Source organism: Lepus europaeus, chromosome 3 (genome assembly GCF_033115175.1).
Source record: "Lepus europaeus isolate LE1 chromosome 3, mLepTim1.pri, whole genome shotgun sequence".
Lineage (NCBI taxonomy): Eukaryota > Metazoa > Chordata > Mammalia > Lagomorpha > Leporidae > Lepus > Lepus europaeus.
In genome coordinates, this window is record NC_084829.1 from 86140616 (window position 1) to 86257977 (window position 117362).

Here is a 117362-nt window from a genome sequence, read left to right on the forward strand (position 1 = left end):
AGTATGGCTTGACCTTAAAATTTTTATTTATCGGAAAGAGACAGACAGATCTTCCATCTGCTGGTTCATTCCCCAAATTCCCACAACAACCAAAGCTGGGCCAGGCTGACTCCAGGAGCCCAGTACTCAATCCAGTCTCCCATGTTGGTGGCAGGGACCCAACCTGAGCCATCACCTACTTCCAAGTGTGCATGAGAAGGAAGCTGGAATTGGACACACAGTTGAGACTCAAACCCAGACACTGATATTCTATGTGCACGTATGAAGTGGCATCTTAACCGCTGTACCAAACTCCCACCAGTGAACTTTTATTTTCATAAAGTCCAAAGGATTCTTCTAGTTCTGGGCATATTTGCAGACAGACTAGCTGGAGAAAAATCTTACGCTGGCTTCGGGCACCGATTCCTTCCAAGTTGGCAGAAGGAGCAGCATTCCGTTTTTGAGCTCTGGAAGGCCTAACCAATCTGAAAAGAGGAAGACACTTGAATAGATGGGCTGTTTGGATGAGAGGTCCTGGAAATTTTCAGCCAGCCAGCCTGGAGCTGAATGTCGTGATGAGCAGAAAAAGATAATCTGTTTTTAAGGATTTATTTTTTTATTTGAAAGACAAAGTGAGAGAGCATTCATTCACTGGTTCACTCCTCAGATGGCCATAAAGGCTGGGGCTGGTCCAGGCCAAAGCCAGGGGACTGCATCTGGGTCTTCCATGCGGGTAAAAGGGTCCAAGCACTTGAGCTAACTTACCCAAGCCACTAGCAAAGACCTGGATTAGAAGCAGAGCAGCTGGGACTCAAACCGGTGCCCATATAGGATGCTGGCGTCACAGGTGGAGGCTTAGCCTACTGTGCCACAGTGCCGGCCCCATAGCCTTCTTTTTCTTTTTTTTTTTTTTTAACATCATGTCACTTTTTTTTTTTAAGATTTATTCATTTATTTGAAAGTCAGAGTTACACAGAGAGAGGAGAGGGAGAGAGAGAGAGAGAGAGAGAGAGAAGAGAGAGAGAAAGAGGTCTTCCATCCACTGGTTCAGTCCCCAAATGGCCACAACGGCTGGGGCTGTGCCAATCTGAAGCCAGGAGCCAGGAGCTTCCTCCAGGTCTCCCATGTGGGTGCAGGGGCCCAAGGACTTGGGCCATCTTCTACTACTTTCCCAGGCCATAGCAGAGAGCTGGATGGGAAGTGGAGCAGCCAGGTGTCGAACCGGCGCCCATATGGGATGCCAGTGCTTCAGACCAGGGCGTTAACCCACTGCACCACAGTGCCGGCCCCAAAGAAAAATAAATTCCTTTTTCAAATGAGAATAAAGTATACCCCTATGTATGAAAAAATACAATGATATTATTTGCTATTGATGACACATCAAGTTAACACTGAAATGAAAACAACATTATTATGCATAGCATTCACTTTATTAAAGTGAGTTGAAAATCAGACAGTGCTGTTTGGGTAAGTTTGGTGGGGGTTGACCTAAAAAGTGTATATGGTATAAATAACTGTTTATAAATGATACACCAAATCAGAAGCCTCTCCTTTAACCCATGCCCGGACATCAGCTCCAGTGCCCATCCTTCAGCCCGGCTCTAGATGACAGCCGTCTCCTGATTCAAAGAAAATACTGGTATTCACTGAGTACAAAAGCAGCCATCTAGGGATGCCTTCCTGGTTCATCTGCTTTTTGGTGTTCTTTCTCTCTTGAGAAACCATGCATTTCTCATTTTAATAAGTTATGCATTTAAAAAAAAATGTCCCTACAAGAGAAATTAGTCTCTTCCCAATTTCCTCGGGGGGAAATCACGTTGCTAAGAAAGGACTTTACTTTGAGTGAGGATACCTAGAGGCTCATGAAGCGGTGATTACCAAACAGGGGACACCGAAACACAAGTTTTCTAGCCTAGTGTCTCTATGACAGAACCAATGAAATGCATTCACGTACCCTCGTCTTCAGTTTCCCTATGAGAGAAATTTCCACCAAAGTCAGGAGCAATTGCACCCATCTAGAGTTTTCCTTGAGAAGAGGTGGAAACCTTGTGGACCAAATTAATGTAAGTAAAAATAATGTATTATTACTGCCTTTTGTTAAACACCAGGGGTTGCATAAAAAAATAGGTAAGAGGCTATGAACTGGGCATGAGTTTCTGTCAGAGGGGATTAAGGTGCACGCGGGTTCCACAGACATGAACTTCAAGTGCTCCCCAGTCCCACCTAGTCCGAAAGACGTGCACTCCCGTCAAGGAATCCTTCATATGGACAAACAGCGAGGGTCTACAAGAGGTTGGACTACAGTGTCCTCAACACTGGTAGTGTGGTTTTCCAGTGGGTCTGGGTAACAACTAACATTGGCTGCTACAGCATCATATTTCTGCAGCACCTAGTAGAATTCAGTGTATACAGTAGATGCCTAATAAGTACAAATTAAACCAGTAAGTGTCTTATCAGCATAGCTTTGGAAAGCTGGAGAAGGGACAGTGAAACAATGGGTGGTTACTGAGAATTTGTTTACCATAGCCTGAAATTCTTTTTCATAACACAAGTATTTCGTAGTGCATACCCTGGAGAACAGGAAACGTACAGAATCACAGGCATCTATGAGAAAATAGACCAGTATATTAAATTGAATAGAATGTATGCAGCTGGGAAAATGATCCTGGAGTATTTATCAATGGCGTGGGTGTCGATCCTCATGCTCACGTAGCTGCTTCTCTGGCTTTTCCTCTGTGGGGAGCTCCTCTCCGAGGCCAGGGTCAGCTGCACCATCATCCTGTCCGGCTTCTCTCCATTGTCTGGCACGAAGCTGCTCAGGTCGTTCACTTCAACATCGCTGTAGCTGCCATCCAGCATCACAGCCCGGGGCTGAGGTAGCCCACAGGTGCAAGGGAGCTGCGAACACAGCAAACACACACAGGGGGTGCAGGCTCAGCAGCGGCTCTTGGAAATCAAGGTGAGAGGGTGTTGCCTTGTCCAAGGCCCTTTTGTTCCCACTTTGGGTAGGAAGATGGGAAAATGATGGTGGTGTACTGTAAACATTCTAAAATTGCACATACCTGCTTTTGTTGAACTAAAGTCTGCAGGTGGACTCTCAGGAAACATCACAGTGTCATACCAGAGACCAACCAGATTGTTCATAATTACATTAGCAGGGAGCTGGATGCAAGTGGAGGAGCCAGGACTCAAACCAGTGCTCATATGGGATGCCAGTCACAGGGGGCAGCTTACCCCGCCGCACCACGTTGCCAGCCCCTAGTGATTACAGTAACTGTCTGTTTTTCATGAGACCATAAAGTGATAAGAGCCCTTAGAATAGATGTTTATACATCAGATTATCACAAGTGGGTATGAGATGGAGGTGGGAATTGGAAAGCTGTGGCATTGTGGGAATAATTCCAACTGTAAGGTTGGAGTTTTCCAGAGGTGATAACCACTGGGCTGCAGACTGGAGGAAGAAAACAAAGCCTGGCGGGAAGACAGATAACCCAGAAATGATGGGAGCTGCAAAAGATCGGAATGGCCAAGAAGGTTCCTAGAATGAGGGAGTTCTCCCCGGAAGGCGCCTTTATTATGCCTCCAAGTTCATAAACAATTTCCTCCACCAGGTTGGACTGTCATTTATCCTTTTCCTAGGACATGACCACGATTTAAGGGCGCATGCTTTGGTTAAGCTGGCTTGGCAGCTCCTGGTGCATGGTTAGCTGCCCAAAAGTGTGGCAAGGATAGATGTAGTCCAGGGCGGATGTCACACTGTCTGGGCCTATATTGTTTTGTTTTGCCTTTCACCCCAACCCTGTAAAGTAGCAGAGCACCGACCAGGGCTGACCCACCCAGGTCTCCGGGCTCGCCCCGCCCCCCAGCACGTGGTGGAGTCACCTTCTCCCGTAGCTTCCGCTCCTTCCGCTCCTGCACCGTGGTCAGGTAGTTGACGGCCGCGTACTCCAGCACCGAGAGGAACACAAACACGAAGCTGACCCAGAGGTAGATGTCCACGGCCTTGATGTAGGACACGCGCGGCATGGAGGCGTTCACGCCCGTGATGATGGTGGACATGGTCAGCACCGTGGTGATGCCTGCAACCAACGCGGGTGAGGAGTAAGCATTTTCTGGTCTTTCCCCAAACACCGCAGGGCTCGCTGTCTTGGCTTCTCTGTCCTGATTGCTCCCTCAGCCTAGAATGGCTGCAGTCCTGACCAGCTGTCAATGCACTCTTCGGATTGAGCTGTTCTGAAGCTTTTCCTGTCCCTCCCTCCCCTTCCCTCACCGTATATTCTGTGTACCTCTCACAGCATCTATCACTCTATGCTTTTGCATAGAACCCAGAGATTTGGCGTGAAGACATTTATTCCAATTCAAGTGTTTGTTTGTTTGTTTATTAAGATTCACGTATTATTATTATTATTATTTTGACAGGCAGAGTGGACAGTAGAGGGAGACAGAGAGAAAGGTCTTCCTTTTTGCCGTTGGTTCACCCTCCAATGGCCGCCGCGGTAGGCGCGCTGCGGCCGGCGCACCGCGCTGATCCGAAGGCAGGAGCCAGGTGCTTCTCCTGGTCTCCCAGGAGGTGCAGGGCCCAAGCACCTGGGCCATCCTCCACTGCCTTCCTGGGCCACAGCAGAGAGCTGGCCTGGAAGAGGGGCAACCGGGACAGGATCGGTGCCCCGACCGGGACTAGAACCCGGTGTCCCGGGCCGCAAGGTGGAGGGTTAGCCTACTGAGCCACGGCGCCGGCCTATTTTTTTTTTTTAAAGGCAGAGAGACAGAGAGAGATCAGGGATCTCCCATCTGCTGATTCACTCCCTCAAATGCCCACAACAGTTGAGATTGGATGAGGCCAAGGAGGGGAATCAGGAATTCAGTTCAGGTCTCCCACGTGGGAGGTAGGGCCCCAAGTGCTTGAGCCGTCATCTGCTGCCTCCCAAGGTGCACATTAGCAGGAAGCTGGATCAGATAAGGAGGACTCGAACCCAGGCCCTCTGACAGGCGATACAAGCAACCCCAAGTGGTGTCTTAACCACTAGGCCAGATGCCTACACCTCAAATGTTTTCAGGAAAACTGATGGTGTGGGAGTTCTGACACAGTGAGTTAAGCTTGTGGTGTCCACATCCCACATGAGAGTGCTGGTCCAAGTCTTAGCTACTCTGCTTCCTATCCAACTCCTTGCTAATGGGCCTGGGAAGCAGTAGGTGATGGCTTAAGTACCTGGGTTCCTGCCACCCCTGTAGGAGAACCAGATGGAATTCCTGGCTCCTTGGCTTCGGCCTGGCCCAGCTCCAGCTACTGCAGATAATTGGGGAGTGAACCAGCAGATGGAAGAATTCTCTCCTCTTTCTCTCCTTCCCTCCCTCCCACTGTCACTCTTTCAAATAAATAAATCTTTTTTTAAAAGAGAGGAATTGTGCATATGAGTATAAACAGATATGTTTCTCATAAATACTGCCCCATCCAAAGAAAATGAGGGGCCGGCGCTGTGGCGTAGTGGGTAAAACCAGTGCCTGCAGTGCCGGCATCCCATATGGTGCCAGTTCAAGCCCCTGCTGCTCCACTTCCAATCCAGTTTTCTGCTATGGCCTGAGAAAGCAGTGCAAAAAGGCCCAAGTGCTTGGGCCCCTGCACCTGCACAGGAGACCTGGAAGAAGCTCCTGGCTCTTGCCTTCGGATCAGCTCAGCTCCAGCTGCTGCGGCTATTTGGGGAGTGAACCAGCGGATGGAAGACTCTCTATCTGTCTCTCTCTCTCTGCCTCTCTGTAACTCTGCTTTTCAAATAATAAATAAATAACAGATTTTTTTAAAAAGGGAAATGAGTGCACACAGTTTATTTTAATATCTGTGTCCTTTTTTGCTGTTGTAGGGTTCTGTCATCCTGGGCTTGTATCATCAGCTGGCCGGGCATGTTCTGCAGCCACCCTTCCACCGGACCCGGCTGCCCATTCAGCAGTATTGCACTTGAGGACCCAGAGGTCAGTTTTACCAAGGATGGTGCTGCTAACTTCACTTGCAGGAGACAGACTTTAAAGCCAGAATGTATATCTGTTTAGCACAGAAACTGTTCATGCTACAAAATAGCTGTACGAGGACAGCGCATCTGTCCATGGAAGTGTGCCCGGGATTTCAAATTAAGCTCAGAACATTTGCTTGGCAAACATCAAATCGCAGGGGATTGGGGTCATGCTAAGGGCCAGCTCCAACCCAATTTCACTAAAGCCTGGCAGGTCACCCCCGTTACAGTCCGCTGAATGGTAGGAGCAAGGGTGGGGTGTTTGATGAGGTGAGTACAATGCTTAAATGACAAAGAGAGTTGATGGGAATAGCCATAAATGCATGCTTCTAGATGAGCGAGTCTCAGACTTGAGTATGAATGCAATTACTGGGAGAGTTTAATAAAAGTGCGCTTCACAGTCTGATTCTATAACTGTATATGAAACCCAAGACTCTTCCGTTTTTATAATTTCCCTCGAAGGCTCTATCATGAAAATGCCTTGGGCCCCTTCTGAGAAATCCTGCTATAACATGCAGTTCACCATGCAGGGGAGTATAGAGGAAGCCCCTGGAGACCATGGCAGCCACCCAAGAACAAGGACCCAACAGCGCTAAAGGTGCGCTGTGGGAACAGGCACCTGTGGGTCCCTGGGGACACTTCTGTTATACAGATCCTTTTCTGTTTCTTAAAAAAGTGTTTATTTGGAAGGCAGAGTTACAGAGAGGCAGAGAGAGAGAGAGAGAGAGAGAGAGAGAATTTTTGATCTTCCATATTCTGGTTCACTCCCCAAATTGCCATAGTGGCCAGGGATGGGTGAGGCCTAAGCCAGGAGCCTGGAATTCCATTTGGGTCGCTCACATGGGTGCAGGGGCCCTAGCACTTGGGCCATCTTCTGCTGCTTTCCTAGGCTGCATTAGCAGGGAACTGGATCAGAAATGGAGCAGCTGGGACTGAAGTTATGGTAGTTTAACCCACTATGCCATAATGTTGATCCTTTAGATTCTTAATTATAGGACTCTACCTGTGAATAAATAAGTTTTTCTAAGTTATGATGCCAAAAGTGGCATAAGACTACTAGTCTACTACTAGTACTACTACTACTAGTCTACTACTAGTACTACTACTACTAATATAAGGACTACTAGTCCTTGTGTTAGCAGATGCTTGCAAGGTGCATTTGAGATGTTCCTTACCCAAGGGAACTCTGGCAGGCACAGCTCTGCGGTCGATCCAGAAAGACACCCAGGACAGCATGACCATCAGGGTGGCGGGGAAATAGGTTTGGAGCAAGAAGAAGAAGATGTGGCGCCGCAAGGTGAAGTTGATGTACAGGCGGTTGTACCAGCCTGGGGGACACAGGAAGAAAAATAGCACACATCGCCATAGCTATGCAGCTCCCTCATAAAGCAGACTGACTCAGGTTCATAAATGCCTTAGACACGCCACTGGAATATTACCTACAGGTGTAAGGTGGAAGTGATAAAAACCACGGGACAGAGCAATGATACAGTAACCCAAACCACCTTGGGGAACCCAGCTCAAAGAATCGTTGGCCCCTGTCTTACACAGAGGGAACCCTCTAAGAACATCATGTATGCCCCGAGACTCCAAACAAAGTCTAGAGACCACCAGCCTCCCCACCACCCAGGAAGTACTTGGAAATGCAGATGCTCGGGTCACAGCAGGTCACAGACCTGCTCAATCAGAACCCGCATTTAACAATATTCCCCACAGGATCTGAATGCACGCCAACGTTAGACTTAAATAACCCCACTCTGGATTTCTTTATGAGAGGAAATGTGTTTTAAGTTAGAACATAAAGCTGAACACAACACTATGTTTTGGAACTGAATGACTGATCGCAGGTCCAGCTATGCTGGTTAGTTCTGCCCTTGTGATTTTACAAGGGAAAACAAGTATGCAGGAGGAGTTGAAGGGAAAGGGAGGATGATGGAAAGAAAAGAAAAAGGTAAGAAAAACGTGAGAAACCTGGGGCTGAACATAAAATGTCAACTTGGCCACACTAAGTCCGAAATTTGGCATCCTGGGAAGGTCTCTAAGTACCAGCAGAAGATTGTGAAGGGACTGTGTCTCCCAATGCACCAAGTCTCGTGGGTGATGGATACAGAGGTGCTGGACAAGGCAAGGGTGATGGAAACTGGCTGCGGCTGTAGCACGGGAGGCTGCTGGGAGGAAGGCCATGGAACATGCCCCCTAGGCAACAGGAGGTGGCAGACCCTTGGTTCAAAAAGTTGCAACCAGGTCCCCAGGGCAACCACCTGTGGCTCCTGCTCAGAGGCTTAGCAGAGGGTCATAATGAGGGATTATGCAGGCAGGGTAGCAAGAGGGGACTGGAGGAGAGTGGGGCACCCCTGAGGGGCTGGCTGGAGCAGGGAGAACATGAATGGGAAACAACAGACTGAACTTGAGCTTGTTTTTTGTTGTAGAGGAGGGTTTCTGGTGAGCCTATCAGGATCAAAATGCCAGCTTATGGGCTGGCATTGAGGTTCTGTCAAATAACAGTACTCGTGTGACTTATGTTTGAGTCCTTGGTGACACTTTCCAGGTTCCCACTTCTAATGCACTGCTGGTGTCAAAAGAGCATTGCCATCCCATGTTTGCCATCTACTTGACTTCGCCTAGGATTCCAGACACAAGTGACACAAGCTCTGCTCACCCAAGTCACACCTTCTCTGAAACAGAGTGAGCCACCACAGCCAAGCTGAACCCTGCCCACCCAAGTCACGCCTTCTCTGAAAGAGAGGGTGAGCCACCATGGCCAGGCTGAACCCCGCCCACAGGCTCACCCGTGCTGCTGTAGAAGGCCAGCTTCGTGGTGGTGTGGAATTCCTGAATGAGGAACTGGGAGAGCGAGATCCGCTCGTCTGTCTTTAAGGAGTCGTTGCCTTTCTTCCAGTACAGCATGAGGTCGTCTTCCGTGTAGGCGTCTGAAAGATGGGAGCCAGCATCAGACACAGGGTGGGGGCAGCACAGGCCTGTCTGTGTCAGGAAAAACTACGTGTCCTGATTTCCCACGCACACTATTGGGCTTGCGTGGGAATAAACAAACTGCAGTCTAAACAAAATCCACAAAGATGAATCTAATTCTCCCCGGTCTTCCAGATTAGAGCTCTCTAGCTTCAGTGCTCATTAATTCTTGCAAAAAAGGCTAACCCTTTTGTGTGGTGCAGCAATAAGTTGGCACTTTTGATGCCCCCATCCCATGTGAGAGAGACTGGGTTCCAGTCTCAGCTGTTCTGCTTCTGATCCAGTGTCTTGCTAATGTGCACCGTGACAGGCAGCAGATGACTCAAGTCCTTGGGTCCCTGCTGCCCACATGGGAGACTTGGATGAGGTTTTGGGTTCCTAGCCTTTTAAAAAAAAAAAAAAGATTTATTTTATTTATTTGAGAGGCAGAGCTACAGGCAGAGAGGGAAAGACAGAGAAAGAGGTCTTCCATCTGCTGGCCCTCTCCCCAAATGGCCACAATGGCTGGAGCTGGGCCAATCCGAAGCCAGGAGCCAGGAGCTTCCTCCAGGTCTCCCACGTGGGTGTAGGAACCCAGCACTTGGGCCATCTTCCACTGCCTTCCCAGGCCACTAGTAGGGGCCTGGATTGGAAGTGAAGCAGCTGAGACTCGAACTCTCAGTTGCACCTGAGAGTCTCGACCATCACGCCAAATTCACAGTGTCAGCTCCCTAGGGCATTTATTGCCAAACTTATTTTTACCAGAAGATCCTGTCTTCAGTGAAAACTGCATTTGTAAGAGTAATAAGCAGGTGAAAGGGAGTGGATGTTTGACACAGCAGCTGACACCACTTGGGATGCTCACATCCCATGCTGGCGTGCCTAGGCCCAAGTCCTTGCTCTTCTTCCTATTCCAGCTCGCTGCTAACGCACACTCTGGGAAGCAGCAGGTGACAGTTCAAGTACTAAGGCCCCTGTCATCCACGTGGGAGACCTGGACTGAGTTCCAGGCTCCTGGATTCAGCCTGGCTAAACCCCAGCTGTTTCAGGCATTTGGGGGGAAAACCAGCAGATGGAAGATCATGTGTGTGTGTGTGTGTGTGTCTGTTCTTCAAATAATTTTTTAAAAGATTTGTTTTTTTTGAAAGGCAGAATTTACAGAGAGGGAAGGGGAAAAAGAGAGAGAGAGATCTTCTGTCCACTGGTTCACTCCCCTGATGGCCACAAAGGACAGGGCAGGGCCAGGCTGAAACTAGGAGCCAGGAGCTTCATCCAGGTCTCCCACCTCAGGACAGGGGCCCAAATACTTGGGCCATCTTCCACTGCTTTCCCAGGTGCATTAGTAGGGTGCGAGACTGGAAGTGGAGTAGCTGGGATTTGAACCAGCAGCATACGGGATGCCAGCATCACAGGCGGCAGCTTTACCCCATATGCCACAGCACCAGCCCCCAAATAATATTTTTCAATTTAAGCAGTTAAGAAGAAAACAGATTTGAAAATGAGCCCCTACGAGGAACTCTGCGTATGTGCCGGGCCGAGGACTTGGAGGGAACCTACATTGTTAAAAGGGCTAAGGCCCTCTCTTCTGCCTCCCCAAGCAGTTGCCCTGGGGAACACTGGGAAAATCCAGATCCCACAGAACAAAGATAAAAACCCTTGCACAGGGGATCAAAAAGATGGATTATGAGGACCGAGGTTTTAGTTACGGATTTGTTCCTGAGTTTCACAATTACCCTGAACCTATCATCAATCTAAAAAACCACCTTAAAAGCACAGTCATGAGCGAGGCATGCATACCCATCCTGCCACTGAGCTTCGAGGTGTTTAGAATTACAGAGGAGCCACGTGCAGCCACCTGGGTGTGAGTCTACTCACAGCTCTCGATTTCAAGCGAGCACGTCTGTGTGTCCAGCGGGAATCGGCTGAAGTCCATGTTGCACATGGCGGTCACCGTAACCCTGCAAACAAAAAGACACAATCCACGTTCTCAGAGGCTACAAGGGACCAGCACAAAGTGATAAGACAAAGAATAAAGCTTCTGCTTCCGTCCAGTAGGATAAATGCCTCCTTCTTATAACTCATTCTTATAATTCAATACATTAGGAATTAGGGAAGTAGCTCATGAGGGCCACTGCCAGTGGAGTACTCTTAGGTGTGTATGTTGAGTAGGGGTCAGTGTGAGGCAAACAGTACGTCCCTGCTAACTTAGGACAGTCAAACATTTTAAAGAAGCAGTAGTCTTGCGATGCTGTGGCGTAGCTGGTAAAGCTACCACCTACAGTGCTGGCATCCCATATGGGCGCCAGTTTGAGACCTGGCTGCTCCACTTCTGATCCAGCTCTCTGCTACGGCTTAGGAAAGCAGTAGAAGATGGCCCAAGTCCTTGGATCCCTGCACCCAGGTGGGAGTCCCAGAAGAAGCTCCTGGCTCCTGGCTTCAGATTGGCACAGCTCCAGCCATTGCAGCCAACTGGGGGAGTGAATCAGCGCATGGAAGACCTCTCTCTCTCTGCCTCTCCTCTCTTTGTGTAACTCTGACTTTCAAATAAATAAATATTAAGAAAGAAAGAAAGAAAGAAAGAAAGAAAGAAAGAAAGAGAGAGAGAGAGAGGGAGAGAGAGAGAGAGAGGAAGGAAGGAAGGAAGGAAGGAAGGAAGGAAGGAAGGAAGGAAGGAAGGAAGGAAGGAAGGAAGGAGCAGGGGCTGACACCATGGCTCAATTGGCTAATCCTCCGCCTGCTGCACCAGCATCCCATATGGGCGCCAGGTTCTAGTCCCGGCTGCTCCTCTTCCAGTCCAGCTCTCTGCTGTGGCCCGGGAAGGCAGTGGAGGATGGCCCAAGTGCTTGGGTCCTGCACCTGCATGGGAGACCAGGAGAAGCACCTGGCTCCTGGCTTCAGATCGGCGTAGCTCCGGCTGTAGCAGCCATTTGGGGGTGAACCAACGGAAGGAAGACCTTTCTCTCTGTCTCTCTCTCTCACTGTCTAACTCTATCTGTCAAATAAAAAAAAAAAAGTAAAAAAAAAAAAAAGAAACAGTAGTCTCAATCAATGTGACTTGAAATAAAAACTCTGACAATGGCTTCTTTCTATTTAAATTTTAGTTTTTGATTTGAGAGGCAGGGAGAGAGAGAGAGAGCGCGCTCCCATATGTTGGTTCATTCCTTAAATGCCCTCAATGGCAGGGGCTGGGCTGAGGCTGGAGCTAGGAGCTGGAAATGCAATCCAGGTTCCTTGTGGGTGGCAGGAACCCAATTACTGAGCCGTCACTGCTGCTTCCAGGATGTGCGTTGGCAGGAAGGGGCAATCCGGAGCCAGAGCTGGGAATTGAACCCAAGGGACTCCAGTGTGGGACACTGGCATCTTAAGCATCTTAACCACTGGGCTAAATGCTGGCTCCTAATAGTAGCTCCTTAAAAGAAGCCATAGAATGGGATGGATGTTGTGGCACAGCGGGTTGAGCCACCACTTGGGATGCCTGCGTCCCGTGTTGGAGTGCCTGGTCTGTGTCTCGGTTACTCCACTTTTCCACTTCCAATCCAGCTTCCTGCTAATGCATGTCTTGCAAGACAGCAGATGATGGCTCAAATACCTGGGCCTCAGACATCTCTGTAGGAGATCCAGAAGTAATTCCAGACTCCTGGCTTCAGCCTGGCCCAGCACTGGCTGTTGCTGGCATTTGGGGAGTGAACAGCAAATAGATCGATTCTCTTTCTCTTTCTCTCTCTCTCTCCCCCTCCTTCTTTCTGTCTCTCTCTCTCTCCCTCACATATGTGCTTGCATGCTGTCTTTCAAATAAATAAACATTAAATAAAAAGAAGACACAGGAGCATTTACTGTTCTCTTGTTTCAGATAAATTCAAGTTCTGTTCCATTACTAATTTTATTGACATCCAACATTGTGTACACTTAATGCCAGCTGTCAAATTTGAGCCTTCTTTTTTACAGTGTTGATATTTTTATATTGACAATGATATCTACTCGAAGGCATCTGCATTTTCAGTGAATAATTCCATGGAGATCACAGTAGTGGGGAAACACTGAAAGATATTATTGTACTAATGTGTAAGCATTTTCTGCATCTAACTGTTTGTATGAGAGTTCACATAGGAAAAGAGGCTTTTGCATCAAAGAATAAACACAGAACATTAGTAACAAACAGAAACTCTCCCTCCAGTGGGGAATTCCTCGGCAGGACAGGTGTAGCAGTCATTGGCTAGTGCTTGGGTGCATTAGTTTTCCTTCAACCACACAAAATGTTCTCATACATAATATATGTAATCTGGACGATTCCTGGTTTAAAAAAATCACTTTTCATTTAAATGGAAATTTCATAGAAAAGAGTATTCTTGAAATGGAATTACCCAAACATCTTCCTGATTTTTCTGCTCAATTTGAATGTAGACTGGTTGTGTTCTGCTAGAGACTTTATTTACTATAACTTTTGAGTTTTCTTATTTATCTATTTTTATTTATTTGAAAGAGAGATGGGGGACTAACAGTGTGGCAAGGCGGGGGATGCTGCTGCCTGTGGCACCAGCATCCCACGTGGGCACCAGTTCGAGTCCCAGCTGTTCCACTTTCAATCCAGCTCCCTGATGATGGCCTGGGAAAAGCAGCAGAAGATGGCCCAGATACTTGGGCCCCTGTGCCCACATAGATGGCGGGGAGGCTCCTGGCTCCTGGCTTTGCACCCACCCAGCTCCAGCCATTGTGGCCATTTGGGGTAGTGAACCAGAGGATGGAAGATCTCTCTTTCTCTCTCTCTGTAACTCTGCCTTTCAAATAAAATAATAATAATAATAATAAATAAAAAGAGATGGAGTTATAGAGAGAGGGGAGAGAGAGAGAGTTTCCATCTGCTGGTTCACCTTCCAACAGCCTGCAACAGCCAAGCCTGGAGAAGGCTGAAGCCAGGGGCCTGGAACTCAACCTGGGTCTCCCATGTGAGTGGCAAGGACCCAAGGGCTCGGGTCATCACAGTAGGAGGAAGCTGGACTCAGAAGCAGAGCTGAGACTTAAACCCAGGCATTCTGACATGGGATGTGGACACCTCGAGTGGTTTCTTGACCACTGCACCAAGTGCCTGCCCCTCTGGGAGGAATCTGGATCACCAGAAGCTGCAGTCTTATGTCCCCTGGAAATCCTGATAAACAGGGTGGACTGGGGACTAGGCAGGCAACTGACTTGGTCCCCTAGTGGGTGGGCCTCCGTCTTTACAGAAACATCACCAGCACAACCATGCCTAGTGATATCACCAACAAGAAAGTGGCTAGGAATTGAGTCTGGGGACACTTGGAGCTAATTTAAGGGACTTGAAATATCAAAAGCAGGAAATCTTTCCCCATGAGCATAGGGATTGAATATCTCTTCTCTTTGTATTAGTTGGTATAGAAATGATGTCTTTAGAACTGCATACATTATCAGACTGGGTCATTCCACCCTGACCTGATGCTTTTCCTCTTGTAATCTATGTTACACAGCGTCTGTGGTATAATCAAAACCCATGTTTAGTTTTGTGTTCCTAAGCCTTTGAAATTGGTTCATCGGAGCGGATCTCCCCTTGCCCTGGATGGAAACTTGGTAGGTACTGTTTGTGCTCACTCTCGTGTAAAGGTCAAAATCCTCTTAAGTCAGAAGCCACATTTCACTTCAGAAATTAAGAGTTTGGGTCCAAGATTCAGATTTCATTCAAAGTAAGACTTTTTTCTCCCCCTCTTCAGTAAGATACAAAGTTGGCATTTTAAAAAAAAAAATATTTGAGGGGGGAGAGAGAGAATATGAAAATGACCATCCAGGGGCTCACTCCCCAAATTCCTGCAATGTCCTGGGGAAGCCTTGAGTGAGGAACTCAATGCAGGCATTCCACATGGGTGACAGGAACCCAACTACATCACGGCCTCTCAGGGTGTGTTAGTGAGAAGCTGGGACGGGAAGAAGAGCCAGGACCCAAAGCCAGGCACTCTTCCCTAACTCCCACCCCATAAAGTTTCCATTTGAGTGCTCAGTTCCTGGCCACCTCCGGTCACCTCCCAGCACTGGTGGAAGTGGCAGGACAGCCCTCTGGCTGAGTGGCTGAGTGCTCTCTGGACTTGCTTCATGGGGAGACTGATCCTTTCTTTCCTGGGTTCTTCATCCTGCTGGTGCGGCTCCTCCACACTCCAGGTCTCCAATCTGCACAGGACGCCCCTCTCCAGCTCTGGGTTCACCCAACATCCGCTCCACACACTTACCTATTTCCAATAATCCTGGGAGGACAGACTGGTTCCACTACAGCGGCAACTCCTGGCTCTGCCCCAGGGTGCTTCAGCAAATCCCATCTCTCTAGCTCATGCACGCAGCCCCCAACTGTAGGCGTACACACACCACGCTCTCCAAGCAGCCCAGGGGTGGCCTCCTCGCAGCACACCCACAACTCTCTCCCAAGAAAGCCCTCGCAAGTCTTTTGTTCCCCTCCATAATCATTGATTCTGTCATAGCCTGAAGCTGACCAGTTGTGGAATTGGATTTTCAACACTTCCTTTGTTAACTCTACCTAACGGGTTATGACACCTGCCTTCTGTATCAGAGTACCTGAATCTGGCTCCAGCTCTTGACTCCAGGTTCCTGCTAATACGAACCCTGGAAAGAAACAGTGATGGCCTAACTAATTGAGTTCCTTCTACCCATGCAAGAGGCCTGGGTTAAATCCCCAGCTCCTGGCTTCAGCCTAGTCCAGCCATGGCTATTATTCGTATTTGGAAAGTGAATCTGCAGATCAAAGTGTACGCTTTCACGCTCTCTCTTTCTCCCAGTTAAATTGGAAAACATTTTAAAATAAGATAATTTTGCGCAAATATTCTTTGAAATCATGTATATATGGGATCTTCAAAAAGTTCACGGAAATTGCATATCTTGAAAAAAGTGCAGGGCCAGCACCACGGCTCACTAGGCTAATCCTCCACCTGTGGTGCCAGCACACCGGGCTCTAGTCCCGGTCGGGGCGCCGGATTCGGTCCTGGTTGCCCCTCGTCCAGGCCAGCTCTCTGCTGTGGCCAGGGAGTGCAGTGGAGGATGGCCCAAGTGCTTGGGCCCTGCACCCCATGGGAGACCAGGAGAAGCACCTGGCTCCTGCCATCAGATCAGCGCGCTGCGCAGGCTGCAGCATGCCAGTCGCTGCGGCCATTGGAGGGTGAACCAACGGCAAAGGAAGACCTTTCTCTCTGTCTCTCTCTCTCACTGTCCACTCTGCCTGTCAAAAAAAAAAAAAAAAAAAAAAGAAAGAAAGAAAAAAGTGCAGATTCCAAAAATTTTTTCACACCAAAATAAACATCTCTTTTTTAAAAAAAGAAGTTCACATTTCATTGAGAGGCAGAGAGAAAATTTCGTTTTCCACAAACTTTTTGAAATACCCTCAGATTCCTCTGGGGGCCAGGGACAGAAGCTCAGCTTTAGCATTGGGCTCCCGGCAGCTCTGCTGCACAGCGACCCCGGGAACCGCCTAATTAGACGTCAGTGTGTGGATCACAGTCATCATCCGTCAACACGGAAACCAAACAAAGGCCACAGAACGGAAAGCTGCCATCTGCACAGCGCAGGAGGAGTCAGTCCCAGCACGCAGCCGCAGCTGAGCGCCTCTCCACGTCCCTGCCGTGAGAGCCTGCAGCTGCCCGTGCAGAGACAGCCGCCCTGCAGCGCTTGCTCAGGGAAAGCGTCCTCACAGCACTGCTCGCTGAGTAATTAGACATTTCTTTTTTTTTCTTAATTTATAAAACATTTGTTAAACTCTTCCTACATAGTAAACGTTGTGCCATGTGGTACAAAGTTGTCCTGGGGCTAGATCTGTGGCGCAGCAGGTTAAGCCACCGTCTGCAGTGCTGGCATCCCATGTGGATGCTGGTTGGAGTCCCCGCTGTTCCACTTCCGATCCAGCTCCCTGATGATGAGCCTGGGAAAGCAGTGGAAGATGGCCCACACACTTGGGTCCCTGCACCCACGAGGGAGACCTAGAGGAAGTGCCTGGCTCCTGGCTTCAGCCTGGCCCAATGGATGGAAAAATCTCTCTCTCTCTCTTTCTCTAACTCTGCCTGTCAAATAAATATTTTTTAAAAAGAATAGAAACAATGCCTGTAGTTGGTCAGGAGGGGCAAAGAAATTTTCCTCAACCAAAGTTTTAAAATGTACTAGAAAAATGGAAATCCAGGAGATTGGAGGAGGCAAGTCTTTGAGAACATATTATCTATTTTTTTTTCTGACTCCTTTTAGAGAAATAAACTTTTTTTCATTAAAGTAATCTTTTAAAAGTTGAAATATAGGAAATGGCATTGTGGTGTAGCAGGTAAAGCTGCTGCCTGTGATGTCAACATCCCTCGTGGGTGCTGGTTTGAGTCCCAGCTGCTCCCCTTCTGATCCAGCTCCCTGCTAATGCACCCGGGAAAAACAGTGAAAGATGACCTAAGTGTTTGGGCCCCTGCCACCAGTGTGAGACACCAAGATGAAGCTCCTGGCTCCAAGCGTGGCCATTGTAACCATCTGGGGAGTGAACCAGCAGATGGAAGATCTCTCTCCTTCTCTGTAACTCTGAACCTCTGACTTTCAAATAAATAAATAAATATTTTTTAAAAATTAAAATGTAACATACAGTTATGGGGCATAACTCATTAAGAATCACCTTGAGAAATTTCTTCAAATGCACTTTCCAGACTGATTTTTTCAAAGTTCTTCTTCTTCTTCTTCTTTTTTTTTTTTAAAAAAAGAATTACTTATTTATTTGAAAGTCAGAGTTACACAGAGAAGGAGAGGCAGGGAGAGAGAGAGGTCTTCCATCTGCTGGCTCATTCCCCAATTGGCCACGATGGCCCGAGCTGCCAATCCGAAGCCAGGAGCCAGGAGCTTCTTCCAGGTCTCCCACGCGGGTGCAGGGGCCAAGGACTTGGGCCATCTTCTACTGCTTTCCCAGGCCATAGCAGAAAGCTGGATAGGAAGTGGAGCAGCCGGGACTTGAACCAGTGCCCATAGGGAATGCTGGCACTACAGGCAGCGGTTTTACCCGCTACGCCACCGCGCCGGCCCCTCCAAGGTCTACTTCCATGTGAGGTTCGTTTTCCTTCATGTGAGAAGCTGGCAGCTACCAAGAAGTTCCAAGTCAGATGTACAGAGCTGCACAGCAGAACGGCGGCTGGGGAAGCAAGCCCGGACTCTGCTGAGACCAGGGACCGGCGACTCGTCCTACCTGAGGCTGTACAGCACTCTGCCGTCCGGCTGGACGCGCAGCATCACGTTGTCTGTGGTGGTGTCGTGGATGAAGGAGCGCTTGGAGTGCACGAAGAACATGTCAGGGACCCAGATCTTCTTGACCAGCCGCCCGTCAAATGTCATGCTAAGGTTGTTGGTGCTCGGAAAGGACAGCCTCTCGTCCTTCCAGTAGTGCCTCAGGTAGAGGGTCATCGTGAAGTCCTAGGGACGCAGGCAAGGGAGGGGACCCGCTGCGACGTCAGCAGGAGACTGGGAACCCCCCACGCGCCATCACCGCTGGGGAATGACACTGAGCCGGGCTGGGGCTTGCACCTAGGGCCCAGGTCTCTGCAGCAGGAGGAAGGGAGTGCTGCAGAGAGGAACCCAGCCAGAGGGCTGTGGCCAATGGTGTCCCCCAGCCCCACACCCCATTTGCTGCTGACGTCCGTAACTCAAGCTGACAGAGCCATAGCTGGTACCTGCGTGCAGCCTTCAAGCTGAGAAGGGCAGGATGGAGAAGCACCCAGGCTCCTGGCCCATCAGCTGAGGTGTGTTCTTGGCTGACTCCTGGCTACCCCAGTGGGACCGAGTTCTATGGCGGCAACTGGGTTGACAGCTCCGCTTTTGGTCTTCCTTCTCTCCCTTATCTCGGGATTTCCCAGGTTCACTCCCACCTAAGCTACTTAGGCTAGAACATTTGTCTCAGGTCTGTTTCTTGGGGGACCCACATTAGGATAAGTCCTTTAAGTCAAGGAGTTGTAGAATGTTCCTTTTTTTTTTTTTTTTTTTTACCTGAATCTACCAAAAACATGAAAGACACTTTGCTTTACCATATTTCAGAACCAGGCATAGAGTCAGCAGGAATAAGAGGTGTATGGCTACTTGATGGCTGTGACCTTGAACCTTGCTGTTTACATTTGAAAGCCTTGGCACAGAAAATGCATCCCAGTGGCCAGAGGCCACAGGGGGACAGATCAAAGTCTTCCTCTAGCTTTCATGTCCTTTGGGTGGCTTTGGGCCTGTGTCATAATCTCCCTGAGCCATCTGTAAAACAAGTGTGGGAATTCCCACCTCCCAAGGCAGTCCTAAGACTGAGGGACCTCCAGGCTGAGGACAGGCCCACAGCCCCAGTCAGAAGAGCACTTACCATGTCAACCTCGGAGATGCTGTCCAAGCTCTCCACCTGCACATCCACACCAACAGGAATAGCTGGGCCTGGGATAGGGCATGACAAGAGCATTTGTTCTTCTTAACTTTTACAATGGAGGGACCAGCAAAAGTCACATATCCCCTGGAGCCTCCACGTCAGGGAGATTTGAAGGTTTGATCACATCAACCTGAGGTCAAACCAGAGATGAAAGGACGGACTCACAGCCTGGCTCCTTGGAATATTCTAGCAAAGGTGAAGAAGACTGGGGGCATGTGAGGGGGTCTGAATCATCCAGGTGATTCAGAAACGATGAGGTTGATAGGCAGCATTGCTCTTTGGGTCCACATGCTCACTAAAGGTAGGGTGAAGACATAGGTCAAAGGTCAGGTCTCATCTAAGGAGTAATTGATTCCTTAGCATGAGGTCACCCACTTTATTTTCCATATGTGTCTCATGACTTTGCATTCTCCTTCATCATGGAAGCCAGTGGCTCTTGTCTGGCCATGAGAAAGGCATTGCATGGTAATAACACTCAGAACCAAAGTCCTATTCGGGTCATTTGCCAAACCCACAGATGTGTATCTTTGCTCCATGATGGAGCAGCTTCCAAGAGAGACCTGATATACCAGGATGGTCTTAAAATCGGGAATTTTTTTCTCTCTCTTTTTTTTTGTCATTCCTGGGCCACAAAATGTTTAATATTTGCTACAGGTTGAGTATTTGTCCCCTTGAACTGTTACAGGAGTTCAGTCTTCAAAGTCTTATGTTAATGGAAGCAAGACAGTAGAAACTTGATCCAATTATAGTTTTTAGAGGTGGAGCCTTTGAGAAGGGATTAGACTGAATGAAGGCATTGGGGTGGAGCCCCATCATTGAATCCTGGGCACTGTAGAAGGAGGGGGAGGCCACACAGATGTAGAGACTCACATGTTCCCACCTTGATGGGATGCAGAGCCTGCATCACACTGGAAACTGAAACTCCAGAACCATGAGCCAAAATAAACCTCTTTCCTTTATCAAAGTAGTCTGCTTCGGGTTTTTCATTACAGTGACAAAAAGCTAACTAGGGCAGGCAGCTAGCCTCGTGGTTAAGACAGCCATTAGGATGTTCATATCCCACATCAGCGTGCCTAGGTTTGACACACGGCTCCAGCCCCTGACTCCAGCTTCCTGCCAGTGAAGCAGCAGTGGACGCAGTGACTGAGGCAGCAATGATGACCCAGGTAACAGAGTTCCTGCCACCATGTGGGACACCTGGATGGAGTTCCTGGTTCCCGGCTCTGGCCCAACCCAGCCCTAGCTGTTGGGGGCATTTGGGAAGCGAATGAGAAGATGGGAGCCCTTTCTGACTCTGTTTCTCAAATAAATGAAAAAAAAAAAACTTTTAAAATAAAAATGGACTGGGGGCTGACATTGTGGTGCAGTGGGTTAAGCTACCACCTGCAGCATCAGAATCTCATATGGGTGCCAGTTTGAGTCCCAGCTGCTCTACTTCTGATCCAACTCTCTCTGATGCACCTGAAAAAGCAGCGGAAGATGGCCCAAGGGCTTAGGCCCCTGCCACCCACATGGGAGACCCAGAGGAAGCTCCTGGCTTCTGGCTTTGGCCTGGCACAGCCCTGGCCATTGTGGACATTTGCATAATGAACCAGTGGTTGGAAGACCTTTCTTTCTCTCTGTATGTAATTTTTTCAAATAAATAAAATAAAATAAATATTTTTTTAAAATGGCTTAAAACAAAATTGATATAGGATCATAAAGGAAAGTGATCTTCCCCTTTGCTCCCTGTTTTCAGGAGGGGCAGGGAAGGCGCTCACTTGAATCCTCACGGAGTGAAAAGATGCATTTGGAGTTAACTGTGGTAGATTCTTGATGGACATAGACTCCTTCTAGAACCTGTTTACTCTTTGGAATAAGGTGACTGGAGGGAATAAAACGCATGAGAACAATTTCTAAAATATTTATATAAATAATATACTACTAATAAATAATATATTAATAATTATATAACTAACATGTATTATATATGCAGGGAATAATATATATATTGGCAGGGGAAAACCCTCCAAAGGCCAGGACTGAAACCCACAGCTGCCAGCTAAGCTTCCGGGAGCGCCGGCATTCTTCTGCACTGGCCATGATTTTTCTCAAGCTATTTCCTTTAACTGAACGCAGCAGACCACACTCCGCCTGTCTGTCAGCTCCCAGATGAGCCGAACGGAGTCCAAGGTTGTTATTTCAGAGGCATTTCTCAGGAGGCAGCTGCCCCATCTTCCCACACCCAGCTGCTGGCCTCTCTGATCCCGATCCCTTCCTGTCAGAAACTGGGGTCCAAGGACAGCTGGCCGGCCTGGCCTGGCCACCCAGTAGCAGGTGCCTCCGGAGAATGTGTCAGCAGAGCCATGGGTGGGGCTGATGCTCAGAAAACCGTGTGGGCTTCGAGCCTTGTGCACCAACACAACTCGGGCAGATGGGACCAGGCTAGCGTAAAGCTCAGTGGTCTATTGGCTTAAGTTCTGCCCACAGACAAACACGCGGACCCTAAGAGGAAAGATGCTCCCCGCTCCACCCCACAGAGAGGCCGTCCCATACCTCCGAAGCCAGGCCTCATGCTGAAATCGTGGTCATCGATCCGCAGAAGCTGCTCTGACTTTGTCAGGGGCGACTTGGTGATGTCAGGACTTCGTTTCAGAATTGGGCTGCCAGGAGGCAAAAAAGCCATGCTGAGCACGTGTTCCAGCCAAGCCAGCCACAGCTTTCTGACCCAGATGGGGTGTGTTACTTCCCTCTTTGAAGCTACGGCACATCTCTTCTCCCTTTCTCCATCGTGTGGATAAAGGGCCCAAGACAGTGGTTCTGAACCGCGGCTGAGGCGTTTGAGAGGCATGGATGCCTGGACCCCAACTCCAGGGGTCCTGGTTTGTGTGGTCTAGGAATAGGGCCCAGAGCTTCCCAGATGGTTGTAACATGCATCTAGATCCAGAGCTGCTGGTCCTGGGACCAATAATCAGCTCCAGCTCCCCCACTCCACCCCAGTGCCTGGCCATTTGGGGGCCATTGGGCTGGAAAGCAGAACCAGGGAGTGTAGGCTGAGCCTGGTGCCCCGACCTCTGTCGGCTACTCTGTGGAGGGAGGGTAGACTTGCCCTGGAATCAAATGCCAACTGTCCTGTCTCTGTGGGAAGCAGCTTCTGAACTGCCCCCAGGGCCATTTTCACTTTATCTAAACAGGACACACCTGTGCAGAGCTTGACAATTGGCTTGGAAAGGAAATGCTGGGGCTGGCACTGTGGTGCAGTGGGTGAAGCGTACTGTTGTGGTACCAGCATCCCATACTGCAGTCCTGGCTGCCCTGCTCCTGGGAAAGCAGTGGAAGATGATCCAAGTGCCTGGGCCACTGCCACCCACGTGGGAGACCTGGATGCAGTTCCCTGCTCCTGGCTTCATCCTGACCCAGCCCTGGCCGTCGTAGCCAACTGGAGAGTTAAACCAGCGGATGGACGATCTCTCTCCCTCTCCCTCTCTCTCTTTCTCTCTCTGTCATTTTGCCTTTCAAATAAAATAAATCTTTAAAAAAAATAAATAAAAGGGAATGCCATGAAAAGTCAGCCCCATACCTCTGCCTTCATCCCTCCCTTTCCTCCACCCTCAGGAGCTTCTCTTACTGGCCTCTCGTGTCTGTCCAGAGTTGTAGATGCAAGCAGATACACATGCATATGCATCATGCTCCTCATTTTGATTCAAAAATTAGCATGTGGGGCCGGGGCTGTGGGGCTGGCGCTGTGGCGCAGCGGTTAATGCCCTAGCCTGAAGCACCGGCATCCCATATGGGTGCAGATTCAAGACCTGGCTGTTCCACTTCCAATCCAGCTCTCTGCTATGGCCTGGGAAAGCTGTAGAAGATGGTTCAAGTCCTTGGGCACCTGCACCCGCATGAGAGACCTGGAAGAAACTCCTGACTCCTGGCTTCGGATCGGCGCAGCTCTGGCTGTTGCGGCCATCTGGGGAGTGAACCAGTAGATGGAAGCTCTCTCTCTCTCTCCCTTTGCCTCTCTGTAACTCTGCCTTTCAAACAAATAAATAAATCTTTAAAAGAAAAAAAAGAATTTGCTTCTCTAGCAAGGTCTCGGATGCCACTCTTCCTGCTGTTGCTCAGGAGATGACAGCTGGGGACCCCTGCCTGGGTGCTTTTCACGTCCAGCCCCCACAGCTCCCCGCCCTGTCACCAGCCCGGCCCATCCTTAAATCTCTTGCTACCTTCTTGCCCCAAGAACCCCCTTCAGCATCATGGAGAACAAAATGCGGCTGGGAAACCGAAAGATAGGCTCTGACCTCCACTCTGAGACCACCCGTGCACCCTGTGCCTTGCAACTTGCTTCCCTGAGACTCAGTTTCCCCAACTGACAACAGGGAAGCTGTGTGACCTGAGAGGAGTATGGGGAAGGGAGTGTTGTCTCCTCTGAGAGGTGCACGGACAGAAGCAGCCCCCACCCACGCCATGGCCAGGACTACAGTGAGGGGCTAGCATGCTGGTAGCAAACAGGAAGCGAGGGAGGAAGCTGTGCAGACCAGGAGGAAGCCACCCTGCCCCCGCTCACATCACCCTCGCCAGTGGGATCCAGAAGCCCTATGGTCTTCTCCCTTCAGAACCCCCTCCTCCTGTCCCCCCCCCACTTCCTCCTGTTCCCCCCACCCCGCTTCTCCCATACCCCTCCCTCTGCTTCTGGATCCCTGGTGTGGTGTAGGGTGGGGGTAGGGGCGCTGCTGAAAGTCCCTACAGCTGAGGTGTGGAGAGGAACCATCTTTAGAACAGCGTGTGTTAATGGCCATACCTGCCTTGCTTGTGGGTATCTTCGTGAGCTTCCCGTCTCTGTCTTTGAGGTCTACTATGAAAATAAAAAAATAAAGACACTCGAGAGACAGTCTAGGTACTCAGATCAGCAAAGCACCCCTCACCCTCCAGATTCACTCCAAATTGAACCAGTACAAAATGTGGGGGAAACCTACAAAGTTTCCATATGTTGATCTAGTCTGTGGAATAGGATTTTCCAAGTACCCACAGGAGCAGAGGTTGGAGGATTAGTTACTTCGAGGCCCGATTTGAACAGACCTGATGTAAAATGTCTCCCCCATTGATCTACCCATGCCTTCTTTCAAGCAGGTTCCTAAGGAAGGATGTTCACAGTGTAACTTGCATCCACCATAAAGCTATGCAGGTAACACCTGGGCAGATGAGCTGTTATCTCCTGGGCCTCCTTGCCCTGGGGCTTATGGTTTCAGGAGGAGGTGAGTGGTCACATTTGTTATTTCTCATTCTCTCTTGTTTGATGCCCATGTTACTCTCTGGGTACAGATGATCACAATATCTCCAGTCTGCTCCAACAGTGTGATTCTCCGTACACGCCTACTGAGCTCATGGCTGCTGCTGCTCCTGGTCCTTGGGGCCATCAGCATGCTGAGTTGGTTTCCTGAACCCTGCCTACATCTTTGTGAGTTGTCCCTTTACTTGTCTCATTGGTCAAGCCCTTGTGATTGCAACGCTGTTTGCTACCGGGACCCGAGTGCTGCATGGGGGACACCCAGAAAGAGACCAGGGGATGTCATTATCTGTAGTAGAGTGGAGCAGGGGCAGGTGTGAACCCTGCAGGAGCTGAGTGGGACAGCGGCAGGTGTGAACCCTGCAGGAGCTGAGTGGGACAGTGGCAGGTGTGAACCCTGCAGGAGCTGAGTGGGACAGCGGCAGGTGTGAACCCTGCAGGAGCTGAGTGGGACAGGGGCAGGTGTGAACCCTGCAGGAGCTGAGTGGGACAGTGGCAGGTGTGAACCCTGCAGGAGCTGAGTGGGACATGGCAGGTGTGAACCCTGCAGGAGCTGAGTGGGACAGGGGCAGGTGTGAACCCTGCAGGAGCTGAGTGGGACAGGGGCAGGTGTGAACCCTGCAGGAGCTGAGTGGGACAGGGGCAGGTATGAACCCTGCAGGAGCTGAGTGGGGTGGGGCAGGTGTGAACCCTGCAGGAGCTGAGTGGGACAGGGGCAGGTGTGAACTCTGCAAGAGCTGAGTGGGGTGGGGCAGGTGTAAATTCTGCAGGAGCAGAGCACAGGACAGGGAAAAGCAATGACTGGAGGTGAGTATTTCCTGGGCCATGGGCCATCACAGTTGATGGTCAGAAAGGCAGCATGAGGCCACACAGGCTACCAAGGGCAGAGTTCATTTCATACCCAGCACCTTGCACCTTGCTGGCCCCTGTGGATGCTCAACATTGCTCAGTTGAATGAAGGAAGGAATCACTCCTGACAGACAGACAGAAAGGGTTGAGTGGGAGCAGGGACAGGGATGCAAGACAGCTCAGCCCATTCTCACTTTGGCTGAAACTGAACTGGACACTGACTGAAGGGAGGTTTGTCAAATCCTGAGATGCCACTGCCTTTGCCTTCACGAGCCTTAGGTTCTAGGCCACAAAAGACCAATCAAGAGGATCCTTCAAGTCTTTTTCATTGTTTAATGTTTTAAGATATCTTTTTTTCCTGTTTACATGCCCAAGTAAAAACATTCGGAAAACAGACGCAGCCTATAGGAGAAGACACCTGAGAATCAGCCACTGCCAGCCTGCTCCTATCCTTTCAGTATTCTGAGAGCCACCCTACGTGTGACTTGCTTTAAACTCAGGATTCAATCTATAATGGAATATTCGTCCTTGGGGCCCTGCACCCATGGGGGAGACCCAGAAGAGGCTCCTGGCTCCTGGCTCTAGATCAGCGCAGCTCCGGCCATTGTGGCCATCTGGGGAGTGAACCAGCAGATGGAAGACCTCTCTCTCTCTCTCTCTGCCTGTCCTCTCTCTCTGTATAACTCTGACTTTCAAATAAACAAATACATCTTAAAAAAAAAAAAAAAAGAATATCTGCATCCCACATTGGAGAAACTGGATTTGATTCCAGGCTTCTGCTCCTGACTCCAGCTTCCTGCTCGTGCAGACTTGGGGAGGCAGCGGTGTAAGAGACATGCCCCATGTGTGAGAGACGTGGCTTGAGTTCCCTGCTCGCAGCCATGGCTAACATTCAAATAAATAAATCAAGTTTAAAGTAGAAGAAAACAAAATGAAGGGATTCCTAAGGTCCTTGAGGGTCTGAGATTCTACAAGAGTTGTTTGAGTAACACCGCCTCCCCCGCCAGACAGCACCTTGAGGAAGGAGCAGGTCCGTTTTGCTCACCATTGCCTCCCAAGTGGTGGCTCCACACCTGGAGCACAGTGTCCTCAATCTCTGTTGGTTGAATGAATGAATTATGTACAGGAATAGCAAAGGTCTGGATTCATTCATTAGCTCACGTGCAACATTTCTGGAGCATTTACCATGAATCAGACTTTGAACTTGAGTCTGGAGAGGCAAAGATACGTGGTGCAGAGTCAGCCTTTGAGAGTGTGCATAGTCTAGAAGCAGAACGAGACGAGGTCAGAAGGACCCTGCTGATCCATCAGCCCTCAGAGAGAGGAGCTTTGAGGACAGCGGCTGCTCAGAAGTCAGGCACCCGCCGAGCCTTGAGAGGCGCGGGCTGCGAGAGGGACGAGGAAGTCTAAATTAGAAAGGAAACGAGCCAGGGACACAAGAAGCAGAAGGCTGTTGGCCGCAGGTTAGGAGCCCACACAAATGAGGGCAGATTGTCACTAGGCAGAGGAGCAAGGACCAAGAAACAGGACGTGGGGACCCAAGAGTCCAAGGAAAACTTCCTGGGGAACAAAGGGACAGAATGAAGACGGAACGTTACAACTTAGGAGAAAACCGAATAGCGGGCTGCTTAGGGCGGTCAGAGAGACCCAGTCCAGCATCCAGCAGCTTTTGCTTTGTTCCACATGAACAGAGATTTCACAGCGCATCTCCTGGATCCTGATCCCTTCTGGCTTCTGGGGAACACTTGCCTGCCGCCCCCTCACCTTCAACCCAGTCTCAGCCATTCAGTTCATGGTCAAGTTCCTTGTAAAGTCATCTATGTTTATTCTGTTTTCTTCTCTCCTCCCTCTGACCCACCGACACCTTCAGCTACCATATGTATCTGACACTTCTCTGTCCGCTACCTGATTTTGACCCTGCAGTGGTTCGACCCTGTTGAGCGCTCCCTCTCTCTGGAATCCCTTACCACTCATGGGAATATCTCCCTACTCTGTAAGCCTCTGAGACCACAGCCTGTATGAGCAGAACCCACCGCCCAGAGTGATGAGTGATGCCTGCCCTGCAACACGCATTTGGTAATTGCCAAACCAGTAGCATCCGTGACACCTCTCTATGCCAGTTCTACACTTGTTTCTCTGGGTCCTCTTCCTCTCTCTTCTCCTTAACTTTTGATCTTCCCCAGGGTCTATCCTCCATCCTGTTCTACATGCTCTCTCTGGGTCACCCCATTCACCACTTCTCTTGAAATCCACATCTCCAGGCCCAGTTTCTCTCCAGAGCTGCACTGAAGTTCTTCTTGGCACCAGGACAGCTATCTTTTGGGGTCTTGCAATGGCATCCAGGTCCATATGTTCTGTTGAACTCACTATCTTTACCTCCAGATCAGCTGCTCCTCCTGCCCTCCTGTTCTTGGAAGCACTAACCCTGAAGCCAACCAAACTCTGTCGGTGCCAGCTCATTAAACACTCCCCGCCATCTCCCGTACCCCCTCCCCCATCCCTGCTCACTGCCCAGTCTCCTAGCCCTGCTTCTCAGCATCTCTCCCAGGCCGCAGGAATAGACTCCAGATGACTTTCTCTGTCTCCCACTCACACCTTCCCCGCCATCCACACACTGCCCCCCAAGGGTGAGCTCTGAAATGAAAATCCAGCTGACACCATTCAGATCCTGACCTTCTTTAGCATAACAAAGGATGTCTGGTCAGGGAGCTTCCAACTTCCGGTGGGATCAGGTTACCCTCCCAGAGTCTGAGCTGGTGTTTGTTCAGGGGCCTGTGGTATACACAGGGTCGTTTTCCATTCTTCCAGCGAGGAGAAGAGAAAGAGTAAATACTGATTCGTTCTAGAAACATTGCCCCAGGCCCTGGCATGCTATCCTTGACCCTATGTGATTCATGAAAGTGGGTCCTTACTGTTTTGTTGTTGTTGTTTTTAATTTGAGAGGTAGAGTTACAGACAAAGGAGAGACAGAGAGAAAGGTCTTCCATCCGTTGGTTCACTCCCTAAATGGCTGCAACAGAGCTCCCCCCGGGTCTCCCAGGCAGGCACAGGGATCCAAGCACTTGAGTTTGCTTTCCCAGGCCACAAACGGAGAGCTGGAACAGAAGGGGAGCAGCCAGTGCCCATATGAGATGCTGGCGCCACAGGCAGAGGCATAGCCTACTATGCCACAGTGCTGGCCCCAGGAAGCAAACTCTAAAGAGACAGCCACTCTCAGGGCTGAGCAAGCACCTGCTCAAGTTTTGCAGACTAAGCACCTGACCGGCTTCACCCTTTGTGTGGCAGGTTTACCTGGCTTCCTATTTTGTTAGTATGAACCTGTAAAAGAAGCCTGCAGACTAATTACCAGCAGTTACAGGTTTAGAATCTGGATGAAATTTAGTGAACCCATTAATAGTTTAGGCTACATAAGCATAAAATTGAATCTGGCGGGTGGGGTACGGGCTGGGTCTACTTGCCGTTCTGGAAAGAAACCTGGCTACATATATCTGGAGTGTTTAGTGTCCTTCCGTTGGTTCTGGACATTTCAGGAGCCTATCCTGATTAAATAATCAGGTGTGCACACAAATATTTCTGTGGACACAGATACACATACAGAATGTTCATAGTAACAAAGAGGAAGCAATGAAATATCCATGGACCCATGGTGTATTACTCATTGACAACCAATCAAATAATTCTATCTACATCCAAAATAAGGAAACATGCCAACAGTACATCAATTTTAAATGCAGTGGGGTTACAAAAGTATAGAACAATCCCAAAACTAGTTAATATTCATTATATGCTTAGAAAAAAAGACCAGAAGAAAATACACACAAATGTTAAAAAGGTTCCTCCTAGGTTTGAGGATTACGGGTGATTTTTGTGTTTTCAAAAATTTTTGCCCATTTTTTTTTAAATGTTAAGTGTGTCTTTCATAACTTAAAACAAATGAAAGTTTTTAAAAGTGATTTTTAAAAAGAAAGTCTCTTTCACTCTTCAGGATCAGGAACAAGGTAACAATGCCCACTCTTGCTATTTATATTCAAACATATTTTTTGCCAGAGTAATTAAGAGAAAGAAAGAAAAGTTGTACAAATGGGAAAAGAAGTAAGGGGTGTACATTTGAGGTAGAAGACACGCCTTCGGGGACCCACATCCTGCATTGGAGTGCTTGGGTTCAAGTCCTGGCTCTGCTCGCATTGCCCGTCTCCTGCTAACGCGCAACCTGCGAGGCAGCAGATGATGACTCAAGTACTTGAGTCCCTGCCACCAATACGGGAGACCTGGGCTGAGATCTGGGATCCTGGTTTCCATATGGCCCAGCCTCAGCTGTTGGAGGCATTTAGGGAGTGAACTAATGGATGCAAGATTTCTCTCTCTCTCTCTCTCTCGCTCTCCCTCTTTCTCCTTCTGCCTTTCAGATAAAATGAAAATAAATAACAAAAATTTTAAAGTGAAATTTTTGCTGCCTGCTGTTGTTGATGACATAATCTAATATATAAAAAACTAAAGACACCACCAAAAAACTATCAGGACTGACAAATCAGTACATTATAGTTGTAGGATGCAAACAAAATCAATAGTGTTTCCATAGTCCACTTACAATAAGCTATCCAAAGAGGAAGTCAAAAAAATGATCCTATTACAATAGGTACCCAAAAGTGAAATGCTTCAGAATAAATTTAACCAGAGATTAAAAATCCATACACTAAAATCTACAAATGATTGGTGAAATAAATTGAAAAAGACATAAATGAATAGAAAGATATCCTGGGTTGAAAGAATTAATCTTGTTAAAATGTCCAGACTACCCAAAGCAATATATAGATACAATGCAAATGCCAATGACATTTTTTCCACAGAAATAGAAAAAAATCCTAAGCTTTGTATAAAACAGTAAAAGACCCCGAACATTCAAAAACCATTTTGAGCAAAAAGAATAAAACTAGAAGCATCATATGACCTGTTTTCAAACTACATTTCCAAAGCTACAATAATTAAAACAGCATGACACTGGCATACAGATGTATCAACCCATGGAAAGAGTGGAGTCCATAAATGAACCGCTACACTTAAGGTTACTTGATTTTTGACAAAGATGCCAAGGACACACAGAAGGAAAAGGACATTCTCTTCAATAAATGATGTTGAGAAAACTAGATACCCACATGCAGGAGCTTTATGTCACAACATGTATAAGAATCAACTCAAAATGGATTAAAGACTTAAATGCAAGCCGTGAAACTGAAAAATTACTAAAAGAAAATAAAAGGGGCAAACTACAGACATGGGCAATGATTATTTGGATTTGACTCCAAAAGTTCAGACAACAAAAGCAAAAATAGACAAATGAGAGTATATCAAACTAAAAATCTTCTGCACAGCAAATTAAACAATTAACAGCGTGGATAGCCAATAGATTGGGAGGAAGTACTTGCAATCTACATATCTGATATGAGGTTGATATAAAGAACTCAAACAACTCAGTACTAAAATATCTTGACTGAAAAATGTGTAGGGCCAGCACTGTGGCATAGCGGGTAAAACTGCTGCCTGCAGGGCCAGCGTCCCATAGGGGCGTATTTTTGAGTCCTGGCTGCTCCACTTACGATTCAGCTCTCTACTTTCGCCTGGAAAAGCAGTGGAGGATGGTCCAAGTCCTTGGGCCCCTGCACCCGTGTGGGAGACCCAGAGGAAGCTCCTGGCTCTGGATTGGCACAGTTTCAGCCATTGCAGCCAATTGGGGAGTGAACCAGCAGGTGGAAGACCTCTCTCTCTCTCTCTCTGCCTTTTCTCTCTCTGTGTAACTCTGCCTTTCAAATAAATAAATAAATCTCTAAAAAAAAAATAAGTGCAAAGTGCCCTAAAATAAATATTTTTTTCAAAAGAAGATACACAAATGGCCAACAGATATATGAAAATGTGTTCACTATTATTAATCATTAAGAAAATGCAAATTAAAGGCCGGCGCCTGTGGCGCTGGTACCCCAGGTTCTAGTCCCAGTTGGGGCACCAGATTCTGTCCCGATTGCTCCTCTTCCAGTCCAGCTCTCTGCTGTGGCCCAGGAGGGCAACGGAGGATGGCCCAAGTGCTTGGGCCCTGCACCCGCATGGGAGACCAGGAAGAAGCACCTGGCTCCTGGCTTTGGATTGGCGCAGCACTGGCCATAGCGGCCATTTGGGGAGTGAACCAATGGAAGGAAGACCTTTCTCTCTGTCTTTCTCTCTCACTGTCTAACTCTGCCTGTCAAAAAAATGCAAATTAAAAGCACAATGAAATATTAACTTACTCTTGTCAAAATGGCTGTTACCAAAAAGGAAGGGCATTTGCCTTAGTGGTTAGGACACCACTTGGGATGCCCATATCCCATATTGGAGTGCCTGGATCCAAGTCCTGTTTCACTTCCAATTCAGCTTTCCTGTTTGTGTGCACTCTGGGAGGCAGGAGCGGATGGTTTGACTACTTGGGTCCCTACCACCCACACGGGAGACCCAGATGGAGTTCCAAGCTCCTGGCTTTGGTCCGGCCCAGCCCCAGCTGTTGTGGGCATTTTGGTGAGTGAACTGGTGGGTGAAGGTCTTTCTGTATCTGTCTGTCTCCGTATCTCTGCATGTCAAGCAAATGAAGAAAAATACAGATAACAAGTGTTCAAAAGGATGTGAAAAAAAGGACACCTTTGTACACTGTTAGTGGGAATGTAAATGAATGTAACCACTATGGAAAACTGTATGGAGGTTCTCCAAAAAACTGAAAATAAAACTGCCATATGACCCAGCAATCCCGCTTCTGCGTAGCTATCCAAAGAATTATTTTTAAAGATTTATTTATTTATTTGAAAGGCAGAGTTACAGAGAGGTAGAGGGAGATCTTTCATCTGCTGGTTCACTCCCCAGATGGCTGCAATGGCCAGAGATGAGCCGATCCGAAGCCAGGAGCCAGGAGCTTCTTCCCGGTCTCCCACATGGGTGCAGGGTCCCAAGGACTTGAGCCATATTCTTCTACTGCTTTTGTTAGGTAGGAAGTCAGATATGAGCTTATGTGTGTGTGACAAAGGCCTAAGGAGTTGACATCTAGGTCCAGCATCTGCATCTCAAAGTCATCCCGATAACCTTCTAGGTGCAGCCCAGTACCTGCACTTCAAACGCCCTGCCCCTTCTACCCAATAACCATCCTTCCTCTAAGGCTCCTCTAAGGTGAGGCGACGCCAGCCAGGCTTCCCCCTGTCTGGTAACTTCAGGGGGAAAACTCAGATAGGAATTTTTAGTATTAACATCCAACAAGTCCTTTGTTCCAGGAGGAGCAGAGGTGGGGAGGCAAGACCGATCCCCGATCCCCTTAAAAACCCCTGGCCTCGGCCGGCGCCATGGCTCAATAGGCTAATCCTCTACCTTGCGGCGCCGGCACACAGGGTTCTAGTCCCGGTTGGGGCACCGGATTCTGTCCCGGTTGCCCCTCTTCCAGGCCAGCTCTCTGCTGTGGCCAGGGAGTGCAGTGGAGGATGGCCCAAGTGCTTGGGCCCTGCACCCCATGGGAGACCAGGAGAAGCACCTGGCTCCTGCCTTCGGATCAGTGCGGTGTGCCAGCTGCAGCACTCCGGCCACGGCGGCCATTGGAGGGTGAACCAACGGCAAAAAGGAAGACCTTTCTCTCTGTCTCTCTCTCACTGTCCACTCTGCCTGTCAAAAAAAAAAAAAAAAAACAAAAACAAAAAACAAAAAACAAACAAACAAAAAAAACCTGGCCTCAACCAGATGGCACGCTCAGCCCTCTGCCTCTCTGCTGAGCCGCCTTCCTGGCCTGCCCAGGTGTATTCTCTCTACTCAACCATGTAACCCCGCTCTCCCCCAGTCTGAGCGACTGGGCACTCTCTCTCTGTCTGGAGAGGTGCCCATCCATTCTTACGGATGTCCCTACCCTAATAAACCTTGCTATTTTGCTTTCCACTACTCTCTCACACCTGAATTCTTTCTTGCACAAAGACAAGAACCCTAGCTTCTCCGGTAACACTTTCCCATGCCATAGCAGAGGACTGGATCAGAAGTAGAACAGCCAGGTCTCGAACCGGCACCAGCCCCAGTATCCAAAGAATTTGAAATCAGTATGTGGAAGAAGTACCTGCACTCATTGCAACACTATTCACAACAGTCAAACTAAGGAATCAACCTCAGTGTTCATCAGTGGGTGAACAGATAAAGTAGATGTGGTATATATACATACACACAGTAGAATTATATTGAGCCTTTAAAAAGAAGAAAAATTTGTCATTTGTGACAACACTGATGAACCTGGAGGACATTATGTTAAGTGCAATAAGCCAGGCACACACACACCAAAAAATCACATGATCTCACTTATATGTGGACTATAAAAGAATCAAAGGAAAGGCATTTGGTACAATGATTCGGATGTTGCTTGGGACACCTGCATCCCATATCAGAGTGCCTGGGTTCAAGTTCTGGCTCTGCTCCTGATTCCAACTTCCAGGTAATGCTTACCCTGGGGCACAGCAGGTGACCGCTCGGGTGGTTGCCTCCTTGCTGCCCATTTGGGGGGAACTGGGTTGAGTTCCCAGCTCCCAGACATTTGGGGAGGGAACTAGTGGATAGGAGTTCCCCCTGTTATCCCCCTCTCTCCCTGCCTCTGGAACTCAGCGAAGTGAGAGTTGAATGGTGGTTACCAGAGGCTGGCATGGAGGGAGAATGGGGACACACTGGTCAAAGGGTACAAAGTTTCAGTTAAAAAGGAAGAATACCTTGTTTGAGATGTATCTCAGAGAAGGGTAACTACAGTTAATAGTAGTGCATTGCATATTTCCAGATTGCTGAGAGTAAATTTCAAACGTCCTCCTCATAAAAAATGAGATAGATCAGTTAGCTTGATTTAATCATCCCACGTTATATACATAGATCATAGCTCTGAAGCCATTAATATTTATAATCTGACAATTTATAATAAAATACAAATCGTTTAAAGTTTTAAAATTAAAAGTCTTTTTTTAAAAAAGAAAGAAAAAAATCTACTGCATTCTCTGGGACTTCTTGATCATGGATATTTGCTAGCAGGTTGCCACTCTCTGGCTTGGGAGAGGGCCGAGGTTTTCCATGACAACTGAGTGGGTTTCGTGATCATGGTTGATTTTAATCCCTATGAGTACATTTGTTTCAAATAATCTCTGAGATTGCCTCTGTACACAAATTCTGCTGTTGGACCAAGCAACTTCTCACTGTGATGGTAACAGGGCACAGTGGTCCCTCTCGGCTGCTCCAGGACTCAGAGGTCCGAGTTCTGTGATGTTGTTAAACAGCTTGCAGCAGAGCTGTGAACCGCCGCTGGCTGGCTGGGGGCCCTTGTGCAAGACACAAGACACAGGACACAGGAGCCAGAAACAGCAGCGCCCTCCTCCCACCCCCACATTCCTGAGAGCTGCACTTTCTTGCACAGTAGTGGGTACTTCTCACTCTGCTCAGGTTCATATCTAGAGACAGAGAAAGCTGAAGTTCAGCTTCGAACTAAGGCTGATAAAGGACTCACAGTCCAGACCGCCCAGCCTGCCTGCACTTCCTTATCAGTCAGGAGACAGGGCAGGATTCGGTTGTCTCCACGCGATCTGTTGCACTGACTGATGCCAGGCCAGCAGGTGCGCAGCCGCCAAGGTCAGTGGTCCCAGGGATTCCCGGGCTGAGCTCCCCGCGCACGCGCAGACTGGTACGCACCGGGCTGCACGTACCCTGCGGCAGCCGTCGAGCAGCGGGCCTGCAACCGGCTCCAGCCCTGCCCCTCCCAACTACAGGTAGGGCACGATCTCCTGATCCTAGCAGCCAAGCGGCATGAAGAAACCCCCTTGATTTTCCTTCAACAGATCCAACACGATCCACAAATCTAACAGAAATAATTAGAACAAACAGAATCACCCCCCACGAATTAGCGATCCCATTGGCTATTCGCGAATTTCCAACTGGTTCTAACCCTAGGTTGCAGACATTAAAGAACTAAACTGACTGCTTTTGATTTTTTTTTTTTAAATGTGCATGTGCATATATTCTTTTTTCCGCAGAATCTGTCACCCAGGACAATTCATAAGGAACTGAAGAAAACGCAATGATAGTGCTGTCTGATCTAACAGCACTTTAAAAGAAAATACAACTCTAGCCTCCTATAAAGAGGAGACAGTAGGGTAACAAAGGGAAAAGAAGAAACCAGGCATTCACAAAAAACACCGCAAACGGAAAACGATGCTTAATTTCCAAAACAATCCCCGTAAACTGGCGTTGCACCCCCTCTTTTCCTACGTCCTCACCCCTAGACGTGCACTCACCTGCTTTTCTGAGACATCTCGTGTACTTCTCTTCCCGGCCAGTGCATTCGGCCTTCAGTAGCCAGAACCCATCCCCACCACAAAAGAATGATGCCAAATTTCATATTCTGGGCAGCCACCATAGGTTTGCAAATCCACACAAGTTCTCTCCAGAAACCGTAGAAAAGGAAAAGGATGTTCTTTTTTCTCTCTTAAGACATTATTGGTCCGTTCGTTATTAGAAGGCTGTTTACTCATGCAAAAAAAAAAAAAAAAAAAATCAACCCACAGAATGTAATCTGGAGAGCAGGAGAAAGCAATTTCCACTAAACCTATAAATCCTCCTACGTCAGATGTCAGGGATTTTCTGAAGGGAGGTTGAATTCCCGCGCCCCTGTGGAACAATTATTTTGGCCCGTCTATATCAGTTGGCTGTCAGATGGGGTAAATGCGTCGGTAAAGATCTGCCTTTTCTGGTCCATTGAACAGAAGGTAGCAAACACCGACCAAAGCAATTTCCAAAATGCAAAGGGCCAGAGGGGCTGAGCTGAGCCCTGATAGGGAGGGACTCCCTGGATCTATTTTAAGCTCCCAGCCATTATTTGCTTTAGCTGAGGGCGGGATTTGGACAGCTCCCTGCCCCCACCTCTTCCGGTGCCGGAATCCGCGGAACCTCGGGGCTCCATACCTGGGCGGGCTGTCGCTAGGGCGAGATTCAGGGGACAGTGGGGAAGAGGATTTTTGATTTTGACTTTCCACAGAAGCGATTGAATTTCCTTGTCCATTATTCTTAAGTGAACCTCCTTGGACCTTTGAAGAGTACCAGTAATAAATTACTTACAGGCATCAAGTCTGTGTATTCAGACAGTTTCCCCTGTCTTTGATGATGCTTGATCCACGACTCAACAGTCGCCTACAGGCCCGAGTTTGTGCCTTCCTCAAAGGACAGTCTCCGAGCCTAGTAAAGAGGAGAGCGATCAGTGCTCTTCAAAGCTGAATGGACACACCTGCTGCGCTAACTTCTAGGCTACACCACCGTTCTGATTCAGGATTCCCAGAACTCTACGGTGGCAAAGCAGCCAAGAACCAACAGAACAAGAATAAATTACATAGAATGAAACAAAATTATCTTTAAATATCTATTTTTGGAAAGCAGAGTGACAGAAGGCAAGAGGAGAGAGAGAGAGCACGCAAGTGAGCGAGAGCTTCCAGTGGTTTACTCCCCAAATGGCTGTAACAACAAGGGCTGGCCAGGAGAAAGTGAGGAGCTTGGAAGTCCATCTGCGCCTCCCATGTGGGTGGCAGGCACCCAAGCACTTGTGCCATCCCCTGCTGCCTTCCCAGGCGCATTAGCAGGGAGCTGGATTGGAGGCGGAGCAGCTGAGACTCCAGCTGATGCCCTGATATAGGATGCTGGTGTTGCAGGCAGTGACTTGACCCGCTGCACCACAACACTGACCCCAGATCGAACAAACGGAGAAGGAAGCTTTATTGAAGTTATTGGGAATTTGGTTGATTTGTTTCAATCTTCTATTTCCTGGACATGTGAGAAGCTTTCCTCTTTTTTCTCATGTTAGCAGTAATTTTGTAAATTTTGCTTTCATATGCTAAAATGCAACTTTTAAAAATTGTATGTGATTCATTCTAATCCCGTTCCTCTCCTCCAAATTTTTTTTAAAGATTTATTTATTTGAAAAAGTTACACAGAGAGAGGAGAGGCAGAGAGAGGGAGAAAAAGAGAGAGAGAGGTCTTCCATCCGCTGGTTCACTCCCCAATTGTCTGCAACTGCCAGAGCTGCGCCAATCCAAAGCCAGGAGCCAGGAGCTTCCTCTGGATCTCCCACGTGGGTGCAGGGGCCCAAGGACCTAGGCCATCTTCTACTGCTTTCCCAGGCCACAACAGAGAGCTGGGTCAGAAGTGAAGCAGCCAGGACTGGAACAGGTGCTCAAATGGGATGCCAGCACTGCAGGCGGCTTTACCTGTGAAGCCACTTTGCAGGCCCCAACCCCCTCCTCCAAATTTAGAAACTCTTACTCATCTCCTTGCTTGTCATGCTAATACAGTTGTTTGCATAGGCTCCGAAAGAATCTGCCCTCCTTGTAGCCAGGATATGGTTGGAAGAATGCATCATGCAAGGAAGGCCTTGCCTAGAATGTCATGTTTGAAAATGCGGTTAATTTAAACAGATGGGACAGGTCATTTCAACGAACAAAATTCCACAAAGTCCTCCAAGGAAAACTGGCCCATGTCCAGCCTTTAGTGTTCAGCCTTACAGGTGGTCTGGAAGGTTACTTCCAAGCTAGCCCTTGGGTTTTTTTTTTTTTTTTTTTTTTGAAGTCCCAAGGAGAAAAGAATTCACCCAAATGTACAGGTACTGCAGGCAATATTGGGTGGGATCTCTCAGGCTTGGTTCCCTGGTTTCTGCAGGACAGCAAATAGTATGTGCTTTTTTTTTTTTCTCTTTTTTTTTTTTTTTTTTTTTGACAGGCAGAGTGGACAGTGAGAGAGAGAGAGACAGGGAGAAAGGTCTTCCTTTTGCCATTGGTTCACCCTCCAATGGCCGCTGCGGCCGGCGCACCACGCTGATCTGATGGCAGGAGCCAGGTGCTTCTCCTGGTCTCCCATGCGGCTGCAGGGCCCAAGCACTTGGGCCATCCTCCACTGCACTTCCTGGCCACAGCAGAGAGCTGGGCTGGAAGAGGGGCAACCGGAACAGAATCCGGAGCCCCGACTGGGACTAGAACCCAGTGTGCCGGCGCCGCAAGGCGGAGGATTAGCCTATTGAGCCGCAGCGCCAGCCAATGTGCTTTTAAAAGTCCTTTCTAAGATTCCTTCTTAGAACTTCTAGATGGTGGTTAATTTGGAATTGTTCAACACTGTGGGCTCTCAATTTTGCAAAGCAAACTGAAGGATGCTTCTATGGGGAGTAATTCTCTTGAAGTACCTCTGGAAGTTGTCGGTCAAATCTAAGGTAACCAATCCATTTTCTGTGAACAAAAGTAATCTTCCTTTGAAATTATCTATGAGGGCACTTAAATTCAGTTCACAGAAAACTGGGGATGATGGGCAGTCTAGTGACTAAGATGCTGCTTCTCATGCCTGCGTCCTATATCAGAGTGCCTGGGTTCAAGTCTCAGCTCTGCTTCTAGGTCCAGCTCCCTGTTAATTCAGACCCTGGGAGGAGCTGGTGATAGCTCCTGCCCTCCATATGGGAGACCTGGAATGAGTTCCCAGCTCCTAGCTTTGACTGGGCTCAGACTTGGCTATTGTAGGCATTTGCAGAGTGAACCAGCAGATGCTCTCTCTCTCTCTCTCTCTCTCTCTCTCTCTCTCCAGCTCTCCTTTTCCTCTACTCAGTATACCTGTCTGCACTCTTGTGACTCCTCTTTTCATTTCTCAGCCATTGTGGCCTAAGCTATTCCAGTTCAGGGTCTCCAAGGTAGTAGTTCTTCATTTGGAATAGATGAGGCAGTAATTGACTCTAGGTTGCTTTCTCATGGTCTTCAGTGTCTCCTGGCCCGCAGGGGAGCCCGGCACCCACCACCAAGGCACCTGCTGACTGATAGGGTGACCTTTGGACACCACACCATGGCTGCTCCTGGATTCTGGCCCCTGGTGCTCATCACCGGTTTTCAGGTTGTTCCTCCTAGCACGTGTTCCAGCTAATTTTGCTTCTGGCTCTGAGTTCAGTGCCTAAACATGGTTTCCTAGCATTGAATTGGACTTTACCAGGTAGGGAGTTAGGGTTGAATCAAATGGCAAAGGACAGGAATTTTTTTTTTTTTTTTTTGACAGGCAGAGTGGACAGTGAGAGAGAGAGAGACAGAGAGAAAGGTCTTCCTTTTGCCGTTGGTTCACCCTCCAATGGCCGCCACGGCCGGCGCACTGCACTGATCCGAAGGCAGGAGCCAGGTGCTTCTCCTGGCCTCCCATGCGGATGCAGGACCCAAGGACTTGGGCCATCCTCCTCTGCACTCTCGGGCCACAGCAGAAAGCTGGCCTGGAAGAGGGGCAACTGGGACAGAATCCGGAGCCCCGACTGGGACTAGAACCCGGTGTGCCGGCGCCGCAAGGCGGAGGATTAGCCTATTGAGCCGTGGCGCTGGCTAGGACAGGAATTTTTTTTAAGATATATTTATTTATTTGAAAGGCAGAGCTACAGAGAGCCAGAGGGCAGAGAGACAGAAGTCTTTCATCTGCTGGTTCACTCCCTAGATGGCTGCAATGGCCAGAGCTCCACCCATCCAAAGCCAGGCAGGAGCTTCTTCCGGGTCTCGCACACAGGTGCAGGAGCCCTAGGACTTGGGCCATCCCCTGCTGCTTTCCCAGGCCATAGAAGAAGCTGGATTGGCAGTGGAGCAGCTGGGTCTCCAACCGGCGTCCATATGGGATGCCGGTACTACAGGCGGTGGCTTTACCCACTAAGCTACAGCGCCGACCCCAGAAGTTTTTTTAAATTTATTTATTTAAGAGAGAGAGAGTTACAGACAGAGGGAGAGACAGAGAGAAAGGTCTTCCTTCTGTTGGTTCACTCTTCAAATGGCCACGACAGCTGGAACTGCGCTGATCCGAAGCCAGGAGCCAGGTGCTTCTCCTGGTCTCCCATGTGGGTGCGGGGCCCAAGCAGTTGGGCCATCCTCCACTGCCCTCCCGAGCCACAGCAGAGAGCTGGATCAGAAGAGGTGCAGCCAGGACACCAATGGGTGCCCATATGGGATGCCGACAGTGCAGACAGAGGCTTAGCCAGACGACACCACAGCAGGGGCCCCAGGAAAGGCATTTGAAGAAGCAATGCCTAGGAGTCATTTTCCCTCTCCTGATGTAGCTACTGCTTTACTTACTGCATTGCCTATAGCTGAAGCTGCTTTTGTGATCAAAGACATTTGGAAACAAACGAGCTAGAATATTGTTTGTTTATCATGGAGATGTTGCGAGGCGAGTGGTCCAGGGAAAGTTTGCTCCAGGACAAAGTTCCTTCCACTGGATGGCCCTTCCTGGGGTGTGCTCCTAATGTGTACCATTGGGGAGGGGAGGGCACCAGGACAGTAGTGTAGGCCACAGCAAGAGGCCAAGACAGAGAATGAAAGGTAAACAATCTCCATTATAGCAAATGACCCAGGAGCTGCCATCAGCACTTCTTTTTTTTTTTTTTTTTTGACAGGCAGAGTGGATAGTGAGAGAGAGAGAGAGACAGAGGGAAAGGTCTTCCTTTGCCGTTGGTTCACCCTTCAATGGTTGCTGCAGCCGGTGCATCGCGCTGATCCGAAGCCAGGAGCCAGGTGCTTCTCCTGGTCTCCCATGGGGTGCAGGGCCCAAGGTCTTGGGCCATCCTCCACTGCCTTCCCGGGCCATAGCAGAGAGCTGGCCTGGAAGGGAGCAACCGGGACAGAATCCGGCGCCCCGACCAGGACTAGAACCCGGTGTGCCGGCGCCGCAAGGCGCAGGGTTAGCCTGTTGAGCCACGGCTCCGGCCGCCATCAGCACTTCTAATCACAGTTCATTAGCCAGAACTTGGTCTCACGCTGCTTCTAATTGTGAGGAGTCTGAGAAGGGCGGTCTCCAGCCGAGTCATCCAGGCCCAGCTAAATGTCCTTCGCTGTGGAGAGGAGATCTGGGAGCAGTCAGCAGTCTGCTAAACTCTGCAATGTTGCTTCCCACCCCAGGACTCAGGTAGTTCTGGTTGAACCCCTTGAACTTCTAGTCCTATAAATCCACTTCCCTGGACTCATATCCTTTTTGGCTCACTTCATATTAGAACTGGAACCAAACACCCAAATCAATCAGAACACCCAAATAAGACAGAAAGGGGACGAAAGGTTAGACCGCGCATACCAAGCCTGTCGGAAAAGCTGTGGTATTTCTAGTGTGCCTGCTAGGTAACCACCCGCGTCCTACATCTGCTATTCTAATTCAGGTCAGATTCTTGGCTCTCCCGTTCTTTTAATGCCCATCTGTAACATGCCCTCCTTGTCATTTCCCTGTCACCTCCTGTCAGCTGAGTTGCCAATACCATAAACCAGCCCATGTCACACTGAAAGCGCTTAGATTACTTAATTGAATTATTTAATACAATGCTGACAGTACACTATTTGGAGTTGGCCCAGCATCTATATTGAAATTTTCATGACTGATGGGAAATCTAGACAACTAAAAAGTCTCAGTTAGCTGGAGTTGAAGTGTTTGGCCGTCTCAGCCTCATGGTCTGACTGCATTCAGCCCATAACTCCTGTGCCAAGGACCAGCAGACCACCCCATCATGACCTTGTGGTAGCAAAGCTTTACACTTATCTATACGTTGTTTTCCATCACAAGCATCATTGCAAACTTGATAGAAATCAATAACTAAGAAATTGGTAGAAATCAATAAACATTTACTGCCTGAATAAATGCCTATGTCTGAATTCCTTTTTGTAAAACATGGCCATAACCGGTGCTTCCAGCACCACTTATTGAAAAAAGGATCAGAGCCAGCGCTGTGGTATAGTGGGTAAAGCCGCCACCTGCAGTGCTGGCATCCCAAATGGGCACTGGTTCAAGTCCCAGCTGCTCCACTTCCCATCCAGCTCTCTGCTATGGCCTGGGAAAGCAGTACAAGATGGCCCAACTGCTTGGGCCCCTGTACCTGCATGGGAGACCTGGAAGAAGCTCCTGGCTTCTGGTTTTGGATCAACTCAGCTCCAGGTGTTGCAGTCAATTGGGGAGTGAACCAGCAGATGGAAGACTTCTCTCTCTCTCTGCCTCTCCTTCTCTCTCTGTGCAACTCTGACTTTCAAATAAATAAATAAATCTTAAAAAAAAAAAAAGAAAAAAGCATTATTTTCTCTTGGACTGACTGCTTTCCTTTGTCAAAAATCAATTGACTACACTTGTGTGGATCTATTCCTGAGGTCTCTGGTCTGTTCCATTGATCTATTGTTTACTCTTTCAACTATTCTACTTTCTATTTCTACTTTCACCAATATCATGCTGTCTTGATTTTTGTAGCTTTATTGTTTAATCATGAAGTTGGGTAGTGTCAGTCCTCGGAATTTTTTCTCCTTGAATATTGTGTTAGCTATTTTAGTTCTTTTGTCTTTCTATATACACTTTAAAATCAGTTTGCCAATATCCATTAAATAACTTTCTGGGGTTTTTGTAGAGATTGTGTTGGATCTATTGATCAATTTGGAAAGAACTGGTACCTTAATGATATCAAGTCTTCCTATCCATGAACATGGACAAGCACTCCACTTATGCTGATTTTCTTCACTACATGAATAAATGAAATTATAAATATTACTAAGATTTCATGTTTGGAATTGTTTGTGGAGTGTTAAGAGCCTGAGTCAAATTATAGAATTTTCTTGTCTTCAGTATTCTTTTCTAATGAATGATTTAGGAAGCAAACTAACATTTTGGAGTACCTGCCTCCAATAGGTAACTTGAATGAGTTACTTCTCCAACTGCACTGCCACCACCCTTGCCAAGGCCCCATCCACAGTTCCCTGTACTATTGTGAGGGCTCTTTAACTACTCTCCTTAGTCTACCCTCTTTTTAAAAAAATTATTTATTTATTTGAAAGTCAGAGTTACAGAAAGAGGGAGAGGCAGAGCGAGAGTAAGAGAGAGAGTGAGAGAGAGAGAGAGAGAGAGAGAGAGAGATCTTCCATCCATTCACTCCCCAGATGGCTGCCATGGTCAGGGCTTGGACAGGCCAAAGCCAGGAGCCAGGAGCCAGGAGCCAGGAGCCAGGAACTTCACCCATGTTGCCTACGTGGGCGGCCAGGGCCCAAGCACTTGGGCCATCTTCTGCTGCTTTCCCAGGTACATCAGCAAGGCACTGGATCAGAAATAGAACCAGTGCCCATATAGGAGGCTGACACCTCAGGTGGCAGCTTAACCCACCACACCACAGAACCAGCCCCCTCCATCTATCCTTGACCCCAGACCTGTTATCAAGTTATTGGCTCTTGGGCCAAGCCCACCTTCCTCTGCCCTGCTGACAGCTTACTCTGTGAGCCACACTTCTTGGCAAGCCAACCTAATGCTGACTGCCAACGCAGGGTGCAGGAGGACGGAAAGGAGAATTTTCTTCTTTTTTTTTTCCCAAGTGGCAGCCAGGGGCGCAGTGTGCAGCTGGTCCCTGTGTTTGATGTTTTCCAAAGTGGTTGAGGTTCTCGTGGTTCCAGCAAGCAGCTCCCAGCAGGTTTCCTCTCCCCGCCTGGTGGGCAGCTTGTTCTGTCAGTCCGCATCTCAGACTTTCCAAGACTCATCCAAGTTGCTAAGTTCCTTCCCTGTTCTATGCATAGCCTGAGTGGTACTCTCTCTAGTACACCCTAGGGTCTCCCCTACCCCTTGGGACTTATCCACCAAATACACAGCTAACAGCTCCTCATATCAAATGCTGCCTGTTCAAATTCCTGGTGTGGTTTCTGTCTCTTGACAAGACCTTACAATGTGCGTGCTGCTGTGCTCCAAAGAGTAGTCAGAATGATTTGTTTTTAAATTTTGGATCCCACCAATTGTCTTTCTGAGCAGAGTGAAAAACAGATGCCTGGATCTAGGGTGAATGAACCTTCACTCCCTGCTGATATACTTCTGTGGTTTCCCAATGCCCACTGGGTAAAAGCTAAACTCTGTCTTAACCTCAAGATCCCCACCCAGCTTCCCACATTTATCTGGTTACCGGGCCCCATCTCACTAGGCTCCAGACATGGTGCCAGGTGGGATGTTCCCTGCTGCAATGGGAGGTTTAGTGGGTCAGCTTGGCCAGACCACAGTACTCAGTTGTTTAATCCGACACTATAGATCTTGCTGTGGAGGTATTTTGTAGCTGTGATTAACATCTACATTCAGTTGACTTTAACTAAAGGCAATAAACCTCCATGATGTCCAGTGGGCCTCGTTCAATCAACAGAAAGGCCTCAAGAGCAAGACTGGGATCTCCTGGAAGAAGAAACTCTGCCTCCAGACTACAGCATCAGCTCCTGCCCAAGAGTTCCAACCTGCATGTTTCACACTTGCCAGGCCCCACAATCGCATAAACCAGTTACTTAATGAAAATATAGTGTACATGTCCAACATATGCTCACATTTATATATGCAGATTCTATATGTATAGTATATACACACACATACAGATGTGTGCATATAGGATTTGTATGTGTGCACATAGAAACCCATATGCAGAAGGAGCCATATATATGATGACACACCCAGGCACTTCACACTTACCTCGGCCCTGCCTCCAGGAGGCACATGCCTATACATGTGCACACAAACGTATCCTGTATACCCACACGTTTATGTATGTCCACATTCATAGTTGTTTTTCCTTTGAAGCAGTTCTGGCTGTTTATTGTTGCTCTCCCCTACAAGGGTTTTAACAATGAAGCTCACTGCTTTTCTCTCACTTGGAAGCTTACCTGGTTTACAACAGGTGTTCAGTGGACATTTAGTGAATACATAAATGAATCAATTAAATGGCCAATGCTTTTACTTCCTAAGAAAGGAGATATATAAAGGCATTTCTGTGTTTTTATGAATTTAATTTTAAAGCACTTCAATATATAAGAAACCATTTCAGATGTCCATGTGTAAACATATTTTGGGAAAATTTTCAATCACAAAGTTTTGAATAAAAAGCATGTCTAATTGGGGAAAGCATTATAGTGCAGCAGGTTAGCCTGCCGCCTGCAATGTCAGCATCCTGTATGGCTGCAGGTTCAAGTCCTGGCTGCTCCACTTCTGATCCAACTTCCTTCTAATGCACCTGGGAAGGCAGCAGAAGATGGCCCAAGTGCTTGGGTTCCTTCTACCCATGTAGGAGACCCAGATGGAGTTCCAGGCTCCTGGCTTTAGCCTGGCTCAGCCCTGGCTATTGTGGCTATTTGGGGAATGAACCAGAGGATCAAAAAATCTCTCTCTTTTTCTGTCTCTCTTTCTCTCTGTAACTGTGTCTTCCAAAGAAATAAATAATCATTTTTAAAAATGTTTTTCCGGGGGCTGGCACTGTGATGTGGTGGACTAAGCCTCTGCCTACGGCACCAGCATCTCCTATGGGTGCCAGTTCATATTCTGGCTGCTCCTCTTCCAATCCAGCTCTCTGCTGTAGCCTGGGAAAGCAGTAGAAAATGGGCCCAAGTGCTCGGGCCCCTGTACCCATGTGGGAGACCTGGAAGAAGTGGGGGACTCAGAAGAGGCTCCTGGCTCCTGGCTTTGGATTAGCCAGGCTCTGACTGTTGTGGCCATTTGAGGAGTGAACCAGAGGATGAAAGACCTCTCCCTCTCTCTGTCTATAACTCTACCTCTCAAATAAATAAATATTTTTTTAAAAAAGTGTTTCTGATTAGCATTGATTTAATTTAATAATTACCGTAATTTCCCCAACTTTCTTCCCCTTTGAAAGTCCATCCACACCAGCCGTTATGTGGGACTCACCTCCTCCATGAGATAGCCTCCCTGACCACAGTAGCCCATGGAACGCTGCCTTGTGTGTTGATGGCACTGATTCTATACCATGTGATTTTAGTGCTTAATTATTTGCTGCTAAAATGGCTGGCCATTGTTTTGCATATTCATGGGGTCTTCAGAAAGTTCATGGAAAATGCATTTTACGAAAAAGCTATGCATGAACTTCAAAATAAGTTTTGCATCAAAATCAACTTTTATTTTAGAAGATTTATTGAGTTATTTGAAAATCAGCATTACAGACATAGAGAGAGAGAGAGAGAGAGAGAGAAATTTTCCATCTACTGGTTCACTCCCTAGATGCTTTAATGGCCAGGGCTGAGCCAGGCCAAAACCTGGAGGCAGAAGCTTCATCCAGGGCTTCTACATGGGTGCAGGGGTCCAAACACTTGGGCCGCCTTCTGTTTTTCCCAGGTCATTAGCCAGGAGCTGAATCAAGAGCAGATGAGACAGGAACTTGAGCTCATATGGGATGCCAGGGTCTAAGGCAGCAGCTTTACCCTGTATGCCACAACACCAGCTCCCTAAAGAGGGCAGACAGCACTAAGGACATCCATTTTTTAAAGAAGGAAGGACAGGAGAGAGGGAGGAAGGGCAAACCTTTAAGTAAACTTTCCCGTGGGAAAGTGCAGCCTTGTCTCCCTCTGCTGGAATCATAGTGAAATTGTTTAAGGCAAGATTCTGTTCTTTGCAAGACCGCCTTTAATAGAAACCTAGGGGTTCTAGGCTCCAATGCAAGATCGCAGTGCTCTCTCTGGTGTCACTGGTTTCTGATGTGCTTACCACGGCTCCCGGGAGTCTTGTGGCAGACACTGGGGCAAAGGAAGTGCTGTGGAGATCAATCCAGGCCAAGTCGTGGAGGCTCCGGGCAGCCCCTTGTGGGGTCTTCCAGCCGGAGGAGGGTGTGGATGTGGGAGTCCCCTCAGCTATATTACGTGTTATCTGAGACTGCACAGGAAACACAGGGGCTTCTTCCAGTGACCCCAAAGAAACCCGGCTGCTGTGAATAATCATAGTTTGCAGCTGAGTGGGCTTCGGCATTGCTAGAACATTTTCACCTGCGTGATGCTGCTGATTACCTGGACAAGCAGGTCCCTGTCTCTACTTCAGCAGTGAGGAGACTGGGGCTCCAGGACATGGAGTTGTTTGCCCCAGGGAGTCATCCATAGATCAGAAAATTTGTGATTTTGATCCCAGGGCCTGGGATTTCTTCCACCAACTTTATACCCCTCGCTGCTTCCTAAAACGGGTAATCTATAAAGTGGTTTCCTTGGTGATACAATCTTACCAGGTTACCATGTTGCCCAACAAGGCATTTGGATGACAGCTTGGATTTTGTAGTTAATTCTAGATTATTCCCTGCTAATTATAGGAGCTGCTTCGTTGGAATGACATTTTTTTTTTTCCTTTGGCAATGGTAAGAATGAATTCTTTGAATGAGAAGCCACATTTGGAACTGTCAGCTCTAGAAGAAAAGAAAGAATATAATTTAATTTTATGATAAAATAACATATTTAAACCGAATTCATGGAGAAAAAAACAAACATAACATAGACAACCACAAAATAGCATAAATTATCTTATTTAGCATATGTAACTTTTTTCCAGCATGTCACAGTCGACTCAGATTAATTTTGGTTGCACATAATTTCTTTTTTTTTTTTTTGATAGGCAGAATTAGACAGTGTGAGAGAGAGACAGAGAGAAAGTTCTTCCTTCCGTTGGTTCACCCCCCAAATGGTCACTACAGTCAGCATGTTGCACCGATCCGAAGCCAGGAGCTAGGTGCTTCCTCCTGGTCTCCCATGCGTGTGCAGGACCCAAGCACTTGGGCCATCCTCCACTGCCTTCCCGGGCCACAGCAGAGAGCTGGACTGGAAGAAGAGCAACCGGGACAGAATCCAGCGCCCCGACCGGGACTAGAACCCAGGGTGCTGGTGCTGCAGGCGGAGGATTAGCCTAGTGAGCAGTGGCGCTGACCCATAATTTCTTAAAAGTTATTAAATAGGGGCTGGCATTTGGTGTAGTGACCGAGATGCCAGTTGAGATGCCCATGTGCTCTGTTGGAGTGCCTGGGTTCGATTCCTGGCTCTGGCTCCCGAGTCCAGCTTCCTTGACAGTTCAGACCCTCAAGGCAGCAGGCAAAGGTCTCAAGGAGTGCCTGCCAGCTACACAGAGACCTGATGGAGTTCCCAGCACTGGTTCCTGGCTTTGGCCCAGCCCAGCCCAGGCTTTGGACTAGGGAGGATATTGGGGAAATAAACGAGCAGATGGGAGCTCTCTCTCTGAATCCTCTCTCTCCTTCTGCCTCCCGATTTGTCTTGTAAGGTTAACGTAAATTCCACTTTCTTGTGGAGTAGTATTTATCAGAGGCTGGGGAGAGTAGGGAAGGGACAGGGAAGACCGTCAGTGAGTACTAAGCTAGAGTTAGGAGAAAGGACTTCTGATCAAACAGTAAGTGACTTGAGATACTGAGCATGAACTGTGTATTTCTAAACACCCAGAAGAAAGAGCTCTCACTCTGCTGACAGGGAATGATTGTATACTGCTGGCTCTGCTGGCTGGACAGGCTGGCCACAGGGCCCTCCCAGGGACAAGGCTTAGCTCTCTGGGGGGAGGGGGGAGGACAGTGCAGCCCACTTGCCCTCCAACACACACAGAGCTCACAGCCTTCCTTGTAGGTGCCATTTGAAGCCATGCACATCTCCTAGTGGTTGCTGGGCTTGGGGGAGTCAGCTGCTTCCGGTCTGGTGTTTATCCCCCAGGCCACTTGACCTCTGCTTTTTTCCAGTGAAATGAAAAAGAGGAGACATCTCATGAGGGGGACTTCGAATTCTGCTCACACATTCATTAAGTGAATAATACAATTTAAACAGTGTAGGTGGCAGGAGCCCATAAAGCCTCCGCCCTGGCTGCCTCAAATGTCTGTCCGTCTCACAAAGCCAGCTTCTAGCCTCAAGGAACGAACTGGGTCTTCTTATTCTTTTATTATTTTACTTGTTTCAAAGGCACAGAGAGAGAGAGAGAGAGAGAGAGAGACTCTTCCATCCGCTGGTTCACTCCCCAAATGGCAGCAATGGCTAGGGATGGGCCAGACCAAAGCCAGGAGCCACGGGTGCAGGGGCCCAAGTACCTGGGCCATCCTTTGCTGCTTTCCCAGGCACGTTAGTAGGGAGCTGGATCAGAAGAGGAGCAGTCAGAACTTGCACTGGGGCCCATAGAGGATTCTGACAACACAGGAGGTAGTCTGCTAAGCCACAGCGCCAGCCCCGGGGTCTTCTAGCTAACTCCAACTTTCCACCTGGGTGTAGATATAACCATGTCAATCTGTTTTGCTACAACCCAGACCAGTTTGGATTGTCTTTCCACTCTTTCCAACCCATCCTATATCCATGTAAGTAAGAGAATAAATCAGCTTTTCCCTGAAAATACGACAAGATATGGATTGTTTCTTGCAAACTGCACCTGCCTAGGTTTTCTGGATACAGCTATGGAAGGTAGCAGGGCAGAGTGGGTATGCAGCAGGGGGAAGTCTGTCCTAAGGCAGTGGGGTTTGTGTGAGAACTAAATTAGGAACCACATGTCTGGTGTTTCCCCAAAACAGGATGTTTGCTTCCTTGTCTGTTTTCTGGTCTTCTGGGATGGCTGACGCAGTGCCCAACTCCTTCATGTATGTGGGGACAGACAAGGGTACAAGTCTTCCCGACTGCTGTTTCCCAGGCTCTGGTCCAAAGACCCGATCATCCAGTTGTAACACCGCCTGTACCACTCCCCAGATTCCAGTCTGACAGTCTGGAGAGCCAGCCATTGAGAACACGCTCTTCCTCCAGGCCAGGCATCGTTATTCCAGCAGAGTCTGTAAGGATTGTGCCATAATAAAAAGCACTATTTCTCTGAACAGCTTTCCTTCTACCAACAGAAGTCACTTGTTGTGGCTGGGAGAAGGAGCCTCTTCTCTACCAAGGATAGCTGTCTGTGCGGGCACCTGTTCCCACCGAGCCTCCTGGTCCTGCCTCTCCTGTTCAGCCCTGCTCAGCTTTATGGTTAGCATCTGCCAGTAGCCCCGCCCTTCTCTACTTGAAAGCCCCTCCCAACTCCCAGATCTTATGACATAACTGGCCTCTGATCATTCGCCTGCCCACTTGAGGCTGTACCCAAACTCTCTCACATCTGAGTCTATACCTCTATGCTCTCCCAATTGAGTCTAAACCTGAGGCTCTCACATCTGAACCTACACCGCCACACCCTCCCACCTGTGTCTTTATCCCCAGGCTTCTGCCCATAGACCTCGTCTCTTCTGCTTTTCTCCTGTGGGATTTTTGACCACTGTCCTGGCTTCACCAAGTATATCTAGGAAAAGAGTCCCAAGTCATTCATAACTTCTTTTTTTTTAATGCATTTCTTTATTTTTTATTTTTTAAGATTTATTATTAGAACTGCTATAATCCAAAAGTTGTACTTATGAAATCTATATTTATTAAATAAAAGCTTTCTATAAAAAGATTTATTATTATTTATTTGAAAGGGTTATACAGAGGTAGGGAGAGAGAGAGAGAGAGAGAATCTTCTACCTGGTGGTTCTCTCCCCAATTGGCTGCAGTGTCCAGAGCTGGGCCAATCCAAAGCCAGGAGCCAGGAGCTTCTTCTGGGTCTCCCACGTGGGTGCAGGGGGCCAAGCACTTGGGCCATCTTCTGCTGCTTTCCTAGGCACATTAGCAGGGAGCCAGATCAGAAGTGGAGTAGCTGGGACACAAACTGGCGCCCATGTGGGATGCAGGTACTGCTGGTGGTGGCTTTACCCGCTATGCCACAGCGCCAGCCCCATGTTCATAACTTCTTATTTCACAAGTCCATTGCCTCATCAGACTCAGACTCCTCGTCCTCCAGGCACGGAAGCTCTTTCCTCTGGCCTCCAGTCTGTTAAACATCAACACATGGGCTGCTGTTGTCATGGTAACTGAGGCAGCGAGGACTTTCTCCATGGTTCCCATCATTATTTTCCTTCTTCATTGCCGTCCTCACACTAAACAGCCTTATGGGTTTCAAGGTCATTGTCTCCCTTGTGCAGATGCTTATTTTGAAGGTTTGTAGTTTTCCAAACGTAAGCACAGCACCGAGCCTTGAATGTCTTCAACATACTTGGCCTGCCCCAGACCCCATTCCTTTCCTGGGTCTGTTCTAAGTGTTGTAAACCAAGGTTATAGGAATAGAAGGCTAGGGGCCCAAGATTATCATGACCACGGAGCCTCCACTCCCAGCCCTAACCCCCCCACCCAACATGCACAGCAGGAGGAGAAGGTGGCCAGGGTGGTGGGTGGAGATAAGACACTCAACACAGGTGTTGAGTCCCAGTCCCAAACTCTCAAATCCTACAGGTTCTCTGCTTCCTCTGAATTCTCTCTCATTCTGTGAATCCTTATGGAATCCTTGTATTGAATTCCATTTTTCACTTGCACTATTTTTAGTTAGGTTTCGATCACTAGCCACTAAAACTGCTTGAAGATATATCAGCTTGGACTCTGTTGATAAATTAGTGAATGTTGCAAAAGTCTCATTCCTCCCTTCTGAAAGTCCTTCTTGCCGCAACCTACTTTTCCAATCTTATCTTTTTTGTACATTCCAGAGCGTGTGTGTTCACTGACCCTGGACACACATGAGCTTTTGTTCTGTCAGGCTATCATCCCCTCCCCTCCTTTTCTGGAAGTTGAAACTGTATCCATTGCTCAAAATTTACCCCAAACACTGATCCTCAATTTTTATGGTCTTCCTCCTTTTGAACCATGCCCATTAGAGTGAACGCTCCTTAATGACCAAAGGATGTTTACCATTCAATCATCTGTCTGCCACCACCCCAACACCCACCCTAGTACAAAGTCTTGAAGATAAGTGCTTGGTAATTGTGAGTTCCCTGGTGTCAGCGATCACCAGTTTTTGTAGGGCACCCATTTTTTTTATCCTAACATGCATTTTTTCACAATTTAATATTGGTGAAATCAAGATCCATCTTATAACCATTGGCATGCCATCATTTAATTAGCTTTTTTTTCTTTCTTGGTGGTACATAAAATATGTGTGCATCTAACTTTTTTTTTTTTTTTTTTTAAGATTTATTTGAAAGGCAGAGTTACAGAGAGGCAAAGGCAGAGAGAAAGAGAGAGGTCTTCCATCTGCTGGCTCAATCCTCAAATGGCCACAATGGCCAGAGCTGGGCTGATCTGAAGTCAGGAGCCAAGAGCTTCTTCCAGGTCTCCCAGGTGGGTGCAGGGGCCCAAGCACTTCGGCCATCCTCTACTGTTTTCCCAGGCCACAGCAGAGAGGGGATTGGAAGTGGAGCATCCGGGACTCGACCTGGCGCCCACACAGGATGCCAGCACTGCAGACGGCAGCTTTAGTCACTACGCCACAGTGCCAGCCCCGCATCTAACATTTGATGATGTCTTAGATTCAGTAACATAAAGTGTCCAAGCCTCCCCCATAACAATTGTTTTTGCCTCTCTGTCTTCCTGCCTCAAGGGCCAGTCATTCCATGCTATCAACAGTTCTTTCATTCTGTGTTAAACTCTTCTTGGTGTGGTTTCCACTTTACCTCCTTTAATTTCCTACTTTTCACAAGTAGAGTTAGACTCTTATATCACAATGAAGCAGCATTAAATACAATTGTGTTATATACCATAGTTATGTGTGATAAAACACTGTTTATGATTCTAAATATGTTTGCTATAGAATTAACTCCAGTTAAATATATAAGCCAGCAAAAATACATCTTTATTTGCTTTAAGTCATGAATAGGCAATCATATTAATTCATGAAGACAACCCTAGAAACAGAACAGTGTTGAAATTAAATAATACAACCAAAGTGATACTATATATATATATATATCTCAAAGATTTATTTATTTGAAAGTCAGAGTTACACAGAGAGAGAACAAGAGGCAGAGAGAGAGGTCTTCCATTGGCTAGTTCACTCCCCAACTGGCCACAATGGCTGCAACTGCACCAATCCAAAGCCAGGTCTTCCAGGTCTCCCATGTGGGTACGGGGGCCCAAGGTCTTGGGCCATCTTCTACTGCTTTCTCATGCCATAGCAGAGAGCTGGATGGGAAGTGGAGCAGCCAGGACTCGAACCTGTGCCCATCCTATGCCACAGTGCCGGCCTTGATACAATATATTTAATGACAAGATAATTATCATTCTTCGAGCAGCATGTGGCCTAATAGAGTATCTAGAGATTAAATGTTGCTAACAACTCCATATGCCCTGCACCATCCGATCACCCTTGTTTACACACTTTCATTCTTCGCTGGTCTACGAGGCTGGGATATCGTGGCCAGCCACTCCATGGAGGGGAAGCTATCTTCATAGGCGCATGCCATGACCCCTAGTGTCATGGAAGAGCTGGTCTCTCCTCCTCTCCCCACAGCCCGAGATGCAACCAAAATGGATGACTTGCTCCTCCCTCAAACTCTGTGTTCCACAATCCCCAAATTTCCTGCCTCTCTCCATACCCTCATTCAGACTGGTCCCTTCATCTAAAGCAGTCCTGTCTATAGAACTTTCTGTTGTTCTGGAAATGTTCTCCAGATCTGCACCGTCCAATCCAGGAGTCACGATTTCCAAGGACCATTGACCAGAACACTTGAAGTGTGGCTGGTGCAACTGAGGAGATGAGTTTTCTACTTCAGTCAAATGTAATGAATTTAAATTTAAACAGGCATATGGCTAGTGCCTATCATATTAGCACAAATCTAGTATGCAGGGCTGGTGCTGTGATGCAGCGAGTTAAGTCACCACTTGCAATGTCAGCCTCCCATAACAGGGCACTGGTTCAAGTCCCAACTGCTTCAGCTCAGATCCAGCTCCCTGCTCATGGGCCTGGGAAGTCAGCAAATGATGGCCCAAGTACTTGGGCCCCTGCCACCCATGTGGGAGAGCAGGATGGAGTTCCTGGCTCCTGGCTTCAGTCTGGCCCAGATCTACCTGTTATAGCTATTGAGGGAGTGAACCGGAGGACGGAAGACCTCTCTCTCTCTCACTCTTTCAAACCAATAATTTTTTTTTAAAAAAAGGTCTAGCATGCATTTTGCCACATTTTCCCTCCAAATACCCACCTTTGACCTTCAACCTTCGACCTTCAAGGGGGCATCTCAGAGATTGCTTTCTCAGTGAGACCCAGACTTTCCAGGGGGCTCATTGTCTCCCTCTTCACAATTCCCAGCACGCTGAGCCACTCTTACAGCTCTAAGCCATTTTAACTTACAGGCCTTTGTGTGTCCTGTCCTCTGTTGGTCCCCTCTCTGAGAGCTATGACTATTTTAATTCTTAACTCTGACCCCACTATACTCGGAGCAGACATTCTTTAAACTTGAGTTGTCTGAATGGATATAGAGGAGCAGAACAGCAATTAACATCAACAACATGGAATGGACAAGGGTTGCCATGCAGTACAGAATTAATCTTGCCCCCCAGAATTTTCAAGCCTTGTCCCGCAGGTCATGTAAGCGTCCTGTAAGTCCTTGGAAGGCCCTGGCTGAGTGAAGGGCCTTTGTCCACTGCGGACCTCATGCCTCAGCAAACAATCTATGGGGGTCTTGGGCCACGAGGAAGTGGCTCAGCCTCTGGAGGGGCTGGCAGCTGGGGTCAGCCAAATGAGCGATCAGCTCTGTCTACATGACCAAGCCCCAGTAAAACTCTACGTCTGTCTTCCGAGCTTGATGGCTTTCCCTGGTTGTGCTCCATGCATATTGCCAGACCTCAATGCTGGGAAAAATAAGCTCTACTGGGAGAAGGGAACTGAGAGCTTGGTACCTGGTTTCTCCCAGGCCAGGTCCTATATGTTCTTCCCTTTGCTGACTTTAATCTGTAAGCATTTTTTTTTAAAGATTTATTTATTTATTTAATTTGAAAGGCAGCATTACAGAGAAGCAGAAGCAGAGAGAGAGAGAGGTCTTCCATCTAATGGTTCACTCCCCAGTTAGCCACAACAGCTGGAGCTGGGCTGATCTGAAGCCAGGAGCCATAAGTCTCTTCCCAGTCTCCCATGCAGGTCCAAGAGCCCAAGGACCTGCACCATCCTCTACTGCCTTCCCAGGCCACAGCAGAGAGCTGGACGGGAAGTGAAGCAGTGGAGACTCGAACTGGCGCCCATATGGGATGCTGGCACTGCGGGCGGTGGCTTTACCCACTATGCCACAGTGCTGGCCCCTAGCTTTTGTTTTTAAACTGTAACCATGATCATATTGGCTGTTCTGACTTCTGCAAGTCTTTCTAGACAATTATTAAATTTAAGGATGCCCTTGGGAACCTTCTAAACTTGCAATCTACCAAGGTAACCTGTGTCATACTGGTGCCTGCACCCTGCCCAGCTGGGAGTTGGCCCTTTGAGTGCCAGCCCTGATCACACAGTCCCTAGACCAGTGGGCTGGAAACCACAGTCCACACGGGGTTGGTGGCCAGAGATGAGTGTTGATCTTAGCACAGGCAAGGAACTAACAAAGCAAGTGTCTGGGACCAGGATCACATAAGGAATACACCTGGAAATGGGGGAGACGGGTGAAAGGTGGGTGGACCAGACGCAAGGCCAGGAATGTGAGTGAGTGAGAGGATCAGGCAGCTCCCAGCCCTGACTTGCAGCTCCTGGAGGCTCTGGTATTCAGGTGTGCCCTCACCCTCAGGAACGAAGCATCCCTGTCCCTAGGGACACGAGCCATGGGGCAGGATCCACAGGCCAGAGCTTACTTCATTTAAGGCAGAGGGAATCCCTTTATTTGTGCTACCATTTTTCTATACTTGAACAAAATTTAGAGCAGGAATCTGGTGGGGGCTCTGGGGAAGAAGGCAGACCAACATCCTTTGTTGAGCCATGAACCCCAGGTGGGTCTCCCTCCCTGCTCCCCCAGAACTGCGTTCTGTCTCCAAGTGCTATAAAGGAAGAGCCCCTTCATTAAAATCACTTCCTTGATACCACATGAACGTCTACTAATCAGAGATTCACTTATCTAGAAACCTCCTAACACAAGGCTAGGGGACTGAGTAAATGAGATGTTTTCCTATCTCTGGGCTTTGCTGCATTGGAGGGGAAGGTCATGACCTTGTAGAAGCACAGGAGAAATCATTTTGGAGTGTGAGACCCTTGGGTTAGAGTAGGGGGTGAGGCTTGGACATTGCTCCACTGGGGGATAAGTGAGGAGTCCACACGGAGGTAGGATGGCATCTGAACCGAATTTCCACAGCAGACCCATACCCCCTTCTTCCCCAAGACCAAGTTCTGCTCTCATTAATTCTCACGCCCCGCCTGGAGGTTCCAGGAGAGAAGTATGGAGCTGGCTCGGGGGGGGGGGGGGGCTCACAGGAGATCTCAAATGCTTTTCTAGACAGCCCTAGGAGTAAAGTTGGGGTTGAGAGAGGGGGAGGGCAGAAGTGAGAGCACAGCTTAGAGACGTTCTCCGAGGAAAAGGACTCCAGCTGCTCATTTCCACAGTCTCTGGCAGAGTGGGACTCGAGAGTTAATGAATGGTTGAAGGGATGGATGCAGGAACAGACTCCCCTCCGACTGCAAAATCATCTCGCAGTATGGGTTGCTGGACTCACGCAGGCCAAATCCTTCTCTGGTCTGGGATCTGAGTTTTCTCCTTCCTAGGTAGGCACTTAATCCAGTCGCAGGGGTTCACAGATGTCACTGTCATTCCTAATTTGCTGTCTCCTATCCAGAGCGCCCATAGCGTGTCCATCCTTTCCCTTCCCTTCTTCCGCTTCATGAGGCTCTAAGAGCATCCGGGAGGCATTGGAGTCTTTCTGCTTTACACGGGAGAAGACTGCTTGTGAACTAGTCCACACACAAGAACAGAAGAGGATGGTCCCAGAGACACACGAAGTGTGACACAGCACACAGCGTGGACAAGGAGCACACCCACAAGGTCCGGGGCAAGGGCAGCTGGGCTCCTGAGCGAGGGGTGCTCCTCGTGGCGCCCAGGAGTGGCTGCTGTGTCTGGCGAGGGAGCGTGGTCAACAGGTCCACGTGTCTGTGGCTGGCCGGCCCCAGGGATGTCCGTGTCCACTGCTAGGCACAGCCTTGGAACCCCTAGGAGAACACTGACCAATAAATTAAGTTGAAAAATATGTAGGAGGCAGGGAAGATCAACCTGGAGTACTTGTCGATGGCATGGGTGTTCTGGAAGATGCGAAGCCCCATCTGGCCCTTCAGGAGTCCCCGCTTCCTGGAGGAGGTGGCTTCATTGCTCAGGGCCAGGTGGACCACTATCTTGTCCTGCCTCTCCTCCTCCGTCAGAATGTGGCTTCTGGGGTAGCTGGCCAGGCTGTTGGCCTCGGACTCACTGTAGCTTCCATCCAGCATCATGGTTCTCGAATGAAGCATCCCACACATGCACGGGAACTGCGGGCGCAAACACAAGGGCATGGTCAGGCCTTGTGAGATGGGCAGAGGAGGTGGCCCAGTTCGAGAACAAAGCCTCTCTGTTACTCAGAGCCACCAACAGACAGAACTGGAACCTCCAGAGATCACGCAGTCCTGGCTGTGTATTAGAACTTCCTGGGTGTGCCTTGAAATGGCAAGCCAGGCCCCACTGCAGACTAACTCATTCACATCTCCCTGGCGCTTCTACTGTCCCAGGCTCCACTCAGGCTAACTCATTCACATCTCCCTGGGGCTTCTACTGTGTGGCCGGAACTGAGAACCGCTGATCTAGTCCGCACATGCTCAACTGGAGAGTCAAATCAAAAACCAAGGGACCTACAGAGTCCTCCTGAAAACACACAGCTAGTGCCAGAGGACAGTTTTAAAACCACATATTCCAATTCCACTATAGGATTCCGCCTCTTCAGTTATGAATAGAAAGATGATTAGGTACAAGAGTATCCTTATGCTAAAGAAATATGCTTGAGAGTCAAGGGTCACGGTGCCTGCGATGTTTTATTTTATTTTATTTATGAGACAGAGAGAGAGAGAGAGAGAGAAAGAGCTCTCATCTGCTGGTTTGCTCCCCAAATGCCTGCAACAGCCAGGTCTCTCCTGAAGGTGGCAGAGACTCAACTACTTGAGCCATTCCCAGATGCACCCCAGGGTGCGCATCAGTAGGAAGCTGGAACTGGGAGAGGAGACAGGACTTGTCTCCAAGCATCCCAACATGGAATGCAGGCATCCCAAGTGGCGTCCCAACCACCGCCCCACATGCATGCCCCACGCAATGTATTTCTTAATGGTTCGAGTACACCAAGAAAAGTATGTTTCTGTAGACAAAGAGCTCACTAATAAATGGCAGAGTGTTAGCAGGCTCAGATCTAGACGTCGGGTATACGGATGTCCCTTACCCTCTTCTTCCCATTGTTTCTGCGAGTGTGAAAACGTTTGTAAGAAATTCTCCACTGGAAGGGAAGAGCTGGTTCGGCTTGCCTTCTCCCCTCTGTGTGGGTCAGCAGAGTGGGCTGCCAGTGGGCACCTGGACGGGCTGGTGTTGGCCAAAAGCACGAGGTCTGCTTGGCAGAGCCAATGAGCTCGGATGTCCTCGTCTCAACCTGGGGACTTCCGCACGCTTCTGACCTGGCTCTCGGCCCCTCAGCTCCTCTGTGTTCCCAACTGGGAAAGGGAGTTAGAGGAAGTCCCTAAACTGCCTCCCTTTGTCATGGATCTGGACACACTCAGGTGAAGACCAGGAAGCTTAGGAATGCGAAAACACATGAATGCTTTCATTGAAGTACCTTACCCTTGATACTTGAAGAAACTGTTTAAGATTTGGGGCCATTTTTTTTTAATCAGGCATGATTATTTTGATGTATTATCCCATCAGTAACAGTATTCAGCATACTTTTGCATTCCTGAATTAATATCTATGTCTATCCATAGGCTTATGGATGTTAGAGATGAAAGGGTAGCAAGAAATCATTTATTCAACTCTTTGAATTTTAGTATAATCATAACTAAACTTTGATAAAATTGTGAGGCATCGTCATTGGAAGTTATTTATTTATTTAAAGGCACAGGTCTTTGTTTTTGTCTTTTCCTTGCTCTCAACTGAAATTATTAAAATTTTTATTTATTCGAGTTATTTATTTGAGAGTGAGAGAAACAGACACAGAGAGCTCCCATCTGCTAATTCACTCCTGCAGATGCCCTCAGTGGCTGAGGTTGGTCCGGGGCTAGGGTCAGGGAGCCCAATCCACATCTCCCACCTGGGTGGCAGAGAGCCAAGTACACGCGCCATCATCTGCTGCTTCCCGTGGTGCACATCAGCAGGGAGCTGGCTCAGAAGCCGAGCAGGGACTTGAACCCAGGGACTCTCTTATGCAATGAGGGCATCTTAACTGTTATGCCAGCTCCCCACTCATAAATTGAAGTTCTTTCTGCTAAAATGAAAACAGATTTTTCTCCTAAGATTTTGAGTTCAATTCAGGAAATGACAAACATTATAATAAACCACTGTTTTCCACACAAGCTTTTGTCAAAGAAAGAGTGGCCCTTGGCATGTCAGACAAGGCGTGGACAAACAGTGAAAGCGCTGGGGCAGGAGAACATTTTAGGAATGGAAAGCCAAGACACTGTGGCAAAAAAATGTCCTACATGAAGGACCTTGGTGGGTGCTCATCAAAGAAGGCTGTACTTTTCTCTGAAGGGAGGAGAGAACTTCCATTCTGCTTATGGCCTTGTCAAATATTGACAGAGTTTGTGGATTCAAAAGGCTTCCATAGCCTAGGCAGCTCATGTCAAAAGCCTCAGATGATCATTGATGTCATACATAAGAGTATAAAATTAACAAGAGGAGTCACTGTGCACTTACTTTCCATGCAGGACTTCTGCCCTCAAAGAGTTGTATTATAACTCTAAGTGCTCCCAAAAGATGATTCTTGAGTGCATATTTAAAGTTAATTGTTGGGGCCAGCACTGTGGCATAGCAGATAAAGCTATGACTTTCAAGTAAATAAATACATCTTTAATAAATAAATTCTTAAACAATTTAGATTATTCAGAGACAATGTGCAAATATTTGACAGTTGTAATGTGGATGTTGAAATACTATTTTTGAAAAAGGCAACATATCGGCCGGCGCCGCGGCTCAATAGGCTAATCCTCTGCCTTGCGGCGCCGGCACACCAGGTTCTAGTCCCGGTCGGGGCACCGATCCTGTCCTGGTTGCCCCTCTTCCAGGCCAGCTCTCTGCTGTGGCCTGGGAGTGCAGTGGAGGATGGCCCAAGTGCTTGGGCCCTGCACCCCATGGGAGACCAGGAGAAGCACCTGGCTCCTGCCATCGGATCAGCGCGGTGCGCCGGCTGCAGTGCGCCTACCGCGGCGGCCATTGGAGGGTGAACCAACGGCAAAAGGAAGACCTTTCTCTCTGTCTCTCTCTCTCACTGTCCACTCTGCCTGTCAAAAAAAAAAAAAAAAAGGAAGAAAGAAAAAGGCAACATATCTTTTTCTAAAATTCAAACCTCTCATTTAAAAAAAGGTGTTAAATTCTTGAAAGGATGAATCTGTGTACTCTGATAGGACATTTCACAGTGTATACTTTGTATACCTGTACACATGTAATGAAACATCACATACTACCCCAAACATATTCAATTTTTCTATGTCTGTTATATTTTTTAATACAAATGTATTAAAAATGAATAAAACTCCCTTGCGCTAAGGGTTCACCTGTCACCTAGAGGTGCCTAATGGGATTTTCATTATCTCTACACCTTTTACGTGAACACCACTTTGGTTAGTCTAGTGATTAGCACTAATATGGGAATAAGTCAGCATTTTGTTTCTTACTGCGATTAATAAAATTCTGATTATAAATCCTGCCCTGGGCCAAAGGCCTATGAACGTTGCTTTGTAGAATTTCCCATTGTTCTCTTAAGGTCTAGTACATTCGGCATAGCACAGAACAGCGTGAGTAACACAGCATTTCCAACGGCCTAGAGGGTGAAACGTTTAGCCTTAGTCTTTCCTGCAGCTCGATGCTCACTGGGCCAGAGCACTGATAAAGGAGCTTTTGTTCTAGAACCCTCCCCTTCTCTGCTCATCAGGAGAGCTTTTCTAGAGACAGGCTCGGGGAGACTAGCAATGCTTCACGTGTGTCTAGAACCCCACAGCCCAGTACAGCGTTCACATCCATGGTCTCCCTGACAATCACCCTGGGAGGAAGGCGCTGGTAGCCCCTTGCATACACGAGGAAGGTGTGGCCCAGCATGGGGGGCAGGGCTGGGCCTGAGAACCCCTCTCCCTGTTCCTGGTCTCTGTCCCTAGATTTTCTGCTACTTGGGATCCTTGGTGGCAGAAGTTAGAAGCTCCTCTAAACCCCCCGTCTGCCCTGGCGCAAACCAACCATCACCTCCTCCTCCTCCCACGGCAGCGCAAGGAGGCCCAGAGAACGCAGACCGCTCACCTTCTCCCGTAGCTTCCGCTCCTTCCGCTCCTGCACCGTGGTCAGGTAGTTGACGGCCGCGTACTCCAGCACCGAGAGGAACACAAACACGAAGCTGACCCAGAGGTAGATGTCCACGGCCTTGATGTAGGACACGCGCGGCATGGAGGCGTTCACGCCCGTGATGATGGTGGACATGGTCAGCACCGTGGTGATGCCTGCAACCACACCCCGTGGTAGCTCAGCCGTGGACAACGGCCCTGCCCGTTGTCCTGTCACTGTCCTGTCACTGTCCTGTCACTAAGCTTCCAGGTTCTCTTAAACCTGAGAAATTCCCCTCCCCCCAGGTTTCCACCCTGCCGAGGGAGGGGCCGGGATTGGCCCCCAGCCCGCTGCTCCCCCCCTTTCACTTCCAGCCCCTTGGGACCCCGGGGCTCTGGGCTACAGCTGACCAGGTCAGGAATGCTTCAGAGACAACCTGATGCCACATGGAATTGCAAACCTCTAGGAACCTCCCCAAACCTCAAGGAATGAGCACATCTTCCTCATCTAAGCCACCTTTACGAAGCTCATGAAGACTGTAGAAACTTCTGGAAGTCTATCATGCTAGTCTTTCCTCCACTCTCAGGGCTCAATCTGATGTTTGTCTGAATTGACAACAATGCCATGTAAGCGAAGGAATTCGGGGTCTGGGAAGGGCTAAAACCACAGCTCCAGGGAACACGGCCCTCTCATTCCCAGAAAGCATGTATTTTAGGCGTTGCCTCCAAATCCTGCAACTGTTTAAACAAGGCCAGCAAACCAGGTTTCAGTGTTTACAGAATACATGTTTGGCCTTCGCAGAATTGTCTTGTTTGTCTAGCACAGGGCTTCATTACTGCCTGTTGTGGAAACGGATTCCCGAGTAGGTTACGTCTCTCTGACGCTGATGTGGTTCTGGATGCCTGCGGTTTTCATAGTGCAGCCCAGGAGACCAAAGCCAGCACCCAAATGGCAAAGGCAAGAAGCAGGGGGAAGGCAGCTTGCGCGGACTCTGACAACCCATCAGTTAAGAACTCTGAGGAGTGATTTTGCTTTTTCTTTCCGGAATGATCAGTTGAAAAAATAACCACCCCCCCACACCTTATCACATGATTTTACCCAGGGAAACTCTGGCGGGCACAGCTCTGCGGTCGATCCAGAAAGACACCCAGGACAGCATGACCATCAGGGTGGCGGGGAAATAGGTTTGGAGCAAGAAGAAGAAGATGTGGCGCCGCAAGGTGAAGTTGATGTACAGACGGTTGTACCAGCCTGGGGGACACAGGAGAAGCCAGTGAGTTTTCATTGGTGAGCTAAACACAAACTCCCCTAGGATCCTTCTTTCCCTGAGATCACGCACAGCCTTGGCAGAAAGTTCAGCTTAAGGATCTGTTGGCTTGTTATGTTGCTTTTCCAAACTCTGAACTCTCTCTCCTATAAATAGATATCTTGCCGGTACCTATTGCATTTACCATCTTGGTTGGTATTAGCCAACTTCTCCTCACAATATTTTGGGGAAAGGGAGAACTAAACAGGGGTGTAGGTTTAGTGGTTTGGTGTCTGTTCCTTGCAAACCACATCCAGATTTCCTGGAAGGCTCATTGCTCAGAAGCATAAGACGCTAGAGTGGTTTTAGCTTGTTAAGGCCAATACCATTGAGTCGGGAGCCGCGAGAGCTGGGCTCTCATCACTGTCCCCTTTATTAGGAGGTTGGTCACTCACTAAACTTCCACATTCACCACAAAAGAAACAGGCCATTCACCTGACTCTCTGGTCTGACATCAGTTCTACTCCTGCCTGTCCATCTACCCTGTGGAAGTCATTTACCACTTAGTTATTACTCGGGGAGAAAAATAATGTCATAGGTGTGTTTCACTATAGCAATCTGAGAACCACTGATTCATGGTTGGAAGGTTCCAGATGATTCTCAAAATGATCACCCAACCACTGAGACCAAAGCTGGTGCCACGGACAGTGTGGGTGTATGAAGCAGACTGACACTGTGCACAGCCTCACCCTACTCCCGTCTCAGCCAAGCCTCAGCAAACAATGCTGAATCTCACGGATGCTCTGGCCCTGTACATCCCAAAGCACAGTCACACAGTGGCAGCACAAGGTGGTGTCAGGGGTACAGAGGCAGGTACTTTTTTGTTGTGTTCATCAAATTTGTTATTAAAGTCATCTCCCACTTAGAGCAAATGGTACCAATTTTCCATTTACTGTTTTGCAAAGGAATTTTACATCCCTCTGAAAAACAAAAAGGGAGTTGACTTAACGAAAAAACCAATTTGATGGCAACATAAACGGTAGACAAGGACTTCAAAAAGTTCAGGGAAAATGGAATTAAATGATAAATCTATTTTGTTGCAAAAAAATGTTTGGGATCTATGCAAAGTTCCTTTTATAGCTTGCTCTTCCAGCAAACTTTTTGATGTTTTTTATACAGTGTATAAGTAAGACAAACACGGTAGCAATGTTGTGTAAGAACTGGGGTTTGGGAGATGAGGTTGAGTATTTTTTTTTTCTGCCTAAGGAAGCCAGGGAGCATTGTCTTGGAAACACCAGGAGGAGCCAGGAGCCGTGAACTTGTACACTCTGTTCTAAGCAGAGCAAGCTTGGGTGGGGCCACAGCTCTCTTGCAGGGGCAAGGAACCTTGCTGCTGCAGTACAGAGTAACTAAAGTGAGTAGAATGCACTTTCATCTGTACTCTAGGAAGGCTTGCGAACAAAACAAGCCAGCAAGCTACATCCAAATAGAACATCTGAGAGTACACATAGTGGTTAAGGGAGATTGCCCGGTTGCTTAACCATCTGTGCAACTTCAATAAACAATCCTTGAGTCTCAGTTTTCTCAACTGTAAACTGGGAATAATAACATCTATACCATAAGTTTGCTGAATAAAACTTAGTTAATCCACTGAAAGCATTTAAAATAGTGGCACATAACAAATGGTATATAAGAAACTCTTAGAAATGGCTTTGGGCCGGCGCCGCGGCTCACTAGGCTAATCCTCCGCCTGCGACGCTGGCACCCTGGGTTCTGTCCCGGTTGCTCCTCTTCCAGTCCAGCTCTCTGCTGTGGCCCGGGAAGGCAGTGGAGGATGGCCCAAGTGCTTGGGCCCTGCACCCACATGGGAGACCAGGAGAAGCACCTGGCTCCTGGCTTCGGATCGGTGCAGTGCACCGGCCGTAGCGGCCATTTTGGGGGGTGAACCAACAGAAGGAAGACCTTTCTTTCTGTCTGTCTCTCTCTCTCTCACTGTCTAACTCTGCCTGTCAAAAAAAAAAAGAAAAGAAAAGAAAAAAGAAATGGCTTTGTTGGTTCGGCTTTGCTAAGGTGAGAAAAGAAAGTCACACAGCACACGTATCAGAGTGAAGGAGAAGAGATGGATGAAGATGATCATTATGGACATAAATGGAAGCAGGCCTGCGGCTGTCCCAACACCAACACAACCTTGGCCAGGGCTTGCTCTTTTCCAGGGTTTGATGTGTGGACAGAGGGGTGTGGGTGAGGCAGGCAGGGGGCCATGCCAGCCATAAAGGCGCAGTGAATAGCACAAAAGCTTCCCATGGAAGGGCTTTGGTTTCTCTGCTCTGGAACGAAGGGCAACACTGTCCTCTAGGGTCCGTAGCCACTTTGGAGTTGTCGTGGGTTGGACTGTGTTCTCGTAAAAATCATGTGGCAGCCCTAACGTATCTGGAAATAGGGTCTTCGCAGAGGTACTCAAGGTAAAATGAGGTCATGTTGGATTAAAGTGGGCTCTGATCCAATCAACTGGTGTCTTTACAGGCGAGGGAAATTTGGGCCAAGACAGCGGGGGGAACACCACATGAAGACAGATGCAGGGAGAAGGCTGCATGGTGACAGACATAGAGATCCATGGGGAGGCCACAAGCCAGGGAGCGCCAGGCCCTGCTGGCTGCCCCAGAAGCTGGGGAGATGTGGGATCCTGGCTTCAGGTTGCTGGCCCCTAGAACTGTGTAAGGGAACGCATTTATGTTGTGTCAAGCTCTGAGTTTGTTGTATTCGGTTACAGCAGCCACAGGAGACTGGAGTTAGGTAACGGTATTCTTACAGAAGACCTGAAAATGGGGGCTCTCAAAACTTTGGATGTGGCCCATGACCCAAGGGAAGGTTGAGCGAAGCACTCAACGACCAGTCTGTGGCTCTCAACATAGGCAATAAGTGCATGTTCTTGGGAAGCTATTTGTCTGTATTGTTAAGCAGAACCAGTCAGCTCACAGACTAGCATATCAACTACAAACCCACCCTTGCAAACATCCCACCATGAAAGCAAGATGTGGTTAGGGTGTCCACTAGTCGTTAGGAGTGATTCCCTCTAATGATGGGACTCTAACTCTCTGCTTTCTGCTTCTAAGGACTATTTGTATTGTGTAGGACTATGCAATATTTTAATAACTAAAATTTGTGTTCATTGGAAATGGAGAAGGCTGAAGAACCATTCTACTGTTTCTCTTCCGTATCGGAATTAGACCAAGGCGAAAGTTAGCTACCAGTGCTGCTGTAGAAGGCCAGTCTGGATGTCGTATGAAATTTCTGGATCAGAAACTGAGACAAGGAGATCTTCTCGTCTGTTTTCAGGGACTCGTCCCCATTCTTCCAATACAGCATCAGATCTTCATCTGTGTATGCATCTTTGGGGAGAGGAACATAAGTTCATTTGACCCCTTTGCTTCTGAGACAGGGTTGAGACCTGTGGGGAGCACAGGTCTTAACACTGGCAAGCAGGATCCTACCCATGGCTACCAAAATGACACAAGGAGTGGAGAGGGAATAAGCGGAAGGGGTTTGGGCACACTGATACTTACAGCTCTCCAGTTCCAAAGAACAGGTCTGGGAGTCCAGGGGGAAGTGGCTGAAATCCATGTTGCACATGGCAGTGACCGTAATCCTAGACAATCCAAACACACACGTTGGCTGTGCAGTGAGTTATTGGTTCATTCACTCTCCCAGAGCAAGGAGGACAGACAGAATCAAGAGCAGCTATGCCCTCGTTTGGAAACATAGATACCTAAGTCACAGAACCTCGCCCCACGGAGTTCTGTCTTCTGCAGCAGGTGTTCTGAGTGCTCTGCTGAATCCTCTTTATTAGGCTGGGCTCCCCCTCCCCCTGCTACTGGAGGTGTTGGCTGCTAAGGGCCCACACCTGCACCTTTCTCTGGGCATTGCCCTCAGCTGACAGGGTCACCTCCCCTAGAGATGCCTGGGGGGTTGGGCCCCCACCCCCAGTCCTTTCCTCACCTAGCGCCAGGCAGGCTCTGGTATTCCCGTTTATTTATTTACTTATTTTTTAAAGATTTATTTATTTTATTATTGGAAAGGCAGAGTTACAGAGAGGGAGAGGCAGCGAGAAGTCATCCATCCACTGGTTCACTCCCCAAATGGCCTCAACAGCCAGAGCTGGGCCAATCCGGAGCCAGGAGCCAGGAGTTTCCTCAGGGTCTCCCACATGGGTGCAGGGGCCCGAGTACTTGGGTCATAATCCACTGCTTTCCCAGGCCATCAGCAGAGAGCTGGACTGGAAGTGGAGAAGACAGGACTTGAACCAGCATCCATATTGGATGCCAGCACCGCAGGCTGTGGCTTTACCTGCTATGCCAGAGCTCTAGCCCCGGGTATTCACATTTGGTTCTGCACATGCAGATCAGGAAGACATGAATAAGACTGCTTTAATCCCTCGAGTTAGCTCAGAAGCCAATCTGCACCAGCACCCAACAGATAGTTGCTGTTGTTATTACCATTTTTTATCTTCATTACCAATCAGCTAGAATTACAGACTCTTAGGGATGGAAGGTGTAGAGGTCATTGTCTCCAGTAACTCATTCGAGCCAAGCCTCTAACCCAGCGATGGGAAGTCACCACCTACTGGGGGGGACATTTCATCTTAGAGCAATTCCAGCCGGCATCAGAAGGCTCAGCCAGCCACGTAGCCCACAGACCCAAGTACAGTGACAAACTTCAGGGTCACCAGGACCGACCACGCATACTGGAATGACACTGGGCACAGGAGTGATGGCGCCATGACAGGTACCTCATGCTGTACAGCACGTGGCCGTCTGGAAACACCCTCAGCATGATGTTGTCAGTGGTGGTGTCGTGAATGAACGACCTTTTGGAGTGAACAAAGAAGACATCAGGGACCCAAATCTTCTTCACCAGCCGGCCGTCGAAGGTCATGCTCTTGTTGCTGGCACTGGGGAAGGCCAGCCTTTCGTCCTTCCAGTAATGCCGCAGGTACAAGGTCATAGTGAAGTCCTGTGGGGGCCGGTGGTGAGAGCACACAGAAACAGCTTAGAAACCTTTCTTCCTGGCAGTCAACCCACCCTTCAGCATGGTAACGGACCTCGGGCTCAGTCCCCAGAGTCGGAGCCCTGTGACACAATGGCTGGGGCAATGGGCCCACTGCAGTCAGAAAGAGAATAGCCCAGTTTGCACCTCGTGAGGTTGGAGCCAGGAGACTGAGCAACCTCAGGGTGTGCAAATGAGAACTGCAGCTGTGAGGCTGGCAGGGCAGAGATCTCCCCAAAGCCCTGGTCTCTCTCACCTGGACCTCCTCCCACGTGGTTCCTTACCTCCCTGGCTAACCACTCGATTTCAGCTTCATAGACACTTCTAGAAACCTGCACAGTCAAGTGTCCCTTTTAGGAAAGCTCCTACTGTTAGACTTGTGAGATCCTTAAAGGCAAAACTGTGTCCTTCTCATCCCTGAGTCTCTACTCACCATTGAATTTAGTGCCTGCAAGGCACACAGTAGATGCTCAATGTACATTTGCTGGATGGAAAAATGGGAGATGAATGGATGAGGGGTTCGGTGGCTCAACACCTGTGTTACTGTCACCCTGAAAGCTTATCCTGTTAAAAACTGTCTCCCCCATTGCATAGTTGATGCCTTAAACCAAGAGTTTGGCCCTTATGCTGCAGTCAGAGCCAAGACACAAGGTACAAATGGGAAAAAGAAACTGCCTAAAATAGCCTCTATGGGGAGTAGGGGGAGACAGGATGGATGGAGCGTGTGGTGGTGGTGGGCCCAGAGGGAGCCAGGAAGGGGGGACATCCCAGGACTGAGATGGTGCCCACACAACGTCCTTCTCAGATCCCGGGCATCAGCACTTGCTGGAACTCTCTTGCCACCTGCTAAGAGAACAGCCAATACGTAAGCAGGAAGAGATCACCCAAATGCCCCTTCTGGCTCTTTCCACGCTGTGGGAGAGCATGCTCTGAGGCACCTCATCCAGGAAGACCTCACACTGCAGGTGCACAGATGCCAGCTCTGCATGGGCAGCTTCTTAGTGCCGGAGTCCACCTGCTTTCCCGTTGGCTGGTGGTGGCTCTAAGACAGGCATGGCATTTGGGTATCTTTCCCTGGGATCCTGAATTCCCCTTGGAGGAGGGCAGGAGGCCTTGCACACCCACATCTGGGCTGACTGCATTCTACTACAGCCAGGCTGCCCTGGCCCTAACTTTGGATATCCAGGGAGGCTTGGCAGTGTATGCTCTAGCATTTTGGAGGCTGTCACATTTGCACCTGTCACACCTGCACCCCATCTTTTATGAGGTGCTGGAGCTATAAGGGTCAAACAGTGTCAGTTATCATATCAGCTCGGCCATGCTGGGTCCATCAGGGCACATGACAGCATTGCAATGGAGGGAGGTGCCTCCTTCACTTTCACTTATTCTCACGCCCTGTGCTTCCGGAGCTCACCGTCAAGTTCAGGAGACAGTCAGTATACAGCGACACCCAAAGCCAATACATAGCACAGTTGCAAGTAATGACCTGGGCCATGAGGGAAACATGGGTACCCTTTAGATCCGGTGGCCCAGACAGGCTATTTGAATATGTCGTGTGTGCGCTGGGACCTGAAGGACAAGAAGAGGTCAGCCATGAGGTTGGCCAGAGAACACACATGAGCCCCCTGAGGCAGAAGACAGAGCAGGTTTGCAAACTGAAAGAGTAGCAGAGAAAAGGAGACAGAGAAAAGGAGACAGATGGAGGAGCGGAAGGGGCACCTGCAGGGGTGTTCGCCTGTGGTGAGACAGCGGAGGTAGGGGTGTGGAGGACTGCCACAGAGCTGGCAGTGGTGGTGGTGAGGGATCTGTGCTCACATTGGGAATGGACAACATCAGAGCCAGCTTGGCACTGGGCCTAGCAGTTAAGGCACTGGGTAAGATGCTCATGTTCACATTAGAGAACTTGTGTTAGATTCGTGATTCTAGCTTCCTGCCAATGCAGAGCCTGGAGGGCAGTGGAGTTGCTGGGTCCTTGGGAGAACCTGATTGAGTTCTTGACCCCTGGATCCTGGCTCCAACTCTGGTCCAGCTCAGCCCAGCCCCAACTACTGTGGGCATTTGAGAAATGAACTAGGATGGAAGCTCTCCCTGTGTCTCTCTTTCTGCCTCTCAAATAAGTAAATAAGTAAGTAAACAAAAAAAAACTTTCTTTTTTTTAAAGATTTATTTATTTGAAAGTCAGAGTTGTGCAGAGAGAGAGGAGAGGCAGAGAGAGAGAGAGAGAGAGAGGTCTTCCATCAGATGGTTCACTCCCCAATTGACCGTAACGGCCGGAGTTGCACCGATCCGAGCCAGGAGCCAGGAGCTTCTTCTGGGTCTCCCACGTGGGTGCAGGGACCCAAGGACTTGGGCCATCTTCTACTGCTTTCCCAGGCCACAGCAGAGAGCTGGATCGGAAGTGGAGCAGCCAGGACTTGATCTGGCACCCATACAGGATGCTGGCACTGCAGGTGGTGGTGGCTTTACCCACTATGTCACAGCACTGGCCCCAATAACTTTCTTTTAAAATCAAAGAACTAGGGGCCACTATGTGGTGCAATGGGTTAAACTGCCACCTGCACATCCCATATGGCTACTGGCTCAAAGCTGCTCCACTTCTGATCCAGCTCCCTGCTAATGCACCTGGGAAAGCAGCAAAACATGGCCTAATTGCGTGGGCCCCTGCATCCATGTGGGAGACTCAGATAGGATTCCAGACTCCTGGCTTCAACCTGGCCAGCCCCAGGCATTGTGGCCTTTTGGGAAGTAAACCAGCAGATGGAAGATCTCTCTCTCTCCCCCTCTCTCTTGGTCTCTCACTCTCTAACTCTGCTTTCCAAATAAATATACAAATCTTTCTAAAAAATCAAACAACTGCAAAATTTTAGCCTGAAACTGCCTTGTGCGCTCCTCCACGTGTAGTTCATCTGACCACTTCCCCAACTTGAGGGCTGTATTCAACACACAAAACGCTATTCCTCGCTCCCTGAGAGTCTGGATCAGGAACTGTGGGGAAAGGCCCAGGAATCTGCATTTGACCAATTCCTGAAGCCATTTTTATCTGTGAAACTCAAGAACCCCACTCTGGATTTGACTGCACCCAGGCCAACTCCCGCACCCTCATTCCACCACTTCCCAATCGTGCTCTGCCCACAGGGGCACAGGCTGCACCACTGAGATGCACCGTGCCGTGGGCTCTCACAGCATACCAGCCACAGCATCCCTCTCCCTGGAGGCTGCGGGGCTTGGCACATTGCTTACCATGTCCACCTCGGAGATGCTGTCCAGACTCTCCACCTGCACGTCCACACCCACTGGGATGGCAGGGCCTGCGGAGGAGAGACAGCTGGTTAGGGCACGGTCCTCTCCCCCAGGCTGGGTGTCAGCCCCCACCCCTTCCCTGGGAGAGCCAGGATGGCGCAGGGGTACTTACAGAGGGAGGGCAGGATTTGGCAGGCTAAGTTGCCACTTGGGATGCCTGCACCCCATATCAAAGTGCCTGAGTTCAAGTCCCAGCTCCTCTGCTCCCCATCCAGCTCCCCACTGGTATACCCTGGGTGGCAGCAGGTGATGGCTCAAGTACTTGGGTCCTTGGTATCCACATAGGAGAGCCAGATTGAATTCCTGGCTCCTGGCTTCAGCCTGGCCCAGCTCTGCCTCTTGTGGCCATTTGGGGAGTGAACCAGCAGATGGCAGATTTGTCTCTCTTGTCTCTCTGCCTCACTAATAAAATGAAAACAAATATAAATCATATATACATGTAGATATATAATGTTAAAGATTTATTATATTTACTTGAAAGGCAGAGTTGGAGAGAGAGAGAGATCTTCTATCTGCTGGTTCACTCCACAAACTGCCGCAATGGTCAGGGCTTGGCCAGGCTGAAGCCAGGAGCCAGGAGCTTCTTTCAGGTCTCCCTCTTGGGTGCAGAGGCCCAATCACTTGGGCCATCCTCTGCTGCCTTCCCAGGCACATTAGCAGGGAGCTGGATCAGAAGTGGAGCAGCGCCCATATGGGCTGTCGGCATCTCAGGTGGCAGCTTTACCTGCTATGCTACAACACCAGTCCCTGAAACAAATATACTTTTTAATTAAATAAAAGAATTCTGTGAAGTTTTCCTGCTGGTTCCCAATGTGCTGGGTGTGTGAGCTTTCTCTGTGAGTGCAGGGACTGCGTCTGAGTGACTCACGGAGCTGGATCACTGCTCTCCACATCCCGGGATGTCTCATGTCTCTTCAGGGTGGAGGTAACGGTGCTGTCTGCGTGGAGACCTGCTCATTTGTTCTCCTGTGATTTCCACAAAGGAGAGCCTGGGGCCTAACCCACAGCCTCTGACCAGGGTTGGGGCACCTGCATGCCGGGGGCTGGATTCATTGACACTCAAACTGCAGCTTCGGGGACCTGGCGCATCCTGGGATCCTGCCCCCTAGAAGCCTTCGACCTGAGGTGAGACAAGATCTCCGCGGTGCCAAGTCAGGGCACAGTGAGAAATGAGAGCACACACAGCACCCCCGCCGGCACGGAATCGCAGCTCCCGTGACGAGCCTTCTCATACTGCGTGTGGCTGCGGCCATCAGTGACGTCCTTTTATATTTTCTCTTAAATGTTTGTTTGTTTGAAAGGCAGAGAGACACACACAAAGGGAAACGGAGAGACAGACAGACAGCTCCTATCCACTGGTTCGCTCACCAAACACTCAAAACAGCTGGGGCTGGGCCAGGCTAACGCCTGGAATCTGCAATTCAATTTGGGTCTCCTGGGTGTGTGACTGAGACCTTGATCCCTGAGCCATCACTTTCTGCCTGCCACAGTGTGCATTTACGGGAAGCTGGACAGGAGCAGAGCCAGGACTTGAACCCAAGCATGGGAATGAGGGATGTGAGCACCTTAATTGTGATGCCAAATACCTGCCCGCCCTTTCTCTTGAGCTGGGTGATGGTTACCTTGGTCAGTTCACTTTCTGATCATTTAGTGAACTGTTCACTCATAATTCATGTACCTTTCTGTATGTATGCTATGTTTTAGTAAAACATTTTTCATATTAAAAAATGAAGAAAAGGAAAAACCAAAAATCTGTGCCCGTCAAACCTATTAACAAATGCCACCCACTGACAGCCAGAAAGAGTCAGTGCAGCTGGGCTGGGCAGGGGTCATTGTCCGGAGGCCTGTCCAGCTGCACTGGATCCTCTGAGCCCTGACGAGGGAGGTACGGACAGGACATTCTGACCCTGCGGATGCTGGGTCTTCAGGAATGAGAACTGGCAGGGACTGTGACCTTGGCTCTGGGCGGGGTGGGAGGTCTGAGCCTGACGTGGAATGAGGAGGAAGTAGATGGTCCAGTCCTCAGTTCCTCCAAGAGGTGCCCCCAGTGTCAGATGGGCTCCCCGGTGCTCCCCAATCTGCCCCTGGGTGTGCTGACATTGGAAAACCCACCCCTGGGTGAGGCCCCCGTGGAAAGAACCGGGCCATCAAAGAAGGAGGTACTTTTCTCTGAAGGGAGGAGACAACTTCCACTTTGCGTATGGCCTTGTCTGAATACTGATGGGAAAGTCGCAAAAGGTCGAAAAACCCGCGAATCGCGGATCCGGAAGCGGTGCCGGCCCGTGAACACTCGGTCACCAGGAGGAGCCCGGGAGGACACAGGCCGCGCCGCCGCCGCCGCCGCCGCCGCCGCCGCCGCCGCCGCCGCCGCCGCCGCCGCCGCCGCCGCCGCCGCCGCCGCCGCCGCCGCCGCCGCCGCCGCCGCCGCCGCCGCCGCCGCCGCCGCCGCCGGGCGCCCGCGGTTGACGCCGCCCCCTGACGTCTCCCGGTGGGGGAGGAGAGCGCCCAGGACCGGGCGGGGGCGCCCCGGAGCCGCGGCCGGCCATGGAGGACAGAGCCATCGCCCTGGAGATCCCCGAGGTCCTGAAGAAGCAGCTGGAGGACGACTGCTACTACGTGAACCGGAGGAAGCGGCTGGTGAGGCTGCCGTGCCCGACCAGCATCGTCACCATCCTGGAGTCGTACGTGAAGCACTTCGCCATCAACGCCGCCTTCGCCGCCCACGAGAGGCCCCGGCACCACCACGCCGCCGCCGCGCCCGCCGGCCTGAGCGCGCACTGCGTCCCGGCCGAGAAGAACGTGGACCTGTGCAAGGAGATGGTGGACGGGCTGCGGATCGCCTTCGACCACGCCCTGCCGGCGCTGCTGCTCTACCCGCACGAGCAGGCTCAGTACAGGAAGGTCACCTCGGCCAAGTTCTTCCTGCCCATCAAGGACGGCGCCGCCCACGCCGGCAGGAGCCAGGAGGAGCTCTCGCCCAGCCCCCCTCTGCTGAACCCGTCCACGCCGCAGGCCGCCGAGGGCCAGCCGGCCGCGGCCGAGCCGGCCACCCCCAAGCGGCGCAGGGCCGAGCCGGAGGCCCTGCCGTCCCTGCGACGGTCCACGCGCCACAGCGCCGGCTGCGACAGGCCAGCCGAGAGCGGCGCCTCGCCCCAGCCCAGGCGCCGGCAGCCGGACCCGGCCGGCGCCATGCCCAAGCTGTTCCTGCACCTGGACAAGAAGACGCCCGTGCACAGCCGATCGTCCTCGCCCATCCCGCTGACGCCCAGCAAGGAGGGCGGCGGGGTGTTTGCCAGCCTGGAAGGGAGGAGGACCAACGAGATCAACGAGGTGCTGTCCTGGAAGCTGGTGCCCGACAACTACCCGGCGGGTGACCAGCCGCCTCCGCCCTCGTCTATCTACGGGGCCCAGCATCTGCTGCGCCTGTTTGTAAAACTCCCAGAAATCCTTGGGAAGATGTCGTTTTCCGAGAAGAACCTGAAGGCCCTCCTGAAGCACTTCGACCTCTTTCTGAGGTTTCTGGCCGAGTACCACGACGACTTCTTCCCGGAGTCGGCCTACGTGGCCGCTTGTGAGGCGCAGCACAGCACCAAGAGCCCCAGGGCCATGTACTGAGGGCGACCGGTCCCTGAGGGCCCGTGAGCCGCAGCCGTGGGCCTCGTTTTGGCCCCGCCTGGCTGTGGAATGTCCTAGAGCCCTTTGTGTAAACGGTTGTGGTTGGTGCTTAAAAAAAAATACTGATGGAATCTGTGGATTCAAAAGGCTTCCATAGCCTAGGCAGCTCATGTCAAGAGCCTCGGGTGATCTCTGACGTCACAAATAAGAGTGTCAATTGTTAAATCAACAACAGGAGTCACTGTGCACTAACTCCCTGTGCAGGACCTCTGTCCTCAATTAGTTGTATTATAACTCTGTCTAAGTGCTTCCAAAAGATGTATCATTCTTGGGTGATTCTTTAAAGTTAATTAAATTTCTTAAAAGAAAAAAAGAAGTGAAATTAACTTCAAGATGCATTGACTTTGAACAGCTCTTGTCTCAAGTATTGAGGAAGAGGTGATTTTTTTTCTTTCTTTTTTTTTGGGGGGGGGGCAACTTGTTTAGTTAGTATAGAGTATCTTTAGTTAGTATAGAGTTGGTGTTCCGTGTATAAAGTGAATCAAAAATGGATCTTAGTGGAGAATGGGACTGAGAAGGGGAGAGGGAGGAGGAGTAATGGGGTGGGAGAGTGGGTGGGAGGGCAGGTATGGTGGGAAGAATCACTATATTCCTAAAGCTGTACTTAAGAAATGCATGAAGTTTGTATTCCTTAAATAAAAAATTTCTTTGGGGAAAAAAGGAAATAAAAACCACCATTAAAGACTTGGGATTTTAGCTGATAGAATGAAAGTATTTTAGTGGGATAAGAGAATATTAAAACAAATCTTGGGGCACAGGGGGTTAAGCTGCCACTTGTGACACCTGCATCCCAAGTCAGAGTGGCAGTCTGAGTGCCAGCTGCTCCCCTTCCAATCCAGCCTCTGCCTACTGCACCTGGGAAGGCAGCAGATGATGGCCCAAGTGCCTGGGTCCCTGCAACCCATGTGAGAGACCAGAATGGAGTGGCAGGCTCCTGGCTTTAGCCTAGCCCAGGTCTGGCTGTTGTGGCCATTTGGGGAGTGAACCAACAGTTGGAAGCCGGCGCCTCGGAAGATCTCTGTCTGTGTGTATCACTGTTGTTCAAATAAAAAATCCTTTTTAAAATCATGAAAACAAATAAATACAATGCTTATTTTTTTATTTTATTTATTTATTTTTTTTTGCTTTTCCTTTTCCCACCCAGATAAATCAGGTGTAAGTTGGTCTTTCTGGTTTCCCGTGTTCCTCAATTGCTGGTGAGGTCAGGGCCTCTGTGAAATCTGCTCTGGCGGCTGCACTCCCTTCTGAGTTCAGGCGCCAGGACAGCTTTGACGGTACCTGAGGTGGGACGGTGGTGTGGGAGAGGCCCCCTCCTCGGGGCTCAGAGCCTTGCCTTTCTCCCTTGAGGGGCTGGCCACGTGAGGGAGGGACGTGAGCAGCCTGGCCAGGGCCTCTCCTACTGCCCACATCCCTGCACAATGCTGCTGGCTCCCATCTCAGCCAGCAGGGCACAGGGAAAGCCAAGTGGCCTCGTCTTCTGGACGCCTCGTCTAAGATATGAAAATGGGCCGAGTGCAGTTCTGTAGGCCGGGCCGCCCTGCTCCCATGCGAAGTGTGCTCTCCACTCTATCTGCCCCGCTCCCGTGAGCCCCCGCCCCATTCTTCCAGGGCACCCGGTGAGCGGTGAGCGAGCTGACGCGGACAGCAGTTCCAGGAGCCAAAGGGAAGAAATGAGGCGAGGGATCACGCTCTCTGGACTTCGTTCCGGTCGCCTGGTTTTCACATAACTTGCACAGTGTTTTTGCCCAGGGGTTGGTTTTGGCTCCGGGCATTTTCTAGATAAAATGGATCAGACTGCTTGGTGTCTGTTCCTGTGCCTCTCTGTCCCCAGATCAGGCCACTCTTTCTAGAAGAAATGTGATCAAAGCTGGGGGTGGTGGCAGTGTTCTGGAGGTACTGTCCACGTGGTGCGCTGGCCGGGTCTGGGGCGGCCTGGGTGGGCGGGGCTAAGAAACTGGTGTGTGTGTGGTGGGGGCTCACACCTCAGGCTTGGACAGAGACCCAGGGTCCTGTCCTCCCTGGATGAGCTTTGCCTCTGACCCCTCCACTGCCAGGGCTCTTGAGCTTTCTTTCCATTTTGTGGCCCTTCCCAGTCTGGTCTGGGGGAAATCCTTCCAAGTTGCTGGTCCCTTTTCTCCTTCCGTGACCAAGTTCATGTTTTGAGTGGGGCTGAGTCCTGTCAGGTGTTGGCAGGAACATCATCGAGTTAAACCGGCTAGGTGTGCATGCTGTGGTCCCTTAACACTGCCGCAAGGCTTCCAAAGTCAGGGGCCTGGCGCGCTACCTAGGAGTCCTTGGTGGGATTTCCAGGGGCACAGGCAGCACTGGGAGATGTGTGTTCATGGCAGCTTTCTGCCCTGACCTCTCCTCATACGGCCCTAGAAAGCGCAGATCCGGGATTAACCCACTTGAAATGAATCAGACGTCACTCCTTCCCCACCGACTCTTCAAGAATCAACTTGAAATAGAATTTTCAGACAGATAAAAATGGAGGGGCTGGCACTATGGCATAGTGGGAAAAGTCACCACGTGTGACATGGCATCCCCTATGGGTGCTGGTTCAAGTCCCAGCTACTCCATTTCTGATCTAGCTCCCTGCTAACACACCTAGGGAAGCAGCAGAGGATGGTCCAAGTGCTTGGGCTCCTGCACCCGCGTGGGAGACCTGGATCACACTCCCGACTCCTGGCTTCAGGCAGGCCCAGCCCTGGTTACTGTTTGTTGTTGGCCATTTGCTGGAAGCCCTTTTTCTGTGTGTGTGCGTGTGTGCGTGTATGTGTGTGTAACTTTGCTTTTCAAGTAAATACAGCAAATCTTTTTTAAGAAGTCAGGAAAATGATTACCTGTGGTGGGAAAGTGATGGAAAAGAAAGACCTTCCAGGATAGTACAAACGATTTCTCTTGATCTAGGTGCTGGCATTCATTTTCTGATAGTTCACTAAGGATTCAGTTATTTTCCTGGATGTGTGTTAATTTTCAATGAGAAATTCACACTGAAAAGAATCAGTAACTTTATCAAAAGACACTATGAAGAAGATGAAAAGGGAAGCTGTAGGTGGGAGAAGGTATTTGTCAAAAGCCATAAATAACTTTCCTAAGAGTTCCATTAAGAACAATCAGACAGCACATACTAAACTAAGGCAAGAGATCGAGCAGGCATTTCCAAAAAGAGGAAGTAACCACCAAACGGGAGGAAGTGCTGACCTCATTACTAGCTCTGTCGAAACCACAGCGAGACATTATTACTCTCTACTTGCAGGAAAGAGTGACCGCTCCAGGTGTTGATAAGAACGGGAAGCGACAGGAACTCTCACACCCTGCCAACAGGGGTGTGAACTGGCACAACTTCCTTGGAAGGCATTGTCTAGCAAACTACAAGATGGATACACACTGGGACCCATCAATTCCACTTCTAGAAATGTATGCAAATATGCACCAAGAGACAAGCACAAACGTGTCCACAAAGCATTCTTTTCAATAGTTAAAAGCCAGGGGCTGGGTGTTGTGGCATAGCTGGTTAAGCCACTACCTGCATCCGATACGGGTGACTATTCAAGTCCCAGCTGCTCCACTTCTGATCCAGCTCCCTGCTAATGCACTTGGGAAAGCAGTGGAAGATGGCCCGAGTGCTTTGGTCCCTGCACCCACATGGGAGACCTGGAAGAAACTCCTGGCTCCTGGCTTTGCCTGGTCCAGCCCCGGGTGTTGCAGCCATTTGGGGAATGAACCAGCAGATGGAAGATCTCTCTCTCTCTCTCTCTCTCTCTCTCTGTCTCTCTCCATCTGTAACTCTGCCTTTCAAGTAAATAAAATAAATATTTTAAAAAATAGTTAAAAGCTGTAAACCTCCCAAATGTCCATCTACACTAGAGGATTAAGTACAAGGGGGCTTCAAAAAGTTAATGTAAAATGAGGCTTATCTTTTTAAAAACTGGTTTATTTTCGTTTTATTGAGAGACAGAGAAGAGAGATTTATTTTCCATCTGATGTTTCATTCCTCAAGTAACAGCCAGGGATGGGCCAGACTGAAGCCAGGAACCAAGAACTCCATTCTGGTCTCCCACTAGAATGACAGGTCCCAAGCACTTGGGCCATCCTCTGCTGTTTTCCCAGGTGCATTAGCAGGGAGCTGGATCAGAAGCAGAGCAGCTGGGACTTAAACTGGCACCAATATGAGATGTGGCAACTTAATTGCTTAACTGCTACACCCAATACCTGCCTCAGATTCAACAACATGGATGGCTCTCATCTCGTGGATGAATGTATACTCTATGGTACTATTTATATAAAATTCCCAAAGATACAAAACTAAACTATGGGGTTAAAGGACAGATATGCCAGAGATTAAATCATAAAAAGTAGAGAAATAATCATAATAAAGAAACTGCCTAGATGGGCACGTGGACAGGTGATGGGTTAGGGGTGTAGGAATATCCTTTCTCTCCATCGGAGCGCTTACTCTGATGGCCTCTCTCGCTCCCCTCTAGGGCACTGCCTAGATGTCCCCCCTCATTAGACTTCACTCAGCACTCACTGGACAGCCCGGCCTAACAAGGGCTTACCACCTGCTGCAGGCAGCAATGGCCCTGCCAACCTGCTGGCACTGGTGTCTCTGTCACAGAGGGGGCATGCTCTGCAAATCTGGCTCCCCGAGGACATCACTAGTGCCCAAGGTGGACGCTGGCCACACCAGCACACTGCCCACTGCACCTGGACTCTGCACCACCAAACAAGGGTTTGGGACCAGCTGCCAGCCCTGGGCTCTAGAGCCGCTGCCATAGGTGATGTGCAGTTTTCCTTGACCCAGGCAGAGCGGGCAGAAATGGAGCACTCCCAATCATGCCACGCAATACAATTGGGAAGCCTAGCAACCAGAAAGCCATCCATGTGCCAAGTTCAAAGAAGGGCTGGTCACCAGCCCCGGGTGCTGCCTGTCGCCATGGAGACTAAACATGAGAGACTGCTTCGGAAGTTCTGGGTCATCAGCCAGGGAACCCTCTTCACTGAAGTGCATCAAGAGTGTGGCAAGGATTTGCCTATGGCCAGTGAGTTCTTCGGCTCCTTTACAGGTTGTTGTTTTTTTTTTAAGATTTTTTTTTTTTTTGACAGGCGGAGTGGACAGTGAGAGAGAGACAGAGAGAAAGGTCTTCCTTTTTGCCGTTGGTTCACCCTCCAATGGCCGCCGCGGTAGGCGCGCTGCGGCCGGCGCACCGCGCCGATCCGATGGCAGGAGCCAGGTGCTTATCCTGGTCTCCCATGGGGTGCAGGACCCAAGAACTTGGGCCATCCTCCACTGGACTCCCTGGCCACAGCAGAGAGCTGGCCTGGAAGAGGGGCAACTGGGACAGGATCGATGCCCCAACCGGGACTAGAACCCGGTATGCCGGCGCCGCAAGGCGGAGGATTAGCCTAGTGAGCCGCGGCGCCGGCCTTTTTTAAAGATTTTTAAAAATTTATTTGAAAGGCAGAGTTACAGAGAGGCAGAGGCAGAGGAGAGAGAGAGAGAGAGAGAGAGAGATCGATCTTCCATCCACTGGTTCACGCCCCAGATAGCCACAATGGCTGGAGCCTTTATAAGCTTTTTGAGATGAAATTTCCTCAGATGTGTAAAATTAATTGAAATAAAAAACAAGCCCTTAATATTGACTCTTCATTATTCCTCTTTTTTTTAAAAAAAAAAGATTTATTTATTTATTTATTTTGAAAGTTACAGAGAGAGGAGAGAGAAAGACAGAATCTTTCATCTGCTAGTTCACTCCCCAGATGGCTGCAACAAGCCAGGAGCCTGGAACTCTATCCAGGTCTCCCATGTGGGTGCAGGGGCCCAAGCACTTCGGCCATCCTTCACTGCTTTCCCAGGCCATTAGCAGGGAGCTGGATTGGAGGTGGAGCAGCTGGTACACGAGCCGGTGCCTATAAGGGTTGCTGGCATCGCAGGCTGTGGCTTTATCCACTACAACACATCATCCCTATTATTCCCCTTAGTTTGATATTCCAGGTGTTGTGGTATTTAAAGAAATAGAACAGCATCACTGCTTAATTTGCATGAGAACTGTCATGTGCCCAGTGCTTCCTCACATCCAGGCTCTTTCACTGGCTAGTTCATGTATTCAAATCTGCACCATGGGGGGCTGGCGCCGTGGTGCAGCCTGTTAACGCCCTGGCCTGAAGCGCCGGCATCCCATATGGGCACCTGTTTGAGACCTGGCTGCTCCACTTCCCATCCAGCTCTCTGCTATGGCCTGGGATAGCAGTAGAATATGGCCCAAGTCCTTTGGCTCCTGTACCCATGTGTGAGGCCCAGAAGAAGCTCCTGGCTCCTGGCTTCAGATCGGGGCAGCTCTGGCCGTGGTGGCCAATTGGGGAGTGAACCATCCAATGGACGACCTCTCTCTCTTTCTCTGCTTCTCCTCTCTCTGTGTAACTCTGACTTTCTAATAAGTAAATAAATCTTTAAAAAAAAAAATCTGCACCATGAACCCTAGGCAAGCCCTGGGCAAGGTGCAAGCAGGAATGTGGAGATGAGTTAAACGGCTGTCCTTGTCCCCAAGAGCCTCCTAGGCACTAAGGGACACACACAGAAGTGATGACCCAAGCACCCACGAGATTCCATAGGGGAGCAAAGGAAGGCTTGAGTCACGCTAACGCAAAGGCACTGGAGAAAATCTCACAGGAGACAGCTTTTAATGAAATTGGGCCACAGGCACCGGAGGAAGCAAGACCAAAGGGCCGAGGGCAGGGCTGAAGCAGGAGTCACGTCTGCAGGTGTGGGAGAAAGGAGGCCATTTCGCCCTGTGTGAAGAGCATAAGCATGGTGTAGCCAGGTGCATAATTAACACACACTTCACAGATGTGGCAAATAATAAATTTTTAAAAGGCAGCTTCTTTGATCTCTCTCACAAGCCCTTATGCCTCTTAAGTGTGGGAAAATTTTAATTACCCATCACCAGCCACTCAGTCTAGTCCGAAGTGTTTCGGATCTCCTCCCACCTTAGGTAGCCTCGGGACTCCGAGGAGAACAGCCCTCGGAGCCAGGCTGCCCAGTCTGTGCCATGAAGCACTGGCGTGGTCTGGGTGACGTCGGCTGAGGCACATGGATTCCATCTGTCTTCTGGTGGAGCCCTGGTCCAGCAGGGAAACCTCCGACTCCATGTCCTCTGGGTCCAGACCCAAGGCCTTTGTTACTGCTCCACGGTTCACCTCGGCGTCGGCACCTGCACACTGGGCTCGTGTGGGTATCTAGAGGCTCGACCTGCCCCTCCCAGGCCTGGCTCAGTCAGGAGCTCTGCCTCAGCTCCCCCATGCAGCCCCCTCCCTGCACCTCACTGCACCTCTACTCCTTCCTCATGCTCAGTGTGCAGCAAATATGTGCAAATGTGCACACGCAGACACACTCATACGAAGCCACCAGCCTCCCCGCACACCACACCCACAAAGGTCTCAGGCTCTCTCAGGCCTTTCTGGATATTTCCCCTGAGCCCCACGCCCAGAGGGGGAAGGGTGGACATGTACATTTGACGTTTTTGCTTGATCCGTCTGTCTTCTCCACTAAGGCTCACCGGGGGACGGGCCTTCCATGTGCTCGGCCCGTCGTTAGAGTTCTTTTGGTTCCTAGGAATGTTCCACCCCACAGTTCTGCCAGAGTGGTGTTTCACCTCCACGGCGAAACACCCCATGGACGAAGTTGACATGGCTCTTGGTCTGAGAGCCCACTATGGCTTGGATTGGAGGTTACTGAGGATGAAAATACATTACTTCAGTCTCCACCATTATCCTTGTCACAGCGAAATGGCATGAAGGTTTAGCTGGGTTTGGGAAACCAGGGCCAAAAGATACAGCAGTAGCACAGGGCATGTGAAAGTTTGCTGTCTGGCGAGATATATGGAGATGGATCCTGGGTCCTTCTGATGCGTGGCAGCCCAAGCCCACCACCAGGCCTGCAGGGGCAGCCAGACAAGTGTGGTTTCCTGCAAGGCCATCCGCTGCCCCCACCAGCCAGCAGGCTGACCCTGGACACTGGCTGTCCTCTGCCCTCCCTTCCAGACCCTTGCTCCCCCAGCTCTCCCCAGATTCCCCACATTCCCATGGTCCCACTGCACTGCTGTGTTGCTGACTTGAGGCAGACACAGGGCCCCTGTGACTACAGTGCCACTGGCCATCGGGTTTGCTGCACATAGGCCATGCTCCTTAAAGCCCAGGGCTTGTGAGCACTTGTCATGATCCAGCTTCCCAGCGTTCGCCTATTCGATGGGCATGAAGAGCTTTCTCAGTGTTGTTTCAATCATTTTTATAATTGCCAGTGAGTTTGAGAATTTTTATAGGCAGGTGGCTTCAGGATTTCATCTTTTGTGAATTTCCTGTCTATGGTTTTTCTATACATTCTTCTACTGGAATTTCTATCCATTCTTCTACTGGATTTTCACTCGTTGTGCTTGTTGTCAGGAGATCCTAGTTTGCTAAGAATTCCTGTCACTAATAGGTGTGGTTCTTTACCACAGGCTTTTTCTGTATATGTTTAGAGAATCATAAGAATATCAAATTTAGAAAAGTATAAATTACAAAATGGCCTATATGTACATAATTTTCTGATAAAAATGTTAGAAACAAATTACTAAGATATTGGTCCAATGAAGTACGGTGAATCTAGCCAATGAAATAATAAGCAACCATTAAAAATATGAAGAAGTTCTTTATGAACTGATAAAGATCCCAAGACACATTGCTAAGTAAAAAAAAAAATCAAGTTACATAAAAGTATGAATAACACAATGACAAGAGTATCACAGCTGGGGCCAGCAATGTGGTGTAAGCGGGTAAAGCCACTGCCTGTGATGCTGGCATCCCATATGGGCGCCGAGTTGAGTCTTGGCTGCTCCACTTCTGACCCAGCTCCCTGGTAATGGCCTGAAAAAAGCAACAGAGGTTGTCCCAAGAGTGTGGGCCCCTGCCATACACATGGGAGACCTGGAAGAAGCTCCTGGCTCCTGGCTTTGGATCGGCCCAGCCCTGGCCATTGCAGCCCTCTGGAGAGTAGAACCATCAGATGGAAGAGCTCTCTATCTTCATCTCTCCCTCTGTGTAACTGACTTTTAAATCAATCAATCAACCTTTAGGGGAAAGACGAGTATCATAGCTTTGAAAGAGCAAGTGTTGCACAACAGTCTAAAGAGTGGGGGAAGGAGAATATATTCACATCTTCACTTATGTATGCATAAAATAACTTTGGAAAGATGTGGGAGAGATTTTCATGGGCATCTAGAACAACAGAAGGGATGGCTCCCTTGGCTCTGCATAGACCAACCACATCCAGAGGGGGCTGTGTTTAGGACCAGATGCCCAGTGAGAACCGTGGGCTGGTGTGTGCACTCAGTCATGCCACATCAGGGAGCACGGAAGGGCATGGATAATGATCTTTCAAAACCCCAAAATTTGGGGCAACAGTCTTCAACTCTCTGAAGGACTGTCACGTGGAAGAGGGCCTTTCTCTGAATGGTACCGTCATTATGCCACACGAAGTTGCATGCGTCAGGGCTGGCATAATAGGATAAGCATCCTCCTGCAATGCCAGCATCCCATATGGACACCGGCTTGAGTCCCAGCTGCTCCACTTCCAATCCAGCTCTCTGCTGATGGCCTGGGAAAACAGTGAAAAATGGCCCAAGTCCCTGGGTCCCTGCACCTGCCATTTATAAGAAGTTTAAAAATAGGCCGGCGCCGTGGCTTAACAGGCTAATCCTCCGCCTTACGGCGCCGGCACACCGGGTTCTAGTCCCGGTTGGGGCGCCGGATTCTATCCTGGTTGCCCATCTTCCAGGCCAGCTCTCTGCTATGGCCTGGGAAGGCAGTGGAGGATGGCCCAAGTCCTTGAGCCCTGTACCCGCATGGGAGACCAGGAGAAGCACCTGGCTCCTGGCTTCGGATCAGTGCGATGCGCCAGCCGCAGCGGCCATTGGAGGGTGAACCAGCGGCAAAAAGGAAGACCTTTCTCTCTGTCTCTCTCTCTCTCTCACTATCCACTCTGCTTGTCAAAAAAAAAAAAGAAGAAGTTTAAAAATAAACATTAAGACAGAGGTTGGGGGGGTGGGGCTAGGGCCAGCATTGTGGTGTGAAGCCGCTTCCTGCAGTGCCGGCATCCCATATGGGTTCCAGTTCAAGACCCAGCTGCTCCACTTCTGATCCAGCTCTCTGCTATGGCCTGGGAAAGCAGTGGAAGATGGCCCAAGTCCATGGGCCCCTGTACCCACATGGGAGACCTGGATGAAGATCCTAGCTCCAGGTTCAGCCTGACCCAGCCCCAGCTGTTGTAGCCATTGGGGAGCGTGCCAGCAGATTAAAGATTCTCTCTCTCTCTCTCTTTTTCTCTTTCTCTCTCTCTCACTCTGCATTTCAAATAAATAAAACACATCTTTAAAAAAAAATAAGGAGTGTATCCAGGACTATCTAGGTGAGAACAGGGTCACCACACAGGTCCTTCAGTGAGGAAGAGGTCAGCGTGATGGCAACGTTCGAAGAACTCAACCCACTGTTGCTGGCTCTGAGACAGAAGCAGCAGGCAGGAGCCTCCAAAGCCGGAAAGGGGGAAGAAAATGGGAGCTCCCTGGAACCTCCAGAAAGAAACACAGCCCTGCTGACTCCTGGGAATTGCCCAGCCAGAGCCAGTGCAGACTCGTGGATGGCAGTGCCATAAGAGAACCATGCTGTGTTGGTCTAAGCCCCCAAGGTTGTGGCCCTTGGTTACAGAATGTATGGGGAACTAGTACAGTGTTTTATCTCAAAGAAATACTTTGAGAGAGAGAGACCGTCAGTGGTGCACTGGGGAGAAGGCTGGCACAGGGCTGCAGCCCCTGCACAAACTGCCAGACTGTGTTCGTGGGGTGCCTGGGTGCCAAGGTCAAAGTTCCCTTTCCACCGCAGACGCCCCCAGAGACAGGGCTGGACCCCTGTTCTCTGTGAAAACGAGTTTGCCTGGGAACAGCCTTGCCCTTCCCCACCGACTCTGTGGTTGACTGGGGAAACATCTCAGACACTTTTGATCGCTAAGAGGGGTTAGAGGGGCCTGCACCAACACAGAGGTTGGCCAGAGGCCCTGGGGCGGGGATGCTTTCGGCCTTGCCTCTGCCAGGCCTGAAAACTGATGTGACTGGAGCCCCTGGTGGGCAGGCAGGCTTCTCCCCGTGGGATGGCCCTGGAGTGGTGACAACACTGTGCCCAGCTGCCCTGGGCTAGGTTCTGCATTTTCTCCAGGTCCCATCCCTGTCCTCCAGGGCTCCTTGCAAAGTCAGAGTTACTTTGAAATCTAGGTGGTGAGACTTTTCCCCCTTGTTGTGATGCAATCAGACATTCCAGGTTTAAAACTGGCCTGACTTTGGGTGAGTGCTGCCTCCTAGACAGATGAGTGAGTGCCACACGGAAGAGCATTTGACACAGGGACTGGGGTGCACCAGGGCAGCAGTGGAAAAAGCTGCACTAGATCAGCCACTCTTCCCCTCTTCCCTCTTCCCCCTCTTCCCTCCGGCACCCAGCCTGGATGCAAATTCTCAGGCCCAAACCCAGGCCTGCTGGGGGTGGGGCCCAGAGTCTGCAGGTGCCACTGGCCTGATGACCTTGAAGGAAACGCGCAGGAGTGAAGTTTTACAAAGTCCCACAACCTAGTGGCAAACCTTCCTTTTGCTGTCAAGCTATCCCATCTCCACCAGGGGCTGGCACTTCCCACCTGCACAGCGCCTCCCACCCAGGGCACTTGCTGAATTTCAGGGACTTTTCCCAGGCCCCTGTCCCTTTGATCTCCCTCTGGTGGTCAACTCTTTCAACTCTCTTCTGCTGTCTCTCTGACTCCTGCTCTCCCTCCTGCCCCCACTCAGCCCCGCCCACAGCCAATTCCCCAGAAAACCAATAAGTCAGTCTCCCCTGCAGAGTCCAGTCTTCCACCCAACTCCAACTGCCTCTTTTCAAGTCTTTGTAGAGACTTCAACCAGTTAACCACTTCCTTAAATTTAACATCCCCAAACAGACCTGTCCAGGTTATCATCTGATCTCATGCTCTACTCCAGTCAGGGAGCAGAAAGGGGGTTGTCAGAAATGGAGGGAAGGCAAGGAGGTGTTGGCCACTGGGTACCGGGTTTCAGTTCTGCAGGATTCCAGAAGTCTAACAAGGGCTACAGTGAACGATGCTGTTTTGTACAGCTGAAATGTGATGAGAGGCCAGATTTATTTTGAAAGTCAGGCCGGCGCCGCGGCTCACTAGGCTAATCCTCTGCCTTGCGGCGCCGGCACACCGGGTTCTAGTCCCGGTCAGGGCACCGATCCTGTCCCGGTTGCCTCTCTTCCAGGCCAGCTCTCTGCTGTGGCCAGGGAGTGCAGTGGAGGATGGCCCAAGTCCTTGGGCCCTGCACCCCATGGGAGACCAGGATAAGCACCTGGCTCCTGCCATCGGATCAGCGCGGTGCGCCGGCCGCAGCGCGCCTACCGCGGTGGCCATTGGAGGGTGAACCAACGGCAAAAGGAAGACCTTTCTCTCTGTCTCTCTCTCTCACTGTCCACTCTGCCTGTCAAAAATAAAAATAATAATAATAATAATAATAAAAAAAGTCAGAGTTCCAGGCAGAATGAGAGAGACAGAGAGCGCAAGAGATCTTCCATCTGCTGGTTCACTCCCCAGATGGCTGCGCTGGGCCAGGCCAAAGCCAGGAACTAGGAGCTTCGTCTGGGTCTCCCATGTGGGTGCAGAGACCCAAGCACCTGGGCCGTCTTCCACTGCTTTTCCCTGGCACGTTAGCAGGGAGCTGGATAAAGTACAGCAGCCAGGACAGGAACCGGTGCCAATACGGGATGCCGGCATCACAGACGGTAGCTTTTCCTGCTACACCGCATCACCGGTGCCAGAGACTAGATCATAAATGGTCTCACCACACACACAAAAAAACCATGCTGTGGCGTGAGGTGTGGGTATGCTAGGCAGCTGGGTTGGGGGCATGCTTTCATGATATACGCCTGCAGCCAGACACCAAGCCAGACACCTTAAATATACACAATGTGTATTATACTTCAAAGCAGAAAGCCATTTTAAACACAACAGACCTGTCTGGTGGGGACCCAGACCGGCCTCACGGTCCAGTGTCCCTGTGGTGACCCTGTCAGTCACGTGGCCTCAGGTGGGGTCATGAGGCACCAGGTGAGGGAGGGAGATTGCTGTGAGGGTATCTGCAGAGGAGGGGCTGTTTGGGACACAGGACAGGAAAGACGTGTTGTTTAGGGGATAAGTAGGTAGGAGCAGGGTGCCGGGGGCAGGGAGGCAGGCTGGGGTTTGTACTACCCCAGGGAAACTGAGGGAACGTGGGAGGCAGCTCCTCCTCTGAGGGCTGTAGTTCCCACGGAGAAGCCTGCAGCAGCCCCCAGATACAAGCGTCCCCCTTGCATCAGCTCCCAATCCATTCATCCTAGGATATAGGCAGGAAGCACTACCTTCACTCAGGACACGGAGGCAGTCAGGGCTCCAGGCCGCCTGCATCCCACGTCTGACTACCTGAATCCGAGTCCCGGCTCTGATCCGGACTCCAGCTTCTTGCTAATGCACACCCTTGGAAGCAGCAGGTGATGGCTCACGTAGCTGGCTCCCTGCCACCCACATGGGAGACCTGGATTGAGTTCCAGGCTCCTGGCTTTGGCCTGCTCCAGCCATGACTCCTGCAGGCATTTAGGAAGAGAACCAGGGGATGGGAGGTCTGTCTTTGTCTGCTTTGGTACCTTTCAAACAAAATGAAAATAAATTTTTTTAAAGATTTTATTTATTTACTTGAGAGGCAGAGTTACAGACAGAGAGAGGGAGAAACAGAGAAAGGTCTTCCATCTGCTGGTTCACTCTCCAAATGGCCACAATGGCTGGAGCTGAGCTGATCCAAAGCCAGGAGCCTGGAGCTTCTCCTGGGTCTCCCATGTGGGTACAGGGGCCCAAGGACTTGGGTCATCTTCTACTGCTTTCCCAGGCCACAGCAGAGAGCTGGATCGGAAGAGGAGCTGCCAGGACTTGAAGTGGCGCCCATGTGGGTTATGGGCACTGCAGACTGAGGCTTAACCTATTACGCCACAGTGAGGGCCCTGAAAACAAATTATTTTTAAAAAGAAGAGGTGCCACCCCAAAGAGAGATGGTATCGACACCATGAGCTGGCTCCACGGGCTTCACACAACCAGATGAATGGCATTTGGGATCTTGGTGACCAAATTCTCATGGCCTGAAGATCCAGCACTTGAATCTCTTCCAGACAGGAGGCCACAGAGTAAAATCCCCAGAGAGCCACCCTGGGGAAGAAGGAGGGTCTCTACTCGTGGTCTAGTGCCCCAGACACAAGCACCTCCCACGGGGTGGGTCTAAAGTGACAGGCAAGGTGAAAAGCTGGTGTCGGGATGACCCTAGACCCTGGGAGGCATCACATTGAGGGACCCAGCTGGCAGGTGAGAAGTGACACAGTAGGCAAGGCTGTGCCCCCAGGGAGAGGGGCTGGGCACCGTGAGGCATGTGGAGAAAGACACAGGCCGTGGGCTCCTTAGGGGCAGGGCGGTCTCTCATTACACTGGCATCCAGCCGCTTTGCAGTGCGCTGCGCGGGCACCACCAGCATCGTCCTCACTCACGTTGTCTGTGCTGGGTCAGGATGCTCAAAGGGGCTGCCTGCTTCCGCCCTCACAGCAGTGCCATGGCAGCTACTGACAGGTGTCCCTGGCTGCTGGCCCCAAGCAGTCCACTCCCAGAGCCCTGCTCTTCTTTTTTAAAATGTGTCCGTTTACTCAGGAACAGCCAAAAGGAAGAGATGCCTTGGGCAAGAGGTGGGGAGTGGGGACAGAGCCCCCAAGGCCTCTGTGAGCACCCTGCCCTCCCAGCACTCCTGTGTGCTCTCTCCAGAGCTCGCAAGCACAACCTGCTTTATAAATAAAAATAGCAAAGCATGTCCTCTGTACTAGAAACTTCACACATGTTACCCATTTTATTCTTTGTACACGCCTCTGAGCTGGGTACTATTATTATCCTCACTTTATTATTATTATTATTATTTTTGGACAGGCAGAGTGGATAGTGAGAGAGAGAGACAGAGAGAAAGGTCTTCCTTTTTGCCGTTGGTTCACCCTCCAATGGCCGCTGCGGCCGGCGCATCGTGCTGATCCGAAGCCAGGAGCCAGGTGCTTCTCCTGGTCTCCCATGCGGGTGCAGGGCCCAAGCACCTGGGCCATCCTCCACTGCCTTCCCGGGCCATAGCAGAGAGCTGGCCTGGAAGAGGGGCAACCGAGACAGAATCCGGTGCCCCAACCGGGATTAGAACCTGGTGTGCCGGCGCCGCAAGGTGGAGGATTAGCCTGTTGAGCCACGGCGCCGGCCTATTATCCTCACTTTAAATATGAGGCACAGAGAGGCTCAGCAACTTGCCCAAGGTCACACAGCTGGCGAGAGGCCAGGCAGGTGTGAACCCATTCGGGCAGTGTAGTCTGTCCCCAGCGTGCTGTTTTTGAAATGTCCCTGAGTATTTCTTTAACACTCCTCAGATCAAGGGATGGAGTCTAATTCTTCTCCCCTTGAACATGGGCAGGCTTTTGTGATCAACTCAATAAAATGCAACAGAAAGGGTGAGGCTACAAAACTTCCAGCTGGTGCTGTCTCTTCAGTTGCCCAGTGGGGAGACCATGGAAGGGTGTGCAGAGGCGGGGGGGGGGGGTGGTGCGGAGAAGGAGCAGAGTGAGGTGGGGAGGATCAGAGAGAGAGAGAGAGGAGGCCAGATGGCCTGGGGAGGCCCCCCACCACCCAGGGAGGAGGCAGGGTCTTCCCAGTCTTCCCACAACCTGAGTGCACCCCAAGCAAGAACCACCTAGCTAAGTAAGCCCAGTCAGCCCAGCCGCTGAGCAAACTAACAGGTGATTATCGTAAGCCACTGGCCTATTACCCAGACTGGATCACCAGGAACCCAGAATCCACGCCCTTCCTCACGACACAGTGAACAAATTAATCAACCAGGAAGGGAGTGAAAGGGTACATCAGCGGCTTCAGAGCAGACAGAGGCCGCGTGGTTCAAAACAGCCAGGAGAAGCTTCTGGTAAAGGGGAGAATGAGGGTGCTCTGGGCATGCAGATGCTGTGTGCAAGGCTGTCAGGGCAGGGAGGTGGGAGGGGGCAGGTGCTCGTGGGGTGTGCAGGGCCAGAGAGCATGGCGGGAGAGAGGGTGAGCCCAGGGCCAGGCTGCTGGGGAAGGGGCTCACTTCATCTTGTAGGGTAGGGGAAGCCCCAGGGTTCTGAGGGAGCCATGCCACAAAAGGGGTCCTTTTGGAAAGTGAACTTGGCCACAGGGCAGCTGGGAGAGCCAGCAGTGACACTGGAAAGTTAAGGCCGTGATGTGGAAGAAGCAATGTTTCCAACCCACTCCTAGCTTGCCCCCTAAAGCGAAATTAGAATTTTTTTTTTTGACAGAGTGGATAGTGAGAGAGAGAGACAGAGAGAAAGGTCTTCCTTTTTTGCCGTTGGTTCACCCTCCAATGGCCGCTGCGGCCAGCGCATCGTGCTGATCCGAAGCCAGGAGCCAGGTGCTTCCTCCTGGTCTCCCATGCAGGTGCAGGGCCCAAGCACTTGGACCATCCTCCACTGCCTTCCCGGGCCATAGCAGAGAGCTGGCCTGGAAGAGGGGCAACCGGGATAGAATCTGGCGCCCCGACCGGGACTAGAACCCGGTGTGCCGGCGCCGCAAGGCAGAGGATTAGCCTGTTAAGCCACGGCGCTGGCCGCGAAATTAGAATTTAAATTTAAGTTTACTCATTGATTTAGATTTAAATTGGCTACCAAGGAATAAGACTTTGTGGATCTTCACCTCCCAGGAACCAATGAGGATGTGTGAGGGAGGAGATGAGAGCCTGGGCCAGGCCAGCGGCAGAGGGAGGAGGTGCAGAGCTGAGTGGTGGGCTTCTGATACCTGGGTTCATGACACCTGATTGGTCTGGAAGGAGACAGACAAGGTCACCCAGGGCTCCCAGAGGCACCTGCGGCAGGGTTGACAGGAGGTCAGCAGGTCACAAAGCGAAGCCTGGACCAGGCATGGTGATTACTGCAAGGAAACGCAGGAACCTGTGTCCCCGCCTTTTCTCCTGCATGCGAGCCCTCTGTTGTGTGAAGTTAGTGCAGGAAGGGTGCTCCTGTGTTCTAGAAGCCGTCTGGCTGGTTCCAGGGCCCCTGGTCCACCCAAACTCACCCAGTCTCGACTGCCCAGAGCTGACCCCAGCGTGTAGGCTGGGCAGTCCCAGTTTGCCCCTGCATCTGTGCCAGAAGCTGAGTCCCGCAACACCATCACCATTTGCAGGCCTACCCTAGGCAAGATAGAGACCCATGTGCCCTGAGCCTAAATTCCCAAACCTTGAAACTGGGCTAAGAAATGCCAAATGGGGGCAGGCACTGTGGTGTAGCAGGTAAAGCCACAACCTGCAGCGCTAACATTCCATATGGACACCAGTTCAATTCCCAGCTGTTACACTTCTGATTTAGCTCCCTGCTAATGTGCCTGGGAAAGCAGTGAAAGATAGCCCAAGTCTTTGGGCCCCTGCACCCACGTGGGAGACCTGGATGAAACTCCTGGCTTCGGCCTGGCCAAAGCAGCCGTCTGAGGGCTGAACCAGCAGATGGAAGATCTCTCTCTCTCTCTCTCTCTCTGTTTCTCCTCCCCAACCCCCCATACCTATGCTTTCAAATAACAAAATAAACCTTTAAAAAAATAATAAGAAGAAATGTCAAATGATACACGTCCCAGCATACGCCTTTAACAGCTGCACCTTTATAACAACCCAGAATGGCCACGGCACGCAGCACAATCCTCAGATTTGGTGCTCCTGGCTGGCAGCGTGGGCAGACGGGGCCCAGCTTGGGGGCTGCCTTCCTTCTCTCCCAGCACAGCCACTCGAAGCAGAGAAGAGCCCCCCCCGCCCTCCGGCCGCCGCCATGTGCGCATACACATACCCCTCCCAACAGCCAGTCCTGCGCCTCCTCTCAGATCCAGGGCTGTGCACAGTGAGCCACTGGTCCCCCGCAGGGGCTCGGCTGGGGAAGAGGCCTGTGCAGGTCCTGGAAGCAGGCTTGGGGCAGTGTGCTCAGGTGACTCTGGGCCTGGTGCCCAGGTATGACCTGGAAATGGTGGGCACATCCCCTGGGCCCCACAGACTACACCTGAGAACACTGCGTGGCCAGCAGGGTGCTCCTGCCTGGGCCTGCAGCTGCCACTGCCAACCACAGGGCCTCTTCCACTGCCGTGTGTGGGGGTATAGCCTGGGGGGGGGGGTGCCAGCAGCTATCAGAAAGCAGGGGGTAGAGAGGAACTGATTATCCTTATCACTCCCCGCCCAGCTGCAGGCTGCCTCCCTCTCTCAAAGGCCACAGATTGTCAGGCAAGCCTTTCCTATGGCCACAGCTCCTGTCCTTGTCACACAGTGCCTTCTGCCTCTTACCCTTCAACCCTTGGCCTGGCAATGACGCCCACTCCTGGCCAGCCCCACTGGGCTTCGCTACAGCCTATTGGCTCCTTAACCCTGCACATCTACACACACACACCCTGGGCTTCCTGCCTTGTACCATATCCTTTCCCAGCGGCTCCACCTCAGCCAGTGGCCTCATCAAGGTCAGGCACTTAGCAGGTGTCCCAAGCTCCTCTGGCTCTTTCAGACACCAAGACCTCGATAGTCCCTACCCCAGCCAGCCCCCTTAGCATCTCTCAGACCCCTCTACTTCTTTCTTTTATAAAAATATTTATTTATTTATTTGAAAGGTAGAGTTACAAGAGAGGCAGAGAGAGAGAGAGAAATCTTCCAACCATTCATTGGTTCATTCCCCAAATGGCTGCAACAGCCAAAGCTGAGCTGATCCGAAGCCAGGAGCCAGGAACCTCTGGGTCTCCCAGGTGGGTGCAGGGGCCCAAGCACTTGGGCCATTTTTCACTGTTTTCCCAAGCCACAGCAGAGAGCTAGATCAAAGTGACAGCCAGGATTTGAACCAACATGCATATGGGCCAGGATTTGAACCAGCGCCCATATGGGATGCTGGCGCTGCAGGCTAGGGCTTTAAACTGCTGTGCCAAAGTGCCAGCCCCTCTCTCCACTTCTTTCTACTCAATTCCACATTAGCTCTGGTAGGGAGCTGAAGGGCCCGGCCAGTGTCCCGCCTCCACCTGTGGTCCCTCCCGATGCGCCACACAGGCCCACTGCCAGCTCCCCAAAGCACAAGCTGACCCTGTCATTCCTTGGTCCAGGCTGAACAGCTGCGGCCACCTGTCACTCCAGCCTGTTTCTCCACACACCCCTCTGGCCGCTCATGCACGCACTCCCAGCCACAGGGAGCTGCAGCCTCTCCCTGGCGGGCCTCAGTGCTTCACGCTCTGCTCTGCCGCCCGTGTCCAGGAGCCTCCCCTCCCCTGCCCGGCTCCCCGCTTTCTCCTTGTGCTCACCTGCCAGGGCTCACCAGCAGCGTGGCCTCGGAAGGCAGGCTTTGCAGGTCCTTCCCTGGCAGGACAGAGCATCCCCTCCTCCCCCAGCTCCATCGGTAGGCACCTCCCACAGTGCTTCTGTGATTCCTGGTTTCACTCGATAGATCGATCATCAGGTTTCCCCAGTAGACTGTTAGCTTCTTGAGAACAACATACTGTTTCATGTCAAGTGATTTAGTGTTAAAAAGCCTCCAACTAACACTGCCCCCAACTAGAGTGAAAACTCTAAGAACTGTGTCTGTTTTGCTCATTCTTGGGACTCTAAGGCCAAGGATCCTGCTCAACATATGGTACCAGCTCAAAAAATATGTACTTTTCTGTGGATGAAAGCATTTTGGTTGGAGAAGCTAACCTATGTTGTTGCCTCTATTTTCTTGACCACTTTGAAAAACTCCTTGGGTATATTTTGGCCGGCGCCGTGGCTCAACAGGCTAATCCTCCGCCTTGCGGCGCCGGCACACCAGGTTCTGGTCCCGGTCGGGGCACTGATCCTGTCCCGGTTGCCCCTCTTCCAGGCCAGCTCTCTGCTGTGGCCGGGGAGTGCAGTGGAGGATGGCCCAGGTGCTTGGGCCCTGCACCCCATGGGAGACCGGAATAGGCACCTGGCTCCTGCCATCGGAAAAGCGCGGTGCGCCGGCCGCAGCGTGCTACCGCGGCGGCCATTGGGGGGTGAACCAGCGGCAAAGGAAGACCTTTCTCTCTGTCTCTCTCTCTCTCTCTCACTGTCCACTCTGCCTGTCAAAAAAATAAATAAAAAATAAAAAATAAAAATGAAAAACTCCTTGGGTATATTTTGAAATAATCCATGATCACACTGTGCCCCACCTTTACCTCATTTCTATAGTTAGAATTAAAAACCAACATTGCACTGGTGGGAATGTCAAATAGCCACTGCAGGAAAGAATGTGGGGGACTGGCATTGTGGCATAGCAGGTTAAGCCACCGCCTGCAGCATTAGCACCCCGTATGGGCGCTAGTTCAAGGCCCAGCTGCTCCTCTTCCCATCCAGCTCCCTGCTAATGCACCTGGTAAAGCAGTGGAAGATGCCCCAAGCCCTTGGGCTCCTGTGCTCACGTGCAAGACCTAGAGGAAACTCCTAGCTCCTGGCTTTGGTCTGGCACAGCTCCGGCCATTATGGTCATTTGAGGAGTGAACCAGTGAATGAAAGAACTCTCTCTCTCTGTCTCTCTCTCTCTCTAATTCTGCTTTTCCAATAAATAAATCTTTCTTAAAAGAAATATGGTGGCTCCTAGAAAAAAATAAAAGTATGGGGCAGGCATGGTAACACAGCAGGTTAAGCCCCTAGCTGGGATGCTCAAAGGGGTACCTGATTCCAGTCTTGGCTACTCTGCTTCCAATTCAGCTCTCTGTTAACGTGCCTGGGAAAACAGCGGAAGGTAGCCCAGGTTGCTTGGTCCCCTTCCACCGGGTGGAAGACCAGGAAGAAGCTCCTAGCTCCTGTCTTTGGCCTGACTCAGTCCTGGCTGTTGTGACCATTTAGGGAGTGAACCAGCAGATGGAAGATCTCTGTTTCTCCTTCTCTTTGTAACTCTGCCTTTCAAATAAATAAATAAATAAAATTTTTTGTTAAAAATAGGGAAAATGGGCCGGCGCCACGGCTCAATAGGCTAATCCTCCACCTTGCGGCGCCGGCACACCAGGTTCTAGTCCCAGTTGGGGCACCGGATTCTGTCCCGGCTGCCCCCCTTCCAGGCCAGCTCTCTGCTGTGGCCAGGGAGTGCAGTGGAGTATGGCCCAAGTGCTTGGGCCCTGCACCCCATGGGAGACCAGGAGAAGCACCTGGCTCCTGCCATCGGATCAGCGCGGTGCACCGGCCGCTGCACGTCAGCTGCGGCGGCCTTTGGAGGGTGAACCAACGGCAAAAGGAAGACCTTTCTCTCTGTCTCTCTCTCTCACTATCCACTCTGCCTGTCAAAAAAAAAAAAAATAGGGAAAATGGTAAATTTTATGTTATATATATTTCACTACAATTTTATTCATTTTCAGCTCTGTTGAGGTATGATTGACAAATAAGATCGCACAAATTTAAGGTGTATAATGTTTCATCATAATATTTAAAACCAAAACCAAAATTAGAAAAAATTGGCAATGCTGTCCCCTGACAAATGGAAAAGAAACCTCAGGCCTTGGATGTTCTTCCAGCCAGGGCCCATCACCAAACCAGCAACCGGCCGGTTAAACAAGGTGTTTTTGCTTCAACTGATCGCTGTACCATGAGGAAGCCACTGGATTCGTAATCTTTTCTCTTTGCAGAAAGAAAAACGTCATCCAAGGGGTATCTAGTCTCAGACAAATCCTTCTCTACCACGGGCTCTGAAGCATCAAGCCACAGCGAAAGTCCCTCTCCCAGGAGAAAGAAGGGGATGAGGACACACCCGGGACAAGGTGAGGCTGTTAGGTAGGAAGTTAGAAATTAGCCTGTGTGTGAGAGGGGCCTAGGAAAACCAAAGTTTCTTCGGAGAAGAATGCAACAGCCTCAGAAGTAGCCCGGTACTTCATACTGCAAAGTCCGGCGGTACCCTGATAACTGTACAGGTGGCCTCAGTCCTCCCCCCAAGGAAAGCTCCCCAGGAGAATCCTCTCTGCTCAGCACCAAATGGGTTATCTGGCCTGACAACTCTGAGCAATCAAATCATTGTGTTGATGGGTAAGGCCACCGCCTCCAGCAACAGCATCCCAAATGGGCGGCCAGTTTGAGACCCAGCTGCTGTACTTCCAATCCAGCTCTCTGTTATGGCCTGGGAAAGCAGTAGAAGATGGCCCAGGTCCTTGGGCCTCGGCACCTGTGTGGGAGACCCAGAAGAAGCTCCTGGCTCCTGGCTTCAGACTGGCCCAGCTCCGACCATTGCGGTCATTTGGGGAGTGAACCAGCGAATGAACGAACAGAAGCTCGCTCGCGCTCGCTCGCGCTCGCTCTCTCTCTCTCCCTCCCTCCCTCTTTGTGACTCTGCCTTTCAAATAAAATAAATCTTAAAAAAAATAAATAAATAAAAACTCTGTCCTTCCTCCAAGGCAGGCACCCTAGGGGCAGCTCCTTTGCCCAGCACCAGGTGGGCTCCCCAGTCTAGTAAAACCTTGGGAGGAATTTCACCTAATTCACACAGAGCAAACCCTTTGTCCTGGAGGGAGAGGAGGAAGGGGAGGAGAAACAGTGGGAAGGACTGAATTCCTTTCTCTTATAAGCCCCCGTCTGAATACTGACTGTGTGCTCAGCTCTCAGCCCTTTCCTGAGCCGCCGGCCTGGCCTGCCAGGTGCATTCTCTCCATTAAACCATGCAACCTTGCTTTCTGAGAGCGTCTAGTCACTCTCTCTCGGATTCTGCCCCATCCATTCTGATGGATACCCAACCCCCATAAACCTTGCTGCCTTGCTTACCACTGCTCCCTGTCTCACATCTGAATTCTTTCTTGCACCAAGACCTTCCCCCACCCATCTCCACTCACAAGGTCCCAGAGGGGCACCTGTGTTTGATGACCTGCTCTGTGAGTGTGGGCGCTGGAGAAGGGGGCATTGGGCCAGACCAGCGCTTGGGGCAGAGCCTGGGGAGCCTGAGGCTCTGCTGCTGGCAGGAGGCAGTCCTAGGGCTGCCCCCGGGGAAGGTGCACCTCCTCCTGTCTGCACAGAGACCCAGATGTGCTGCCTGCCAAGCTTCTTTCCTCACAGAGATCACCTGTCCCCTGGGCGGGGCTCCCCTGCCCCCAGTGAGGCTCAGGGTGGACGGGGACAGCAGAGGATCTGCAGGGACAGCTTCTTGGCTCAAAGCCATCCCCAGATGTTCCCAGAGATTATAGGTTATAAAGGTCGTTGAAAGGACAGCCGGTGGGATGTCCCCTCCTGTGACAGCCCCATCTCGCCTGCTTGGCTGAGACTCGGGGTGTTGTAAAGCTTCTTATTTGGGGGCTCATGGAGGCCTCGCTACATGCTCCCCTCCCCCAGTTTCATCCCAGGGACATCTGGCCATCCTGGAAAGCTCTGCGGGGAATTAAAGGTGCCCTGAGGGCCTCCCCCTGCGGGGGGGGGGGGGGGAGATTGGGGAGGGGAAAGAGGGGAGAAGGCTGGAAGCAAGGAGGAGCAGCCCCACCTGGTGCTTAGCAGAAGGCACCCGACACCTGTTCCTTCCCTGCAGCTTCCCCCAAACCGGGGGCCCTTGCTCAGGCTCAGAAGCTTCCCCAGTGGGGGGGTGGGGGGCAGGGGTCTGCCCTGTACTGACTGTGGCACAAGAAGTGCACACTGCTCTCTCCTTTTTTTTAAGATTTATTTATTTGAAAGGCAGAGTTACAGAGAGGCAGAGGCAGAGAAAGGGGCGTCTTCCATCCACTGGTTCACTCCCCAGATGGCTGCAAGGGCCGGAGCTGGGCCAATCCGAAGCCAGGAGCCAGGAGCTTCTTCTGGGTCTCCCATGTGGGTGCAGGGGACCAAGGACTTGGGCCATCTTCTACTGCTTTCCCAGGCCACAGCAGAGAGCTGGATCAGAAGTGGACTCGAACTGGCGTCCATAAGGGATGCCGGCTTAGTGAGTGAAGCTGCCACCTGCATATTGCTCTTTGAGCGTGGCTTGAGGAAGAGGCCACCTGGCTGGGGCCATAGCATGTTGCACAATTCTGCTGACCACCGGGCCTTCTGGGGACACGACAGGGCATCACCTGCCCTTCCCGACAGCCAGCTCCTGCTCGCTCCCAAAGCGTGTGTGTATGACTGATGCCGAAGGAGAAACTTTAGTTCTTCCCCAAGCTGTTCTGTGGCTGTCACTGAACCCCGGGCCCCAGGCTCTTCTATAAACCGGGGTGTTGATCCAGCTTTTGTTCAGGCTCCTGGCTCAGCACCCTCCCACAGAAAGATACAACAGCATCACCCACACCCAGACACACAGCTGCCCCACAAAACCGCACTGAGGTGAGGCCGCATTACGACTTTGAAGGGCCCTGGGCACTTTTGCCTCTGTGGGCCTCTTCCTCCATTAAAAAAATAAAAAATCAGAAAGCATATTTTATAAGTTGATTGGAGTGTAGATAATTGTTAGTATCTATGAAAACAACCTCTTCTACCTAAAACTTCTTTTTTCCTTCTGATTTTAAAATAAAACATTTGGGGAGGGCTCTAAAAGTTCTGGGGCCCTAGGTAGTGTGCCAGCTCTGCCTAAGGGATATTTCAGCTCCCTACTGAGGGACAAAAAGGGAGAGGATAGGGAAGAAACCTGGGGGTAGCGAGCATCCAGCCTCAGCAGCTGTGTGACCTGGGCCAGTCCCACCTTCCTGTGCCTCTTTCCTCACCTGGGGATAATGCTAGCATCCACATCTTAGAGTTGATGAGAGGATTATGTTAAGATCCGAGGGCTGGCACTGTGTTGTAGCAGATAAAGCTGCTGCCTGCAATGCCGGCATCCCACATGGGCGCCGGTTCAAGACCTGGCTGCTCCATTTCCTATCCAGCTCTCTGCTATGGTCTGGGAAAGCAGAAGATGGCCCAAGTCCTTGGGCCCCTGCACCCATATGGGAAACCCAGAAGAAGCTCCTGGCTTTGGATTGGTGCAGCTCCAGTCATTATGGCCAACTGGGGAGTTAACCAGCAGATGGAAGACCTCTCTCTCTGCCTCTCTGTAACTCAGCCTTTCAAATAAGTAAAATAAACCTTTTTTTTTAACTTTTTAAATTTTTTTTTTTTTTATTTTTGACAGGCAGAGTGGACAGTGAGAGAGAGAGAGAGAGACAGAGAGAAAGTTCTTCCTTTTTGCCGTTGGTTCACCCTCCAACGGCCGCCGCGGCCGGCCGGCACACCGTGCTGATCCGAAGCCAGGAGCCAGGTGCTTCTCCTGGTCTCCCATGGTGTGCAGGGCCCAAGCACTTGGGCCATCCTCCACTGCACTCCTGGGCCATAGCAGAGAGCTGGCCTGGAAGAGGGGCAACCGGGATAGAATCCAGCACCCCAACCGGGACTAGAACCCGGTGTGCCGGCGCCGCAAGGCGGAACATTAGCCTATTGAGCCACGGCACCAGCCAATAAACCTTTTTTAAAAAAAAAAAAAAAAAAAATCCTGTGCAGGGGGGCAGGCATCTGGCCTACTGGTTAGACCAGGGGTTGGGCGCTCACATGAGTTCTGGCTTTACTCCCTAAACGGCATGTTGCCCCTCCCTGGCCCTCCCCCCCCCCCCCCCCCCCCGTCCCGTTTTCTCCCTTTAGCTGAGGCCCTGGTGCCCAAGCAGACCCTTCCAGACTTCTTACAAAGCAACTGGCAAACAGATCAGCTGCTCAGGGCAGCTGGGGAACAGGTAAGAGGAAAGTTCCCGGAAGCTCCAAAGAGCACCCCTACTCTCCCGCCAGCTGCCTTCTCCCACCCCCACGCGCTCCGGTGGCAAATTCCCTCCTTAACCAGATAAAAACTCAGCTCTAAACGTGCCCTAGGGGCAGTCTCCTTGGAGCCTGTTGCCAACCTCTTTGCTTCAATAAAGCAACCTGTCTCTTGCCATCGGCTCGGTCTCCTTTCTCCGTCTCTCTTTTTGGGGGGTATGAAAGGCCAGAACCCCAAGCTACTCCAAACCTAACACTCCCCATTCCAGCCTCCTGTTAACATGACCTGAAAAGGCAACAGCTGGTGATTCCAGTGATTGGCCCTGCCCCCATACGGGAGACCCAGGTTGAGTTCCAGACGCCTTTATTTTTTTGAAAAAGGCCACATGGGAGTCTGCGTACTTTGAAGAGGGTGGTGGCCGGCACAGAATCGTCGCCACGAAGGTGGCGGCTGTCACTCATTATTGTCAGTGTCCCTTGCCTCTCACCGACCTCTGCACTCCTAATTGACTCCGTACGAGAAAGATAAGCAGCAGCTTCCAGCTGATGGGGATGTCTCACGCAGATTCCTGGAGCAGATGCAGCCATGTTAAAGCTGCTTAGTTAGTAAACCTTGTTACCATAACCTTTCCCGGCAGAACTGCCCGTGGAGAGGCCCCAGTGAAACTCAAGGAACCAGACGCGTGAATGGCAGCCTCCTGTAGACCGAGTCAGGGTCACCCTCAGCACTGTAGCCAGGAGGGAAGCAGACGTGTCCCAGGGCTGTCATCTGCTGCCCACTTTTGCTCCTGCTTAGCAGGTGTCAGAGAGCGGGGAATTTAGTGAGAGGCTTTGAGACCTTTTCAAATGCAAAGGCATCTGGAGTAAATTAATGTCTTAATCCCTTGACAGTCACACAAGGGGAAGGCCTGACAGCTGGGCTCTCCTGAGTATGTGTCAGGGACTTTACATATATTATCTTGTCTAATCTGGACAACAACCCAGACACAGGGGATTACTCTCCCCATTTTATCAGCCAGCAAACGGAGGCCCGGACAGGACTGGTGACCAGCCTGAAGGTCACCCCGGGGAAACAGAGAGGATCAAGGGCAGAGAGCAAGGAGAAAGGGAAGGCAGCCTGCCAGGGGCCCCTCTGCTGAAACGCTTTGGGTCTCAGTTTCCCTACACGCACAGGACGGGTGTTGGCCCAGGGAGCTCATGCAATTGCTGCTCTTACTCCACACCCTGCCTGGTCTGAAGACAGCTGGCGTCGCTTCCAGTCACCGCTCTGAATGAAGGTTGAAAGCGCACTTGCTGAGATCCCCACCCCCAGCTCGATGGTGAGGGGCCTTTGGGAGGTGAAGAGTGGATTCGAAGAAACCTCTAGGCCCGCACCCCTTCTGCCCCACGAGGTCGCAGCGACAGGTGCCATCTATGAACCAGAAACTGGGCCCTCAGCAAGGAAGCAGCAAGAGCAAGGAGCTGAGGATTGCCAGCACCTGCAGCCACGTGCGCACCACCAAAACTCCACCCTCTTCCATGCAGACCTCAGCTGCTGAAGACACACAACAGGGCTGCCAGCTGCGTCCCCATGATGCCTTGTAAGTCACTCAATAAAATTACCATGGCTAAAACACCCACTCCCATCATGCAACTCGACGCCATCAAACTCCTGAGGTTTCCAAAAGAGGGCTCTCCTCAAGCCCCACCCCCAAGCTCCACCCATTTTGAATATTCAATTAAGCCTCACCCATGTACCACGCCCTGTGCCTCCAGACGGTATAAAAGGATGGCCCTGCCCCTTGTTTGTAGCTCATTCATTCCAGGGCTTGTCATTTTCTCAAGAGCATGGTTTTGCTTTAAGTCAGTCTTGCTTTCCTGCTCACTTTATTTACATCTCTTCCTTGCATTCTTCTCACACGGAGACAAGAACCCAGACCCAGGCTAGCCAAGGGCCAGCCCAGCACCTTGAGCTTTTTTCCAGTCTCTAGAACTGGGAGAAATAAGTTGCTTGTGTGCCTAAGGCGCCCAGCTTGTGGAATTCTGTGATGTCAGCCTGGACTGTGCCGCCAGCCCCCGTGGCATTTCTCCAGGTCCCAGCAAGGGCAGTGGCCGGCCATGCCTCCCTTCCCTGACCCCACAGGCAGGGAAGCTCCTTTGGGGCAGGTGTGCAGGTGAGCTCTACAATGCGTTAGGCTGCGTGGGAAAGCCCATGGCCCTTATAACCAGAACTTCCCAGCCAGTCCCAGGCCAGCCAGGCAGAGGAGCCATTTTATGACTGACTTGGCCAGCCTGCCTTTTTTTTTTTTTTTTTTTTTTTTTTTTTTTTTTGGCAAAAAGAAAAACTGGTAATAGCAGGCTGGTGTCCCTGGTGAAGGCAGACAGCTGAGCCACCCGCAGCTGCTTCCTGCCCGCTCTCCTCTCCCTGACACTCTGAGGGACTCCAGAACCAGAGCTGGATTTCTGCCTGTGGGTAGGAAAGCCACACCTGCCTAGGAAGGGCTGTGACCTGGAGAACCAGCCCAGGCAGCACCGTGCAGCCCTGGGGGACCAGTCCCGACCCGGCACCGAGGGGCAGATGTCAGTCCTACCTCCAAAAGCCGGCCTCATTGTGAAGTCGTGGTCATCCACTCGGAGAAGCGGCCGAGGCTTGCCCTTGTGGACTTTGGTCACATCGAGGTTCTTATACAGGTGGCTGCAAAGACAAGCGAGAAATGTTTCTCTGTGGGCAGCACAGCCCCTCCCCTTAACAAGCTCCAACTCATCCTGATGTGGATTGGATGAACATGGTTGTGGCAAGTGGTGGAGGATTACAATGATTTTTCTCTTTTCAAAAACTTTCAGTTAGGAACAGGTGCTGTGGTGCAGGCAGGGGGCTGCACTGCACTTGGGATGCCCACAGCCCATATCCAAGTGCCTGGCTCAAGTCCCGCCTCCACTTCCAATCCAGTTTCCTGCTAATGCACCTGGGAGGCAGCAGGTGATGGCTCAAATACTTGGGTCCCTGCTACCCAGGTGGGAGACAAACTGGAGCTGAGCCCCTGGCTTGATCAGAACCAGTCTCAGCTGTTACAGGCAGGAGGGGGCGGAAACCAGCAGATGGGCACTCCCTCTCCCTCTGTTTCCAATTAAGTTTTTACAAACTTTAGGGCAATATTGTGGCACAGTAGGTGAAGCCGCCACTTGGGATGCCTGCTTCTTATATCAGAATGCCTGGGGTCAAGTCCCACTTCGGCTTCCGTTCCAGCTTCTTGCTAATGTACTTGAAAGGTATCAGGTGCCGGCTCAAGTACTTGGGTCCTTGCTACCCACATGGAAGACAAAAAGGAGTTCCTGACTCCTGACTCAGGCCTGGCTCAGTGTCTGCTGTGGCACGCATTTGAAGAGAAAGGCAGTGATACGGGAGTGAGCCAGGGGATGGAAGGTTCTTCTCTCTTGCTCTGCCTTCCAAATGAATAAAATAACTTAAAAAAAATACTGTTATAGGGGCCAGCACTATGGCGCAGCAGGTTAAAGCCCTGGCCTAAAGCACCAGCATCCCATATGGGCGCCAGTTCGAATCCCGACTGCTCCTCTTCCAATCCAGCTCTCTGCTGTGGCCTGGGAAAGCGGTGAGAAGATGGCCCAGGTCCTTGGGCCCCCGCACCCGCATGGGAGACCCAGAGGAAGCTCCTGGCTTTGGATCAGCGCGCCTCCGGCCGTTGTGGCCATCTGGAGAGTGAACCAGCAGATGGAAGACCTCTCTCTATCTCTACCTCTCTCTGTAACTCTTTCAAATAAATAAAATATTTTTTTAAAATAGTTATAATAATAATGGTTCTGTGATAAAGGTGAATCTTTTAAAAATATTTATTTATGTATTTGAAAGAGTTACGAGAGATCTTTCATCTGCTTGTTCACTCTCCAAATGGTCGCAATGACCAGAGCTGGGCTGGTCCGAAGCCAGGAGCTTCTTCCGGGTCTCCTACGTGGGTGCAGGGGCCTACTTGGGCCATCTTCTGCTGCTTTTCTAGGCAAATTATCAGGGAGCTAGATAGGAAGTAGAGCAGCCAGGACTTGAATCACCGGTGCCCATGTGGGATGCTGGCACCGCAGGCGGCGGCTTTACCTGCTAAGCCACAGTGCCAGCCCCTCATTGCCTCTGGATAAAAACCAGATTCTTCCCGTGATTCCCAAGGCTCCTGCTGGCTCCTGCAGCCTCATTGTTTCCTCTTCAGCGACACACCCCCTTCCACGGTCCCCGCTTTTCATTTTTTTTTTTTTTTTTTTTTTGACAGGCAGAATGGATAGTGAGAGAGAGAGAGAGAGAGAAAGGTCTTCCTTTGCCATTGGTTCACCCCCCAAATGGCCGCTATGGCTGGTGTGCTGCGCTGATCCAAAGCCAGGAGCCAGGTGCTTCTCCTGTCTCCCATGCGGGTGCAGGGCCCAAGGACTTGGGCCATCCTCCACTGCACTCCCGGTCCACAGCAGAGAGCTGGCCTGGAAGAGGAGCAACTGGGACAGAATCTGGTGCCCCAACCGGGACTAGAACCCAGTGTGCTGGTGCCACAGGTGGAGGATTAGCCATGTAAGCTGCGGCGCCGCCGGCCTCCCCACTTTTCATTTAAAGGTCACTCATCCTTTGGCCTAGGCCACTTCAAACTCAGCGTGTCCCAAACCAACCTGTGCATGTGCCAAATTTAAAAGGCAACAGGAGGCCCCACTGGAGGTATTCGGTCATGCAGAGAGGGAGGAGGATGCCCTGGGATTCATCAACCTGGTGACAGCAGTGTAAGCGCCTGCACAGTGAGCTTGCCCAAGTCAGTGCAGATGGGAGGGAAGGGAGCTGGGACAGGGCCTTGGGGGCGCTGGCATTTAAGGATGGGCTGAGGAGACTGAGACGTGACCGTGACCATGAGAGAGGAAGGAGGAAAACTGAGGGCCTAGTCCTACAAGCAGCAGCCAGCAGAGGCGTGGTCTTGTCTCCAGCTGTGAAGCCTCCCCACCCCACCCCCACCCCCCACAGGAGCACAGGCAAGGCCAGGGTTGGGCACAAGGGGACAAGAAGTGGCTGGGAGTGAGGAAGTGGCAGCAGCCTGTGGAACACAGCTCTCTGGGAGATTTATTTGAGGGGTGGGGAGGGGAGAGAAGAAAGTGGTTCCCCCATCATAAAACATGGGATTTTCAGAGCAGTGACACTGAGTTATAATATTATGGTGGATCTGTATTGGTATACATTTGTGCAAACCCTTCAAAGTGACACCACTGGGAGTGAGCACTAATGTGAACTGGGGGCCCCTGGGGATACAGGGCTTACAAGTCACCACTTGTAGGAAAGGCACCACCCCGTGCGGCATGATGACGGGGAGGCCATATGTGTGTTTAGGGGCCGGAGGCATAGGGGGAAATTCTCATGCCTTCTGTTGAGTTGTGCTGGGAACCTAAAATTGCTCTTTTAAAAAGCAGTCTTTAAATACTGTTTTCATAAGGGACATATTTAGAGAAGGATATAATTAACACACATATTCTGCTTTCTGAAATGGGGATTAGAGGGGGCTGGCACTGTGGCACAGTGGGTAAAGCCACCTCCTGCAGTGCTGGCATCCCACATGAGTGCCAGTTTTGAGTCCCGGCTGCTCTGCTTCTGGTCCAGCTCCCTGCTAATACACCTGGGAAAGCAGTAGAAGATGCCCAGGTACTGGGCCCCTGCTCCCGTTTGGGAGACCTGGAAGAAGCTCCTGGCTTCAGATCAGCCCAGCTCTGGCCGTTGTGGCCATTTGGGGATTGAATCCGCAGATGGAAGATCTCTGACTCTCCTCTCTGACTTTCAAATCAATCTTAAAAAAATAATAAACGGGAGTTAGAGGAGATGTGGTGCGTGCTTAGTTTTGATTCTAAAGGGAGAGGCTTGAATCTGATTTGAATGCTGAAGGGAATGAGCGGTGAAAGAGAAGCGGAGGCCGTGGGGGTGAGGGTGGGGGCAGAGTGCAAAGAGCCGCCAGGGTGCGGGTGGCTCTCCCGGTGATGTTGACAGGAGGAGCTGAATGGAGAGACAGAGAAACAGGCAGGGCCCGGGCCCTGGTTGGACAATGACACAGAAGTGTGGGGCTGTGAGCAGCAGTTCCAAAAGTGGAGCAGCAAGCTGAGGATTCCTGGCTTGTGGGGGAAACCTCTGCACTAGCACTGAGCAACGAAACCCTTGGTGACGGGTGTTCTCGCTCATATGGTGGGCAGCAGCCATGCACGGCTAGTGTAGTTGAGAAACGAAGCGGAATGGAACACTCCTAGTTAATTTAACTTCACAGTCACACGTGAGTATTGGCTGCTTTACTGAGGAGCATGGCTGCAGACCTCCCACGCGTTCCCCCATCTGGGCAGAGCTGGTCCAGAATGAAAGGCGACAACGATTTCATAGGAAGCGGCCACCATCTCGCTAGAGGGAACGTGGTTCCTGCCACAGAGTTTAAGCAGGAAACAAGCTTGTGTCTCTCCGAAGAGAATGTAGGTGGGCACCTAGCCTAGCAGTTTAGACGCTGGTTGAGATGCCTGCATTCCACGCTGGAGCGCCCTGGGTTCTGCACCCAACCAGGCTCCGACTCCAGCTTCCTGCTAATGCGCTCCATAGGAGGTAGCAGCGATGGCTCAGGCAGCCGAGTCCTTGCTGCACGTAGGAGGCCTGGCTGGAGTCCCAGATCCTGGCTCCGGCCTGGTGCCGCCATGGCAATTGCAGGAATTTTAGGAAATAAACCAGCTATTAGGAGATCTCCATCTCTGTCTCTAACCTAATTGTTCTTGTAAGTGAATGAAGTGTGACAAGAGCATGGGGAGTAAAATAAGTGTGTATGTAAATGAACAAACACTCAAAACAGAACCTCTCTATTTCTGAGAAACTTCAATAAGCTGCATATGGCAGAGACCCACAGACAGGCCCCAGGAAGTGGGGGTCCAGTTCCCCAATCTCCACACCTAAACCCTTGGCACCCACTCAGGTCAAGGCCCATCCCCAGTTCTCAACCACAACTGAACCATGGGGTCATCCAGGAGATTTCAAGAACTCCCAGTGCTCAGGCCTCCGCCGAAGCAAATCAAACCTCTGTGTTCGGCCTTGAACAACTCCCTCCCCTCTCGAAAGAGGAAATAACACAACCTAAACCTCTGCGGGGTGGGACTTAGCCTGCAGGAGTTTCAGAACCTCCCTGGGGGCTGAGAAAGTCTGCAAGTCACCGATTTAGTCACAGCATCAGCAGATGACGTGTGTCATCATTAAGGTGTTGCAGGAGCTAAACGCTTAAATCGGGAGTAGCAGTTCTTAGCCTGGCCTCCCCGCCTATCAGTTGGGGTTTCCAGAATGCTCATGTCTGGGCTCCACCCCAGAGACGTCTGATGGGCTTGTGCCAGGCAGGAAACCGTGAGTCTAGCAGAACGTGGACTCCTTCCTTCTTTCTTCCCCCTTTTTTACTTTTCTTTTTCACTGAGCGCCCTGTCAGTAGACTCTTACTTTAGCATCTTAGATTTGACTGCTTTAGGATTGCGTGCATCATGGTAAAATTGAAGGACTTGTGTTACCAGAGCCTAACCTGCTGAAAAACAAGGAAGTTTCAAGAAAGGTCAGTTTCTGGGAAACTGCAACTTAGCAGATAACAGGGAATACCAGTTTGGAAACCCCCCTTGTGCAATGGTTAAGATAAGTAAAACTGATGTGTACTAAGATAAGTAGAACTGCTGTATACTAAGATAAGTGAAATTACTGTAAACAAAAGCTCCATTCCCCTTTGTATTCACTTGCTTAAGATAATTTTGTGGTTTTTGCCTTTAAATACTGCCTGTAACCCTCGTCCAGCACCTCACTCTCTCAGGAGGGAGGGGTCCGTTTTGCGCAAAACGTAAATAAACCGCCTCTTGTGCTTGCATCGCTGGTGTCCGGAGTCTGAATTTCTGGGTCCCCAGGGTGCTACCAAGGACCCCGCCAGCTTTGGGTCCTTCAAAATAAAGCAAATGGCTGGGAATAAGTAAGTGTGAAAAACAGAGAAAAGAGAGTCACTCCTTTGTACTCTGGTTTACAGGAAGTAGCCTGACCCGGGCTCCAGCGCTGGGTGGCTCTGTCCCCAGCTGGGGCCTCATTCGCTGCTGGCTGGCTGTGTATGGCTTTCCCGGGGACAGGGACTCTGCAGACAGCCACCCTGACTGATGGGAAGTGCCAGATCTGGCTGGGAAAAACCTGCATTGCCAGACTTTAACTGTGCTGGTCTTAGAATCCTATTTATCGGGCCTGCTCTGTGGTGTAGCGGGTAAAGTCGCCACCTGCAGTGCCAGCATCCCATATGGGCACCAGTTTGAGCCTGGCAGCTCCACTTCTGATCCAGCTCTCTGCTATGACCTGGGAAAGCAGTAGAAGATGGCCCAAGTCCTTAGGCCCCTGTACTCACATGGGAGAGCCAGAAGAAGCTCCTGGCTCCTGGCTTTGGATCGGTGCAGCACTAGCCATTGTGGCCAATTGGGGAGTGAACCAACAGATGGAAGACCTCTCTCTCTCTCTCTGCTTCTCCTTTTCTCTCTGTTTTAACTCTGACTTTCGGATAAATAAATAAATAAATCTTAAAAAAAAAAAAAAAAAAAAAGCAATGGGAAAACCGTGGAAGGCGTGAGGCAGCTGGAGAGCGAAGCCCTGACCGGATTTGCTTTTGGACAATCCCTTTGTAGCTGCACATGCCCAGGAGCAGAGGCCTGTGGACATTAAGCACCAAAGTCCTATGTTGATGGTACTAAGAAGGTGGGAGGTCTGTTGGTTTTTCAGAGAGGCCTAGGGAGGGGCTCTTAGGTCGATGTGTGGGTGCTGGGTACCTTTTGGAGGAAGTTTCTGTGAGAGGGGTGGTTATGAAAGTGGAGTTGGACTCATCTGTTCTCGCCTGCTTGCTGGCTCCCATGTGATCCTCCACACATTGGCACACTCCCCGGTGTCGCCAGAAGCCAAACCGATCTTGCACCATGACTCTCCAGAACCGTGAGCTTCCAAGTAGCTTCTCTAGGGCGTTTGCTACAGGGACGAAAAGTTGACTGCCACGAACTTCCTCCCAGCTCTAGGCTGTGATATGGGGCCGAAGCCTGGTTCCCAGGAAGCAGGCAGGAACACGGCTTGGAACCTTCTCAAGAGCTTGCCTGCTCGCTGGCCTCCAGGAGCCGGGTGAGCCAAGCCTGTTTCTCAGCAGTGAGGGCGTGAGGGGCCAGGTCCCAGCACAGCAGCTGAGATGCCCAGAAGGCGGATGAAGAGCTCAGCCCAGGGCTTAGCAGATCATAGACATTAAATTGTGAGAGCAGCAGCTCGCTGCCCCTCTGCCTCGTGGGGAGCAAATCCCTCCCCCGTCAGCAGAGTTTCCACATCCATTTAGGGGAGGATTAGGGGACCGGAAGTCCCAGGATGCCACCGCCCAGCAAGAGACAGGAGGTTTCAATCCTGCCACTGCTGAGGCCTCAGGGTGGAGGGTTTTTCTTAAAAGGAGTCAGCTGTGTGGTAACTCAGGCTATTTGCATGAGCTTCATCTTTGCCCGGGAGATGGCTGGGCACTGCCCCGCTGGTCTCAGCCCCAGAACCCAGACTCCTGAGCCCCACCACACAGCAGGGCAGCCACCTTCATGGGCCCTCGGTCCCAGCCTTTGGGAGGGGGGTAGGGAGGTGAAGAAAGAAGCCAAATGTGTCCGCTGCACTGTGGTGTGGCTTACTGGGCATAATAGCAATGGCACTAACCACGTCCACGTGCACCACGTCTCTCCGCGGAGACCCTGAGCTGCAGACTTCACACTCACCCCACACGCTCCCAGCAGGGAAGGTCTCACCACCTCCCTGGAGAAAGTGGGGTTCAGAGAGATGAGGGCCCACAGCTGCACTGCCAGACAGGGGCAGCTCCAGGGTCTAGCCCTACTTTCTGACCTCTCAACTGCTTCTCTGTCCCTAAGCTACTCCGTGAAGGGTAAGGGCTGCAGGAGGTAGGAGGCAGGAGGGCAGAGCTGCTCCTGGGTCCTGCAAACCAGGAGGAGGATGGCTTGGGCATGTGGTCCCCAGAGGCTGCCAACGTGGAGGGGAAAACAGGCAGGGGAGCTCCAGGCTCGCAGACCCCCAGGGACACTGGGGTTATCCAGACAGCCCAGTCTCCCACGGCCCAGAGTTTGGTTTATATTTCAGATTGGGGGAGAAGAGCCTGCGAGGGCAGGAGAGGGTGGAGATTACGGAGTCAGGAGGCCATCTGGGGCAGGGGTAGAGGGGGTGGTACAAAGCCGATGACAGGCTCACTGGGGACACACAGGGTCAGCAGAGCAGCAGCCAGCTTTGAGAGAGCAGCCGAGGGCCAGAATGAGTATGACCCGAGTGCCACAGTCAGCGCATGTATGACCCGAGTGCCACAGTCAGCGCCATGCAAGAGAGGGCTGCCGGGCTAGAAGGCGTCGTCACGGTGTGTGAGCGGGAGACTGCGCGTGCAGTGTGTGACTGTACAGAGTTTGCGTGTCACCGAGACCTGTAAGGACAGGAGCTGACCTGCAGAGAGCAGGTGCCGTCCGGCTGCACTCAGAACAGTTTGGGTCATTTTGTACCTGTCTACTAACAGAGCTGGTTTTGGGGGTGAACTGTCCTGGGCTTGACTGAAGCATTTCTGGGACACAGCTCCGTGGCTGTCTAGCCGTGTGCATGCCCGGTACATGCACACAGGCTGAGAACCGTGTGTCCTATCCCTTTCCCCCACGGTCGATTCAAAACTAATTTTGAATTTGTACATGTTCTTCTCTCCCCACATAAGTGTTTTAAAGAAATCTTCCCTATCCCTAAGAGTCAGGTTTACTCTGTCCCCAGGCTCATGGAGCTGTCCGGGGAAGACGCTATGCAGATGCTGTGACGGCCCCGGGCTGCCCAGCTGGCTCTCTGGGGATCCCCCGTGGGTCCGTGCCAATGCCCGCACCTTTCTTAGGGGAGGGACATTAAAGCATTGGAAGCAATGCTTCCTCTCCAGCCTGAGTAGATCGGAGACCTGGGTTCCAGCCCTGTGGAGCCCCTTGCAAGCACCGGGAATCACTCCTGCCTCTGAGCCAACGCATCTGCACCTGGACAAAGAGCCTATGGAGAGAGTTGTCCAGCATGTGCCTGTGAAACACGGGTCGCACCAGACGGTCCAAAGGAGACCGTGGAGTTGTTGTTGGTACTCGTTCTGAGACGTGCTGTGTGATTTCATCCTCTAAGATTCACGGTGCCCGCTTATCTATCTATCTATCTATCTATCTATCTATCTATCTATCTAAAGCTGCTAGACGTTCTGTCTGAAAACATCTCTGGAAAATGATCACATCCAGGGTTTCCTGATCCTCTTTGACACTGGAACCCAACTCCACTCACTGCCTATTCACCTTTCGCAGAATCAGAGCCGGACCAGACACCCTCTGAGGTCCCTGTCTGTTCAACGGCCCACGGTTCTGGCGACGTAAGTGAGAGAGAATAAGCCTTCCAGAGCAGGGCTCTGCCCCAACCTACTGGAGGGCTCTGCTCCGCTGTTTTCAGCCGAGTAGAACTTGGCCCCAGTGAGTACTCCGCATCTCCCTGAGCTGTAATTGCCATGCAGTCTGAGCAGCAGCGAGTCTAACTCTTATTTATCTTTAGTGTTTTCCATTTTTTAAAAAAGACTTATTCATTTTGAAAGATTTACAGAGAGAGGGAGAGAGAGATCTTCTGTCTGCTGGCTTACTCCCCAGATGGCCCCAACAGCTAACACTGGGTCAGACCAGAGCCAGGAGCCAGGAGCTTCATCCGGGTCTCCTGTGTGGGTGGCAGGGGTCATCTTCTGCTGCTTTTCCCAGATGCATGGGCAGGGAAGTGGATCAGAAGTGCAGCAGCCGGTATGTGAACCAGTGCTCATATGGGACGGCAGCATTGCAGGGACAGCTTGACCCACTGTGCCACAATGTCAGGCCCTATCATTATTGTTTTCTAAAAATATGGAAGGCATCAAGCTTTAGTGTATATATTTATAATAGTACAGGTATATAATCTGTATTTAAATATATATTTTCCAAAAATTGCCACTGATAGCAGTGCATGATCAAAACTATTTAGGGCAGGATAAGCAACCACTCGGGACTCCTGCATCCCATATCGGACTATCTGGGTTCAAGCCTTGGCTCCACTCTCAATTCCAGCTTCCTACTAATGAACACCCTGGGCAGTAACAGGTTGTGATTCAAGTCCTTGGGTCCCTGCCACCCACTGGGAGACCCACAGAGTTCCTGGCTCTTGGCTTTAGCCTAGCCCAGTCTCAGCTCTTGTGGGCATTTGGGGAGAAAACCAGTGAAAGAAAGAGCTACACTTCCTCTGGCCCCCTCTTTCTCTCCCTCTCTCCCTTTGCCTTTTAAATTTAAAATAAATTTTAAAAAAAGGTTTGGAGACCACTGACCTAGAAAATGTACCAGAAGATATGAGTTTATATTCAAAACCACTGGTAACTTGACTCTGACCAGACTGGACAAGAGATGTGCAACAGCCCACATATGGTGTTTATGTCACAACCACTGTTCTTTCCTCATCTTCAAGCTTCACTGCTCCTACGTCTCCCTCCATCCTGGAGTATCACACTTCTACATCAGCGCAACACACACTTACCGAGGAACTTAGATCTGTAATGTAATGATTCTGAATGCAAATGTTGGGCCTAACCGGTATTTCTTAGGAACATCTCTATTACACCATGAGGTGGCATTCACTGTTGTCTACATGTATATCCTGAAAACTGTAGCAAATTCCAAATGCCTTTTCTAAGATTCAAATTGGCAAAATGAAACCAACACTATTACAGAGTGATCACCTACCAAACAATTTATAGAAGACAATTCCTAATTATATATTTTTTCTTAACGGTTTAGATTAGTTCCCGTATGCAGTTTCTCCCAAATGCTTGAGTGGAATTATCTAGCAAGCCATCCATGGGAATCCTGAGCCACAAAGTCACACAGTAGAGAGGCAGAAAGAGATTTCTCCTGAGTGAGACACCAACTCTCTGCCTTAAAGCAAAATAGGACAGCTAAGCCCAGGCATCGGAGTTTGAGCTCTGTCCTCGGCGCTTGACACAGAGAGTGTGTGTGGCCAGCGCAGTACAGGACCTGGACTCTGCAGGACCCCCAGCCCTTGTCGGGGGGGCTCTCCCGCCACCGTGCTCCTGCTGCACGGTGGCCTCCCTCCACTCCCACCCATGACCTTACCTTGGCCTGGGTGATTCCAGCTGCCCTGTCCATCTCTTCCTTCTGGGCTTTCTGCTCTCCACGAGGAGCACCAAGCAAAACAAAAACAAAACGAGTCTTGTCAAGTAAGGCATCTGTGGATGTCTGTGATGAAACCAGCTGCTTTCCAGTAGCCTGCACTGGGGCGAGCCCCCACTGCCTTAACCATTGATTCAGCCTGCTGCCCCCGGCGTGCTTCGCTGAGAGGCTCGGAGGGCCTGGCAGGCAGCGCAGAGCTGACTCTCCCGATTCACTGTCTGCTACCGGAGCCTCTTCCACCCCCACCCCTGCACAACCGACCGTGACACAAACACCCAGCTTGCCCTCCCTTCTGCTTGGTGATTGGCCATTAGTCAAGAAGTTTGGCCTTCGGTGAAACTCTGCTTCCACTGAACCCTAGAACAGCTTTGGCTAAAACTGTTACATAAAAAAATTAAATCTCTTGAACATGCCAGCTTTTTGCTGAGATCATTAATCCACCACTCTGGCTACATAAAGCCAGCCTGTCACATCCAGCAGAGGGTCAGCCTCTCTCCTCAGAGAAGTGCACGAAGGTGTAACCTGCCTACTGCACATGCAAATCATCCTGTCTTCAGAGGTTGCTTTATTCCCTGGTCTAAGAGAATATATTTTGCCTGTGGCCAAGGATACTTTTCCCCAGAATGCACATCATATTTTTTTAAGATTTATTTATTTGAAAGTCAGAGTTACACACACAGAGAGAAGAAGACGCAGAGAGAGAGAGAGAGAAAGAGAGAGAGAGAGGTCTTCCATCCGATGGTTTACTCCCCAATTGGCCACAATGACTGGAGCTGCGCCTCTCTGAAGCCAGGAGCCAGGAGCTTCTTTGGGTCTCCCACGTCGGTGCAGGGGCCCAAGAACTTGTGCCATCTTCTACTGCTTTCCCAGGCCATAGCAGAGATCTGGATCGGAGGTGGAGCAGCCAGGACTCGAACTGGCACCCATATGGAATGCTGGCACTGCAGGTGGTGACTTTACCTGCTATGCCACAGCACTGGCCCCTGCACATCATATTTTTTAAAGACATCAAAATATAAAGCACATTTTGGTTTTGAAGGATAGCATGATCTAAAGTAGGACTCATAACTGGGTAAGTTCTTCCATCATGAACATTAAGTTAACCTTGCTCTTTAACCCTGAGATGTATGAAATCAAACAGCATAAATTAGGCTTGAGCTCTATCTTAGGCTATGGAATCATGCACATTGGAAGTATAGAGATAAATACACGTGGTTACATTTAACCTACTGAACAGAACGGAATGTACCTGAAACTTAGTAGTTGTTGGCCTGCGTGTCCTGGCACTGGGGAGTTTAGTGTGGTCAAAACACAGGGAGATGCGGAGGGAGGCAGCAGAGGCAGAAGTGAAACAGAATCCGTTTCATTACCTGGGAAAGTCAGACTCAACAGAAGCTTGAGATTGCTTTTAGCCACATGGAATGACATGTTCCGTTTATTTTTTAAGAGATTTCTGATTGGGGTCGGTTGGTGGTTGGATAAGAGAAATTATAATAACCAAGGTTTGTCAGAAGGAAAGGGAAGATGAAGAGAAATAGAGGAATGAAAGTGTTGCTTAGCTCTGGAGAATACACCTGGGGAGTGAACAGAGTTGAGTGATGAGAGAGACACAGGGAGACAGAGGTATCAACAGCAGTATCAAGGATTTGAATCTGGAGGTAGGTCTGGTGGGCCATATCACCCTTAACAGATGTCAAAAATGGTGGACAGGCCGGCGCCGTGGCTTATCAGGCTAATCCTCTGTCTTGCGGCGCTGGCACACCGGGTTCTAGTCCCGGTTGGGGCGCCGGATTCTGTCCCGGTTGCCCCTCTTCCAGGCCAGCTCTCTGCTATGGCCCGGGAAGGCAGTGGAGGATGGCCCAAGTGCTTGGGCCCTGCACCTGCATGGGAGACCAGGAGAAGCACCTGGCTCCTGGCTTCGGATCAGCATGATGCACCGGCCGCAGTGGCCATTGGAGGGTGAACCAACGGCAAAAAGGAAGACCCTTCTCTCTGTCTCTCTCTCTCACTATCCACTCTGCCTGTCCAAAAAAAAAAAAAAAAAAAAAAAAAAAGGTGGACAAATTTGGTGGGGCAATGACTTGTAGGGTTTAAAGCACCGTGGGATCTCCATTTGCTTAACAGGCAGGTGGAATACGAGCTTGGAACTCAGGAGATGGGTCTGGACTGGAGAAGTAGGTTTGGAGCTACTAGTGCATGGTGGTAGTTTAACCACAGGAAAGGGTGAGAGCTTCCAAGCTCATAGAAGTCCAAGTGCAGAATCCTGGATGAACTGTATGCTTAAGGATGTGATGAGGCAGCTGGAATGAAAGCAGAGAACTAGCAAAGACACCTGCTACGAACCAGAGAGGGAGTTCTAGGGAGGAAGGGAGTCCACAGTCAGTGCCATGCAGAGGTCAAGCAAGGCAACGCCTCGCAGAAGGCAGGTTACTGGATCTGGCAACCAGAGCGCCGCTTGTGACTCCAGCGATGCAGTTTCCGGTGTGAGGTGTGATAGGAGGCCAGGATTAGGAATGATTCAGTACAGGAACTAATTCTGTGGTTCCCAAATGTGGCCACCACTCAGAATTATCCAGGGAATTTGTTTAAAAATCCTATGCTCAAAGGTTTAGTGGTGAAGCACAAAACCAATTAAAGTCCTTTTCCGAAAGGTCTTGCTTTTCCTTTCTTGCCTTTGGAGCAAGACTATAAAGAACTGGCTGGCTGGAGAGGCTGGCACTGTGGCACAGTGGGTTAAAGCCCTGGCCTGCAGCACCAGAATCCCATATGGACACCGGTTCAAGTCCCGGCTGCTCCACTTCTGATCCAGCTCCCTGCTAATAATGCTCCTGGGGAAGCGGCGTAGGATGGCCCATGTGGGAGACCCTGAAGAAGCTCCTGGCTCCTGGCTCATCTCTGGCTGTTACGGTCACTGGGGAGTGAACCAGTGGATGGAAGACCTCTCTGTCTCTATCTCGCTCTTTCAAATAAATAAAAAATCTTAAAAAAAAAAAAAAAGAAAGAAAAGAAAAAAAGAATTGGCCGGAATCCGAGAATTGTACTGGGTTATTGTTATTGTTTTCATGAAACATTTATTTGTTGCATTCTATGTACAACTTTAGATCCGACCAATTTTCTTCTTTGAAGCCTCCTCACTAAAAGCTTAACTGTGATTTCAGTTGGAAGAAAGGCACAGCTGGATGGTCTAACTGTCTCAGTCACAATGCTATTGAACTGTCATGCACACACCATAAATTCACCCCTTTAAAGTGAGGTTTTTAGAATACTCAAAGTTGTACAACTATCACCACTATCTAACTTTAGAAAGTTTCCCATCTTCCTGAAAGAAATTCCATACCCAGAGTCACTTCCCACTCTCCATTCCTTTTTTTTTTTCCCGACAGGCAGAGCGGACAGTGAGAGAGAGACAGAGAGAAAGGTCTTCCTTTGCTGTTGGTTCACCCTCCAATGGCCGCTGTGGCC

At 50.3% G+C, this 117362-nt stretch overlaps 3 protein-coding genes across 7 annotated transcripts; 1 reads left to right on the plus strand and 2 right to left on the minus strand.

Moving 5' to 3' along the window:
* Positions 1–2422: 2422 nt before the first annotated feature.
* On the minus strand, positions 2423–35977 carry GABRR1 (gamma-aminobutyric acid type A receptor subunit rho1). 3 transcript variants are annotated; one of them, XM_062187610.1, is made up of 10 exons: positions 35761–35977; positions 24125–24175; positions 21886–21992; positions 19291–19358; positions 18142–18365; positions 10809–10891; positions 8774–8914; positions 7160–7312; positions 3862–4058; positions 2423–2877 (listed from the first exon to the last, which is right to left on the minus strand). In XM_062187610.1, exons 1-10 carry the CDS (start codon positions 35880–35882, stop codon positions 2584–2586), a joined length of 1440 nt encoding a protein of 479 aa, XP_062043594.1. In that variant the 5' UTR covers positions 35883–35977; the 3' UTR covers positions 2423–2583. The 3 variants fall into 3 exon arrangements, with proteins under 3 accessions (XP_062043594.1, XP_062043593.1, XP_062043595.1); XM_062187609.1 differs by having other exon boundaries at positions 24125–24178; XM_062187611.1 differs by lacking the exon at positions 24125–24175.
* Positions 35978–55001: 19024 nt separating this feature from the next.
* Positions 55002–113971, minus strand: GABRR2 (gamma-aminobutyric acid type A receptor subunit rho2). Of its 3 annotated transcripts, XM_062186498.1 has the most exons (9): positions 113844–113971; positions 103226–103329; positions 71122–71189; positions 67625–67848; positions 66402–66484; positions 66087–66227; positions 62691–62843; positions 61572–61768; positions 55002–57580 (listed from the first exon to the last, which is right to left on the minus strand). In XM_062186498.1, exons 1-9 carry the CDS (start codon positions 113954–113956, stop codon positions 57269–57271), a joined length of 1395 nt encoding a protein of 464 aa, XP_062042482.1. In that variant the 5' UTR covers positions 113957–113971; the 3' UTR covers positions 55002–57268. The 3 variants fall into 3 exon arrangements, with proteins under 3 accessions (XP_062042482.1, XP_062042484.1, XP_062042483.1); XM_062186500.1 differs by lacking the exons at positions 103226–103329; positions 113844–113971 and adding an exon at positions 73345–73493 and having other exon boundaries at positions 55004–57580; XM_062186499.1 differs by lacking the exons at positions 103226–103329; positions 113844–113971 and adding an exon at positions 73294–73493 and having other exon boundaries at positions 55004–57580.
* LOC133756059 (male-specific lethal 3 homolog) lies at positions 73626–75962 on the plus strand. The gene has a single exon (XM_062186497.1). The coding sequence runs from the start codon at positions 73726–73728 to the stop codon at positions 74794–74796; it is 1071 nt and encodes a 356-aa protein (XP_062042481.1). The 5' UTR covers positions 73626–73725; the 3' UTR covers positions 74797–75962.
* Positions 113972–117362: the final 3391 nt, after the last annotated feature.

Excerpts from the sequence above, each read along its gene's own strand:
- GABRR1 (XM_062187609.1), bottom strand. The coding sequence starts at position 35,882 with ATGGTGGCTGCCCAGAATATGAAATTTGGCATCATTCTTTTGTGGTGG. Across the intron at positions 10,892-18,141 it reads AGAGTGCTGTACAGCCTCAG|GGTTACGGTGACCGCCATGT; the intron begins GTAGGACGAGTC and ends TTTTGTTTGCAG. Across the intron at positions 4,059-7,159 it reads GCCTGCCAGAGTTCCCTTGG|GCATCACCACGGTGCTGACC; the intron begins GTAAGGAACATC and ends CGTTGGTTGCAG.
- LOC133756059 (XM_062186497.1), top strand. The coding sequence starts at position 73,726 with ATGGAGGACAGAGCCATCGCCCTGGAGATCCCCGAGGTCCTGAAGAAG.
- GABRR2 (XM_062186498.1), bottom strand. The coding sequence starts at position 113,956 with ATGCCTTACTTGACAAGACTCGTTTTGTTTTTGTTTTGCTTGGTGCTC. Across the intron at positions 66,228-66,401 it reads TTCTTTGGAACTGGAGAGCT|ATGCATACACAGATGAAGAT; the intron begins GTAAGTATCAGT and ends CTCTCCCCAAAG. Across the intron at positions 61,769-62,690 it reads GCCCGCCAGAGTTTCCCTGG|GCATCACCACGGTGCTGACC; the intron begins GTAAAATCATGT and ends GTGTGGTTGCAG.